The 140,985-nt window shown below is 50.0% G+C and overlaps 5 protein-coding genes, 1 long non-coding RNA gene and 1 other non-coding gene across 10 annotated transcripts in view; 2 read left to right on the top strand and 5 right to left on the bottom strand.

The window, feature by feature from the left end:
* Window positions 1–13,379, bottom strand: part of LOC132346950 (uncharacterized) — a 14,026-nt gene extending 647 nt beyond the window's left edge. The window contains exons 1-5 of the mRNA XM_059893018.1: window positions 11,461–13,379; window positions 6,947–7,010; window positions 6,529–6,589; window positions 4,992–5,083; window positions 2,204–2,265 (exon numbers count right to left, since the gene is read on the bottom strand). Coding sequence (XP_059749001.1) covers window positions 2,204–2,265; window positions 4,992–5,083; window positions 6,529–6,589; window positions 6,947–7,010; window positions 11,461–11,879 — 698 coding nt within the window. The 5' untranslated portion in view covers window positions 11,880–13,379. The remainder of the gene's footprint in view (window positions 1–2,203; window positions 2,266–4,991; window positions 5,084–6,528; window positions 6,590–6,946; window positions 7,011–11,460) is intronic.
* A 26,618-nt stretch (window positions 13,380–39,997) lies between these two features.
* Window positions 39,998–63,008, bottom strand: BPIFB4 (BPI fold containing family B member 4). The gene is made up of 15 exons (XM_025001375.2): window positions 62,812–63,008; window positions 61,774–61,836; window positions 60,849–61,368; window positions 59,786–59,890; window positions 58,895–59,038; window positions 57,627–57,690; window positions 57,102–57,162; window positions 55,998–56,089; window positions 54,003–54,206; window positions 52,658–52,711; window positions 49,894–50,064; window positions 47,535–47,602; window positions 45,473–45,515; window positions 42,727–42,790; window positions 39,998–40,306 (listed from the first exon to the last, which is right to left on the bottom strand). Exons 1-15 carry the CDS (start codon window positions 62,915–62,917, stop codon window positions 40,215–40,217), a joined length of 1,851 nt encoding a protein of 616 aa, XP_024857143.2. The 5' UTR covers window positions 62,918–63,008; the 3' UTR covers window positions 39,998–40,214.
* Window positions 63,009–66,020: 3,012 nt separating this feature from the next.
* Window positions 66,021–66,093, top strand: TRNAG-CCC (transfer RNA glycine (anticodon CCC)). The gene has a single exon. It is a non-coding gene; the product is annotated as a tRNA-Gly (tRNA).
* A 6,215-nt stretch (window positions 66,094–72,308) lies between these two features.
* On the bottom strand, window positions 72,309–88,569 carry BPIFB3 (BPI fold containing family B member 3). Its single transcript, NM_001244265.1, is given in 15 exon segments — window positions 72,309–72,338; window positions 74,436–74,512; window positions 75,117–75,180; window positions 75,967–76,009; window positions 77,652–77,719; window positions 78,570–78,740; window positions 80,333–80,386; window positions 81,715–81,894; window positions 82,030–82,121; window positions 82,876–82,936; window positions 84,955–85,018; window positions 86,437–86,577; window positions 87,025–87,129; window positions 87,569–87,725; window positions 88,458–88,569. Coding segments are annotated over 15 exon segments (1,419 nt in total).
* Window positions 88,570–97,360: 8,791 nt separating this feature from the next.
* BPIFB6 (BPI fold containing family B member 6) lies at window positions 97,361–113,762 on the bottom strand. 3 transcript variants are annotated; one of them, NM_001257213.1, is made up of 16 exons: window positions 113,754–113,762; window positions 112,945–113,052; window positions 110,536–110,635; window positions 109,396–109,500; window positions 108,799–108,948; window positions 108,588–108,651; window positions 108,125–108,185; window positions 107,236–107,327; window positions 106,141–106,314; window positions 104,964–105,017; window positions 104,434–104,607; window positions 103,628–103,695; window positions 99,953–99,998; window positions 99,298–99,361; window positions 98,827–98,903; window positions 97,522–97,554 (listed from the first exon to the last, which is right to left on the bottom strand). In NM_001257213.1, exons 2-16 carry the CDS (start codon window positions 113,042–113,044, stop codon window positions 97,522–97,524), a joined length of 1,362 nt encoding a protein of 453 aa, NP_001244142.1. In that variant the 5' UTR covers window positions 113,045–113,052; window positions 113,754–113,762. The 3 variants fall into 3 exon arrangements, with proteins under 3 accessions (XP_024856360.1, XP_059748589.1, NP_001244142.1); XM_025000592.2 differs by lacking the exon at window positions 113,754–113,762 and having other exon boundaries at window positions 97,361–97,554; window positions 112,945–113,511; XM_059892606.1 differs by lacking the exons at window positions 106,141–106,314; window positions 113,754–113,762 and having other exon boundaries at window positions 97,361–97,554; window positions 112,945–113,511.
* Window positions 113,763–114,795: 1,033 nt separating this feature from the next.
* Window positions 114,796–118,607, top strand: LOC132346949 (uncharacterized). Its single transcript, XR_009496976.1, has 3 exons — window positions 114,796–114,880; window positions 115,725–115,856; window positions 117,589–118,607. It is a non-coding gene; the product is annotated as an uncharacterized lncRNA (long non-coding RNA).
* Window positions 118,608–121,203: 2,596 nt separating this feature from the next.
* On the bottom strand, window positions 121,204–140,729 carry BPIFB2 (BPI fold containing family B member 2). Of its 2 annotated transcripts, XM_010811546.3 has the most exons (16): window positions 140,623–140,729; window positions 139,706–139,852; window positions 136,364–136,457; window positions 134,081–134,185; window positions 132,641–132,787; window positions 131,168–131,228; window positions 129,413–129,473; window positions 126,481–126,572; window positions 126,026–126,211; window positions 125,717–125,770; window positions 124,995–125,165; window positions 124,442–124,509; window positions 124,234–124,279; window positions 123,879–123,942; window positions 123,438–123,514; window positions 121,204–121,503 (listed from the first exon to the last, which is right to left on the bottom strand). In XM_010811546.3, the coding sequence occupies exons 2-16, from the start codon at window positions 139,815–139,817 to the stop codon at window positions 121,462–121,464; spliced, it is 1,380 nt and encodes a 459-aa protein (XP_010809848.1). In that variant the 5' UTR covers window positions 139,818–139,852; window positions 140,623–140,729; the 3' UTR covers window positions 121,204–121,461. The 2 variants fall into 2 exon arrangements, with proteins under 2 accessions (XP_010809848.1, NP_001180123.1); NM_001193194.2 differs by lacking the exon at window positions 140,623–140,729 and having other exon boundaries at window positions 121,462–121,503; window positions 124,442–124,505; window positions 124,991–125,165; window positions 139,706–139,817.
* Between the last annotated feature and the right edge of the window lie 256 nt (window positions 140,730–140,985).

Below are 140,985 nucleotides of genomic sequence, written 5' to 3'. Positions count from 1 at the left end.
CCCAGCTTCATGAATCCCAATTCCCTGTAGCACCAGTGGGGAAAAGGCCAGAGTAACATGGGGGACTCAGCATGGACGTGGCAGGAAGGAGAATCCAGGGCACCTCTCCTCCCTGAGGCCCTAACACTCCTGTCCTCCAGCTCCTCTTGCTCTCACCGGAAGACCTGGGTTCGAACTCACTCTGCCTCCTTCTAGTTGTGTGGGAGTGGGCCAGGCAGTCTCTCTGAGACTCAGTTTCCTCATCTGCAAAACAGGGATACTAACAGCCACTTCCTAGGATGGTTGTGAGGAATACACAGAATGGTCCAGGTAAGGAGCACAGCACAGGACTGGGCATAAAATAAACAGCCAAGGTCTATCAGTAAAGAACCCACCTGCCAATGCAGGAAACAAGAGATACAGGTTCAATGCCTGGGTCAGGAAGATCACCTGGAGAGGGGATGGCAATCCACTCCAGTATGCTTGCCTGGAGAATCCTACGGACAGAGGAGCCTTGTGGGCTATGGTCCATAGGGTCGCAAAGGGTGGGACACATCTGAGAGACTTAGCATGCACACAAGGTCAATTAACTATCATAATGTTGCTATTCTTATCCTTGTCTTTCAAAGGGGGAGACTGAGGTTGTGTCCCCAAGGCTGAAGAAGTGGGATCTGAGCCCAAGATTTCTGACTCCCAGCCACACGTTTAGTTACACCACTTCTCTGAGACTCAGTTTCCCATCTTTAAGATGGAGCTAAGGATATTGAACTTGAAGTCAAGCTTTGAAAATTAAACAAGGTCAAGAAGACCAAGTGCCCAGAACAGTGCTGTGCTGTGTTTAGTCTCTCAGTGCTGTCCAACTCTTAGCGAGCCCATGAACCACTATGAACCCCATGAACCCCATGAGCTGGCCAGGCTCCTCTGCCCAGAATAGAGCCCGGCATAAAAGAATATGCTGCTTTATACAAATTATCGTCCGTGTAAGAAACATGAATTTGCAGCATCATGGCTCCACCTTGTGGTGTGATCTGGGAACTGCGCATTCATCACCCATCCTAGGCTTGCAGGGGCAGGTGGTGGAGGCAGGAGGTAGGGGTGTGGGGGGAATGGAGAGAAGGGTGACTGAAGCTCACCGGCTCTCTTGCCTCTGTGATTGTGGGGGCTCATTTATGGGGTGCAAGGGTGAAGTGGAGTGGGGGCTGAAGTGGGGTAGGGGGTGACAGTGTGTTCTCACTACCCCTCCACATCTTTGCACAAGCTGTTTCCTCTGCCTCCCAGTTTTTGGACCACCCACTGGTGGAGGCAGTTTGTGGCATTGTCTAAGGCACTGCATCAAGGCTTTCTTGTTGCATTTTCTCAGGATTACCCTATAAAATAGGCACTATTCTCACTCCCATTTTGCAGAAGAGGAAACTGAGGTTCAGAGTCAGTGGGGAGGATAGCGTTTGAACCCGACTCCAAAGTTGTGCCCTTCACAGTCACGCCAAAGTGCCACATGAGGGCCACCCACTCGCTGAGACACAACCGTCATAAAAGTCTCATGTGAAGAAAGGGTTCAGGGCTTCATTTTGTGGGACCAGCAGGCCTGACATTCTCACCCACTGGGAAGGCCCTAGCATTCCCAGGGCCTCTGAGGCCAGGATTCTGACCTTTTAAATGTGTGTTAGCTTATTCTTCAATTTTATCTTTTCCAGGAAGATCCTGAAGTGTACCTTATACACTGAAAAAGCAGCTTTGGGAAAAATGTCTTATACAGGAGAGGAAAGCAGAGCACAGAGGAGCAGGGACTGGGGATCAGGATTAGAAGATACAGGCAGCTTCATCAGGAGCAGCTGTTGACTCTGAGTCCTGAACAGCCTGGAGCCAATCTTTCAGCCTGGCTCATGCATCTCACTGGAATGTCATTACATGCTAGCCTCAGGGGTCCTCAGAAATACTCAGACCCTAGGCCAGCTGCCCGAAGAGGGGGATGTTCACTCCAGTTCTTCCCTCATTAGAGCATCATTCCTTTGATTCAGTTCTTAGAGGCTTTTCTACCTCAATCAATAGCCACCCTGGAGAGATGTTTCATCTGGTCATTTTCAAACAAATCCAAACCTACACTCTAAGAAAGGGACTACTTTCTGTCTGGTTGCGAGATCGCTGATGGGTACATCAAGATGACAGTTGCTCGAGATGAGGTCAGAGAGTTCCACGGTGACTCTCCCAGGATTCACACCCTTACCATGTTCCTGGCAGGGGTCCCAAGCTGATCCTAGTAACAGGAGGTTGTCTGGATCCCTGCAACTGACAGCAAAGAGAGACATTAGAAGGTGCTACCATGAGAAGGATCAGTAGTGGCCACAGTTTTGCCAGGGACCTCTCTGGCCTCTGGTCTTGTCCCCCTCCCATTTCCCCAATACTCATCAATGACAAAAAGACCTGTAGAGACTGCTCATGTTTTCTAGCTGGGAGAAGAGAGGCCCAGAGAGGGGATGGGACTGGTATAAAGTCACCAGAAAGCTGGTAGCTGAACTGGGATTTGAACCCGGGTGTCAGGATGCCCAGGCCAGGACTATCTTTCTGGTCATCTTCTCTGGCTTTTGCCATCATCATGGAGAATTCCACGGAAGCAGCAAGGGGGCTCATGGATGAGTCAGGCCCTCCTTGGCTCCCCAGGGGGACAACAGCCTGCCCCTCCTGCTTGATGGGGGTCCCATCTCCTTCCTGCCTCCTGCCTGAGACCCAGTCTTGGTGAGAAACCCAGAAGGAGGCAGAGGTGGCCCCAAAAGAGGCTATGATGACAGTCTGAAAACTCGACCAGGACAGTGCTTCTTCTCTGTCCAGCCCAGGCTCCCCACAGAAGACTTGAGGGTTTGGGGATGAAATGGAAGCACAGTGACTAGACAAATTCTTCTTAAAAAATATTTTGGCTCCCCTGGGTCTTTGTTGTGGCGCACAGGCTTTCTCTAGTCGTAGAGCACGGGCTCTATAGCCCGTGAACTCGTAGTTGTGGTGCCAGGGCCCTCTAGTTTGGACACATGAGCTTAGTTGTCCTGGGACATGTGAGCTCTTAGTTCTCCCACCAGGGATCGAACCCATGTCCCCCGCTTTGGAAGGCGGATTCTTAACCTCTGGACCACCAGAGAAGTCCAACAAATTCCTTTAAAACTCAGAAATCAGTTGGCTCTACTGGAAAGCTTCTCACAATACATGAGTGAAATGTCCTAAGAGTCTCAGCTCAGTGCCCTTTACCATAAAGTGGGATAGGGTGGGGACTGCACCACAATGCAAAGAACAGCCTCCAAGGAGAGGGTCTGGCCTAGAAACCTAGTGGAATGAGATATTTCAATGAACTGACCACCGGAGAGAAATATTTTAGGAATCCATCATAGTAGTCTTCCCTATTTGGTGACATAGCCTAGGAATCCCATAATACTGATCATCATGGAGTTAAAAAAAAATCAGCAATTTCACTAAAAGATTTATCATTATGGAGTAGGTAACTCCAGGAATCTCATGACAAATCTCTTCACCATGGAGTTAAGGAGCCCCAGCTTGACACTGGTGACTCTGATGTGGGCTGCCCCCAGAACCCACTCACACTCACCACTATAGCATGGGCTGCTCCACACATCTGTCTCTAGCAAGAGTCACTATGGCATACGGCAGCCTGGACTCCCACCACCATCATCGCCCTATGCAGTGGACGATCTCGGGATCCCTACTGTGACACTGGTCCCTGGGGATTTGCCATCCAGGAGCCAGCTTTAGTGCTCACTGTTGATCAAAGCACAGAATCAATGCCCAGTGGGCTGTCCGTGGTCCCAAGATTTTACACTTGCTTTCAGGATTCTTGAGAAAGAACAGTTCAACATGAAGATGGAGGAGGGGTGGGGGGATTGGGAGATAGTAGTAGGGCTAGATATGAGAAGAAAAAGAGTTAGGTTCAATCAGCAAGCTAATGTAAGAGGCCGGGAAGTGTTTGCCCTGGGAAAAACCAGAAAGCCCACGTTAACTGAGCACCTACTATGCCAAAGATCTGCATCTCTCATTTAATTCTTGTAATAAAACAACCTTGTAATATAAGGACCACAGATAGAGAAGAGAAGACTCAGTGGTGTGAATGGATTTGCCCAGGTTAGACAGGGTGGCAAAACTGTTCCTAAAATCTGGACTTTTGACTCTTCTCCTGAACAGCTGAGCGCTGGCAGGCACAGGGGCTATTGATCCCAAGACCCCTGAAATTTCTACTTGTGAAACAAAGCACATTTCCCATAATTCAGGACTTCCCATTAGTGGGGGGCGGGGAGTTGGCAATATCATGTTAATGCTTAAAAGAAGCTCGGAGGGGAGGAATGCATTTGAGGCCCCCATGGACCACGTCTCCATTCTCGGGTCCCCATGTATTGTCATGCCAAGTAACTAACCTGATTGTTTTAAATCGTTAACTCAAGGGCAAAGAGGAGTAAACCACTAGTGTTTTAGCTCCTCCTGCACTGGACAAGTCACAGATATCCTCTCACCTAGTCACTGTACTATATTTCGTGCACACCAGAATATCACTGATGATTATTCAATGTGCCAGCAAGAAAATTTTTTAATTGACTGTGGCATACCATTGAATATGGGACACACGCCAATTTTAGAAATGTTACAATGTGGGGAAAATGTGTGTCTTGGAAGTGATATTTATGATAACTTTATGTTGTACATGCTAAGTCACATCAGTCGTGTCTAACTCTTGGCGAACCTATGGACTGCAGCCCATCAGGTTCCCTGTCCATGGGATTGTCCAGGCAAGAATACTGAGTGGGTTGCCATGCCCTCCTCCAGGGGATCTTCCCGACCCAGGGACTGAACCCCGGTCTCCTACATCTCCTGCATTGGCAGGTGGTTCTTTACCACTAGCGCCCCCTGGGAAGACCCTAGGATAACTTTATATGGGTATGATAATCACCCTGATCTGACAGATGAGAGAACAAATGTGGAGAGGTAAGGGGACATGTGGGGCCACCATTCGATGCTCATACCTGAAAGTCCAGGCAGTAATACGGCTCAGATGATGTGGGCACCCTGCAGAAAGGAGGGTGGAGGTTCCTAAACAACTCAAAGGAGTGGACATCTGATAAAGAGAGAGGGAGAGTGGTGGCAATGAGAAGGGAGGACAAGAGATTGAGTTGACTGAAACACAGACTTATAAAACTCACTCATTTGTCCCTGTCATACATAGACTTATCTGGAAGAAGATTATTCAAAAAACTGCTGGAAAATACATTGTAACCCCAATGTCCTACCATCTTCTAGCACAAGAGAGTACAGCATTCTCACCTTGACAGGTAGTCATCCATCCATACATCCATTCATTCATATGTCCTTCTTATCTCCCTTACCATTATCTTTCCCTTCATCTTTCCATCTACCCACCTATCCATCCACTTAATGTTCCCCTCTCCCTTCCTTTTATCCATTCATCCTCCATCCATATTTATAGTTTTCTTTTTCTTTCCTTCTCCCATTCTGTTATCTATATATTACCTATACACACCTCTCCACCATTCATCTTCCCACACAATAGTAAAGGCCCTTCTTTCCTTCCATTCATCCACTCACCCTCCTGTCCACACATGAACCCTCTCACTCATTCATCCTTTTATCCAACCATCCTGTCTTCCTTCTTTCATTATTTTATCCATTTTTCTTTCCATCCATTCATTCATCTATCCCTCCATCCCTCCATTATCTTTCATCTTTCCGGTTTCTCTTATATCCATCAATTATTTTATCTCTTTCCTTCTATTTCCTTTCCATCTATTCATCTATCCACTTATATTCCCCTCTTTCCATTTTCCTTCCATCATATTCCGTCCACATTTCCTTACATTTATCTGTCCACCGATCCATCCATCTCTCCACTTATTCTTCCATACATGTTTCCACTTATTTATACTTTTGTCCTTTGTTCCATTCATCAATGTTCTTCCCTTTCATTTCCAGTTCATATTCCAACAAAGTGTCAGTAAATACAGAGTGCCTCCTCTGTGCCTAACCAGGAACTATGAAACAACACCAGAAAGAATATAATGCAGAGGTCCCTGATCTCAAGGATCTACTGTTCTAGTGGAAGCAAAGAAGCAGACGATCACTAAACACTCTGGCACAAGTGATGGATAGGTGAGCCTGGGAGCCCTGAGGAGGGAGTCGTTCTACCTGGAGAACAAAACATCGGAGTCACACCTTGAAGGGGCGCAGGAATTTTCCAGGTGTAGAAGAAGGTGTGGGAAGTCATTGGGAGCAAAGCTATAACATCTCAAAAGGGCATGGAGTGTATGGGATGGCTGAGATCTATAGGCTGAGGCAGCCTGAGGGGCACAGAGGAGAATAAGGAAAGACCTTGACTACCAGCCTTAGGGGTTTGAACTTGATCCTCCTACAGAAGACTCTGAGCAGAGAGGTGTGATTCAGAAAAATCTCTCTGGAAGCCACAAAAGGGAGAAAACAGGAGTGGGTAGGTGGCTACTGCAATAGTCTAAGCCAGATAGCAGGTCTCAGGCCCATAACACAACTTACGTTTTAGGAAGCTCAACTGTTGATTGATGAGGTACATCCAGAATCGGACCACTGGGCACAGCTGGAATACAGATGAGCAGAGGCCTGTATGACAGGACTCTTGGGCCTCCTTCCAGCCCAGCACAGCACAGCCTCTGACTGGTTGTATAGAACTGAGTGGTTCTATCAGAGTTTTTATAAACACAAAACAAATCTTCCTCTTCTGCAGGTGTAAACTGCTCAGCACAAGTCAATCCTAGAGTAAATGTCCCTTCCCCAGCCACAGGGGCCTGGACAAAGGGCAGGACAACAAAGCTTGGAGAGGCTGGAGAGTCTGAAGATAAAACTGCCTGCCCTGGCTACCTCTCTGTGCCTCCAGCTGCAAAGCCTCTCCAGGGAATCTCTAGGGTCTGCCCAGGGCCCACTTGGTCAAACTCACCATGTTGGGTAGACAGCTCTGCAGGATCTGTCTGAGCATGACTTCTATGACTGCAGAAAGCTGGCTGGGGAGGGGAACAGGGCATTTGAAATAACAGCAGTTATAGCTTACTGGTTATAAATGTTTCCTCCACTCCAGGGACTTGGAGCACTTGTAATATGAGTACTTAATATATAAGTACTATAAGTACTTGGCATATATTAACTCAAATTTGTTGTTGTTCAGTCACTCAGTTGTGTCCAACTCTTTTGACCCCATGGACTGCAGCACACCAGGTTCCACTGTCCTCCACTATCTCTCAGAGTTTGCTTAAACTCATGTCCAGTTGAGTCAGTGATGCCATCTAACAATCTCAACCTTTGCCATCCCCCTTCTCCTTTTGCCTTCAATCTTTCCCAGCATGAGGATCTTTTCTAACAAATCAGCTGTTCACATCAGGTAGCCAAAGTGTTGGAGCTTCAGCTTCAGCATCAGTCCTTCCAATGAATATTAAGGGCTGATTCCTTTTAGGATTGACTGGTTTGATCTTGCAGTCTAAGGGGCTCTCCAGAGGCTTCTCCAACACCACAGTTCAAAAGCATCAGTTCTTTGGCTCTCAGCTTTCCCTGTGGTCCAATTCTCACATCCATACATGAGTACTGGAAAAACCACAGCTTTGACTCTATGGACCTTTGTCAGCAACATGATATCTCTGCTTTTTAAAACACTGTCTAGGTTTGTCATAGCTTTCCTTCCAAGGAGCAAGTGTCTTTTAATTTCATGGCTGCAGTCACCATCCACAGTGATTCTAACTCAAATCACGATAATATTAAAAACACAAGATCATTTGACTCCCTGTACCACTATTTCCTGGCTGTGTGACCTTGTCTAACTTACATAACATCTCTGTGCCTCTCGTGTATAATATATAAAATAGAGTCGCTATGCAGTAAGTGAAAGAAAGGTGGGCCAGAGGACATTCAACCACCTCACCAGCAGGGCTCCTGCCACCTCATAAACAGGTGGTGTCTTTTGCATTGTTCATTTTTTTTTTTTATGTTTGCTCATTTTTTTAATTGGAGGTTAATTGCTTTACAATATTGTGGTGGTCTCTGCCATACATCAACATGAATCAGTGACAATTATATACATCCATCCATCCACTCATCATCCATCCATCCATCCATTCATCTGTGTATCCATCCTTCCAGCTACCCATCCTCCCACCCCTCCTCCCATTCATCTATCCATCCAACCATCTATGCCTCTTTTTCAGTCCTGTTCTCCAATGTATCTCCAGGTACAACTCTGTAGTGGCGGGCTCAATGTTTGTTGAATAAACAAAAGAACAAATGAATGATAATTACAAAGCAGCTTGTGTTCCCACACAGCTCATACACTCTCAATTACAGCGTAGTATGAGAAGTGATATACCAGAGATTCCACCCAGGATCTCTCATGTGAGCACAGACAAGGGACCATGTAATGTTCTCTACAGGCAGGACCACTTTTAGGGAAGACATGTGCTTCTAGCAAGAAGCTACTCTCTTCTGTTTAGAAGCCTAAATTCTGTGGGGGAGACATCTGAGCAGAAGCTGAGATGAGAGCAGATGCTCTAGTGGCTTGCTGGGATCCAGACCATGGCCCCCAAAGAAAGCTTGGTAACCACCACTGAGCCTGGTACAATCCCCAGCTGCACCCTGCACAGTGCCCAGCCCTCCTGGCACAGCACTTACTCTGCTCGCATGAGCATCCTGGTGAAATGAGCTTGCAGTTCTGTGGAGTGAACAGGACTTGGTTCAACCTGATCTGGGGCATCTCTAAGGGAACCTCAATGGTCACATCCACCTTGGAGCTGCTGAGGAAGCTGAATATCCTGGACAACACACACACAGTCAATGGGAGGGAGAGGGCTGTGTGAGCTGAGATCCCAGGGAACCTCCAGAGGGAAGACCAAGCAAGAGGCATAAGAAGTCATGGCCAGAGCACACCCTGGGTCCCAGGCCAGTTCAGTTCAGTTCAGTTGCTCAGTCGTGTCCGACTTTTTGTGACCCCATGGACCGCAGGACGCCAGGCCTCCCTGTCCATCACCAACTCCCGGAGTTACCCAAACTCATGTCCATTCAGTCGGTGATGCCATCCAACCATCTTATCCTCTGCCATTCCCTTCTGCCTTTGATCTTTCCCAGCATCAGGATCTTTTCAAATGAGTTAGCTCTTTGCATCAGGTCTGGGGGCAAATCATGGCTCCCCTTCTCTACCTCTGCAGCTCAGGCAACCCTCCCCTCCCAGAACGAATGTTTAGGGCTGCTCTAAAGGTTTCCCTGAGGCTTGGAAACAAGCTCTGGCATCTGTGGGTGAGAGACGTGGTCCAAATGCATATTTTTTAGTGATGCCTGCTGTTCCATATGTGGGCTTCCTGAGTGGCAGAGTGATAATCCACCTGCCAATGCAGGAGATGCAAGAGATGCAGGTTTGATCCCTGGGTTGGGAAGATCCTCTGGAGTAGGAAATGGCAACCCACTCCAGTATTCTTGCCTGGAAAATTCCATGGACAGGGGAGCCTGGAGCGCTACAGTCCATGGGGTCACACAGAGCCAGACATGACTGAGCAACTGAGCACAGCACACGGCACAGCTTTTCCGTGTGTATTTTTACTTAATTTTGTTTTTGAATATATATTTAAAAGTAAGTTAAATGCTTTCACTTTACTTTTGCATAGGTAATACATTTTTATGGCTCAAGAGTCAAAATAGAAAGTGTACAGTGCCTCCCACCGTATACATCTACATTCCCACACATGCAATTTAATTTAATCTCTCTGAGCTTTTGTTTCCTGTTCTGTAAAATGCTCATGATAGCAATACACCCCTTCTGAGATTATGGTGAAGAATTTATGAGATAATTCACGGATGCCCTTAGCATTGGAATATATTGCCCTGGAATATATCAATATTGAAAGTGAAAGTCGCTCAGTCATATCCAACTCTTTGCAACCCCATGGACTATACAGTCCAAGGAATTCTACAGGCCAAAATACCGGAGGGGGTAGCCTTTCTCTTCTCCAGGGGAATCTTCCCAACCCAGGATTCGAACCAGGGTCTCCTGCATTGCAGGTGGATTCTTTACCAACTGAGCTATCAAGGAAGCCCAATATCAATATTAGGTACTCAGTAACAGTTATGCTGTCATCATCTCATCATCTCTTTGGCAGGCAATCTATTTGCCGAAATCTATACATTATACTTCTGAGAATTTCTAAGTAAATAATTGAGGCTATGAACAAAGATTTGTTAGTCAAGATATTAATCACAGAGTTCTTTATAAGAGTGAAATCAGAAACAGCTCAAGCATCTGACAATAGAAAGATGGTTAAAATGTGTCATTGTACAATGATGTGATGGAATAGTTACTGACATCCAAAATGATACTGAAAGAATTCTGGGAAGAACAGCCATTGCCTCTGTGTTGTAAATTTGGGTTTATGCTTTAACTTTCCCTTTCCCCAAGTTTGTTATAATAAACAATGCAAAAATGGCAGAAAAATAATAGATCTGGCTGCGAGCCCCGCGATTTCCCGCTCGCCCCCGCGTTCTCGAGCGGCTGACTGACCCGCGTCGCGGTGCGCTTAAAAAAAAAAAAAAAAAAAAATAGATCTACTCTCACAGCTGTCTTACTGTTAACAGTCATCCCTATGGAGCTGGTGTGTTTAGGCAGATAATGTGAAGATTTCCTGGCCAAGGCTAAATGTAGCCAAGGAACATTGTGCTGATACTGAAAAACTGTCTACTACCTCCAGGAATTTGCTTCCATGCCCCACTTCTCTAGCTATGAACATTACTCATCTTGGGAAACTGATTGTCAGTCTGGTCTGAAATTGCAGTTGGAAGTGGTTTAAAGGATAGACCTTCCATGATACCTGGATGATATCAAAGTTGATGATGGGAAGGGTGAGAGAAAGTGAAAAAGATGTTCCCAGGCCTCTCAGCTCAACACTCAAACTGCAGTGTGGCCTTTCTTCCATCCTGAGCCCTCCCATCCTTAAGATTTCCATTCTAAGTCCCATTCCTACTAGCTCTAGATAAGGAAAGCATAAGCCAGTAACAGATTGTTTCAGTTAACTGGGGTACTAAAGGAGACTTAGGACATCAAATCCAAAGCATCAGTTGGTAACTAAGGTATTAGCTTATAATAAAGATGCTGTTTTGATCACTGGGTATTAAATAAGAACTAAGATTTCAGTAGGAAGGGCTTCTGTTGTACCCCTGCTTTCCAGGGCTATTTGTAATTCAGTAGGGGCTCAGACAAGACTATATAAATCCAAAGTATGACATCATAACGGGGGGATACTGGGTGCTAGGTTGACAGTTTGGAGAAGAAAGAGACATCTAATGTTGCCTTCTCAATGTCAACTTTCTACACAGGTAAGTGAGATCTGAAACTCACAGCAGAGAGTGATATCTTTCAAATACCTGGAACCTCTACTAACCAATGCTTTGGGGGAACTACTTTATAGCTTAAGGACTCAAACTCACCAGCTGTTGAGTTTCCCAAAAGGAACCACGCTCTTTAGAACATCATTGATGTCATCAAGACTCCTATAGCTACAGACGCCCCCTAGAGAACCCTTGCAGAGCAAGCCTTCCAGAGCCAAGGACCCAGCTGCCCCCAGGAGGTGATCTTTGCCAGCAGGTAAGGTCTTGCTGCCCAGGAGGATCTTAAGTAGCCTTTCACGCTCCCTGATCAGATGCTTGTTGTTGAGAAGGTTGGCTCCCAGCAGCCCTTCCTGAGCCAAGATGTCTTTGTTGAGAGCATTTGTTTGGCTGGGAGGGTTTCCAGATCCCATTCCAGTGCCTCCTCCTAGATTGTGATGAGCCAGTGGAAGCAATGCATTGCTGTTGACTGGTCTCCCATGTTGGGGAGTCTTGCCATCCACTGGGGTTCCCATTCCCATGGCCAATGTTTCCTCATTTTACTTCTCCAGTGGAGCCAGAGTGGTCAGAGTTGCCATGTCCTGACTGTCCATGACCTAAGAATGTCCCAGCCTCAGACCTGCCATGATGATTATGTGACCCGCTTCCAAAGCAACTGTGGCCAACAGTTATTCCTGCCCCTAAATGACCAGAATCTATGGATGATGTGGTCCCTGAATGAATATGATTAGATACCTTTCCTCCAAGCTGTTTCCTCCTACTGATTCAGCCCCAGATTGAACAGAGCCATCAGATGGTCCAGCCTCAAGGTGACCACTCATCGAACCAGCCCTAGACTGACCTGATGCACCAGATGACCCAGCTCTAGGCTGATGCCGTCCACTCACTGGTCTAGTTTCAGACTGACTAAGATGACGAGATGACCCATAATCAGACTGGCCATTGCTTCCAGATGATCTTGCCTCAAACTGATTGTCACCAGCAGATTTTTCAGGCCCAGGCCGACCATTTGTTGCCCTTGCCCCAGACTGGCCATTCCCTCCAGATGACCCTGTCCCAATTTGACTATACCCAGTAGATGACCTATTCCTAGTCATTAACCCTGTCCCCAACGGATCCAAACCACCAGATTTCCATGACTCAGGATGATCATCCACTGGCTCTGTTACAGGTTGACTGTAGCCACTAGATAACCAAGCCCCAGACTGTCCATTTATTGACCCTGTCCCAGGCAGACCCTAACCCCTAGCAGACCCATCCCCAGCTGGATCATTCATTAACCCTGCTACAGATTGACCCAAACCACCAGATGATTTAGCCCCAGACTGACCATAATCATTAGATGACCTACCACTAGACCGACCCCTCACTAAACCTGTCCCCAACTGACCCCAAACCCTCAATAATTCAGACTCAGACTTCCCACTCACTGACTCTGTCCTGGACTGACCATACTCTCCAGATGACCCTCTCCCCGCTTGATCACGGACACTGTGTGACCCAGTCCAAGTTTGAACACTTATTAACCCTGACCCCGACTGACCAAAACTACCACTTTTCCTTGACCCAAGTTCACCATTTATTGACCCTTCTTCAGGTTGACTAAAACCAAAACCACTAGATGACCCAGCCATAGACTGACCATAACTTCCAGGCATGGCTGCCCCAGATGTGAGACCGCTTCCTCGAGGAACACCTGCATGATGGTCTCTGCCTGAGACGCCCGTACCACCCGTGTTCTTAGTGCCAGGGTGGGTGAGCAACGTGTGGTCAGAGTAGCCATGGCTCATCCTACCCTCTCGATCAGACTGTCTGGAGGGCTTCCCTCCTTCGTGGCCTGAGGATCCTTGGCTGATCACAGGACTTTTGTCAGCAGAGTCTCGGCCACTCATTTCACTTTGACCAGGGTTATGTGTGGTGGCCTGATTTGTCACGTGCATTCTCATGGGTGAAACTGGAGTAGGTGCAGCCATTCTCACTGGGGGTGTGGTCAGCAGGTTGGGGTTCTGGGGCCAGTCTGGTTGCATACTGACTTTCTTAGACTGGGCACAACGTCTTCAGTGTCAGTGTCCTTCAGATACACGAACTTCTGGTCACACTCAGGGAAGCTTTGGTCTTGGAAGTGGATGGCTCCTCTGCTACTTCAAGGACTCCTGATGGCTCCAGCCTGCTGGTTGCTCCCACTGAGAAAGCCAGGGCTAACCACACCATCACTGCCAAGCACCTGGCCAGGCTTGAGAAGGAGACCCCCACTTCTACTGCCTGCTGGGACAGACACATGGGTGAGTCCAAGACCTCCCCTTCCCCCATAGAGACGTAGGACTATGGTGCTCAGCTCAGAACCCATTCTGTGGCCACAACTAGGAACCAGGATAAGGATCACCCTCGCAAGTTCGGAACAGAGATTCAACTTCTTGCTAGTTTCTTTTTTTTGTTTTTTTCCTGCACGACGCTGCTTGGGGGATCATCAGCGATGGAATCCATGCCCTTGGCAGTGAGAGCACGGAATCCTACCAACTGGACCACCAGGGAATTCCCTCACGAGGTATTTTTGAGCACTTGACCCAGGAGGCAATGACAACTGAGATACAAGGTGGCCACATTTGGGCCACCTATGGTGGAAGCGAGAAAGTGATGAGACTGAGGATAAGTGCTGCGGCCTCATAGGGTGTAGCTATTTAGTGGTTGACAGCTGCCTAGATCTTAGTGTTAGGATCCCGGGAGATCCAAGGGACTTCTAAACTCTGAAATCAGCGGATGCCATCTCTCCCCTTTTTATAAATCAATTTTCTTTTTGCTAACTACTGTGTAGGGGAGGTTGCTGTTTCTTGCAGCCTAACAGTGTGCTGTGCTGTACTCGGTCGCTTCAGTCATGTCCAACTCTTTGCAACCCTATGGACTGTAGCCTGCCAGGCTCCTCTGCCCATGGGATTCTCAGGCAAGAATACTGGAGTGGGTTGCCATGCCCTCCTTCAGGGGACCTTCCTGACCCAGGGATTGAACCCATGTCTCCTGCTCTCTTGCATTGCAGTGGGTTCTTTACCCACCAAGCCACCCAGGAAGCCCACAACCAAACAATCCCTAAAGACAAAACTTGGCACAAGAAGTGAGGTTCCGGATAAGAAGACTTCAGAGACAACATGGACCAGGCTGTGGTCTTGAGGCATACGAGGGATTTCCAAAGAGCCCTTCGCTAAAGATTGGGAACTACAAGCCCATGAGGTGTGGTTTCAAAGCAACTGTTAAACTTTCACTTGCTATCTCATGGGACTTAGATCATCAGAGATTAAAGCTAGAAAGATTTACTTGGGAACTAAGTATAAGAATAGGAGATTATGGTGGGAAGGGTGAATTAGGAGTTTGGGATTAAAAGATACACTCTAAATAAAATAAACAACAAGGACCTACCGTATAGCACAGGGAACTGTAATCAATACCTTATGATAACATACAATGGAAAAGAACCTGAAAATATACATATACATAACTGAACCACTTTGCAGTACTCCTGAAACATTGTCACTCAACTATAATTTTAAAAACAAAAGAAGACTATGTGAGACAGCAGACAGGTGACATGTGGTTTGTATTAAATATATATTCTAGACCCCCAAAGGTGATCTGAAAGGGATTAGGCACCTCTGGGGAAGGCAGTGGGCTTCCAAGTGCCTCCTGTATCACTTTGCAAATCTAAGAACCTCTAAGGAACTGACTTGGTGGCAGGTGCTAGCTTGTCCAACAGAGGTGAGTTTGTTTCTTCTGGAATCTCCTTGGAAGGAGCTCCGAGGAAGGATGGGATGACTTACCTGTTTGGGAACTGGAGCCTCCAAACTGAGCAAGATTGGTACTAAGCAGGTAGCAAGGGAGGAGGAGAGCCCGCAGAAACATTCCCATGATCGCTCTAGGCTCCTATGGAAGCAATGCTTGGTCAATAGGACAACACTGATCTGGGATCCAGGAGCCTGGCCATCTCATCCAATCTTCACCATCACTTTCATTTGGGGCTTAATCAAGCCACTCAATTTCTCTGAGCCTCCACTTCTTTATTTGTAAAGCTGAACTTTTACTTGCCCTACCTCTTGAGAGGGAAACATGACCTTAGAGAAGCACTTTTGAATGTGCAGTAAATTCTTCGGCACATGTGAATCTAATAACAGTTGGCATTTACCAAGCTTGTTATGTGCAAAATATTGTGCTAAGGACTTTGTCTGCATCACCGTATTCATCTTCACGAGAACCTTATAAGTTCTATTATTATGCCTTTTTTTATGGTTGATAGTTCTATTTTATTTACCTGATTAATAGCTAGTTCTTCCACTGAGCAGACATGCACACATAATGTCTCATATTTGCCTGTTTAATGCAGGGTGGGGTAAATGAGGTGCAGAGAAGTAAAATGACTTGCTCTGGACCACACAGCTGGTAGATGGCAGTCAGAGTTCAGAGTCTGGCGGGCTGGCCCGGAGCCCACACTATGGCGTGATGCTTCAGCTGGTCGACGTGGTTGAGGCAGTCACCGTTTACATTTACATGTGCCAGGCCCCATGCTGGGTGATTTCCATTCACCATTTCGCATAATCGGATCCTCAGAACAATACTGAGAGGCACACAGTATTAACTCCAATTTGCAGATGAAGAAATGGAAAGGAAAGGATTTGCTCAAAATCACTTGGTGGGTAATGATAGCGAGAATTGTGAGAGATGGTTATTGCTTGAATCCACTCTCTAATACTTGGGCTAGGGGATGAGGAAGACAGCATTTTCCAAAGATAGCCACAACTATATATTTATCTTGTCTTACATGTTATTACAATACTCTGGCCAACTGATGTGAAGAGCTGACTCACTGGAAAAAACCCTGATGCCGGGAAAGATTGAAGGTAGAAGGAGAAGGGGATGGCAGAGGATGAGATAGTTGGATGGTATCACTGACTCAATGGACATGAGTTTGAGCAAACTGCAGGAGATAGTGACAGACCAGGAAGCCTGGGGTGCTGCAGTCCCTGGGGTCACAAAGAGCTGGACGCAACTTAGCAACTGAACAGCAACCTATTATTACACCTGAGCTTCCAGGTGGCACCAGTGGTAAAGAATCTACCTGACAATGCAGGAGATGTAAGAGATAAGGGTCCAATCTCTGGGTGGGGAAGATCCCCTGGAGAAAAATGACAACCCATTCCAGTATTCTTGCCTGGAGAAGCCCATGGACAGAGGAGCCTGGTGGGCTACAGTCCATGGGGTCGAAAAGATTCGGACATCACTGAGTGACAGTATACACATGCTATTACAATATTACTGATACTCTCTCCACTGAGAGGTGGAGTTATCTTTCCTCTCCTTGGATGGAGGGTGGGGGCTGCGATAGGGAGAGGCTGGTGACTGCTAAAATGAATGCAGCACTACTGAAGTGATGCCCTGTGACTTCTGAGTGAGTGAAAGTCGATAAGTCATGTCTGAATCTTTGGGACTACATGGATTGTACAGTCCATGGAATTCTCCAGGCCCAAATACTAGAGTGGGTAGCCCTTCCCTTCTCCAGCGGATCTTCCCAACCGAGGGATCAAACTCAGGTCTCCCGCATTGCAGGCAGATTCTTTGCCAGCTGAGCCACAAGGGAAGCCCCTGTGACTTCTGAAGCTAAGTCATTAAAGAGACAGAACTACTCACTCTCTGCAGGCACTTGCCCTCGAACCTAAGTCCCTGTATTGTGAGGAAGCCCAGGCCAAACACAGAGCCCATGTATAGGAGCTCCAGCTGATGGCAGCAACTCCCTCACTGGAGTTGCCTGCCTGGCTCCCGAAGGCATTTAGATATTTTTCAAAATAGACTTTGTGGAACACACACACTGTGGATCCATCCTCAGGACTGCCGGTTGAGAAGTCAAGGCCAGACCTGTGACTAAACTGAGCTGGATGGAGGGGAAAGGGACACAGGGTCAGTATCAGAGGGCAGTGGGCGAGGGCGGACCTCGTTTACCCTGGGGGAGAGGGGAAACAGATATGGGATGGTGGGCCTGAGCTCTCCCGTGATGGTTGCTCATGACGTCTGGAACATCAGTGAGGGATTCCAGAAAGAATGGGCTGCTGCGCTTCTCCAGGCCTTGGGCTGATCCTGGTGGAGGCACAAGTAGGTCCCCCTGGAGCCATGCCACAGGGCGGCATGCACAGCCATTGCCCAGGAAAGGGGACTTGTTTGGGGGCTGAGTGCACTCCGGGGGGAGGGGAGGCAGATGAGAGGAGAAGCTTGGGTTCCTGGGGGATTTAATTTGATTTAGAGAAATAGAGAAAGCTGATAAATATAACATGGGTGGATCTCACAAACACTACTTTCAGTAAAAGAAGGCAGTCTGATTCTGCTTACATGAAGTTCAAAAGCAGATGAGACTTACCTAAGGTGACAGAGGTCAGAAGACTGGTCACCTCTGGAGGGCAGTACTGAGCAGGGTAGGGCATAAGGGAAACTTTTGGGTGGAAATATCTTGTCTCTGAGCTGGGTGTGGTTACAGGTAGATACACATACGTAAAGAATCATCAAGCTGCATTCTTTACTGCATGTAACTTAAACCTCAATTAAAAACATGAAATTAGAACTTTCCTGGCAGTTTAGTGGTTGGGACTCTGCACTTCTAATGCAGGGTTCAATCCCACATACCATGTGGTGGGGCCAAAAAATAATAAAGTAAATTAAAAAAAATTTTTTTAATATGTGAAGTAAAGAAAGATGGTGGGTAGGCAGGAGGGGTGATCTTTGCTCCCTGAGGGCTTTGCTGTGATGCTTCCTGGGCTCTGGGGCATTAGTTTGTCCCTCTGACTCTCTCTGAAGTCAGGGCACATCTGACATTGTGTTTTCTTTCTTGGTAGCACCTAGGAGGGGGTTGTCTCATACAGCCAATGCACCTTCACTAGCAGGCCGCAGGTGAAGGAGGCAGGAATTATTCCTCATAAGTAGAACAAATGGAATAAGACAGCTAGGACTATTGTTGCTGTTTGCAGACACTCAGTGTAACAATCCTCACCCAGCCCCTCCCCTCGGCATCCAGCTGGCAGGAGCTGCATCCTCCTTCTCACCTGGGACAGGTATGAAGCAGCCCAAGCAGCCCTGGGAGGTGGAGCACCTGTTCTCTTTGGGGCAAACAGTGGGGTCCATGGAACAGCTGGGCCACGTACTGGGCACCTCCTGAGAGCCAGGCCCTGCTCAGCACCCACCTCAAGTCATTTCCAGTGTCCCCTCCTCCCAGGTGGAGGATGTTCTGTGTCCTTAATATTTACCACACATGAGCAAAACAAACACAGAATGTCCATGAGCTGACAGATCTTTGGTCTCTGGACAAGTGGGCTTTGAGTTCCCTCAGGCATGACGTTGGCTGTTTCACAGGCAAGATATATTAAAGGTTGAAGGAAAACATCTAAGGAAAAATGTCTATTCAGGTCTTCTCAGTTTTTAATTGGATTACTTCTTTTTTGGTAACAAATTGTGTGAGCTGTTGTATATTTTGGATATTAACCCCTTATCAGTCATATGATTTGCAAATATTTTCTCCCATTCGGTAGATCGTCTTTTTGTTTTGTTAATGGTTTCCTTTGCTGTATAAAAGCTTTTAGTTTGGTTTGGCCTCATTTGCTTATTTTTGCTTTAATCTTTTTTGTCTAAGGGGATAGATCCAAAAAGTTACTGCTATGATTTATGTCAAAGAGAGGTCTCCCTATGTAAGTTATGAAGGCAACCTAAGTGTCCATAAATAAGTGAATAGATAGAGGATGTCACACACCCACACACACACACACACACACACACATATATATGAATATTACTCAGCCTTAAAAAGAATGGAATAATGCCATTCTTAGTGAAATAGACTGGAGAAGGCAATGGCACCCCACTCCAGTACTCTTGCCTGGAAAATCCCATGGATGGAGAAGCCTGGTGGGCTACAGTCCATGGGGTCGCCAAGAGTCGGACACAACTGAGCGACTTCACTTTCACTTTTCACTTTCCTGCACTGGAGAAGGAAATGGCAACCCACTCCAGTATTCTTACCTGGAGAATCCCAGGGATGGGGGAGCCTGGTGGGCTGCCGTCTATGGGGTCGCACAGAGTCAGACACGACTGAAGCGACTTAGCAGCAGCAGCAGTGAAATAGACAGAGAAAGACAGATGCTCTGTTATCCCTTGTATGTGGAATCTAAAAAAATAAAACAAAGGCATGTATATAACAAAAGGGAAACAGATTCACAGACACAAAGAACACACTAGTGGTCACCAGTGGGAAGCAGCAAGAGAGGGGTAAGGTAAGGATATGAGATTAAGGATTAAGAGATACAAACCACTATGCATAAAATAGATAAGCAACAAAGATATATTGTACAGAGAAGAGAAATAGCCATTATTCCGTAATAACTTTACATGGAATACAACCTATGAAGTTCTGAATCACTACGTTGTACACCTGAAACTAATATTATAAATCAACTATACTTCAATTTAAAAAGAAAAAAAGGTTGAGGGTTCCCATTTTGCAGACCTAGAAACTGAGGCAGAGAAGGCAATGGCACCCCACTCCAGTACTCTTGCCTGGAAAATCCCATGGATGGAGGAGCCTGGTAGGCTGCAGTCCATGGGGTCGCTAAGAGTCGGACACGACTGAGCGACTTCACTTTCACTTTTCACTTTCATGCATTGGAGAAGGAAATGGCAACCCACTCCAGTGTTCTTGCCTGGAGAATCCCAGGGACAGGGGAACCTGTTGGGCTGCCGTCTATGGGGTCACACAGAGTCAGACACAACTGAAGCGACTTAGCAGCAGCAGCAGCAGCAGCAGAAACTGAGGCCTTAGGGTCGCCTGGCAGGTCAGTGATGGAACCAAGACCTGAAGCTGGGTTCCAGCTCCTTCCTTACCTCCACCTGGCTGCTCTCCGGGCTTCTGAGTGTGGGGACTGCAGCACCCTTACCTGGGAAGTGGCTCCGGTCACCCAGGACCTGTGGGCCTCCTCTGCTTGATCACAAAGTGAGAGCCAGGAGTGGAGATGAGCTTAAGTAGTACGAGGGCCAAGGGGTGGGCCAGGGATGGAGGGGGTGGGCAGATGGCCTGAGGAACCTGGGCAGGGCTCTGGGGAGGACTGGCCACTTCTGGTTAATACCAGAATAGGGAGGGAGATGGTGCAGAGCCATGGCTGTACCCTGGAAGCCTGAGGAGGATAAGGCCAGGAGACTGTCCACACCAGCAACCTGGGTGGGAGTTGTGACTTCCTGAAAACACCACAAACCCATACGTGTATGTGCCTACACACCTGTGTGTGTGCTCTGGGTGTGTGTACACTGTGTGTGTATGTGTCTACAGACTTGTCTGTGTGTGCACTGTGTCTGAGTATGTGAACACGTGTGTGCACCTCTGTGTGTGTGTATGTGTGGTGGGGCTCTCTGGTGTGCTCATGTCTCCAAGGGCACATCCACTAAGTTCTGGGAAGAAACCACAGCTTTCACCTGATTCCCCAAGGCAACCTTCGCCCCCTGGGAATTTGCTCCTTACTCCAAGGCCACTCTCATGAAGTCTCAGTTTTCTTGGAGAGAAAAAATCGCTGACTTGGGGAATACTATTAGCCCTTCTGTGAGTGTCCCATGGTTCCTCAGAGAAATCTCAGAATTCCTAATGGGAACTGAGGGGACACTCCAAATTCTTGAGGGATGCTAACCTCTCCATGTGAAATCTCCCTATTTCTATAAAATAGAGGTCTTTTATTTCCTTCTAAACAGAATTCTCAGTATTTCCTGACAACTGGGTGTTTCCTCAGAAATACTATTGTTCCATAAGCATGTCAGAAATAACAAATGCTAGAGAGGGTGTGGAGGAAAGGAAATCCTCCTACACTGTTTGTGGGAGTGTAAATTGGTGCAGCTACTATGGAGAACAGTATGGAGGTTCCTCAGAAAACTAAAAATAAAGTTGCCATATGATCCAGCAACCCCACTCCTGGGCATATATGTGGACAAAAGATACACATACTCCAATGTTCACAGTAGCACTATTTACAATAGCCAAGGTATGGAAGCATCCCCAGTGTCCACTGACAGACGAGTTGATAAAGAAGACGTGCGCCACTTCTTTGCAACACCACTGACTGTAGCCCGCCAGGCTCCTCTGTCCATGGGATTCTCCAGGCAAGTATATTGGGGCGGGTTGCCATGCCCTCCTCCAGGGGAGTATTCCTGAACCAGGAACTGAAACCTGCATCTCTTACATCTCCTGTATTAGCAGGTAGGTTCTTTACCGCTAGCGCTACCTGGGCAGCCCCCACAATGGAATATTACTCAACCATAAAGAAGAATGATGGACCTAGAGATTATCATACTAAGTGAAGTCAGTCAGAAATAGATGAATACCATGTGGTATCACTTTTATATGGGATGTAAAATATGATGCAAATGAACTTGTGTACAAAACAGAAACAGACTCACGGATGTAGAAAGCAAGTTTATGGTCACCAGTGGGGGAGGGGTAAACTAGGAGCTGGGGACTAACAGATACACAGGACTGTATATGAAATAAACAACACGGACCTACTGGATAACACAGCACAGGGAGCTATATCAATATCCTGGAATAAGCCTTAATGGAAAAGAAGATGAAAATGAATATATATTTTATATATAAAACTGAATTACTTTGCTGTTCACCAGAAAGTTAACACAACATTGTAAATCGACTATACTTCAGTTTAGGAAAAGATGCATGGGCAAAAAGAAAGAAAAAGAATGTCAGTGTCTCTGAAGAAGCCATACAAATCCTGTGGGAATTCCAGGGAACTTGTCAATGTTCTAAGGAATCTAGATGTACCTGGGAAATTCTGGTTCTAGCTGAGGGAAGAACTACAATTTCTCTGGACATAGTAGTCATGCCAGCTCCCAAGGGGGCACTGAGGGAATCTGGGAGCCCACAGGCTGCCCCTGGCGTCTACACCAGGATCTGAGGGTCCCCTGGGCTAGGAGCAGGACCTTGAGTGTATCCCTTTCTCATTGCTGGGTCTCAGGTTCCCACTAGGTACTGGCTTTAGTGGTGCCTCCCTGATGGACAGGGTGGGTAACTTGCGAACTGCAAAGGGTGGTACCCACTGAAGGGGCTGTTGTGACCACGAGGATGGATGTCTCTGTTACTGTTCGCTCCTCTTCACTGGGGGTCTCCCGGGGCCCATGCCCAGTGGAGAGGAATCAGAGGCAAGGCAAGTCAGAGGCCCCTGACCCCCATGGGCCTCTCCTCAGCCCATTTTCTTATCCCTTCCAGGCATCCAGGCTGTCCCCAGCGCTCTCAGGTGCCACTGCTGTGGGAGCCTGGAGTCGGTCACAAGGACACGTGGGCTAGGCGGGCTGCCAGGAGAGGACTGGCTGATCTGCGAGCTGCCTGCAGGCTCTTGGCCCATTTCACACCTCATGCAGCAGAAGGAAGACAAACAGCCCCACCAGGGTGGAATGATGCCAGGCCTGAGGGGTGAGACAGCGTGACCAGGATGAGTCAGGGGTGAGTGCACACAGAGGAGCTAGGCAGCCCCCTGGCTGAGCCCCTTCCACCTTGGACGCTGCAGTTTGCACCGTCTGTAAGAGACGCATCAGGGGCTGGAGACGGCCATCTGGGAGGGTTATCCGCTGACAGTGGAGCAAAGCAGCCTGGCCAGCTGCCACCCCCACCTGCAGTCTGTTCATGCCCAGAGTCCAGATGCACCACCTGGGGAGGGGAGGGGGGCTCCCTTTCCCTTTCTGGGGGACTTATGTGGGGCATCACTCTACAGCCTTGGAAGATACACTGTGCTTTTTAATCAGACCAAGAGTAAACTCCACAATTCTTTTTGTTTGTACTGAGTCATAGAATTTTTAAAAACCGTGTACTTCTCACACCCTTGAAGCAGAGCATACAGATAAGTGCACACAGAGAAGCAGAGAGCTGCGGGACTTGGTGTAAAGTGAACCTTCCCACGTGCTGTGGACTGAATTGTGACCACACCACCCCTCAACTGATATGGTGATGTCTTTGCTCCTGTGCTCAGAACATGACTGTATTTGCAAGCAGGGTCTTTAAAGAGATGATTAAGTTCAATGACGTCATGAGGATTGGCCCTAACCCAGTAAGAGGGGCATCCTTGTGGAGCCAGGGTGCTCCATTCAGTACTCTGCGATGACCTGTATGGGAAAAGAATCTAAAACCAAAGTGGATATGTATACATCCAACTGGTTCACTCTGCTGTACAGCAGAACGTAATACAGCATTGTAAATCAATGCCCCAATAAAAATTAAGGAGAAAAAAAGACTGGTGGTGTCCTTGTAAGAAGAAGAGGTTGGTGCTAAGAGAAAGTCAAGGCAGGGAACATGAAGGGTTGACAGGAAGGGAGAGAAATTTTAGACACAGAAGTCAGAGAAGGCCTCACTGAGAAACTGACTTAGACAAGATAGCACAGGGTAAGAGAAGCAGCTATAGTTATATCTAGAAGGATGAACAATCTGGGCAGAGGGACAGCAGTTGCAAAGGTCCTGGGGTGGGAAAGGTGCTGGTGTGTTCGAGGGATAGTTGGGAGGCCAGCAAAGCTGTCTTGATGCTGACAAGTGGGAAAAGAACAGAGGATGAGGTCGAATAGTCAAGGAGAGAGACGTACTTCTTTGCATCCACAATATGATCCACAATGAGAAAAAATTTTTCAAATCTCCCTTGAATTTAAGGCACTAAATATTTAAAATAATCTTTTAGGGACTTCCCTGAAGGTCCAATGCAGGGGTGCTGGTTCAATCCCTGGTCAGGGAGCCAAGACTCCACATGCCTGGCAGCCAAAAAATCAAAATATATAACAGAAGCAATATAGCAATATTGTAACAAATTAAATAAAGACTTTAAAATGGTCCACATCAAAAAGTAAAATAATCTTTTAGATTATTATTGTAGAAGAGGAAAACATTTTTCTCTACACTTCTAGATTCTTTTGATTGGTCTATTAATTAAACTGAAATAAGGTAGATTAACAGAAGAAAAATGAATTTAATTATGTCTGTATGGGAGTTCCATAAAAATATGAGAAAGAAAAGGTGAAAGTCGCTCAGTCATGTCTGACTCTTTGCAACCCCATGGAATACAGTGGAATTCTCCAGGCCAGGATTCTGGAGTGGGTAGCTGTTCCCTTCTCCAGGGAATCTTCCCAATCCAGGTCTCCCTCATTACCGGTGGATTCTTGACCAGCTGAGCCACCAGGAAAGTCCAATACTGGAGTGGGTAATCTATCCCTTCTCCAGCGGATCTTCCCGACCCAGAAATCAAACCGGGGTCTCCTGCATTGCAGGCAGATTCTTTACCAGCTGAGCTACCAGGGAAGCCCAAAAATATGAGAATCAAGGCCAAATGCAGCAGCTGACACCTCTGTGCCATCCTGAACTAAGGAACTGGATACTGGCCTGGGGCCCAAAGTGGAGGAGAGTAATTCACAGGACAATAAGGAGAGGAGATGTTTGCTAGTTAGATGTATACCCTGCCATAGAGTTAGGTCATTCGGATAGAAGTTATCTCTGTGGGACTTCCCTGGTTGATCTAGTGGCTAGGACTTCGTGCTCCCAATGCAGTGGGCCCGGGTTCGATCCCTAATCAGGGAACTGAATGCCACATGCCACAACTAAAAGTTTGCATGCTGCAACTAAGAAAAAATAGATCCTGTTTGCTGCAATGAAAATCAAAGATCCTGTGTGCAGCAACTAAGACTTGGCATAGCCAAACAAATAAATAATTAGTTAAAAAAATAATAGTAGATACAATTTTTTTTTAATTTATCTCTGATAATAGCTCTCTCCTTGAGCCAGGCCCCCTATTTAAAATAATTAAGGGAGAGGTGAAAGTTTTTCTTGAGTGTCTGGTGGGCTTGATTGTCTTCAGCTCAAAATAATCTACATGCCAAAATGGGCTATTTGAGGGTCACATATTCTGCTCCCCTTTGAGCTTCGCTGGTGGCTCAGTGGTAAAGAATCTGCCTGCAGTGCAGGAGACCTGGGTTCAATCCCTAGGTTGGGAAGATCCTCTATAAGAGGAAATGGCAACCCACTCCAGTATTCTTGCCTGGAGAATCCCATGGACAGAAGAGCCTGGCAGGTTACAGTCCATAAGGTTGCAGAATTGGACATGACTGAGTGATTAAAATACTATAATCTGTTAAATTTTTAAATGACAATTTAACACAAAGTAATATTGATTGAGAAATGGATGTTTTAATGAAGTGGATGGCTTTTTCGCAATTAGCTGTTTTACTTGTGAATTAATTTACTCATTGCTAGAAAGCAAGGTTCAGCACCCATCAAAGACTTAATTTGCATCTTCAGAGAGCTAAGTGCCATGAACAATTCTGTATACTTTTTCAGCAAATAAACAGAGAGGCATGAAAGGAGTTTTATTAAAATTGTGTTGCTCAATTCTTTGAACAGCTTTCAATGTATATGACAAAAATCATGAGGGGATGTATTATCAAAAAATGTTTCTCAATAACTCCAAGTAGGTTAAGACTAGGAGCAATAATAACACTCCTCTTTTGTTGAAAGCAAATTGAAAACCACTTGGCTTGTTACCTGGACATTCCAGGATCACTCACAGCCCATTTATTCCAAGCCCTGGAGGTGATGTTCCAAGGCAAAGCTCTTGAGTAGGAACTGGGGCAAAGAGAAAAATGTTTTATAATGAAGTTCCAAAGAAACATTAGAAGAAGGAAAGGTGGTAAGGTTTGTGGAGGAAGCCACTCTTGAAAAGAGGGTTCTGGGAATGAAAACATAGAAAAGTTGGAATCAGTAAATGGATTCCCATAAAAATCCTATAAATGAACCTATGGAGAGTTTTCTTATAACTCTGCTGCAACCCACAGGACTCACAACATGGTGATGCATGGAACATGCATCTGTGGATTCTAGGTTTAAATCCTGAGTCTTCCTTTTATTATCAGTGTGTTTTCAGACTGCTTAACTAACCTACACCTGTTTCCTCATCTGTAGAATGGGAGCAAGAATAAAGACATTAAAGAATAAGAAAATAAAGGGTTTGGCCATGTGGCACCCACCACAAGGCAAGTGCTCAGAGGATCTTGGTTGCTATTGTGATAAGACTTTACATCTCTCTTTGGTGGTGTTTTATCACCATTTTACCATTTTTATTCTCATTAATTAGACTATCTTGGGAGTGAGGGAGCCCAAGAAGCAGGACTTCTGAATCCCACCCTCCTCAACCCAAGCAGCACCACTCTCATCTGGTTTTCTATTTGGGCTGTCCAGAAACCCTCACTCATTTTTTCATCTTGATTATACTATACTTGATTATCCCTGGTGGCTCAGACAGTAAAGAATCCACCTGCAATGCAGGAGACCTGGGTTCAATCCCTGGGTTGGGAAGATCCCCTGGAGGAGGGCATAGCAACACACTCTAGCATTCTTGCCTGGAGAATCCCCAGGGACAGAGGAGCCTGGTGGGCTACAGTCACATTGCAAAGAGTTGGACACAACTAGGCTTAAGCCTTTCTATCGTACTTATTCCCTGGTGGCTCCACAGTAAAGAATCACCTGCAATGCAGGAGACCCAGGTTCCCTCCCTGGGTCAGGAAGATCCTTGGAGAAAGAAATGGCTATTCACTGCAGCATTCTTGCCTGGAAAATCCTATGGACAAAGGAGCCTGACAGGCTGCGGTCCATGGGGTTGCAAAGAGTTGGACACGACTGAGCAACTAAGCACAATGATAACTTACAGTGAATGATGTTGGATTCATGATCTCCAAAGAAGGAGATTTAACCTCAGGACAAGGGACCAGGCTTGATCACTCAAGAGCTTTTGTGTAGCAGAGTTTTATTAAAGTATGAAAAGGGACAGAGAACGCTCCTGACATAGACATCTGAAGGGGGAATGGAGAGTGCCCCACTCGCTAGTGTGACACGACTGAGTGTGCATACACCTCAACTCACAATCCTTAGTACAGAGTTTAAGCTGAGTTGTTTTGTTGTATAATCATCAACTCTGGGCTTAAAGGGAAAAAGAAAAGTCTGTCCTTTTCTCCTTCTTGAGAACTCCTGACCCCTCTCTCCTCCTTGGGGATCCCGGACTTCTTATCAACCTACCTAGGAACTGACTTTCTCAACAACACAGCACATACTTGATTATACTATATTAGACTACAGTGTGATGTGATCTCATTGAGGTTGATTACCTCAATCCTAGTAGGTATTCTCATCGGTAAACTAACCGATGAGACAGTTCAGCATGAAAACCCTTTGGTGCAAAGGGTTACCCCCACCTCCTCTGGTCACTTTGCATGGCCCTATGTTGGGGTGGGCTTAAATGTCACCCCATCATTTCCTTGGGTTAGGTTGGAAGCATGCACACCAAAGTCAGGACAACCTGCATTTGAATCTCCGCTCTGCTCTTCCGGCACTGGGTGACCTCGAGTCCTCTCTCTGAGTCTCAGTCTCTGCATCTGTAAAGTGGAGTCAGTGGCTGCATCTTCTGTGAAGCGCTGTTGTGATGCCTGAATGAATTGCATGCCAAGACTTTATCCCCGTGCCAAGCACCATCACGATGCTAGGCACAAAGTAAACTGGATCCACTGTTGTTAAGATTTGCACAAAGAGCCCCACAGGCATGATCAGGGGGCCTCAGCTGCCATTGAGCACTGCCTTTTCCTCACCAGGTAGTCCTGGCAAGTCATACCCATTCCGTGCCTCAGTGCTCCCCTTGTGAAATGGGAATCCCAATCCCTACTTCTCCTCACAGTTCCCAGATAAAGGTCAAATGAGATCACAGCTACCACACATAACCCTCCAGTGGGAGAGGCTGCCCAAGTCTGGGAAGGGGACCTGGGGCCCTCATTTCCCACTCTGAGAAATGACAGGGCCCAGAGGCCACGGGCTGTGTCTTGGCCAGGACTCAGCCTGGGCAAGGGTTTCCAGGCTCCAACTTGGCTCCCCAAGCAGTAGAGCTGCCTAAATTCAAGGGATGGTGGGGAGGGGAGGCTGTATGCACCCTGGAATATAGCAACTGCTTGGAAAATGATTGTTATATAAAGGATCAGATGTGTGGCTCCATATAGGGTTCAGCTCAGTTCAGTTCAGTCGTTCAGTCGTGTCCAACTCTTTGCAACCCCATGAATCGTAGCACGCCAGGCCTCCCTGTCCATCACCATCTCCCAGAGTTCACTCAAACTCACATCCATCGAGTCAGTGAGGGTAGGGAAACCATTTACCACAGATTGGGACTTGAATCCACGTGCTGGCATTTGAACTCAGTCAAAACCCTGCTTGGGACTTGAACCCACATGGATGGGACTCAAACCCAGCCAAAACCCACAGTACCCGGTTTCAGAACCTAATGAAGCTCAGGTTTTTAATGTCTCATCACAGAAAGAATTCAGTGAGTGGCAAAGTGGTACATAAGAAGTGGATTGAGCCATTACAGAAGGCGAGTGCAGCAGCTGCGAAATGTGGCATGGTTAGTTTTTTTTATAGACTGGATAATTTCATATGCTAATGAGTGGGAGGACTATTCCAACTATTTTGGAGAAGGGGCGGAGATTTCCAGGATTTGGGCCACAGCCCACTCCTTGGTCTTAACAGTGCCTTGTAACTGTCATGGGACTTGAACCCACGTGCTGGCACTCGAGCCCAGCCAAAACCTCCGAGTGTGTCATTTCACATGCTGATTCAGGATCAAGGTCTAATCTTGGCTGCCATCTTCGTCCCATTTGCTTCTAATCAGTTTATGTTGTGCCCTCAGGCTATGTCTTTCAAAGTTGTGCCCTGCCCCTTTCTCTCCTGTTATGGTAGTGTCAGGAGCTGGGAGACTTTTCTTGGTCCAGAAACCAGGGAACAAAGACTGAACTTGCATAGGGACAACAGAACAGTTTGAATCATCCCAGCAACTTGGAGGGGGTGGGTGGAGCAAGACTGAGATGGAGGAAGAAGGCAAGTAAAGGAAGAAGAGAGAGCTCTGACAATGGTGCAGTCTGAGCAACTAGGAGAAAGATGCAGAATTCCCCAGAGGAAGATAAATGGTCAGCTAACAGCAGAGATGGCAGCATTCAGGTTGGAGGTAGGGTGGGGCGTGAGGTCAGCTCAGGGCTCAGAGCAAAGGCTCTTTATCACTGACCCCACAGATACCTAAGGCAACTGCCTGGTTTGTTCTTATCGAGCCCAGGCCATGCCAGCTTCTGTATTTGCTCTTTGCAGAGTCACCTCTTGCCTGGAAAGTGACTGGGGCTGGGAGTTGAAGGCTGGCCAACTCTATCATATTTGGTTCATTCCTTGATGCAGGAGAGAGGGACAGACTTAATGCCTTGGGGGGGGATCTCTTGGAACACCCTACAAAGAGGTCAAGCCCAACCGAGTCCAAGCCTAACCCTGGCACCTGCTTGCTCTTTCCCACCTCAGTGTCCCTGACTGCCCAATGGGGATGGTAAACGAAAGCAATATTCCTCAAAGTCTTTCTGGCAGCCTGTCTGAAGCGTGTTATATTCAGACTCCAGTCTCCCATCCCGAAGCTACTGAGTCAGAAGCTCTGGGGAGTGGGAGGCCCGGGAGCCTGCATCTGTACACACTGCGGGGTATTCTGTGCTCACCAGGATTTGAGCTGCAGTGATGATAGAGAAATAGCTTTGACATGGACTCAGAAGACGTGGTCCCAACCCTGCCACGCTACTCCCAGCGTGTGGCCCTGGGCTAGTCCCTTTGCCTCTCTGGGCCTCAGTTTCCCCAGATCCAAAGTAGCATCTCTTAAAATCTGCCAGAGGGGTGGGGTTGCATTTCTTGAGCACCTGCACCCACACCTGGGTTTTTAAGTTGACTGTGACATTGAATCACAGACACTGACTCTACTCCAGAAATCATCTTCAAAATGGGAAGTTTAATCATTTGAGAGGGAGACTGGACAACACTGGTGGAGCGCCTACATCCAGTCAGGGAGCCTCAGGGCCTGGCAGGAAGGAGGTGGTGACTGAGAGCACCGGTTGGCGTTCTGTGCCTAAGCTTAGACCTCGGGGCTCAGTATTGGGAAACCTCAGGAGATCAGATTGGGTGGACATCCTCTTCACAGAGGGAAGTCCTGGGAAAAAGAAATGCCAATATCCAGGTGACCAGGCCTCTCCGAGTGGCCTCCTCTCTTTCTCCAAGCCCCTGATTGAGGCTCCAGCCTTTCCTACTGTGGCCTGCCTTGTCCGCTTCGGCATGTCCAACACCAGCACCAGGTTCCTCCCCTTCCTCAAGAACCTTCTACAGCTCCCCACCTGCCAAACTCTTTGGCCAGCCTTCCACGCCCCCATCTCCTGCTGCTTACCTGCTTCTATCAGACCTTTTTCTCTTCTCCAAACCCTCTGGGCTTCCTTACTTCTGTGCCTCTGCTCACTGCGGTGCAATGGAAGAGAGCCAGTGAATTTCAGAGGTGGTAGGGCCACTTTCAAGGCTCTGTGACACTGTGACATTTTGATGAAACTGGAAGGGCTCTTGTGAGTGATTTGACTAAATGAGTCGAACAGAAATGCCACCATGTGACTTCCAAAACTGGATAATAAAAACATTACTCAGTTTCCATTCTGTGCCTTTGAATCCGGAACGGGGACAGGCTGTCCACATGCAGGTGTTCTGGCCAACAGCCACTGTCAACTGCCAGACAGGTGAATGAAGAACACTTCAGGTGAGTCCATCCCCCAGATATCAAGTCACCCAGCCATTATTCCCAGTTGAGGGCTCACACCTTGGAACAGAGATGAGCTGCCCTGATCCACAGAATTTATGTGGTAACTAAAACTCTAATATCACTTTGCTGACTTGTAGTCAAAGCTATGGTTTTTCCAGTAGTCATATATGGATGTGAGAGCTGGACCATAAAGAAGGCTGAGTGCTGAAGAATTGAAGCTTTCGAACCATGGTGCTGGAGAAGACTCTTGAGAGTCCCTTGGACAGCAAGGAGATCAAACCAGTCCATCCTAAAGGCAATCAACCCTGAATATTCATTGGAAGGACTGATGTTAAAGCTGAAGCTCCAATACTTTGGCCACCTGATTCGAAGAGCCAACTCACTGGAAAAGACCCTGGTGCTGGGAAAGATTGAGGGCAAGAAGAGAAGGGGGTAACAGAATGAGATGGTTGGATGGCATCACTAGCTAAATGGTCATGAGTTCGAACAAGCAACAGAGAGATAGTGAAGGACAGGGAAGCCTGGTGCTGCAGTTCATGGGGTCACAAAGAGCTGGACACAACTTAGCAACTGTACAACAACAACAACTAAAATTGTGCTTTATGACACAAAGTTTTGATGTAGTTTGTTACTCAAGATTAGTAGCAGAAACATCTATGAAGCAAGCTCTTTGAGCGGGACACCTCATGGAGTTACCTGAGAAGTCTCATTGCATGTCCTGCCATGAAATCTTCTGGCTGCTCCCCAGTGCTTCAGGAAGCCCTCTCACTCCCATGCATAAAGCTGGAATCCCCGTAATTTTGAGGAGCATCCTCGGTTTATCAGGGAACCCTCAGAATCATCCCAAACTGGTGAAGATGCTTAATAAAGCCTCTTAAATTTTAAATTTAAAATAAATTTAAATTTTAATTTTAAATTTAAAATAACAGTTTATTTGGCTTTTGCCATTGTCAACTCAGGATGCATTGATGGTTTGGTCCATCTACTGTGAGCAGAAGGAAGGGGCAATGTGATCTGAGGCCTGAACAGTCAGGCCAGGTGTTGAAGATCATCTCTTGAGTCAGCAGGGCTAAGCCCACCAAGCCTCACTCCTCTGTTATATACCTGTCACTGACCCAGAAGTCCCAGTGTTCTAGACCACCCATTATCATTTGGACCATCCACCCCAAGCTTCTCTGCCCAAATTCTCATCTGATCCAACCTTATCTCCTTTTCCTTCCCTAGTCTTCCAAACCTTTCCATCTTCTCACTTTGAAAGAATGTCTGAGCATATCCTTTGACTTCTGAGAAATCATAGCCAATAGGAAATGAAATGAGTTGCTTATGACCCCCAGATGTACCCGCCTAAAAACAGTTCAATTCTTTCAAAAATTAAACAGCAGAAAAACAAACTTGTTGAAGGATGTGGGTATTCTAATGTCTGAGAAAGATGTGAGGGACATATGGACGGCTTCACTGCCCCTTCACCTGCACAGGACCAGCTGTGGGGCTGGAGAAGGGGGTTGGGGGCAGACCCTGCAGGGCCTTGTGAGCAGTGGTGAGGGGTCTGTATTTCACTCTGGGTACCACAAAAAGTCCATAGATGAGCTTGAAGCAGAGAAGGTAGGTGATTGGTCGTGCAATTTAAAAGACCCAACCCTCTGGCGGCTGAGTGGAGAATGGTGCAAGATTGGAAGGAGGGAGACCAGTGAGGAGGCCGGAGCAGGGGTTCATAGGAAAGATGATGGGAGGGGAACCAAGGTGGAGGTAGAACTAGAAACAACGGATGAATTCATAAGGATTTATAGGAGGTGGTTCTAACACTGGAAGTAGGAACAGAGCAGCCTTAGCCACTGGCCTGGGAACCAACTTCTGGTCACCCTCTTGAGGCACCGCCCTTTAAGGTGGGACTTCCTCCCCTCTAACCCTTCCCAAGGCAGGCTGGACAGGAAGTTCCACCCTACTTCTTTCTGAGCCCACCTCCCAGGAGCTAAGGTTTGGGTGTTTCCAAGAGACCAGGAGAGAAAGAGACCCTGGATCCTGGGGAAGGTAATAGATTGTGAAGGTCCCTAGAGGGGTCTCTGATGATGCTTCCTCCTCAGACAGGCCTTCTCTGACCACCCAAAGGTGCCTCACCCTCTCTCTTCCCTCCTTGATATGTATCCATGTTTATCTTTTTAACCCTCAAGACCATCTCAAAATAGCCTTTTTGTTTGTTAATTTACTTATTCTTGTTTTCTTAGAATTTATTGTTAAAGATCTGTCTTGTGGAGTAAGACTGAAGCTCCAGGAAGGCAGAATTGGTAGCCACTTAGTGAATGAATGAATGATGCAGTCAGGAATAAACCTAATACATTGGGTTACAATAGACTAAATAATAAATATAAACTAAGTAATTTAACTCTCTGACATTTAAGTGAAAGAGAAAATAAGACATGGAGGGAAAGTTCTTTTTAAAAATCACTGGGAGGAAGATACAAAAGGACTTAAAAAGGACTTCAATACTTTTTTGCCCCTCAAGGCAATAAGCTGGCATCAAATAACTGCTAAAACTGCTCTAAATGTCCTCTGTGGCTCTAATGGAGCTGTTTGGAGGAAAAACTCCTGCCTTCCTCTAGGAAGGATCCCTTAGGCATCTCTTGCTAGCAATGCCAAGTACCCTTCCTTGTTCTCAGTTTAGCTGATCAGAGGTGCACAAATTAAACAGAAACTTCAGTAGAGTTGGGAGGCCAGAATGGGGAATTCTCACATCCCATGACAATAGGAAGAAGAAAGACTCCTCTTCTCTCCTGGCAAGGACTCAGCCAATGAAAAACCATGGACCCTTTGTTTACTACAGCCCTCGAAACTTCCTTTCCCCCTCTATAAAAGTGTTCTCCTTCTCTTGCCATGGGGGGACATGCACACAGGTCACCATGGTTGCAGACCCCAAGTTACACTTTTCTGCTTGTCCTGAATAAGTTCATCTTTGCTGAAGAAATAACTGGCAGTCTTTTAGTTCTAGGTCAACAGAGGCAAGAGGGTCCCAAAGGCTCACACTCTAGAAATTCTAACCACAGCAAGCAGAAATTAAACACTTACTGTGTGCCAGCCTTGGTGCTAATAAGCACCTCAGAAAACAAAAAATGATCTCATTTAAATAGCCTCACACTCATTTTAAGGTATTATTATTATTATCCATTTTACATATAACAAAGTGCTAGTCACTCAGTCACAGCTGACTCTTTGCAACCCCATGGACAGTAGCCTGCCAGGCTCCTCCATCCATGGAATTCTTGAGGCAAGAATACTGGAGTGGGTTGCCATTCCCTTCTCCAGGGGATCTTCCCAACCCAGGGATCGAACCCGGGTCTCCCTCATTACAGGCAGATTATTTATCATCTGAGCCACCAGCGAAGCCCACTGATAAGAAAACTCAAGATTAGAAGGCTAAAGGGCCTCACTAAGTCAACCAGTGACAGTGATGGAATGTGAACCCCATTCTCCTGACTCCAAAAGTCTTGCTCTTTAATGACCTCCTGATGCCAGAATTGAGGCTGGTGATGTATAAAGCTGTCCTGTGGCAGGGAAACCTCTCTGTAGAATGCTGTCTGATTGTTTTCAACATGAAGAGATTGGCCGTTTTCCTCACTGTCTGGCAGAGAAGGAGCTTTGGGATGGGGCTTGGGGAGCAGTTGCTCTGAGCAGACCGTACATGGCCAGAGTCTAAGTTTCAACGGACATACAGTCATTAGGCTTTATTTCTAGAAAAAGAGCTTGTTTGTAAAGAACCCATCTGGGAGCTTCCTTGCTCATTTTGTGGGCTGCTGCTGCATCCGTGCCTCCTCAGCTTGGACCTGAAGACATGAGATGCCTAGTATTTCTGCAGAATCTCTATGGCAACAGGAGCCTCACTGCCCCTCAGCTCTAACCACAGATAAGACCTGTGGTTAGACATAGAAGACCTTACCATGCTCACGCATATACCTGGTTTCCCCTTCCTCCTGATCATACTTCCCTACCCCTTGAAGTCAAGCTAGATCATGTGACCTGCTTTGGCCAATGAAGTGTGAGTGAAACCGATGCTTCCTGGTGGAAGCCTGGAAGTGCTGGTGCTTGACTCCCTCCTTATGCTTTCTTTGCTCTGGGGACTGTGCAGATGTGGGGACAAATTCAGCCCAGGGCTTCCCACCTGCAGCTTATGAACAGAGACAGTGTGGTAAGTGGAGAGGGCTTGAGCCTTGCAGTTAAATCATCAGGTTTAAACCCCAGCTCTGTCATTTTGCAGCTGTGCAACCTTGGGCAAGTCATTGCAATTCTTGATGCCTCAGTTTCCCCACCTGCAAAATAGGAACTATCCTGATATCTACCTCATGGTGCTCTCATGAGGTTAAATGAGATCAAATCCCAAAGTCTCAGTGCCAGGCTCAGCAGGTAGCAAGCACGCCATAAACATCTCTCAGGAGGATGAGGCAGGAGGATATCTTATTTTTGCCTCTTTCATCTCTCCCCTGGGACCTGAGATACACCCATCCACCACCCTTCCGGCTGGTGGTGGATGGGTGTAAATCACATGCTGGGAACACAGAGAAGATGGGGAGGGGAGAGGGCAGGTGAAAGCTGAGAAAGGAGTGGAGACCTTTGTCATCTTGGCGAATGGGAGTTAGGCCAGAGGGCAGCCCTCCAGCAGTGTGCAGTCAGTCTAATGACTTTGAACTTGCTACTTCTGAGTGCTGACCCTCCCCGTGCGCTGTGGAGTTGGGGTGGGAGAATTGAGGAATGAGAGATCAGCCAAGCTGAGAGCTGAAGAAGGCAGTGAGAACTGAATTAAGGTCCCCCCCTGCCCATCCACAGGGTCCTCAGAGGTGTCAGGCATTTTTCAGTAATGGACTGAACCATCTTTCATGAGGCTGTAGCTACATCTGCCAGATGCCCCCCGTGAAGTCTCGAACAAGGAAAGAAACACCCAGACCCTGAGGGAGGGTCCTTTGGGGAGACTCGCCCCAACTGCAGGGAAAGAGGAATCTTTTATTGAAAGCATAGAGTTCTCAGCTTGGGGTCTGGCGTGGAGTCTGAGAGGCCTCTGTCTTCTAGGAGAACTCTATGCCCCTGCCGGGGGCTGACCATGGATGGGATTGTTCGTCAATGCGGGCAGTGGCTGGACCCTTTCTCACGGCAGTGGCATGTGAGAAGATGGTTGGAGGGATGGAGAGGGACCTGTTGAGGAGCTGAAGAGACTTGGAGCTGGGGACCGTGTCAGGCCAAGGCTTTCCAGGACTGGTTCCAGCTTCTCCCCAGGCTGTAGCAGCATCTCTGCCTCTGTCATTCAGGTGCTCAGCACCAGAAGGTCCTTAGAGGGCAGAACACAGAGCTGGTTAGTGAATGGGGTGGCTTCTGGCTACAGCTCAGCAGACAGCCGCCTGCCTTAGGGTCAGGCCAGTCGCATTTCTCGGCAGCAGTAACTCTGAACAGTGGAGACAGCTGGGGTCAAAGGGGCCTGAGAATCACCCTGGCTGTGTCCATTAGCTTGCTGTGAGCAGGGGATCTTGGGCAAGACACTTCCCACCCTACCCCTCATTTCCTTCTTTTCCAAATAAAGAGAAGCAGGCCTGAGCCCCTCTCCAAACTCTTCCAAACTCCAGTTTTCATAATTAAAAAGATCTACAACAATAATAAAAGCAACAGACTTAATTCATAGCACAAATGAATACCCATGTGTCCATACTGGTATAAGTAATTGAGTTAATAAATAAATGAGGGAGAAGGGGTAACTTTTCTTTACAGCAGAACCCCAACTAGTAAGTGTGAAAGGAATTGAAGAGATAAAAAAAATCACCATTCAGGCAAACAGCACAGTAATACTGTTGAAGGCAAAAATCATTAATGAACGACAAAAGTAGTGGAAAAAGTGTGGTGAGAAACAGAATATTTGCATAGTGTTGAAGTTTAGGCCCCATGCAATATTGATTAGTTATAAAGGGAGAACGTAGCAACTTGGTGGAGAAACCTGGCAGGATCCACCTTAACCACAAGAGCAAAGCTGAACACTTCCGGGAAGGAGATGCTGACGTCACGGGCCCTGACTTGGTACCCTGACAAGGGCACAGCATTGTTTGGCAGCATTCTTGCCAAAAATGCATAACCTCATCTAATTATGAGAAACTATCAGTCAAATCCAAATTGAGAGACATCCCACAAATCCAGCCCAGCTCATCAGAAATGTCAAGGTCACAAAACACAAGGAAAATTGAGGAACCGTCCCAGATTGAAGGGCACTAAGGAGGTGTGACCACCAACTGTGAAGTGGAAGCCCGGATCCTGAACCAGACGAAGGACATTCGTGGGAAAGCTGGCAGGTGAGGCCTGTGGATCTGTACTAATGTTAACTTCCTGACTGTGATCGTTGTACTTGGACTACAGCAGATGCTGACACTGGAGGAAGATAGGTGAAGAGTGTTCTGGAACTCTCTCTGTACTATTTTTGCAACTTTTCTATAAGTCTAAAATTATTTTAAAATAAAAAGTTAAAATAAATGGCTAGACCCATTTAGTAGTAGTAATAAGAAGAAGGACTTCCCTGGTGGCTCAGACAGTAAAGCGTCTATCTACAATGCGGGAGACCCAGGTTCGAACCCTGGGTTGGGAAGATCCTCTGGAGAAGGAAATGGCAATCCACTCCAGTACTATTGCCTGGAAAATCCCATGGACAGAGGAGCCTGGTAGGCTACAGTCTATGGGGTCGCAAAGAGTCGGACACAACTGAGGGATTTCACTTTTACTTTCCTTTCCTAATAAGAAGAAGGAAGAATAGCTACCATTTACAGAGGGCCTATAAGACTCTTGAGAGTCCCTTGGACTGCAAGGAGATCAAACCAGTCCATCCTAAAGGAAATCAATCCTGAATATTCATCGGAAGGACTGATGTTCAAGCTGAAGCTCCAATATTTTGGACACCTGATACAAAGAGCTGACTCTTGAGAAAAGACCCTGATGATGGGAAAGATTGAGGGCAGGAGGAGAAGGGAATGACAGAGGATGAGATGGTTGGATGGCATTACCAGCTCAATGGACATGAGTTTAAGCAAGCTCTGGGAGATGGTGAAGGACAGGGAAGCCTGGTGTGCTGCAGTCCATGGGGTCAAAAAGAGTCGGACACAATTGAGCCACTGAACAACAGAGAGCCTACAAGAGCCTCTGAGTCTTTCTCTTTTTTTCTGAATCTTTCTTTAAACCAGTGATTTTTCACCTTTCAGACCCAACACCCATTTTTCATTTGATTATAGGACTTCATTACTTCCTTTACTCTGAAATGAATCTCATAGATTACATAATTTACTGATACATATATTTTAAAAGCCAGTATAATTCTTTTACTGGAATATACAGAAGAAATAAAAGATAAGTAATTTATAACAAAATAATATGTATCGAGTCAGCCAAAACATTAGTTTGGGTTATTCCATAAGATGTTACGGAAAAACCCAAGTGAACTTTTTGGCCAACCCAATTATTTTGATATAAAATGCTCAAGCATGATTATTTAGGAAAGAAAATTCATCCCTACACATTTTAAAATTCCCTTCAGGTTGGGGAGGTGGGCTGCAATACAATCTCGGGTGAAAACCCCTGGTCTGAGCTATCTCTGTTACTTCAGTGCAAATCCTGCCTCTCACTAGCTGAGTGACCTTGGGCAAGTGGCCTACCCTCTCTGATACGCAGGTCCTTCACCTACGATGTGAGGCCAACATTGACCGGAGCCCTGGAAAGGCCCAAATGCATATAAGACAGTGCAGGGCGCACCACATGTGCTCAGTAAATGGTAGAAATGATGACTGTGGTGACGATGGGGACAATAAATTTCTGCCAATCCTGTTCACATTTCCTAACCCATTTTCAACAAGTGAATGATGACTGTTAACGCTGAAATGCTGTATCTCATTTAATCTCTCACTGTCAACTCCGTGAAGTGGGTGGTGGTGTTCCCCATTTTCAGATGAGGAAACTGAGGCTCAGAGTAGTGCTGAGGTCCTGCAGGCGCTCAAGAGAAGGGACCACGACTGGTGCCCCCAAGGATGGCCCAGAGCCGGCGTCTGACCCACATTGCCCATTCAAGGTCACTGCCACCTCTCTTGACTCTTCCCCAAAGGTGGGGGGGGTGGGGTGGGCTGTCCCCTGGGCTGAGGAGGCCCAAGCCTGGCATGAGTGTGAGGAGCTGGGCTCTCAGCACACAGCTGGTGGCTATGCAAATAGGTGCTACCTTTTGAAAAGGACTTCGTCAATCTGGGATCATGTTCGGGGATCATGTTCTAAAGAACTGAATCCTGGAGTCAGAACCAGTTTGTGCACCAGGATGTACACTGCACCTTCTTTATTACAGTGATGCTGATAATGACAGACACATCTAGAATGCTGACTCTGCACCAGGGGCTGTACAAGGCCCCTTATGTGCAGAACCTCTTTTATCCTAAATGCAGCCCGGTAGATACACACTATGATTAGCCCCTTTGTATAGAGGAGATAACTGAGGCCCAGGGCCACCCAGCTGGAAACTGACAAAGTCAGGATTTAAACCCAGGCCAGTGGATGCCAGGACCCTTATTCTTCAACTCCAGTGCTCTACTGACCGACCCCCTGGTCAAGCCATGTTTAAAAATAAAATTCCAGAGAGATTGGAATGAAAAATAACAAAATGTTCTAAGAGATAATTTCTGGGTTGCAAATATATCTAGGAAGATAAACATGTGTTTGTTTCATCTTTTTTGTATTTTTTAAATTTCAGATATTGAACTTATGTGTATTTTGGAAGTGGTAACAAGATCCCCTCCATAGCACCTGCCATGATTCCAATTAACAATTATTCAGGAATATTTTCCCAAAGGCCCATCTACCCACTGGTTGAAGCTTTGCAAGGGCCAGGGGTTTTGTTCACTACTGTTTCCTCAGCCCCTTGGGCATTGTCTGGCACATATTAGGTGCTCAATAAAAAAATTTCTGATGAACTATGTCACACTTTCACTTTGGGCAAGCCCTTTACTGCTCTGAGCCTCAGTATTCCCATCTGTGAGATGGGGGCAGTGATGAGAGCTTCATTTAAGGCTCCTAGCAGCTTTGTTTCTTATTCCCTCAGCCCCATCCTTTGAAGGTAGAGGCTGCTATTGTCCTGCCCTTCCCTTCCCTTCTCTTCTTCCTCCCAATTCCTGGGTTTGCAGAGGAAGGCAGAACAGAGCTCTAATCTCCCCTTACCTCCAAGATGTCAATGTCTGCATTGCTGAAGTCGATGTTGAGGATTTTGGGAAGAGGGACACCGGAGCCCAGCACAGCTGTGGGGGAAAAAAATGATCAGGTACAATCAGCGTGGCCAAGAGGCAGCAACCTTCCCGAAGCCTCCAGTATTACGTCTTTCATGCCTCCAGGACTTTGTCCTTGCCCGTCCTTGTGCTGGGAGCACGCAGCCTCAGCGTTGCCTGCCTGCTGAGTTCTGAGCATTCCCCGAAATTCTGTTTTGATGCCACCTCTGTGAGGTCTCCTACCCACCAGCCTGAGCAACCCTGTGCTCCTGCCACTCTTCCCGAACAACTGCATTTCGGAAACCACAGCATACTAATGCCCTGTCTTCGCATCTGTCACCACCACCAGATTGTGAGTTTCTTCCGGCAAGGACTGTGTCCCCAGCATCACCCAGACCTGGGTGGAGCACAGAGGAGGAGACAGAGGTTTGCTGAATGAAGGCACGGAAGGAAATACATGGGACCCAACAAGTGACCTCCGTGGAGGTCTAGATCATCAGAGCCTAAGCAGACCTGCTGATTAACATTCTAGAAAGAAAGAAGGAAGGGAGCCAGGAAAGGGGGTGAAGCAGGTGGGAAACACAGGACTTAGTCCTCTGACTCCAGCAGGATTTTTCAGAGGACTAAGGACATTGTGAATCTACCCCCGAGGAACCTATGCAGTATTTCCCAAACTTGCTTGGTCACGGAACCCTTTTCTCAGAGTATCTTGTGGGACTGATTTTCTACAGAACCCTTTTTGGGAATCATAGATCTAACCCAACCTCTCACTTTTGAGAATGGTAAATCGCAGTATAGTGGGATTGAGGGAATTGCTGTCAAGTTCACAGCACCTCCTAGTGGTGAAGCCCAGGAGAGCCTCTCCATCTATTGGCTCCCAGGTCAGCCCAGCCCCATCCATCTCCTGACATCATCCTCTCCTACCAGGGAATGAGCATGGGCCTGGTGACCAGCGCTTTTCTGTGGTTCTGATTCAGTCTCCTCTGGTGACAGTCCCCTGAAAAAATGTCTGATTGACATCAAGAGTTCTCCAAATGAACTGAGCTGGTACAGTTGATGCCACCCCTCTTCATTCCATCTTCCAGGATGCAGAAGTGGGGAGAGAGAGGTTGGGGTCCAGCAGCAATGAGACAAGCTGGGACCTGGGGCCCTTTGCTGCAATTCTTGCACCTGGACACACCTCTCCTCAAGCAAGAAAATACAAAGAAACTGTATGGGACTAAAAATAAGAGTTGGGGCAAATTCTGGACAAAAGATACAAATAAACCGAAAACCTAACTGCCTCTTTTGAAGAGCCTGGACCGAAGAAGAGGAGGTTGGAAACACAAGCATGGTACTGCACATGCCCTGTACACACGATACCACCTAAGGGGTGGACAAACCACTTAGGTCACCCCTCCAGCTTGACCACTGGACCACCCTTACCCTCACCACATATAAGAAACAAGCTTGCTCCACTCAGGGAGACAGTAAGCAAGGGAACCTGTTGTTTGTTCTTGCTCCCCCCTTGCTGCAGCAGGGACCCCAGTAAAGCCTTGCTTGCATTTCTTGTCTGGCCCCTGATCAATTTCTATTGATTAAGGGGGCCAAGAACCCTGGTTGATAACAGCTTGAGGGCTGTGGTTCTTGATGGAGCAGCTGACGCAACCTCCAGAGGCCCCAGGGCTCAACAAGGAACCACAGAGATGAGGCACCAGGCTGTTTGATCTATTTATAAATTTGGGCAAGAAAATCCTCTCACTGACTATGTAAACTGTCTAGGGGGTTAGGAGGCTGGGAATATTGGTAACAGCAACTTTAGTTCTGTCTGTACTGATCGAACTTTTTACATTAATAAAATACACATGTGGTCGCTGTGCAAGTAAAAATAAATACACAATTAAAGATAAGTCAGAAAAAATAAGTCAGGAACACAGCCATGTGAATTAAGTTAAAAATGGTTAGGAAGGCAAATTTATGTTATATATATATATATATATATATATATATATATATATATATATATATATGTATATATATATATCTTACCACAACTGAAAAGAAACCAAATGAAAATAAATATAAAAATTTTAAAAACCAAAAAAAGAGGAGTTTAGAAGGAAGTATACCCAGATATTGGGATTAATCGCCTCTGGGAGGTGAGATTTTGTTTTCTAACCTCTCTGGACTTTCTAAAATGTACACACACATAATTTTCACATATAATCAGAAGTTCACATAAATAATCAGAGAAATCAGTCAAATAAGGCGGGGCAGGGAAAGAATACAACAAAAGCAGCAAATAAGTTGATGGAATCTTGGGGCAATATTTGCATTTAGAGGCTGAGATAAATAAGCTTAGAGTGAAGGTCTCGGGAATGCTATTGAGGTGGAACAGCTGTGCATCAAATATGCCCAACAAACCAGTAACCCCCTGATCCGCAGACCACGCACCCTGGGGCACCCTCTCTCACCATTCATTGCAGGCATGAATGCCAGGTCAAAAATCTTCCCGACCAGCACCTCCAAGAGGCCAACCTGCAGAGGAAGAATGAAAAGGCAGAGATTCGCTCAGGTCTGAAGGGATCTTTGAGCCCCCACCCCGAACCCCAGCCCTGTGGCTGGAGAGGAAGTCGAAGAGCATCTCTAGAAGAATCCGGGAGCTGCAGCCAGAGCCCCTGTGATTCCAGCACCACCAACCCCAAGGCACATCTGTCCACCTGCTCCTTGTACAGATGCGCAGGCTGAGGTCCAATTCCCAGCAAGTGCTGGCCCAAGGCTCATGGTGAGGCAGAGACTGAGGGAGATCAGGTCCTCCCAAAGGGCAAAGAGCACGGGGCCTTTGGTGGCTTGGAAGGCCCTTGCACTTTGTGACCAGCACTTCAGGTCCCCACCCCAGCTCAGCTTCCATGGACTTCCAGGCAGCTTCCCTCACCTCTCTGACCCCCAGTTTCCTCAGCTGTAAAATGGGCCAGCAAGTCCGGCTTGCAAGGAAGCAGTGAGGATTAGGAGCAGACCATGTAAAACGCTTGGCCTTGAGCCTTTTCATATAGCGTGTGTGCATGCTATAGTTGTGCCCAGCTCTTTGCAAGCCCATGGACTGCAGCTCGCCAGGCTCCTCCATCCATTCTCCAGGCATGAATACTGGAGTGAGTTGCCATGCCCTGCTCCAGGGAATCTTCCTGACCCAGGGATTGAACCCATGGTTCCTGCTCTGCAGGCACATACTTCACCTCTGAGTCACCAGGGAAGCCCTTTTTCACATAGAACTGCTCTTCACTTCTCTAAACCTTGCTTTCTACATCTGAAAATGTGAGTGGGCAATCTTTACCTCAGGGAGTACTTGTCCAAACCAAACATAAGCTCTTCCGTGTAGAATACCTGCCACGGCATGGTGCCACGTGATACCATGGTGACAGAGCATGGGACTCAAGTCCCAGCACTGCCTCTTACCTGGTGGCTCTGTTGAGTCTGCCTGTAGTTCAGGAGACCCGGGTTCAATCCCTGGGTCAGGAAGATCCCCTGGAGAAGGGAATGGCTACCCACTCCAGTATTCTTGCCTGGAGAATCCCCATGGACAGATGAGCCTGGAGGGCTACAGTCCATGGGGTCATAAAGAGTTGGACACGACTGAATGACTAACACACTGCCTCTTACCAGCTCTGTGACCTTGGGAGGGTCGCTTAACTTCTCTGTGTTTGACTCTCTTATTTGGAAAGTGGGCCAATAATTGCACCCACATCATAAGTTTGATTTGAGAATCAATGGAGAAAGGCTTGATTTCAAAATAAATAAGTAAATAAAAGGTTAAGGTAGTGCCTGATGTCAATTTCTATTGCTCCAGAAATATTTATTAAATATCCAATTAAGTATTGGTGTCTTTTTCCATTTGGCATCCAGAGATTTCCATTCTAGTCTGAGCTCTGCCCCAACCAGCTGTAAAGCACGTCACTGCCCCTATCTGGGTACCAATCTCTCCATCTATAAAATGAAGCTGATGATACCAATCCTATGAGTTGTTTGGACAAGAAAAGCTCCATGACTGTCTCTGCATAAGTGGAAATCTCACCCAAACTTGCCCCAGAAAGCAAGCATCAATTTCATTGTCAATTTATAAAATCAGTCGGTTCAGTTCAGTCACTCAGTCGTGTCCAACTCTTTGCGACGCCAAATGGGCATTTTCAAAGTCTTAGGTGGAGTGGGGGACACAAGAATGAAAAAACTGATGAAACAGGACCAAATTCTCAGCCATTAAAAAGAATACATTTGAATCAGTTCTAATGAGGTGGATGAAACTGGAGCCTATTATACAGAGTGAAGTAAGCCAGAAAGAAAAACACCAATACAGTATACTAACACATATATATGGAATTTAGAAAGATGGTAACAATAACTCTGTATACGAGACAGCAAAAGAGACACTGATGTATAGAACAGTCTTTTGGACTCTGTGGAAGAGGGAGAGGGTGGGATGATTTGGGAGAATGGCATTGAAACATGTATAATATCATGTATGAAACAAGTCGCCAGTCCAGGTTCAATGCATGATACTGGATGCTTGGAGCTGGTGCACTGGGACGACCCAGAGGGATGGTACGGGGAGGGAGGAGGGTTCAGGATGGGGAACACGTGTATACCTGTGGCGGATTCATGTTGATATATGGCAAAACCAATACAATATTGTAAAGTTGAAAAATAAAATAAAATAAATTTAATTTAAAAAAAAAAACAAGAAAAAAAAAACAAATTCTAGAATATAAGTGTCTCAGATTCATGGATCTTTAGAAAGGCAGAATTCTAGAATGTGGAGGTTTCAAAAGAAGTTCAAACCTGTTTGCCTTACAGACAAGGAAATAGGCTGAGTGGGTAGGTATAGCTAAGGTCACACAAGAGTTAGTGGCAAAGCTGAATCCCCCAATCCATGAAGGAAGAGGTCCCAAAGGTCATGGCTGCCCCAACTGCCACCCACCCTGGGGTGGAGGATTTGGGCCAAGTGATCCCCATGGGGGCAGTTAGAATGGGACACCACAGGCATGGTAGAAGGAGCTGTGAATCAGGACCATGCCCCTCACTTGCTTTGTGGGCCTCAAGTTTTCCCATCTGTAAAACAAGGCCTGACAGCCTATCAATGCTTTGGAATTCACCGACATCCCAGTCCCCAGCCAGCCTCACAGGGTGCCATTCCCAGACTTGACTCTGGGGCCTGAGCTTGGTACTTACATCAAAATTGCCCACGTTTGAGGTTCTGAGGTTGAGGCTGGTCCTGCAGATGAAGAAAACAGCTCGTTAGAAGGAGCTATTGGGACTTCCCTGGTGACTCAGAGACTCTGAGCTCCTGATGCAGGGGGCCCGGTTTCAGTCCCTGGTCAGGGAACTAGATCCCACATGCCTCAGCTAGGAGTCTGTATGCTGCAACCAAGAGTTCGCGGTGGACGGCAACAAAGACCCAGTGCAGCCAAATAAAGAAAGAAAGAAGTAGCAATTGCCGAGAATCATAAGAGGCTCACATTTTAGTGTAAGGAGACCGTCCACCAACATCCTCAGGGAGCCCCTCTGGATCTGGGGGAGTTAATATGAGTAGGGCTGGTCTCCATTACAGAGTATTAACTATGTGCCAGACACGATGACATGTGCATAAGGCTCGTATCACAGCTATGTGTCCTTGGCAAAGTATTTAAGTTCCCCATGCTTCAGTTTCCTCCTCTGCAGAGTGGGTGTCTATAAGCACTAAATAGGGTAATTCAAGTAAATCCCATAGAATCACCCCTGGTACCCGGTGGGTGCTATGCCCGCATGAGCATCATCACTACCTGGCAAGATCCTTTAGGAATTCCACGAAGGAGGAACCAAAGGCTCCCACGAAACCGGCCAAGGCCACAGAGCTGGGAGAGGGAGCCCCGGACTCATGCCCTGAGCAGCACTCATGGTTGCTGTGCTGTTCTGAGCAGGGAGGCCCGAGCCTGGGTTCAAGGTCTTTCTCTGCATTGTGAGGGCTTCAGTCTCACTGCACCTGAATCTCACATGCAAAGCAGCAGTCCCACCTGAGAGAGGCTGGACCAGATCTGCTCATGGGCAAAGAGACATTGGAGCCACTAGCCTCTAGGTGGGAGAGAAACCAATGTGGAACAATAGAGGCTTCTCAGGAGAGAAGACTCTGCTTCAGAACGTAGGACTCCTTCTCAACTTCTCCTCCTATCCCTCCTTCCTCCACGACTGCTCCATCCAGGACACCCAAGCTCTTTCCTGCCCCTGGAAGTTTGCCGGCTCTGCTCTCGCTGACTGGAACCCCCAGCTCTCCCCACGGCTGCCCCCTGCTCCCCTTCCAGGCCTCAGTCTCAGACCTCGTTAGATACTCCTGAATGGCTCCAATTAGCATCACAGTAGGAGTAGCTCTCACTGTTGAGGTTGATAAATATTTGTTGTAAAACACAAAAACCTTACAATGAACTAGGCACACGCTGCAAGTGTTACATACACTCTCATCTGTCTTGAAGTGGGACCCTTGAAGACAATAATAACAATGATAATAACCCTTGCAGCCATAGGCTGATGTCAAGAATTAAATGAATGAAGACACCTTGAAGGCTTAGCTCAATGCCTGGCACATAGAAAGCATCCAATAAATAACAGCTATTATCATGAGTCCTATAAGGTGGAGACAACGATGCCCATTTTAAGATGAGAAAACTGAGTTTCAGAGAGGCAAGGTCACTTGGCTTACATCACACAGCCAGTCGGGGGTCATGGAAGGATCTGAACCCATACTGCTGGCTCCACAGCTGGTGCTTGTAACCATTCGACACAGCTCCAAATCAGACAGACGTGGGTTGGCTCACAGCCGCCCCCCGCAAACGCTCTGTTCTCATATTGTGCCTTCCTTGAGTAAATAAATCCACCTCTCTGAGTCTTAGTTTTCTCCTCTTTAAAATGGGAAGATAATAGCCCTGCTTCTGCAAGGCTGAATGGCATTAGACACAGAAGCAGCCAGCACAGAGCCCGGCTAACCACCAGCAGCTGGTGCAGTGGCAGCTGCAGTATCGTTACTGCCCATGCTGTTGTTGGCAGCAGGTCCTTCCGCGAGGCTCTCGGCTCCACCCTCCTTGCCCTGCTCACGCCAGTGGTTTTGGCAGTTACGGCCCATTTTCCCCTGTGCCGTCCCTTGGATTTACCCAGCAGCCAAGTCCAGAGACCTCTAAGCCCTCCCTGTGAGTTGGCACCAGACATAAGAATGCCAAAGAAGTCTTTATGAGAAGCGAGAACCCTCAGCAGCAAACCCTCTTACTTGTCCAGCTTGGCATCAATCATAAGCTTATCATTCTCCACGGAAAACATGGCCAAGAGTTCTGTGTCCTGGAGGAAAGGGAAGGTGAATAGAATGTCACTGCCATCATACAGCGGTCATTGCTCGCTGGGGGCTCCCTGTGAGACCCCCAATAACACCCAATGTAATGGATTTTCCCCACCTCTGGAGGGAAGGAGTTGGGAATCATAAATTGCCTGCATTAACTGTTGTTCACAAGTAAGTCACAGCAAAGGCTGGAGGAACATTCTTCAAAAAGACAACAGTCATAGGAAGCCAATGATTGGCACAGGAGTCGGGGATGTTTACTGAGTTTCTCTGAGCTGTCTCAGAGGAGGCGGGCATGGCCTGCAGCCTAAGAGACCTGCTTCAGAACAGTTGTTGTAAATGCAATTGGATATCATCACTGTCAGTCATAACTGCCCCCCCCCCCGCCCCCGCCAATAGAGAGCATAAAAGGTCCAGACTCATCCCCTTCTCTAAGCAGAAGCCTTGTTGTCAGAAGATCCCTCTTTGCTTCTTGGCCCTCCCCTCCCCCCAAAATAAAATAAAACAATTTTGTCTTGTGAGGAAAGGGAAGCTCCCAGCAATTTCAGGTGATGCTATTAGTAAAAACAATAATTAGGATGATGGAGAAGAAGCAGGAGCACTGGATTATATGGCAGAGACCTATCCAGGTATGGGAAATCCTCCTGGGGAAATGGCACTTGAGCTGAGGCCTGAAGGGTACGTACGAATTGGCCAGATGGAAAAGAGGGTGTGAGAATGATCCAGGCAGTGAGAAGGGCGTGTGCATTAGAGCTAGGGCAGGAAAGGGGTTGGCAGAGGGACAGAGAGAAAACCAGAGTGTGAGGAGGGAGGGGACTCCTGGAGGCTGGAGTTGGGGTGGGGCCAGACCAGGCAGGGCAACATAGGCTGGAGAGGAATCAGGGCTGATCCAGCGGGCAGTGGGGTCATGGCAGGGTTCTGAGCTGGATCAAATGTGTGGGCTATTGATGAAAAAAAATTCCCACAAGGTAGGGACAAATCAACAGGGGACTGGATGAGGGGCAGCCATCTCCACTCCTGGGTGAGAATCAGCCCTTTCAATTTCTCATCTGACAATGCCCAGTGTGGATTCCATGTGTGCTCCAGCTGAGAACACCCACCTCCCAGACTAGAGGTGGCTCACCACGTCTCCAGCCCTGGGAGGAGAGACTGGGAAGATACAGCAGACAGGACAGAACCCTAAGTGCCTGAGCCTGAAACTTTCACCAAGGAGGGGGAAATAGCACTCAACACAACTGAGCACATTCCTTCCACAAATATCTACCAAACACCTGCTGTGTACCAGATTCTGCGCCTGGCCCTGGGGATCCGACAGTGAATAAAATGGTCTGTGTCTCTGCCCAGTAATAAACTAACCAATGAATTCATTTAATAATATCACATTAAGGCTATGAGCAACATAAAGCAAGGGAGACAGAGAGAGAGATGGGAGTGGTGGGAGCATTTGAGACAGGTGGTCTGGGAAGACCTCTCGGAGGAGGTGACGTTAGATCAGATGGAAGCCAGGCTGTGAACCACACAGATGTCTGGGAGAAGAGCATTCAAGACAGAGGCAACAGCATGTGCAAAGGCTCCAGGTGGGACTGTGCCTGGCATGTTGGAGGAACACCGAGGAGCTAAAAGGTGACCAGAGGATGCTCAGGAAGGACTTTATGAACGATAGAGGATGGGCTGTGTTTAAATTTCGATCAAAGGAGTAACATCATTTTAAGAGGATTCTCCTCTATGAAATAATTTTGGAAGCTGTTGTATTTGTATCTTTTCCCTCGTGGGTACCAGGGGCAAGAAAGCCAGAACCATCCGTCGTGTTCCCCTTTCTTCAGCCTCTAGTAGAAAACATAACACATAGTAAGTGAAGTCGCTCAGTCGTGTCCGACTCTTTGCGACCCCATGGACTGTAGCCTACCAGGCTCCTCTGTCCATGGGATTTTCCAGGCAATAGTACTGGAGTGGATTGACATTTCCTTCTCCATAGGTGCTCAATAAATATTGCTGAATGACTGACTGAGGACTGCTTTGCCATAGGGTGTGGTACACAACCTGTGGGAATAATACCAGCCAGCACTTGTGGCTTCCTTCTGGTGTTTCTGGTACTTCTCTGAGCATCTCATTAACGCCCTGCTGCTACTGCCATGGGGGAAAAAAATCAAGCCAAAGGTCACACAGCTATAAGTGCCCTTAAAGCTTGGATTTGAATCAGGTCATCTGGCCCCCAAATCCAACTCATAGTCACTGTGGTGGGAACCATGGGAAGGTGTCTGCAGACTCCCGGAGACCGCCCACCCCCACTTACCACATCGATGAGGCAGATGGTGGTCTCGACATCATTGGGCTGGGAGACCATGACCTCAGAGGTGGCAAACACCTTCACCAGCGCCTGGTCCTTCTGCAGCGTCACCAAAGGTGGGTTTGGCACCTGGATCCTGATGGTGAGGGGGCGGGACTCGGGGTACTGCTGGAACACCTGTGGACAGACACCAGGTGGGGTGAGCAGGGCCATCCACGGTGGAGGGGGGACTCAGGGGGTCATCAGCCAACCTCTAAGCACACAGCAGAGGGTCCCACACTGGATCCCTTCAGAATCTGCAATATTGCTTGAGTCCTACAAACCACATGCAAAGCCTCCATCCACTGTGGGGTTTGGCCAGGGGCTGTCTTCTCCAAGCCTCTCACAAAGAGATATCGTGAGAATTCAATGTAATGCCAGCAAAGCTTCAAACCCAATACCTGACACAGATACTGTGGAAATGCTCTAAACCTGGTCCTTAGGGAGGTAGGGTCCTGGGGGGCTGGGGAGGTGGGATTGGGAGAGGGACACTGAGCTTGGTGCTGGACATTCATGATTTCATTGACTCATCACAACTCCATACGTTGCTTTTCTTCTCCGTTTTACAGATGAGAAAACTGAGGCTCAGAGGGGGAACATCAAGTAAATTGTCCAAAGCCAACAGGAGAGCTGAGATTCTAGGCCAGGTCTGTGTGACTCGGGAGCCCAGGGCCTCTCTCGCTTCCTACTGACTCCGGATGCCCCACCTAGAATGAGAAAGTCTACAATTCCAGGTGCCTCGCAGTGAAATTCCCAGAGCAAGGCACAGCCTGCCCCACCCACCTGGATTTGCTGGGGCCTCTGGAGACACACGGTGGGAGGGATCAGAGCCTGTTCGCTGCTCACTGATTCCTCCAAATTGGCTAAAGGGACCAGTCATCAAAAGACCAGCCCTCATATTTACTAAATAACTGCTTTACCAAAAAAGTTTAAGGAACATTTTTCTTAAATATGTTAAGTGAACATAAATATATGGAAAAAGTCCCAAAGTTACTTTAAAAATAAACCAATCTAAACATCAGCTTTTCTATATCCAGTGCAGCAGGATATGTCCTGATCCTAAGAAGGCGTTCATTTTCCTGACCACATTCAAGGTGAAACTCTACTGGAAAACTCTTGATCTAACAGCTAATCTAATAAATATAACCAATTGACCACTCAGTGGATTCATCTTTGGGCAAATTGCCTCTCAACAAATTGATAATTAGGCGCATTGGCTTTTCACAAAAGGGTTTTCAGGATATTTCCACAGAGGGGCCTGGTGTCCCAACCACCTCCACCCCAACATGCAGAATCTCCAAGAATTCACAACTCTCCATTCACAGGAACCCTGAGAGGTTACCCTGAATTCTCTCCGCAGCAGCAGAAAGCTCAGGATACCTATCCTGGCTCTGGTCAAGCGTCTCCTGGTAACTCCAGGAGACATTCCTCCGTGTCTAGCCTCATTCCCTCCCTGCTACAGGCCCAGCGCCATAGGATGGCCTGAGTCTTTGCTTCACTGAGCTCAGCTGGGCTGCCGCCACATGGTGTGGCCTCTCTGAGCTGGTTTCCCCACCTGTAAACTGGGTTTCTCGTCCCTTCTGGTCCCATGGATGGGGGGAGGATTAAAACCACATGAAACTGTGGATTCTTAACAACTTTCACGAACCATAAAGTGCAGTGCACGTAAGAAGTGGTCCAATAAATGAAGGTCCAGTTGATTGAGGGGCCCGCCTGCCTCCTGGCAATGCCACGGTTTGTGCCATTAATGGTGCCCTGCCATTCAGCTTTCAACCACACGAGGGCGATAGTGACCATTTGTTGAGCGCAGTTTCCTTTCCTTTGAATTCCACCCAGAACAGGATGGGACAGGTAGACAGGAGATGAAAAATGTCTAAAATGGCTGTCAATTACAGAAATCCCTGGCAACTGTATAACACCATGTAAGAAGCTCTTTGCTGCCAGGTGCAGGGTAGCAGGCCTGGAACCAGAGCTAGGAAGAGAACTGGGATCAGAAAAGCCTTTGTTCCAACTGGGTATGGCAGCTGATCCAAGACTGCATTTGCATCTGCTCTTTTTAAAAAATAATAATAATAAGTTAACAAGAACGATCATAGTTAACATTTATCAAATGCCTACTCCGGGCCTAGATTCAAATCCCAGAGCTGCGGTCACCTTGTCGGGTCGGCATTTTTGCCCGTTTTTCCAGGTGAAAAAACCGAGGCTCAGAGAGAAGTCATTTGCCTAAGGAAGTATGGCTGGGATGTGCTGAGCTGGAATAAAATTCATGTCTGTCTGCTCCAAAGATGTGGCTCTTTCCCTCTAGGCCTCCATGCTCTCCAACCCCCACCCCCAAGCTCGGTATCAGTATCTTTATGTGCATCATCTCCTTTACCCTCCTGGATGAACCTGTGTAATAGCTATTAGCATCCTCCTTTGACTGAAGAGGAAACTAAGGCTCAGAGATATTAAGACTCTTGCCCAAAGACACACAGCAAGGAAGTGACCAGGCTGGGATTAGATCTGGGCAGGCCTGTCCACGGCTAGAGCTCAGATGCTTTCCACTTCAGCCTCTGCGCCCACACACCCCCGGGGGTCTGGTCTCCAAGCCTTTCTCACTGTACTTTCAAGGCGCAGGGAGAAGGTTGGAACACCCACCCTAGTGCTGAGTGTCTTCCCTTCCTGCCCAGCTCCTGGGACAGTGAAAGGGAACGTGGGGCTGAAGGCGAGGGGAGGCACCACCCATACGTACCTTGGGAATCAGGGCTCCCAGTGTGGACGTGGTGAGTGGAGGAAGCTCTTCAAACTGCAGGGAAAGAAGAAGGGTTGTGTGGGTCCCCGAGGCTATGGAGACAGACAGGAGTTGCCACCACAGTGATTAAACCTCTGCCCCTCTCAGACAACCAGTGGGGGCATGTCCTCTCCCTTCAAGGCCTCTGGGGAGGCCCCACAGGTCCAATAAGGGCTACCATGCAGAGTGAGGTAGCCATTTGGGGGTTAAGTGGATGGGGCAGCCGCTGAAGCTTCCACAGACAGGACTTCTCAGGGCAGGAGGCAAGATCTGAACCTTTCTCCTCTAAAAATGTGAGTCTTTATGAAAACAAGATGGACATCAGCGGGTCCAGGTGTGAAACCCAGTGTCCATCAAGTGCATGATGCCGCCATATCCCCGAACTACCTGTGCTATTATTTAGCTAATATCTTCCTTAAATGACTAACTTTTAAAAAGTATCAAATACTAAGAAATGGAAAGCCAGTACCACTTGACAGAAGGTGATGGCATCTGTAAAACTAAATGCAATAAAAACAAAACAATGACCTCACTGTGCGTGGATACCATTGTCTGTAGAGGGGGGAGTTCTGTTCTCCCTGAGTTAAAAGAGGACACCCAAAAGTTTAAGAGAGGGTCACATCATACTGGCACCAAACGGAGACTTTCCTCTTGGTAGAGTCAAGGTTGACATAAGGCACATGACGGGGTTATTTTGAGAAACTCTTGTTCTTAAGAGATACACACTGAATTTTATGGAACAAAATGTGATAACTCCAAACACTCAAGCTGTTCAACAGCAGATACAGGATACGTAGATAGACAGATAGATAGATTGACAGACAGATAAAGATAGGTGGATGGATGGATATGAAGCAAATGTGGCAAAATATTAACTGGTGAATCTAGGTGAAGGATATTATGACATTAATTGTATTATTTTGCAGCTTTGATGAAGGCTTGAAATGTTTTAAAAGAAAAGATTTGGAGAGAAAATGACTCTGGAACATACCTAAAGGTGATATTTAATTCTTATGTCTCTTAGTTATGCACTATCAATGTTTACCAAGCAAAAGGATTCAAAACACTTGTACTGAGATACAGACATATGGATTTATATTATGCTTTTTTTTAAGGTTTGGAATAAAATTATGTAGAGTTGGATAGGGAGCAACGTTTCAATGTTGTTTAGTGTCATGAGTTAAGGGGTGAACTGTCCATAGTCTTTGCTTTCAAGCCATTTCCCAGGACACTGGGCACTAGAGAGAATCAACAGTGGGCTGTGCACTGCCCAGCCGCCCCTTCCTGGGGGCCATGACTCACTCACCATGCCATCGGTGATGTCAATATCTAGGGCCCCTTGCTTCTGCAGGAGAGTCAGAACCGAGCCCAGAAAGTTGGCAGAAATGGCCAGTTGGGAGTTGGTGTTGTCACCCATGGGGGGCAATTCTGGCATTTTCTGCCTGGGAGACAAAGCTGGCCGCCCCAGTGGGTAGTCGATGAGGTCTCCTCCAGCTTCTCCAACCAAAGTCTGGGGAAGTAGAGAAGAAAGAGGTCACAGGGGGAGGGGTGCAGAGAGAAGAGTGGAGGAGAGGGGCTGAAGGCTGAAATGAATCCCTGCATTTGCCTACAGGCAGCCTTCCTTGGTTAAACCCACTGGGTCTGAGTGACTTTCATGTATGGTCCCATAAATTCAATTTGTGATGGAATAGCATCTCTTGATGAGATGGTTAGTGAGCATCACCAACTGGACGGACATGAATCTGAGCAAACTTCAGGAGATAGTGGAAGACAGAGCAACCTCATGTGCTGCGGTCCATGGGGTCACAGAGTCAGACACGACTTAGTGACTGAACAACAAGCATCTCTTGCAGTTCCTGCTCTATGACCAGTTATAATTAAGCCATGGTTCAGTGCCATATATTTGAAACAGAAGAATGAGAGCCCTCCACTAGCAATGCAGCAAGTTGATGCACCTGTACCATATACACCAGAGTATCTACTCTTTAAAGGCCAGACTACTCTCCATAGCATAAAAGCTGTTGTGCGGTCTGCCTCATCTGGAGTCACTCTGCCTCTCTCACCCCCTTCCTCGATGCAGCCACCAGGGTCTTGTCTATCTGTACCTCCACCTCAGCCCCCCTACCATCTGTAGGTGCTTCCTGCCTGCCGTTTCCTCCCACACTCTCTTCTTTTGTTCTGTCCCACTCCTTTGGCTGGTCTCAGCTCAAGTATCACCTCCTCCAGGGAGTCCTCTGTGACCTCCCTGGGTAAATCATATCCCCTGCTTTAGGCTCTGATAGACCAGGAATCCCTTTTGCAGAGCTCAAGGTCTCTAATCGTTTGAGTGATTCTTAGATGGCCCATCCACTCCAGTAGATGGTCACCTCCCTCAAGTCAGGGATCTTGTTATGTTTACCACCAGTCCCAGTCCAGAGTCTGGCACACAGCAGCTAACTGATAAACATCTCCTGAATCCTCTGTGCCTGTGGATATACTCCGTGTGCACATATATGTGTGCACAGGTGTGCTGTGTCTTTGAGGGCATGGGTGTGCATGCTCTGTGTCTGATGCAGGAAGTGGAAGGCACTTGTGTGTGTGCAGCCCAGGGTAAGTGTGTGTGTGTGTGTGTGCATGCGCGTGCACAGTTACGGGCCTGATTGAGTGGTGTGCTTGAGCTAGTTCGCATCAGCTCATAAGAGCCAATTCCAGGCATGTCTTTCCAACCCTGTGTTTAGTGAGTCATGTTAGTAGCCTGAAATTGGTCAGGGTAGGGGTACTTACACCATGGAAATCAGCAAACATTACAAATTAGGACTTTTTTAAACAACCATGAAGAATCAGGTGTTAATGTTTACCAGCACACAAATAGCCAGATTCCCTCCTCCAACAAACCCAAGCGCATAGCAGCAGCTCCCACAGCTAGAAGCCAGACTGCCTGCTTCAAAGCCCGGGTTCACATTTATTAGCTGTGTGACCTTTGGCAGGTGGCTTAACCTCTCTGTGTCTTCCTTTCCTCAGTAAGAGTGCCTGCTTCGGGGTTAATCTACATAAAGTTCCAGGAATGTGCCTGGCACACAGCAAGCACTAGGTGAGTGTTGGCTGTGACTGAATTTCCCAACACAGCTTCTTGAAGGTCCTCATCCAAGCAGGAAAAGGTCTTGCTCAAATGCTGCCTCCCAGGCATTCAGCAGCAGCCCTGATGGTGGGGGGTGGGGTGGGGGGGCTCCGGGGGGTGAGGGATCAGGGGAGGTGGGGTCCTCGCTCACACCTCGGCCTGTATGGAGAAGGCCACCTCCCCCACCCGAGCCCAGGCACTTACGTTGAGGTCCAGCTCCAGGAATTCCCCAGTCACGAGCGGGAGGCTGGAGAAGGTGTACTGGACACTTCCCAGTATCCCCAGAGGAATCAGAGCTGCAGGCAAAGGTGGGGTCACAGGAAGCTCCCCCCACCCACCCAGACACCTTCTTTGTGACCTGAGGGGAGTGGGCAGCAAGGTTCTGGCTCCAGACACCATGGAAAGAGCAAGCATTCTGGGTTCAAACCCCAGCTCTGCCTCTTCCTTGCTGTGTGATCTTGGTCAAGACACTGCACCTCTCTGAATCTCCATTTCCTCCCCTGTAAAATAAGCTTAATAGAACTCCTCAGACAATATTGGTGGTTGGGGGTGGGCAATGAGATTCTACATACTGATAAGCTTTGTAAGCTGTGAAGTGCTGTACTGGGAAGAAATTATGGGGCTCCACAACGTGGCGCTTAATTGAGTTTGGCATTTCTCTGACTGCTTGTGATAAACGGCCCTAACTTCTGGGCTCTTCCAACCCTGTACGGTGGTAGAGACTGTGCACTGCCCAACAGGTGCTACCATTATGCTGTGATCTATCTGGATGGAGGACCCTGGAATCATGGAGTGCACGACCTGGACAACCGCATGGGGCAGACTTGCCTTCAGGAATGTTTACTCTGAAATCCTGGCTCAAGGGTGAGTGTCACAGCCTGAATCTGAAGACCTGGACGGTCTCCACGGCATCTGTCACTCCCTAACCTAGTCATAGTCACTCCAGTCTCTCTAGGGCTTGAGACCAACTCCCTGATTTTAGAGATGAGGGAACTGGGAAGAGCCTCTCCAAGTCCACACGCTGCCTGGGGGCTGGAAACCCAGTGTCCCAACACCATCCAGAGCCGCAGCGCCTGGGGGTCCAAGCAGGAAGCTCCTCCCTCTGGGGCTTGCAGGGGGGTGGGGTATCCAGGGACAAGAGGAAGGGCCAGGCAGCCCCTCTCCCCTGGCGTCAGACGCACAGCACAGCATGCACCACACAGGGCCCTCCTCCCAGACGTTGCTGTGTCCCCAGTCCCTTCCGAGGGCTGGGCCCAGATCAGGTGCTAGAAGATGCTGGTTGAATGAAGCAACAAAGGAAGAACTTACAGTCCACGAGACCCAGTTGGTCGTTGACAAGGCCCAGCACCACGTCCACGATGGGGCAGAGCTGCAGAGGAGAAAGGGCATGGAATCCTGGTGACCGCGCAGGGCGTGGGGGGTGGTGCACAAGCGAGAACAATGATAATAGCAACTGTACTGACTGCCTTTCTCTGCGTGGCCCTGTCCTCTCTGCAGCCCTGTGGGGAAGGCTTTCTCATGATCCCCATTTTACAGATGGGAAAACTGAGGCTCAGAGAGGTGATGTGACTGCCACCCAGCTTGGAAGTGCTGGAGCTGGGTTTCCAACCAAGGACTGTATATATCTCAAGCCTCACCTCTTTATCCTCTCACCAATCTGTCCCTCCGCATTCCTTAGGGCCCTTTTCAGACCCCCAGGGACGCGTCCCAGCCCCCTGGGTCCCTCTCGCCTTCTGGGTCACCTGTGTGCCTCCAGGAATGGAGGCTGGACGGGGCCCCTCACTCTGGGGAAAGTTTGTACTTCCTGCTCCTGGTCCCGGGATGGGTTCTTACCAAGTCAGGGAGGACATTGGCCAGGACTCGGTTTACTAAGTTGTCCACAAGGTTGGGGAGTAGCCTGAAGAGAGAGCAAATCAATGACAGTTCAACCAAATGGTGGAATATTACACAACCATGTAAAGGTAAGCAAAAGGAAACTCTTCGTGTTTGGCACAGAAAATTCTCCCAAGAGACCAATGATGAGAGAAAAGTACAAAGCAGTGTTTCCAGTATGTGCTCACTTGTGTTAAAATGACAGAGGGGAATGAAATTTACATTCATGCTTGCTTCATTTGTTTAAAAAAATTGGATGGAGAATCAAGAAACAAATAACCAAGGAGAGCTCTCTGGGAAGGGGGAAGATGGGAGATGGAGAGGCAGGGGGCCATGCCTTTTTATCATTTTATATTTTGAACAATGTACCACCAGATATTTTTCCTTGTGAAAATGTGAATTAAAAATCTGTGAAGTTTCTGGGTATCCTTCCCCCTCCTCATCTCACCAGAACACCAGGGGCTGATTTTTTTCTGCCTCCACCCACCCTGGAGCAGAAAGGCTCAGAGAAGCCCACATGAATAGGAAACTTGGGGCTCAAATGCAAATTTGCCTGTCCCTTCATCAGTGAATTTCTCTGATCCCACAGTCTAGATAACATGAGGGCTGGATAAGAAAGAAACTGATGAGACAGGAGAGGAAGGATTAGGGGGCTTCAGAGAGACCAAGAACAAGGATCTCTCAAGATGAGGGCCAGGGAATGAAAAGAAAGGAACTCAGTTCTGAGTAGCCCTGATGTGCCCTCATCAGAGACCATCATCAGGGGGCAGTGTACCAGCCAATATCCAGACACTTGAAAACCCCTCTGGACACAAGGTGTGCACTCTGCCAGTTTGTGAGTAGAGTGTAATAGAAAAAACTCAACATCTTGATTAAGATCACAGGAACAGCATCAACTGGGAAATTTCACTGTGAGTTGGAGCACCATTGAACACAATACCCATGTTATTCAAGTAACATAAACTCTTAAAATGTGCCAGATTTTCACTAGGTGTTTTACACTCACCATCTTAATTCCAAAGGGGAAAAAATGACCCCCATTTCACAGATAAAAAAAGTGGAGCTCAGAGAGAGCAACAGAGCTATCCAAGGTCACACAGCAAGCAATAGTGAAGCTGAAGAGGTTTGAACCCCAGGCTGCTTCCAGAGCCTCTGCTCTAAACTATGATTGGCCAAAGACAGATCACTCTACCATCTGCCAAGGCACTCCACAGCCCACTGGTACTCACCCTCGCAGCAGCCTGACTTTGATACCTCCCAGGAGGGTATCACATCGCTCAACGACCAGCCTTGGGTAACCCGTGCGGTCCATGGTCAGCCGGACTTTGGCCGTGATGTTCACCTCCACTGCGATGTCCAGGAACCCAATAAGACTAGAGGAGAGGAGACCATGGTACCAGGGAGACAGTGAGTCAACGTCCAACCACCACATTGCGCCTTGGCCTTTGCCCTGGCGGTTCCTGCCATCTACTATGCTGCTGGTTCACGTCTGGGGTCCCAAACCAGAAGGCTTCCCTGGACCCTCAAGTCATCTGTGAACAAATCTATCCCCACTTATGAGAGCTTCAAAGGCTGGGAACAGAGGCCAATAAATGAACCTATGTCCAAATTTTGGTTTCCAAGGCGACCACCCCATCATACTGCTTTGTAGGTATGACTTCCTCCCATGGGGATAAATCAGTGCAAAGGTCCACCACCTGAGGTCCTCTAATGAGCACCAACTACTTGGCAGACACTATTCAGGGAGACCATCTGTCACAGTGGCTGCAGCCACCTGGGAAAGGATAAGTCTTATTGTGCCCATTGCAGGCGAAGACATTATGGCTCAGTGATATTAGGAGAACTGGCCTGACTTCACACGGGTTAAAAGAGAGTCAGGATTTGAACCCAAGGGGCCCCCAGACTCCAACCTCCTAGGATCTTAACCTCTGCATAGGCTGCCTTCACTGCCTTCTGCTCAGGAGATGACCTGAGCCCAAAGGTATAAGCCACGTGCGTGCTGATGACACCTCAGGTCTTTTAGTCCCCACATTATGGACAAAAAGGAGAAATAACCTGCCCCAGATCTCCCAGCCAGGATGTAGGGTGGCAGGGACCCCTCTGGAACCAAGGGCACACACCTCTTCCCGTTGATGGCCACACGGGTGTACAAGCTCAGGTAGACGCCCACGCCAGGCAGGAGCCGCACAGACACCCGAGGGAGAGTCAACTCCACAATGCGTAACCTGCGGGGGACCAAGAGCAGTGAGAGGGCTGCCATCTCCAGTGCCCGGCACCCCACTCCCAGGGACCGTCCTCCCTGTACCCCCCTCCTCTGCGCCCCATTCATTCTTCTCAGCTCTAGAAAGACCTACGATTCGTGGATAGAGTTTGGAAAACACAGAAAAATTAAAGGCAAAAAATATGCCATGACCCAGTCTCCCACTGCCTGGAGGTCTATTGTTTATATTTCCATGTATTTGCTTGGATCTTTTTTTTTTTTTCATGTAAAAATGCTACTCCTTCTGCCTGTCCCTGCCCGGCTTTGCCTGGTTTCTTCCCACACATTCTTTAGATTTCAGCTCTAGGTTTTCTTCCTCCGGGAAGCCTCCCCTGATCTCTCCACTATACACCTCCTCACTTCTTCATGAACTTCTTAGCACTGTAAGTGTATAATTGTTTCCAGGCTTCTTCATTGATGCCATATAACCCACCAGCCTGCAAGCTCCATCAGGACAAGAGATGTGTCTTGTCTTGGCTCACCATGAGGTCGTGCCCCTGGGGACAATAGAGCGCCCTGCATGTAGTTGGCACTCTAAATATTGGTCAAATTAAATAGTGAATATGAGGAGGAGGCTGAGCATAGTTGAAATTATAATATGTATGCGCAATCTTGGGTGTTTTCCACCTCGACTGTATTACTATGACCATTCTACAGAGGAGGAAAATGAGACTCAGAGAGAGGAAAAGAATGGCCCAAAGTCACAGGCTAATCTAAAAGGCTGAGCTGGGACTCAAACTCAGGACTTTTAACAGCAAGATCCCAAATCATACAAGACTCAAGACGTCCAGTCCTGAGGCCAGGTCCTAAAGTGTATGAGACACCAAAGACCATCCTTATTCCAACTCCAGGCCCCTGGGGGTGATTATTCTTGTTCAGAGTTCATTAGGGAGCTTGACAGGGAGACCCCAGCCTCTCCTTACCCGGTGATGCCCTGCACGGTGCTGATGATGCCGCCCTCGCCAAGTACGCCCAGGACGCCCCCTCCTCCAAGAAGTCCTCCGTCTCCAAGGAGACCACCTCCGCCGAGCAGGCCACCTTGGCCTGCTAGGATGCCGTCAGCTGCCAGCATGCCCCCCGTGCCCAGCAAACCGCCTGGGCCCAGTGCCCCAGTGGCTACACCAGGCGGGATCTCTCCAGGCCTCAACTCTCGCCGGTGAAGTCTGCCCACGGGCGCCGCGCCTTCAGCAGACCTGTACCGCCCGTGGTCCCTGTGGCTGCCGTGTGCATTCTCAGCTTTGCGGTAGTTGCTGGTTCGGAGGTCCCTGACGCTTCCATCGGACTCAAGGATCTCACCATATCGGTATTTGCCCCCCAACTGAGCGGTGTTGTCACTGGCCTCGACGTGACCATACTTGTAATTACCGCCCAGCTGGTGGCCATTGGTATACTTTGGGGGTGGTTCTCGGACGTGAAAGTCATTGTAGGGAACACCACCGACACCTCGGGGGAATTCAGCACGTCTGTAGTCATTGTAATGATGTCGGCCACCACCCAAAAGACCACCACTGCCACCCAAGAGCCCACCACTGCCACCCAAGAGCCCTCCACCACCGTGGCCTCCACCACCCAGCAGCCCCCCACCACCGTGGCCTCCACCACCCAGCAGCCCACCATCACCACTGCTACTCCCACCACCAAAAAGCCCCCCATCACTGCCACCCAGGAGCCCTCTACCACTGCTGCTACCGCCACCCAATAAGCCTCCTCCAACTCCGCCCAACAGGTCACCACCCCCTCCACCCCCGCCACCAAGCAGGCCCCCCAGAAGACCACCTCCCCCACCACCTCCACTTCCACCAAGCAGACCCCCCAGGAGAGGCCCGCCACCATCACCACCAGCTTTACCCATGGGCACCTCTCTCAGGGCTGAGCGAAAAGCATCACTTTGCTGCAAGGTGCCCGAGATGGCTGCGGAGAAGCAAAGGTCTCATTCAGAGGCTCGTTCCCCCTCCGGTCCCCAGCACTGCTCGTTCCCTAGTCCCCTTTCCCCACTGGTAAACTCCTGAGGTCAAATGGTAAGGCTCCTCCTGACCAGCCCTGACATCCCCGTGAGCTCATTAGCTGCTGGCTTTGACCTCTCACACATTAACCGGATTTCAACATTGTTCAGCCAAACCTGGGTAGATTTTCTTCATGATCCTTCCTTCCAAGCACTCCACACTTTACAGTGTAAAAAACAACAACAACAACAAAAAAAACCCTACTTCTTCGTGCATTATTCAAATTTATTCCTGGAAAACAGTCAAGGCCAGAATTATTGTCCCCATTTGATGGATAAAGAAACTGAGGCCCGTGACACTGAGGAAATGACCGCATTTTTTTCATTCTATGACAGCTTTAGACAGGAATGAGGGCAGGGGACATGTCCTCATTTTCCAGATGACAAAAGAGAGACCCCCAAGAACTGAAGGCAGGATCAACGACAGCTCCCACTTTTGAGTGTTTTCTATGAACCAGGAACTGTGCTAAGTTTTCAAAAGGTCATTCATCTCATTAGATTCTTGTATCAGTCCTCCAGGATGGGGACCATAATGACACCCTCTTCACAGATGAGAAAACTGAGGCTCAGAGAACTCAAGTCATGGACTTAAGGTCATATAGCCAATATCTGAACTCTAGGAAGGCTAACTCCAAGACGCAAGCTCTTAATCGCTGCTTTCTACTGCCTCAAGCATACACTCCCCAGCATGGTGCCTGGCCCCTAGCAAGTGCTCAGGAAGTGGGAGCTCACTGAAAAGATGAAACTAAGGCCCAGAGAGAAGCCACCCATCCTTCTGATGTAGAACCTGCCAGTGAACAAGAGAGTGCTTGGGAATTTCAGAGTTGGCTGGACTTCCCTACCCGCCGCCTGCCACCATTCACTCTCTGCAGGACTGGACTCACCGTTGCTCAGCACGTGTTTGGTAACCCTGAGGACGGTGTTTGTATCTTGGCGGACGCCACACACAGCCGCCACTGACAGAGCAGCCACACACCATGCCGTCCACATGCTGGCACTGCTTCTCTGCTAAGGAGACAGCGGGTCATAGGGCCATGGCTGGGTGTTACCACCCTGCCCAGCAGCTGGAGTTACCACCACCCCTTCACAACCCACCAAGAGTCACATCAAGACCCTGAGGCCCAGAAACAGGGGAAATCACCCAAGGGCATAGAATAAGGCAGGCCCAGAGTTCCTGATGCCACCTTCTGAGCTTTTCAAATTGCAGTCAATCTGGACATATCATTAACTGAACTGTTCCATAACATAGATGTTTCATTAATATCTCCCCAGATGAAAATTTACAAATGGAGCTTCAGGAATAGAGAAAAAATACTCTATTGGGGATTCCAATCAAAATAGCAAATTAGTAGAAGGCAGACTCTGGGGAAATTTCTCCAGAGATTTCTAGAGAAATCTACTCATCTGTTTACCCAACCACCCATCCATCCATCCTTCTATTCCCCCATCCACCCATCCATTCACCCACTCATCAACCATCCATTCCCCCTCTTATTCATCCATCCATCCATCTATCCATCCTTCTTCCCATCTATCCATCATCTATACATGACCCAACCAACCAGCAAGCTGATCTTATATCCATCCACCTATCCTTTCTTCCTTCCTTCCTTTCATACATCCATCACCCATACATCCTTCCATCAGTCCATCCACCTGTCAACACATTCACCTAGCCACACTTGCATGCATCCAGCCAGCTAGCAAATACCCCTTCCTATCTCTTTGGAGGAGACTGTTCCATCATCATGTCATTAAGATGAAGGGCTCTAGATCAGACCTCTCTGGATTCTAATCCTTAGAAAAAAGATTTGACCTTTTGAATTACAGCTTCCTAGTCACCATCATGGCTTCCCAGGTGGTGCCAGGGGTAAAGAACCCACCTGCCAATGCAGTATATATAAGAGGTGTGGGTTCGACCCATGGGTTGGAAAGATCCCCTGGAGGAGGGCATGGCAACCCACTCCAGTATTCTTGCCTGGAGAATCCCATGGACAGAGGAGCCTGATGGGCTGCAGTCCATAGGGTCGCAAAGAGACAACTGAAGTGACTTAGCACGCACATACATGCAGTCACCAGCACATCATATCTGGTACATAGCAGACACTCAATAAACAGTAGCTATTTTGGGGGGACTATTATTTCACACCCCTAAGAAGTGGATGTGAAGTATTATGAGATTGGAGGGGTGAAGCATGCATTTGGGGATGAGCAGGTCAACCCCTAGGAAATTTTATTTTGCTGCCTTCATGTCTAATAAACTTCTATTACTCCACCAAACCAGTCTACCCATTCACCAGCCTCAGAGAATCAGAGCAGGACATGGTTCCTTCCAGGCCAAACTATGAAGTTGTTGGCCTCAACCCCCTACACATATGCACCTTCTTCCCTTTCTCCTGTCTCCTACATCCCCTGAAGTTCACACAGCCCCTCCATTCTTTCCCTGCTCCCCTAGGAAGAATTTCATGGGAACTCATTCATAGTAGAATATTATGGTATCATATATTTAAGAATTTTTTCCCCCTGGCTTCCTCACCTCATTCTAATCCCCTGCCCAGAGAATTCTCTGTTCAAAGAGGGATCACCACCTTCAGTTAAAAAGATGGGCATCAAAGGAGGGATTTCTGGCATCAGCAAACAGCTAACGAGTATCAGGGAGGTAGCAAAGGTCCCGGGTACCCAACCCCAACATTCCTGGGGAAGATGAGTGCAGCTCTGCTCACCCATGTCATTCAAGGGACTCAGGCCCTTCTGTTGATCCCTGAGAGGTCTCCTGACTATGCTCATGCTGCAGACAAGATCACTGAGGTTCAGAAAAGGGTCACCCAGGCAGGTATCCAGTCTGGGACACACTTCATTGCCTCCCCAGACCTCGGGCTCCCCCTGCCCAGACTCTGAAGAGGGAAGGGGGCACCTCCTTACCCCCCGGGAGGTCCCTGCAGCTCGGTCTTGAGAGGTCCCGTTCACTGGGCCCTCTGCTTCAGCTGAATCTGGTCGCAGGCTGGCCTTATATAGCAGCCAGAGTCTGCTCCCTGACCCAGGGAGGGAAACACCATGTAATTATGAGAGACCGGAATCTAGATTTGCTCCTCACATTGGGCACTGAGACTCAAAACCACAAGGGTTTGCGGTTTGTGGCTAATTCTGAGAACTTGTTCAACTCCACATGGTGTCACAGGAGCTGGGGTTTATCAGCCCCTGGTCGTTTGTAGCTAATTCTGAGAACTTGCAACTCCGGATGGTGTCACATGAGCTGGGGTTTATCGGCCCCTGCTCTGGGCACATTCCTAGAGACCCTAGCAAGGACCCCAGATGGGGGAAGTGGAAGCACCCCCAGAGGCATCTAGTTTTCAGCTCGAAAGCAGGCACTGCCCACTCCAGCTGGCCAGGGCAGAGAACCATACCCAGACTCAGCATCAAGCTGACCCTGGTTCAGCTTCACTCGACCCAGAACTCGCTGTGTGACCTTAGGTCAGCCACTCCTCTGTTCTCTGCCTCTCATCACATATTTCCATCTGTTAAGTAGGTAGAATACCTGCCTCACAGGACTGATTTGAGGATTCAAGGAGATAAACTTGGACCTGACTCTTCAAACTTGGGGCAAGTGTGAAGAGAACAAGCAGACTGGCTTCTGTTGATCTGCAGAAGTTTTTCTCCCAACATTTCATTATGAAATGTCCACACATCCAGTGAAGTTGAAAAGATTGTGCAGTGAGCACCCATATACTTGTCAGATTCTACCCACCGGCTACATCGACCATTAGTATTTTCTTGTACTCTTGCCTGGAAAGTCCCATGGACAGAGGAGCCTGGTAGGCTGCAGTCCATGGAGTCTCTAAGAGTCGGACACGACTGAGCGACTTCACTTTCACTTTTCACTTTCATGCACTGGAGAAGGAAATGGCAACCCACTCCAGTGTTCTTGCCTGGAGAATCCCAGGGACGGGGGAGCCTGGTGGGCTGCTGTCTATGGGGTCGCACAGAGTCAGACATGACTGAAGCGACTTAGCATAGCATACTTACTTTACTATGTATCTATTCATCCATTAATCCATCTTAAAAAAAAAAAAAAAAAAAACGTATTTCAAGGATTTCTCTGGTGGTCCAGTGGCCAAGACTCTGCACTCCCAATGCAGGGGCCCTGGGTTCGATCCCTGGTCAGGGAACTGGATCCCACATGCCACAGCTAAGAGTTCGCATGCCACGTCTAAAGATCCCGCATGCCACGACTAAGACCCGGTGCAGCCAAATAAGTAAAAATAAATAAATATTTTTTAAATGTATTTCAAAGAAAGTTGCAGTTAACAATATATTTTCCTCTAAACACTTTAACATGCATGCCATAACGATCCTCTTCTTTAGATGTAGAATTTACATACAGTGAAATTCATAAATATTAAGTGTTTATTTAAATAGTGACAATGTTATACAGTATGTCGCTTGCACCCCTATCTTAACATATTTTCATCACCCCAGAATTTTCCCTCCTGTTCCTTCTCAGTCAGCGCCTGCTCCCACCCCTCAGAGGCAGCCACTGCCCGCTCCAAGACCTGCTAGGACACAGACCAGACCTCTCCCTTGGCACTGAAGGTGGATCTGCCTTCCACACCGAGTGGCACCCATTCCTCTCACCACCACCGCCCCCAGCCTCCCTGTCTCCCGGCCTCTGCACGTGCCCTCTCTGCCAAAGAACACCCTTCCCCAGATTCTGCTAGTCACACAGTGCAGAAATGCCAGCTGCTCTAGAATGCTGTGACAACCCCCAACTCGGATGCTCCCTCTGGACGCCCAAGGCCCTCTGCCACCCCATTGAGATGGCCTTGCTCTGGGCAAACCAGGCCTGTGCCCCACTGCCAGCCCAGCACAGGCACAGATGCCAGTGTAGCAAATGAATGAATGAATGAACGAATGCTTTCAATCACTGCACACAACCTGGGGAGCAATCTGAGTCCTCCTTGCTTCCCGCCCCCAGCCCAGGCCTAGGTCCTACCTTCGTGTTTCTTTTTCTACGTACTAGCCACACCCCATGGCACATGGGGTCTTAGTTGTCTGACCAGGGGCGAACCCATGCCCCTGCATTCAAAGTGCGGAGTCTTAACCACTGGACCACCAGGGAAGACCCCCTACCTCAGTGCTTAATTGATGACATCTCCTCCTTCCCCATGAAGCCCACCTGAGGAGCTCTCCTGGGTGAGGGGGCATTTCTCTCCCCCACCGAAGTCTGCTCTCAAGCCAGGCTGAGCATAAACAGGCGTTCCCCTGAACTCTGCAGGGAGATGCTCCCTCCCTGCTGTCTGAGGGCTGTGGGGCCTCTGAAGGCAGGTGTCCTGCCAACCTCGCCAGTGGCACCACTGGACCCTGAGCCAGCGCCTCTCTGGGACTCACTTTCCCATCTGCAGCGGGTGCTTTAGTGGAAAACAGACTTCGGAGCCAGAGGCTCGGTTTGAATTCTGCTGTCTGTTTTCTCCAAGCCTGTTTCTTTGGTGTCAAGATGGTGACCAGAGTGACTTGGCCTCAAAAGAATGTTGTAAAGGTTGAGTTTAATCTTGCAAAGTGGTGAGAACAAGGCCCAGCACCCAGTAGGTGCTCAGTAGGTGGTATTTTTACTCTCATCATCCTGGGTCCCTGTTGGCGCCACAAGGCAGAAAGTTGGTAAAACCCACAGGGGTGTGAGCGGGTGCCTGAACCCAGGCCCTGGACCAACTGATCACCTGTAAGGGCTAGGAGGGTTCCGGGCAGGGACCCCAAGAACCACACACGCCTGTGTTCCCAGATCCCACTTGGCCTCTCAGCTCCGGACAATCCCTTCTTCTCTGGGCCCTCAGTTTGGGCATCTGAGAAATGGGCAGAATACCACACTTCTTCAGCAGGGTTTCCAGGATTGCGGAGGAAATGTCTGGAACATGCCTGGAGCTTTGTGGGGCAAAGAGGGCAACCGCGCCTTTCTCCACCTGCCCGTCCCTCCCGCCAGAGAGCAAGGATCAACGCCTACTGTGAACTGTAGAGGGCAGTGCACACATGGAGGTCAATGCTGTCTTCAGCCCGGAGACCAGCCAGGTCCTGGTGGTCATGAGGCCAGCCTTCCCCCCAGGCCCCGAGAGGATTAGTGTAGCTCTGGCGCCGAGGAGATCACCTGGGCTTAGCAGCCAAAGGGCACCTTTGTCTGGAGCTGGTGGGACCAGGCCCTGGGAGGCGATTCATCCTGAAGGTGACTCAGCCTGCAGGGGGCCTTGTGGGGGCTTCATGAAGTGGGGAGTTGGGACCAGGAAACAGACCCAACCTCACTACCAATCCCTCCAACTCAACCCTTGTCCCCCTTATGAACTGTCGGTTCGCTGCTGACCGAGGGACTTCCTGCACATCTGGCTGGTTTCATTGCCCAGCCTAAATGTGGCAGTTCAGAACCTGGGCTCTGGAGTCAGGGGCCTGGGCTCAAGTGCTGACCCTCATCACTTCCTGGCTGTGTGGCCTTGGGCAAGTCTCTTAACTTCTCTGGGCCTCAGTTTCCTCAACTCTAGATCAGATCAGATCAGATCAGTCGCTCAGTCGTGTCCGACTCTTTGCGACCCCATGAATCGCAGCACGCCAGGCCTCCCCGTCCATCACCAACTCCCGGAGTTCACTCAGACTCACGTCCATCGAGTCAGTGATGCCATCCAGCCATCTCATCCTCTGTCGTCCCCTTCTCCTCCTGCCCCCAATCCCTCCCAGCATCAGAGTGTTTTCCAATGAGTCAACTCTTCGCATGAGGTGGCCAAAGTACTGGAGTTTCAGCTTTAGCATGGTTCCTTCCAAAGAAATCCCAGGGCTGATTTCCTTCAGAATGGACTGGTTGGATCTCCTTGCAGTCCAAGGGACTCTCAACAGTCTTCTCCAACACCACAGTTCAAAAGCATCAATTCTTCAGAGCTCAGCCTTCTTCACAGTCCAACTCTCACATCCATACATGACCACAGGAAAAACCATAGCCTTGACTAGACGAACCTTTGTTGGCAAAGTAATGTCTCTGCTTTTGAATATGCTATCTAGGTTGGTCATAACTTTCCTTCCAAGGAGTAAGCGTCTTTTAATTTCATGGCTGCAGTCACCGTCTGCAGTGATTTTGGAGCCCAGAAAAATAAAGTCTGACACTGTCTCCACTGTTTCCCCATCTATTTCCCATGAAGTGATGGGACCGGATGCCATGATCTTTGTTTTCTGAATGTTGAGCTTTAAGCCAACTTTTTCACTCTCCTCTTTCACTTTCATCAAGAGGCTTTTTAGTTCCTCTTCACTTTCTGCCATAAGGGTGGTGTCATCTGCATAACTGAGGTTATTGATATTTCTCCCCACAATCTTGATTCCAGTTTGTGTTTCTTCCAGTCCAGCGTTTCTTATGATGTACTCTGCATATAAGTTAAATAAACAGGGTGACAGCTCTAGAGTGAACGTAAAAACAGTTCTGAGAAAGAAGGGTTGATTCAAGGAGATCATGACAAAAGTATCAAAAGTCCTTAAGACAGTGTCTGCAGTTAGGAAGCATACAATAAACACAGCAAGTATTATTTTTATAGCACAGTCATGAAAAGCCCAGGCTTTGGATTAAGGGGAAGAAGGATCTGGTTCAAACCCTGTCTCTGCCACTTAGGAGCTGTCCATTTCCATTTCTCTGAGCCTGTTTGCTCATTTTTAAAATAGGGCGATAACACCCATTGATTAGGGTCACTATGAAACCTAACTGAGCAAAGGGTCCTCAGCATCTAACACAGAGGCTGGTATACAGTAAGCGCTCGGTAGAGGTTAGCTGTTTTCATTGCTACTCTGTGCAACCACAGGACTCACCAGGGTGAACAAAGACCTTCCCTCACCTTGACCTTGGGGAGCTCTTGGTCAAGTGGGAGAACAAGGTGAGGCAGGGACAATCCAGGACGGTGGATACAATAACAGAGCCTGCCTAGGGTCTGTGAGGCTGGAGGCACTCTTCTCTGTATACTGGGAGGACTATCTCATTTCATCCTCAAACGACCCATGAGTGAGTCCTACAGACATGATTCCCATTTCACAGACGAGGAGCCCGAGGCACAGAACTGGCTCTGCTTCCTCTTCATGCTCCAGGAGGATAGGCTGAGGCCACAGGCAGCCTTGACGCCAAACCTCGGAGCCTGGATGGTTTTCTGCTGGCCCAGAGAATCCAGCCATGGAAAGTCTGTCAGCGGAGGTGAGAGATGGTCAGACGAGGTAAAGGAAGGGCTGAAGGAGGACAGGATGGAAGAGAGGAGAGTGTGAAGAACAGGACAGGAGGCGCAGTCCCCGTGAGAGAGGAGGAAGGTGTGCTGGGGTCTGGGTGGAGAGGCAGGAGCAGATGAAGGCAGGATGAGAAGGTAGAATAATGTGGCAGTAACATGAGCTAACAGGAACTGATGGGTGAGTCAACATCCTGAGTGCTGGTTAACCCTCAAAACCAAATTAACCGTCATCCCCAAGTTACTGATGAAGAAGTTGAGAGTCAGAGAGAGTCAATGACTTGCCTGAGGCCACATGGCAGCTGGGATGGGATGTGAACCTGTGTGCGTGTGTGCTAAGTCACCTCAGTCGTGTCCGACTCTTTGTGACTCTGTGGACTATAGACCACCAGGCGCCTCATTCCATGGGATTCTCCAGGCAAGAATACTGGAGTGGGTTGACATGCCCTCTTCCAGGGTATCTGCTTGACCCAGAGATGGAACCCATGTCTCTTATGTCTCTGCATTGGCAGATGGGTTCTTTACCACTAGCACCACCTAGGAAGCCCTGGGATTTGAACACAGGCAGCAAAAATTCAAGCTACTCATATAATCACTGTATTGTCCTGGATGGGAGTCAGGAGACACTGGAGGTGAGAAAGGAGACAAGCATAAATCCCACATGCCACTCAGCACTGGGTCCGGCAGGTAGTCCAAACCAGTAACTGCAGGTGGGTGGAGGGGAGGTAAAGAGAAAAGAAGGGAACCGGGAGGAAGAAAGGGTAGAACAGTGGAAGGATGGACGGACTGGAGGATGAATAGATGTGTGAATAGATGGGTGGGTAGATGGGTGGGTGGATGGATGGGTGAGTGGTGGATAAATATAGATGGAAGGGTGAATGGGTCGGTGGATGAATGGATGGATGGATGGGTAGATGGATGAGAGGATGGTCATTCCCATTGGTGCATAAACCTCTAGACGGGTTCCAACTCTCCTTGGTTCCCCACTGCACCCCCTAGATCCACTAATCCAGTTCCCAAAACTTAACTGGCACCTTTTCACTCAGGTCCACCCATTTGTACCGACTTGGGGCCATTCTCCAGAACCAAGGAGGCCCATCTTGAGCAGCGGAGAGGAGTCCCGGCAAGAGAATCAGGATCCCCAGTTTCCCATCCCAGCTCTGCTCCTGTGCAGCCTCGGCCAGCCAGGCTCCTCTCTGGAGTCAGTTTCTCCACCCACACTATGAGTATTCAGCGTACTTTGTCCTGAAGTCTGTCCTGAGGTGTGTCAATGGCAGGTGTGCAGCTGTTAAGTGACCCCTCCAGGGCAACACCTTCCAGGAGTCTCACCCATCTCTGCCTCCTGGAGTACTCCCTGGAAAACTCTTACTCAGCCTTCAAAATTCAACTCGGACATCATTTCTGAGAACTGTCCCAAAATCAGAGAGACTGAAACAGACAGACACAAACTCAGACAGGCTCAGAGAGACAGGGTGAAAGATGGAGGCGTTTAGAAAAATACAGAGAGGATGGGACTTCCTGGTGGTCCAATGGATAAGACTCCATGCTCCCAATACAGGGAGGGGGCACGAGTTCGATCCCTGATCAGGGAACTAAGATTCCACATGCCACGCGTGGCATGGCCAATAAAAAAATAAGAAGAAAAGAAAAGAAATAGAGGGGAAGGAAGTGGGGAGGGCGACACAGAGAGCGCCACACAGAGGCGGAGGAAGGCAGGACAAGACACGGAGGTTGCCAAGGTCAACCAGTTATGTTTGGGACATGAAGCTACAATGACTAGGTCCCAGGTCCCTTCACCTCCCAGGAGCCCTGCTTGAAGCTGGGGAGAGCACCAGAGGCAGAGGCCAAGGCAGCCCCGGTGTGACTGGAGAACAAACCAGCCAGGAGGTGCTGAGACGAGTCATTTATTGAAAGCTCAGGACATGCCAAGGAGGCCCTAGATCTTTCTCCAAAGCAGAGTCTTGTGGCTAGCCCTGCAGTCCCCACTCCAGACTGGGGACAGGGCTGCAGGGCCGGAGCACCTGGGGGGCCCTGGGTGGATAAGGGACACTTATACTGTCACAGACACAGGCTAGAGCCTGGGAGGGAAACTGAGGCAGATGGGCAGGTGGGCAGGATTCTGGCAGTCAACACAGAGGGATGGCAGCCCTCTGTCAGCCTCAGGATGGCACGGTCAGCACCACGGCATTCTGCAAAGAGCAATGGCTCTAGGTTAGGTCCTCTGAGCCCTTGTGCCCAACATCCCGCTACACCTCCCACCCCTGCAGCCACTCTGCGTCCCCCACCCCCAACACCAGCCCCGTGCCCTGGGGTGAGCGCTGTATTGGGAACACAACTTGCACTTACTAAGTGAACGAGTGAACAAATGAATGAACGATGAATAAATGACCTTCAGTGTGGGAGAGGTCACTGATTTTAGAGACTTTAGTTCAAATGTCATTTTTCCTGTGAATTTATTGTGTGACCTTGGACCAGAAACTGGGCCTCCTACAGCCTTGGTCCTTATCTGAGAAGTAGGTCCAGGATTCCCTGATCTGCCCACCTCCCAGAGCTGTTCCAAGACTCAAAGGCGTACTGGACTGAAGAGGATCGTGAGACCATGCCCATACTCAGCAGGAAAAAACGCCCTGATCTATCAGAGAAGGCTGCCACAGGCACAGCGCAGGAGACCATGCCCATACTCAGCAGGAAAAAACGCCCCGATCTATCAGAGAAGGCTGCCAGCACAGGCAGGAGACCATGTCCATACTCAGCAGGAAAAAACGCCCTGATCTATCAGAGAAGGCTGCCACAGGCACAGCGCAGGAGACCATGTCCATACTCAGCAGGAAGAAACGCCCTGATCTATCAGAGAAGGCTGCCACAGGCACAGCGCAGGAGACCATGTCCATACTCAGCAGGAAAAAACGCCCTGATCTATCAGAGAAGGCTGCCACAGGCACAGCGCAGGAGACCATGTCCATACTCAGCAGGAAAAAACGCCCTGATCTATCAGAGAAGGCTGCCACAGGCACAGCGCAGGAGACCATGTCCATACTCAGCAGGAAGAAATGCCCTGATCTATCAGAGAAGGCTGCCACAGGCACAGCGCAGGAGACCATGTCCATACTCAGCAGGAAGAAACGCCCTGATCTATCAGAGAAGGCTGCCACAGGCACAGCGCAGGAGACCATGTCCATACTCAGCAGGAAGAAACGCCCTGATCTATCAGAGAAGGCTGCCACAGGCACAGCGCAGGAGACCATGTCCATACTCAGCAGGAAGAAACGCCCTGATCTATCAGAGAAGGCTGCCACAGGCACAGCGCAGGAGACCATGTCCATACTCAGCAGGAAAAAAAGCCCTGATCTATCAGAGAAGGCTGCCACAGGCACAGCGCAGGAGACCATGTCCATACTCAGCAGGAAAAAACGCCCTGATCTATCAGAGAAGGCTGCCACAGGCACAGCGCAGGAGACCATGTCCATACTCAGCAGGAAGAAACGCCCCGATCTATCAGAGAAGGCTGCCACAGGCACAGCGCAGGAGACCATGTCCATACTCAGCAGGAAAAAACGCCCCGATCTATCAGAGAAGGCTGCCACAGGCACAGCGCAGGAGACCATGTCCATACTCAGCAGGAAGAAACGCCCCGATCTATCAGAGAAGGCTGCCACAGGCACAGCGCAGGAGACCATGTCCATACTCAGCAGGAAAAAACGCCCCGATCTATCAGAGAAGGCTGCCACAGGCACAGCGCAGGAGACCATGTCCATACTCAGCAGGAAAAAACGCCCCGATCTATCAGAGAAGGCTGCCACAGGCACAGCGCAGGAGACCATGTCCATACTCAGCAGGAAGAAACGCCCTGATCTATCAGAGAAGGCTGCCACAGGCACAGCGCAGGAGACCATGTCCATACTCAGCAGGAAGAAACGCCCTGATCTATCAGAGAAGGCTGCCACAGGCACAGCGCAGGGGAGAAACAGAAGGTGTGTACTTGCTACCCCTGGGCCAGGGGAACTGTGATTCTGTGAGGAAACCTGAGATCCCATCCCACAGGCCAGTCCTGTGTCTGAATTCAACAAGAGCTCTGTGACTGCTTGCCAACATCCGCCTTGGGCAAGTAAGGAAGGAGCGCTAGAATGTATGTCATGTATTTGCCATTCCCAAGTTAGGTAGTTTATAATCCCTGAGCAACCTAGAAAATGGGCAGCGACAGACCTTGTCAAAGGCAGAGCAGTCCCCTCTCCAGAGACAAGCTTTAGGTCCATCAAGGCTTACCCTCCCCACCATGGGAAACTCACCTCTATGATTGCCAGGGCCGCATTGGCAAAATTGACATTGAGAACCTTAGGCAGGGGGATCCCAACATCTAGGTTCACTGTGAAAAGGATGTGGTTGAAAGCAAAGATACGTGAGGGGCCAAGGTGGGACCTGCTGACCCTATTCCACCACTTTGAGCTAGCCAATTCTCTTCTTTGAGACTCAGGTTCCCGTGAAACTCCTACTCATCCTACTAAACCCAAACAAAAATGCCCCTTTTCTCTATTGTCTTAAGGGGTTCCCTCAGCAGAGCCTCCTTGAGGTTCTCTCAGTCTCTTGCACAATCTGGGTCATTTATATTCTATTCATTTGTTTATACAACTATTTCCATCTGGATTGTGAGCCTGAAGACACGAGCCACATCAGATAGCTCTTGACACTCAGAGTTGGGCATGATGCAGGAGCAATCCATATTGCTTGATTGGAAACAATCCTAGTTTCTGTATCTTAGAAAGGGGGATCAAGCCCTCTCCAATCTCAGTGTCTATTAAGAACAGTAGAGAATGATCAAATCACTTTGCTGTACACTTGAAACTAACACAACATTATAAATTAACTATACTTCAATTTTTTAACAAAAGAGCAATGGAGAGAGGCAATGGATTTGGCAATCCTGAGTTCAGACACTCCGTGTCCAAGAAGACACTTAAGGCTTCGCTTACCATTGAGCTTTGGCACGTAAGCTAGCCGGACCACACTGCTGAGCCATTCTTCTAAACGGGACGCCTGCAACAGAGCATGTAGAGAGGCTGGAAGGGGTGACTTTGCAGGGAGCAGTACCACCCTTCCCGGGAAGAAAACTCCAGAGGTCCAGCTGCCCCAGCCTCCCCACAAGCCTGACGACATAGCTCCTACTGGGCACAGGAACTGCTGGGGTGGGCAGTTCAAGAGTGACTCCAAGGGGACTCTGATTTAGGCAGGCTTCACTCTGGGCCCCGTGAGCTTGAAAGGGCTGCTCTCCTGGAGGAAGGATCTGGGGGGCCTGGTGGGGGCCTGTGTCTGAGAAAGAGGGAGGAAATGAGCCCAGCTCCAGTAATTCTGTGTGGTCTGACCTTAGATTCCTAGGAGTTGAGAAACACTTAGAATGATCTAGAATCTGAAACCATCATGAAATTCTAGAACCTCGGGACTTTGTAAGAAGCAGGAAACTAAGGGCTCTGTGAGTCTCTGAAATGTTAGAACCTTCTGAGCTCAAGGACCTTATTACTTGTGTGAAGTTCCAGAATTGTGAGCCCTTGTGAGGTTCTACACATTTACAACTTTATAAGGTTCCAAGACTGAAAGATCATGAGATTCACTTTCCTAAGACAATGACTGTTTGACAAGTGAGTGCACATGTGTGCATGAACACACAGAGACACACACGGGCCGGGATGTTTGTCCACTCCGTCTTTTGGGGGCAGAGCCCAGACTGGGGCCAGCTCAGTCATATAGCCTGACTCATCCTGCTTCCTTTCCACCCCACCTGTAGACCCTCACCACCGCCAAACTGCCCAGCCTCCCAGAACTTACATCGAAGGTGTGAGCAGAGGAGGACACCAGCTGGACGCTGAGCCTGGCAGAGAGAAGAGAGATGTTGAGGGGCCCCAGCACTCACCAAACCTCAGCCTGCCCCATCCCTAGCTCTCCAGGATCAGGAAACAGGGTTACAGGCCCCACTCTGCCTCCATTCAGCCTTGACTTGGGGTCTCAGTTTACCCACCTGTAAAATGGGCTTGGAGGGAGCTAACCTCCTTCTGAAATGTCATGACTGCTACCTCCAACTCCACGGCCCTGGAACCTTGATCTGACTCCCACTTATCTGACTGACGCTCTCTGAGAAGTAGCCCTCCCATAGACTGAGCCCTGGATACAGGGTGCTCTGCACCCCACAGCTGCTCACTAACGGCAATAAACCACCAGTGGATCACAGCTGGCCCACATAAAGGTCCAGGGCCAGAGCCCGGACACACATCTCTTCTCCTGCAGAGCTGAGGCTTCAACAGCCACCAGGAAGGGGAGGTGAACCCTGGCAGTGGGTGAGGTCTTTGTCAAGTATAGAAATGGAGTGGCGGTGGAGCCTTGTGGGGAGGGGGAGTGGGAGGGGGGCAGATGCAGCCTGAGGGGCCGGCAGGGATCAGGTGAGCACCAGCTGCCTATGGCCCAGGGCAGGCAGATCTCAGAGTCCCCTGGGAATACTCCTGCATCCTGCATCCAGGGGTGGGACAGAGAGGCCCCAGGCCCCAGGCCAAGGTGAGAGTGCTGGGCCTGGAGAACGGAGGCCTAGACAGAGGACTGGCTTCCAGGGACAATGCACTTTTGGAGGCTGGGCTTTGCAAACTGTCAAGTGCTGTGCATGCGTAAGGGAGGATTGTCATCAACCTCACTATCTCGGTTAGTATGATTATCATGAGGCCTAGTTACCAGAGGCGGGTAGAAACTAGAGAAATAGCTGCTGCTGTTGCTGCTGCTGCTGCTAAGTCGCTTCAGTCGTGTCTGACTCTGTGTGACCCCATAGACGGCAGCCTACCAGGCTCCCCTGTCCCTGGGATTGTCCAGGCAAGAACACTGGAGTGGGTTGCCAATTCCTTCTCCAATGCATGAAAGTGAAAAGTGAAAGTGAAGTCGCTCAGTCGTGTCCGACTCTTAGCGACCCCATGGACTGCAGCCCAGCAGGCTCCTTCATCCATATAGCTAGTCCACGTGAATAACAAAGCATCTGACCACATTCAAGGACAGGTATCTCCATGGCCTGCCTCTAGGGCTGATAACTCAGAAGTCTGGACTCCTCTGCAGCAGGTTTATCTCCAGGGCCAGGTTTTGAGCAGGTGCAGTGGAAGATGCCCTCTCTGGAGGCGATTCTCTGAGCCCTAGTTGCCTCATCTATAAAATGGGCCAAGACCACCCTTTCCCAGTAGGTTCCAGAGGCAAGGAAGACTCTGGCAAAACAAACACCTGCAATTCAGTTGCCTCTCAATAAATAATGGGGTTTCTGCTAGTCCCTAATTCTTTTTTTAAGTCTTTATTGAATTTGTTACAACACTGCTTCTGTTTTACGTTCTGGCTTTTGGGCCGTGAGGCATGTGGGATCTTAGTGACTCAAACAGGGTATCAAACCCACATCCCCTGCATTGAAAGGTGAAGTCTTAACCACTGGACCACTAGTGAAGTCCCCCTAATTCTTGTTCATAGAGACAACACCCAGGACCCCACGTTACCGTTCCAGGGATAGCGAGATGTGCAGCTTGGTAGCCGAGGGAGCCAGCTGGGCATTTAAAGTCATCACCTACGTGAGAAGAGCAGGCAGAAATTATACCAATTCGGCAAAAGGAGCCTGAAGACAGGTAGGTCTGCCTTGGCCAACAGGTGACTCTCCACCATTCATTTCCTCCACTACCCCTTGCTGATGTGTTAGTGTCCATGCTGGGCTACAAGGAAGTCACGTGAAGGTTCTGGTGCTCAGAAACCAGGGTACTAAGGGCTGTCAGTGTTGGATGTGAGGGAGTCCTGGGGTGGCAGGAGCTTGGACAGACCCTCAATCCTGCCTGCAGTGGGTGAGGGAAGGCATCGCCCACGAGGTGACCCCTGTGCCGAATCCTGGAAGACAAGGAGTTAGCCAAAGGAAGGGGAGAAACGTGGTGGTCTCTGCACAAACAAGGGCAAGGTGGGGGAACCTGGCAGCCCTGAGTAACTGGCTTAGGGCACAAGGCTGGGAAAGCAGGAGAGTGAGGCCAGGGGTGGGGGACGCGGCAAGGAATGGTATGTGGCCGTGTGGGGCCAGGGCAGAGTGAGCAGGGTAGGGACTGCCTCTGCCCAGATGTATGGTTGGGGAAACTAGCAGAGGTGGGGTGGAGGGGAGCAGAATGGAGGTGGGGGGCCGGGGAGAGCTGGAGGGTCATCCAAGAGGTATCTGAGCACAGGGTGGCTAGGGGGCAGGGCCAATTCCTGAGATCCTGCGGAAGCACCCAGGACACGTGTGATGAGGGAGCAGGCAGGAGTCCGAACAGTCAGGTTGACAGTGGGTGAGGGCTTCCTGCACGGTGCCCTATGGGATCCCCCACCCTGAAATCCACAGCCCGGAGCGGGTCAGCCCTACTCAGAACCCCAGTGCCTGCTCCCACCCCTCAGCCGCTCACCCCATTCAGCTGGAACAAGGCTTCATGGGCCCCCTGAGGGAAGTAGGACAGCACATGGATGGTAGCTGAGATGGAGACTGTGGCCTTGTGGTTCTGAAGCGTGACTGTGGGCGCTTCCTTCACCCGCAAGGAGAGCAGGAGCTGCTGGCCTGGAGGCAGCTTCCGCAGGGCCTGGACAGAAGCAAGGGCAGAGCAGGGGGCATGGGGGCATCTTAGATGCCCCACTAACAGAATCAGCCGGTCAGTCAGTCAACAAACACTCACTGGGCACCTAGTGGGTACCGGTACTGAGCTGGGAGCTGTGCTAACAGCCTGAACCAGATAGGTCTGGTCTCGGCCCCCTGGAGGCTGACATTATGGAACAGCCCAATCAGAGTCAAAATCGCCCCTAGGACACACTTCATTAGACAACGTAAAAAAGAAAAGAAAACAAAAAACCTTCCTATGCCCACAGTCCCACATGATCCATCTTCTGCCCTCGTGTCTAGCCTCCCACCACTGGCCCCTATTCTCTTCTCTCTTAGACTCACTGACCACTCTGCTGTTCCTCCAAGCTGCCAGGCACACTCCTACCTCAGGGCCTTTGCACTCGTTGTTCCCTCTGCCAGAAATGTCTTCTCCAGACACCTTCACCGTTCCCTCCCTCCCCTCTGTCAGCCTTCAGCTCACATATCACCTCCCCAGTGAGGCCTTTGCGAGGTACCCTCCTCCACCTTCTGACATTGTATATATTCTGCTTATTCATTTGTTCAATGTCTGTCCCTCCCATCACAATGGCAGCTCCTGGAACACAGAGACTTTTATCTACTTTTCACTGTCTGCCCCTTGCACATGCCCAGCACCTGGCACAGGGCTGCTAAATAATTCAGATTCCCACAGCTGGAAAGAAGCCGTTCAGCCCCAGTTGGAGGAATGGTAAAGCTGAGGGCCAGGCCCTGTAGCCACGTACTGACTGATGCCCACTAGTCAAATCTCCCTGAATCTTCTCCTTTCTCTTACTTTTCCAAGGTCACTGCCCTGAGTCTTCTCTCTGGGGACAAGAACACTGAGACTAAGATGAAGTAAGGCAGTTGGCCGAAGAATTGATGCTTTTGAACTGCGGTGTTGGAGAAGACTGTTGAGATTCCCTTGGACTACAAGGAGATCCAACCAGTCCATCCTAAAGGAGATCAGTCCTGGGTGTTCATTGGAGGAACTGATGCTGAAGCTGAAACTCCAATACTTTGGCCACCTGATAAAGAGAACTGACTCATTTGAAAAGACCCTGATGCTGGGAAAGATTGAAGGCGGGAGAAGGGGACGACAGAGGATGAGATGGTTGGATGGCATCACTGACACAACGGCCATAGGTTTGGGCAGACTCCAGGAGTTGGTGATGGACAGGGAGGCTTGGCGTGCTGCGGCTCATGAGGTCGCAAAGAGCTGGACACAACTGAGCAACTGAACTGAACTGAAGGCAGTTGGAGGGAGAGGGCTAAAGTCATTTGGAAAGAAACTCCTGTCCTCTGCTTGACAGAGAAGCAACAGACCGAGGACAAATGCCCCGTTGACTTCTGGTGCAGTTAAACCCTGGTCCTTTCCTCTCTAAGCAAAATCTACTATCAGGAAAGGATATGGTGTTAGTCAATCACACTTCAGTGTGAATTTGAACTCAACATTCAATTGTGACTATCTGTAGAGCTGTATTGAGAAAGATTCTGGAGTCCATTCAGGGTCATCAGGAAAGACCTACCATGAATAAAGTCCATGAGAGGGTCACTCACCTCAGGGACCAAAGCTGCCAGATCTGTAGTTGTCAGTGGGACATTGCTGGGAACCTGGACCGGAGACCAAATGGGAAGGGGGATAAACACAGAGCCGAGATAGGGATCCCTCAGCACAAACAGTAGCTTCCTCCCACCCAGCTACATACATGCGTCTCCACAGACACTCATGTTCCTTCTAGTAACCAATGATGAGTGCTTACTACATGCCAGACTCATGCTAAGGGCTTTCTGAGCCTTCACTCATTCCACCTTTATAACTGCTCCAGGAAGTAGGTGCTATGATTACTCCCATTTTACAGATGAAAAACCTGAGGTTCCTGTCCAGGCTTATAAGCTGGTAAATGGTGGCACCAGGCTTTGACCTTTTAAACTTCCCTCCCAATTTGAAAGCCCAGGAATCTGACCCCACATATTTTTGCTTTTTACCCCAAAATATTCTCAAATACTATAAATTTGTTTCTATCATTTACAAATTAGGACATTTCATATAAATTTGCAATTTCTAACTTTAAAAAATTGGAAAATCTGGTCACATCTGGCTCCCAGCTCAAGGCCCTATTCCAACCACCCACAGGCCTTCAGCGTGCTCTTTGGACCCCACATATAGGAAGTGAATGATCAACCCCTGCTCCCTTAGGCTGAGCCGCAGATGAGGGGCCCAGGTGGCTCAGAGTTTACTTTGGACAGGGCTGAGACCAAGAATGCCACTGGGTAAGGCTTCTGGGCTGGGGCTTCCAGACATCTGTGAGGGTGTGAGAGGGGCCAGAAGGGAAACAGACATCTCTGAAACTTCAGAATAAATGTCCAGTGTCCAAATGTCGTGAAGAGCATAGTCGGTGACATCATTGACTTCCCTAAGCCCCAAAACTCCATCAGGGTGCCGCCCAAGGAGGACCACACATCCCAGGTGACCACACCTCTGTACCTCTTTAACGGTGTTTGGGCTCTGTATACCTTTGGTATAGTCCAAACTGAGTTTTCTTCTCTTCAACTCAAATATGCTCTTGAGAAAGTAGTAGGAATGTTAGCCATTCACACTTTAGTAAAAATTGAGCATTGACTACAAGAGCTCATCTGGTGCAGGGATAGAAAACTGGCTACATTTCACACACCAATTTTGACCAATTCAAAGTAACTTCCTGAGTGTCATGTTGAGAAAGACTCAGAAGTCCCACTCAGGTTTAGCCAAGTAGAGGCCATTATCAATTAGTAAGTAATGTCATACTTGTCTACAAGGACAAGCATGGACATGTACCTGCTATAAAACTGTCCAAGTCTCTCTGATTATAAGAAGGCTCATCAGGGCTGAACAGTGATGAGGTTCAGCTAGGTTACAACTAGCATCGCTAAGACCCAGCAGGGCAGGTTGCCACACTTACCAGCTCGGAGGTGATGTCCAGGTCAAGGGCACCGCTGGTCTGAAGGAGCCCAAACACGGTGTTAAAGAGGAACAGAGGCACGGTCACCTGGGATGTGTGGTCCTCCTTGGGCGGCACCTTGACGGGGTTGCGGGGCTTGGGGAAGTCAATGACGTCACCAGCTACGCTCTTCACGATGGGCTGCAGAGGTGAGAGACAGTGCGGCAGGATCTCAGGGCAGCTCACTCACCTGGCTCTGAGTCAGCATCCCCTTCCTGGCCTCCACTGGGACCTCACCCACCCCCAGTGGTGGGCAGGGCCTTGGTGGGCACTTACATTGACATCCAGCTCTATGTACTGGTTGGAGATGAGAGGCAGTGTGGCCAGAGTGAATTCCACGGACCCAAGAGCCCCGAGAGGCACCAGGCCTGGATGAGGAGGGGAGGAAGAAGAAAGGCCCCCATGAGCCCAGGCCCTACTTCTATTTACTGAGCGCCTGCTGAATGCCTAGCACTCTACTGAGTATTCACCTGGGTGCTACTGTCATCCCCATTTTACAGATATGGAAACTGAGGCTTTAACAGAGGAAGTCACTAGCCCCAAGCCACACAAGCCACAGAATAGCAAAGCCAAGGTTCCTGTTTTCCAGCACTGGTGCCACTAACCACGTCGTTGCCCTGCCTCTCTCGTATAACACCACATACAGAGATACATCTGCCCCCAGGTTTTCTATCCTAATCCTAGTTAAGCATTTTTATACTTTTTTCAAGGCCCATTTGTGAATACAAAAGGCATCCATGTCTCCATAAGGCTCAGAGAGGCCGGGGGCCACTGTGGCTGAGGGGCCCTGGGTTCCTTATGTAAGCTCTGGACCTCAGTCATCTTGTCTGTCCAGATAATAATAATATCTGCCTCACACTTCTGACAGTGCCAGACACCCCACTGGTGATCAGCGAGTGGCCTGAAGCCCCGATAGATGGAGACCTGGATGGCTCCACGTGTCCTCACCCCGTTGAACCGGCCTCAGCCCAGAACTCCACCATTAGGCCTCCTCATCATGGCGGCCTCGTCAGTCTGAGGAAGACGTGAAAGGGCCCAGAATTCTCCCCCGTCCTCTTCACTGGTATGGGGTGGAGTGGTAAGAGCAGGTGCAGAGGAGGAGCAGGGCAGACCCCAACTTACCCAGCACGGCCCCCAGGAGCTCATTCACCACACCCAGCACACTGTCCACCACGGGGCACAGCTGTGTCCAGAGGAGATGGGGGTTAACAGGAGCATAAGAGTGGGCCCAAGCCTGGTGCAGGGAATGACTGCATTTTCTTTAAATTATTTGCTTTGGGGTCCCAAGGGCCCCAAACAGGGCAGACGATGGAGATGGATAGGGGGGCACACAGGTGGGAGGCATGGATGGGCTGGAGCTTGAAGTGTCAGAGGGCAGAGTGGGTGGTGCAGAGGGCCAGCTACATGGGCCCCCTCAGAACACCTTGGAGGATGCTGGGGGGACATGGGGACACATTCCAGAGGCTCGCTGGGGCGTGGGGACAAGGCCTTCCCCAGAGGAAACAAATGGCTATTTTCTCCAAGGTCTCAGGCTCCTCCTGCCATCCAGGTGGATGCCTGGAGACCTACAATCTGGATCCCACAGAATGGCACCTCCTACCCTCCACGCAGAGTCAGGCCTGGCCCGAGGCATCTACTATAACACCATCCTGAGTTTCCCGGAAAACCCCTGGGCTGTGACAACAGGGAGCAAGCAGTTTGGATTCCAGAATCTTATCACGGAATCCGAGTCCACCAAAGCAAGAACCCCAAAGGTGGCCCAGCCCAGCCCCTTCTCTCACTCAGCCCCTTCATTCTACAGCTGGGGCCAGAGGAGACAGGCGACCTATCCAAGATCACAGCTGTTCTCAGAAAGACAAGAGAAGGCTGTCTTTTCATTTAAACATGGAATCCCTAACTCCAGGGCTTCTGGGGTCAGGCACATCACAGAAAGGAGAGGAGACCAGAGGGGCTGTGATGGGAGAGGGTGAGCAGCCCCTTGGAGACCAGCTGTGTGCCGACTGCAGGAAGGAGGTACGGGCAGCCAGGATGGCTGACGGCACAAGAGAAGCCAGAAATCAGATTGCTGAGAGAAGCCTCCAGTCTCTAAGTGTCAGTAATTAACTCTTATTTTTAAAACCTCTTTGAGTCACATAAATCCTGTCTTGCAGCCAATTGTCCAGAGACCCCCAGTTACTGGCTGTGACTTAAATGTAGCTACTTCCCTTGTTGAAATCGACTTGAGATGGGCCTGGGCTGCTGGGAGCGTCTCTTCTCCCCCTGAGCTGCTTTTCTGATTGGATTCTTGAAGCCCAGGGCAGTTTTGTCAACGTCAGTCTCCGATACCCTTGCCACCTCCACAGCTGTTCTTAACAAGGACTCATAAGAGAGGTCCAGCCAGGATTGGCGACCAGAAAGCCTGACTACTCTTTGCTGGCTGTCAGCAAGCCGCTCCCCTCTCCATCCTTAACAAAATGGAGCTTTGGCCAGACCAGCTTAAGTGTGGTTCAAGGGATGGCAGGGGCAGGCAGGAGCATCCTGGAGCAGTTTCATCATATTGTGTTTAATGTCACATGATGTCAATATATGGGCTTTCCTGGTGGCTCAGCAGTAAAGAATCTGCCTGCAATGCAGGAGATGTGGGTTCAATCCCTGGGGTGGGAAGATCCCCTGGAGGAGGAAATGGCAACCCACTCCAGCATTCTTGCCTGGAAAATTCCATGGACATAGGAGCCTGGCAGGCTATAGTCCATGGAATCACAAAGAGTCGGACCTGACTGAATGACTGAACACACACACACACATGTCTTAATATACATATATGTGATCTTCTTAGACGTGTTTGCTAAGCACAGGGCTTTTTTTAAAATCATTGAGTGACCCAATTTTAATTCAAATATAGTTTACAGGAAAATATAAAGTCAATAACAATACAGGTGGCAAAGACAAAGCAGGGGGTAAGAAAGAGACTTGGATTGGAGAGCAGGTCACCGGAAGCTGTAAATTTAGGGTTCAGAGGTCTGGGGACAGACTGTGCCAGCCCACCTACAGACTGGCAGGCGGCACCTGGGACACCCATGGGCAGGCCAGGATGGGATTACCTGATGGGCGTGGAAGGGAAGACCAGCCTAATCCTGCCTGGCGCCCAGATTAACTCAAAGCCGGGGAGGAGGGGCACAGCCCAGGGGAAGGGGTGTGCCTCGTCTGTGGCCCCACACTCACCAATTCTGGCAGCACCTTGAAGAGTGTCTGTTCCACAACCCCAAAGAGTGGTGCAGGTAGCAACCTGGGCAGAATGAGATGCGTGAAGGTGTGGCCACCACACAGGGACAGCGCCAACTCGGATGACGGGGCAGCGTGGGCACTTGGGACTCAGAACATCACCCATCTCCTCTCCTGGTGGGCTTGATTGGGACTTAGGGATCTGGGTTTAAATCTTGGCTCTGCCTCACCACGGGCCCAGAGAAGGATTTCAGTTTCCCCATCCATACAGTGCCTGCTTTAGAGAGAGCTGCTGCCACTGAGATCAAATGGGAGCGCACACGTGTCTAGTGCTCAATAAAAGTCTGTTCCCTTCATTTCCCCCAATAAGTATAGACAAGTGACATTTGGGTCAACAACAGCACCTGGCTTAGGCTGAGGGTTCAGTAAGTATTTGTTGAATGAATGTCTGAGGGGGTGGCCTGAGGATGTGCATGCAGACAGACTTAGGTCTGTTTGGAGACTATGGGGGTACAGAGGGAGGGTGACAACCACAGAACCGCAAGCACAGGACACCAGCACCCTCCTGAGCTCCAGCCCCTCCATGCCACCTCTAGCCCAGAGGAGCAGGATGGAGCCACTGGGATTTAAGGAGCCCAAGAGCCTGCCTGGAAGCCCCTTTTTAAGGCTCTTCTGCAGACAGAACCAACCCTGGTTCACCCTATTCTTGGAAACTAACACAGAGCTGTCTCATCACCCATCACTGGGCAGGGGCCACCCAGCAAAGGTGGGGTGTGGCTGTGAGATTTGGTCTGGAATGGAGAGACTAACAGAGGCTGACTCAAAGTTGGAAAGGGTGGGGGCAGACAGCAGACGACAGTAGGGGCAGGTGCAGAGTGCTGCAAGAAAGCCTCGGACCTGAGTCCAGAGACCAGTTTATCTCTACACTTGCTGCAATGTGGGTGTGTGACCTTGGGCAAATCCCAAGCTCTCTTTGGGCTTCAGTTGCCCCGTGGGTGGAAGGGTCACTGTGTCCTAAACACCTGGAGTAAGAGATGGTTATAACGGTGCCAGAGACTTTGGGATCAATAAATTTAGGTGCTCATTATACAGATAGGGACACGGAAGCCCAGACAAGGGACGGGGATCCCCTGGGGTCACACAGCAAGTCAGAGGCTGAGCTGGGTCTCTGACATGCTACAAGCAGACACTCAGTTCCCCGCAGATGGAGGGACCCCCATCGGCCCTTGTTCTATCTGGAAGAAGGGAGGCAGGCTCTCAGGGGCTGGAGAAGTGGGACGCTCAGGAGCGGGAGTTGCAAGCTGGGGGCTGGACCAGAGTCCTTGTCCGTGGTAGGCCTCAGTCTACAAGTCCGTGCAATGGGCTGATGCGGTGAGAGGGGCAGAGGCAGGGTGAACTCAAGCCCCGCCCAGCTGGTCAAGGAGACCCCGAGGAGTCCCATCAGGGGAGCCGCCCAACTAGGGCTCCAGCCCGCGGACTCACCCCGTGAGCAGGCTGATGTGTCCCAGGAGCGTGCTGCAGCGCTTGAGGATAAGGATGGGCGTACCCCGCGCGCTCACGCCCAGCGCCACCCGCGACGACACGTTCACCTCAGCAGCCAGCTGCAGGACGCTCCCGAGGGGGCTGCGAGACCAGAAACTGGGGGCGTGACCAGGCAGCCGAGGCCCCACCCGCCAGGGCCGCCTCGGCCGCGCCCATCCCGGGGCAGCAGACCAGGGCTCTGATGGGCAGCGGATGGGGTAGCCTTGCGAGGGGTCTAGTCCCCACCCCTCCTCTCTCCCCAGCCTCCCTGTCCTTCCTCACGCCCATGCGCCCCCTCCCTCACCCCCACCAGTGACCTCTCTCAGGGAGAGAGACGGAAGTCCCTGGACGTCCATGGGATGGAGATCCCTGGAGACGGGTAGTGAGGTAGGATCCAGGGAGGGAATAGGAAAGCAGAAGTCCCTGGGAAGGAAGTAGGGTGGGAGGAAATAGGGGTTGAGGGGGTGAGCCTGCAGAGACAATAGGGTAGGGGGTGCCCAGTGGGGTGGGGTGTGGAGCCGCAGGGTAGAGGCCCAGGGGCACACTCACCCAGAGCCGTGCAGGCCCACCTTGGTGTGCAGGTTCAGCTGCACCCCAAACCCTGGCAGCAGCTTCACAGACACCTTTGGCAGTGTGACTTCCTCCACCTTCAGCCTGCGGGGAGGACAGGGCCACTGACATCCCCCCGCACCAGTCCCTTAGTGCCTGGACCCACCCAGACCACGCTGGTCAGGACAGAGGTCTTTGGAGCAGACACTTAAAGAGGAGGAAGGAGGGAGCCCTGAAGATACTTGGATTAGCCTAGAGAGACTGAGAAACTTGCCCCAGATCACACACTCACACAGTTATTGAAACTGATCCCACAGCTGGAACCCTCAACCACAGGGACGTGCTGCCTGACATTCAGTAGACCCCTTATTTTCTGACTCAGTTTCTAGGACTCCCTCTCTAAGGCTCCCCATGATATTCCCACTGCCTTCCAACAAATTAAAAAAGTCAACCTCTTCTCTATTCCCTGAAGCAAAGAAAAGACCAGGCTACCTGAACAGCACGCAGGAGGTAGACAGTCACGTGGCCACATTGTGAGACTCACCCAGAAAGCTCCTCAACAACGCCAAAAACCCCTCCATAGCTCAGCAAGCCACCTCCTCCGAGCAGGCCCCCGGAGCCCAGGAGGCCCTGGTTCACAGACGTGACTGTTCCCAGCACGTTCTGTAGAATGGGCCCACCGACCAGTGAGTTCTGGATGGCTGCAAAGAGGGCAGGGGGGGTTGGGAGGGGGGAACCAAGGGGAGGGAAGGGGGAAGGAAGTTTCATATTACAGATGAGAAAACTAGGGCCCAGAGAGGGGCAAAGTCACACAGCAAATCGGATTTGGGGCCAACAGTATGACTAGGACTCCTGGACACTGGACCACCCGGCAGATTGAAAGGGGGGAACAAAAGTAAAGGAGGGAGCACCCAGCCACCAGAGCTTGAGCAAAAGGGAGGAGGCAACCCCTCCTGGGCACGACTGGCCTGACTCTATGTGGATTGTGAGAAGGGCAAGATGGAAAGCACCGCCTCGTGGAGGTTGGGACAATGAGGGGAGCTTCCAGGAAGCATTTCCTCTTCACAGCCATGGTCACTCTGGGCCGTTGAGCCCCTGAGGCCCCAAATGCTTAGTAGAATTCCGCTACCCCAGAAATGGGGGGGCAGAGATGCTGGTTCAGCCAGCACCCACCCCCGGACCTCCTCAACCCTGCCCACCCCCATCCCTGAGGGAGACTCAAACCCTACTTGCTCATCCAGTCCAGTTCCCCTCTCAGAAGAGAGTGAACTACTCATTGGAGCCTGCACACCAAACATTAAGCCCCTGAACTCTACACAGTTGGGAATCAAACCCTGTTCTCATCTACCCCCTGAAGCATAAGCATGTAAGTCTATCTATGAGACAGTTTATACTGCGGCTGGATCCTCACACCCTGCCCACCTTGGGCTCACCTTTGCCGAGTTCGTCCTTGTCGATCCTAGCGAGGGTGCCCACCTTCTCAAGCAGCCCCTGGCACGGAGTCACCAGACCCCAGAGGAGAAGCGGGGACCACATGCCCAACATTGTCAGTGTCACACCTACCAAGAATGGAAGCAGAAACCTGGGGCCATCCTTGTGCCCAGGGCTTCTCTTCCCTGTGCCCCTTCACCAGCCTGGGGCCCTCCCACCCGCCTGGCAACGCTCAAGTCCAGTTTCACTCCCAGGAAAGCCCTCTCCCTCCAATTTGAGCAGCAGCTAACACATCTGAATTTAAAGTCTTAGGCGTCTGTGGTCCCAGGGAGCCTGGACCGGGCTCTCAGAGAAAGCCGTAGAGGGCCTTCCTTTCCAGAACAGCAGGACAGGATCTCCGTTTCCTGGACCACTTTCCCATTGGCTCAGGGGGCCGTTTCAGAAGGTGTGGCTGATTGGAGACGTTCAGCAGATAGATTTGACAAGTCCCGTTTCTCTCCTGCCTCCCTTACCTCTTGGACTGCAAGGAAATCAAACCAATCAATCCTAAAGGAAATCAACCCTGAATATTCATTGGAAGGACTGTTACTGAAGCTCCAATATTTTGGCCACCTGATGCGAAAAGCTGACTCACTGGAAAAGACTCTGATGAAGGGAAAGAATGAGGGCAGGAGGAGAAGGGGGAGATAAATGGTTGATGGCATCACTGACTCAATGAACATGAGTTTGAGTAAACTCCAGGAGATAGTGAAGGACAGAGGAGCCTGACACGCTGCAGTCCTTGGGGTTACAGAGTCGGACACGATTTAGCGACTGAATGGTAACAGTAAACCCTGCGTCTATCCTGGACTGATGTTGAAAGGAACAAGATAGGAAGTGACAGCATAGCTAACGTTAGTTTCATAGGTTGGGATTTTTCTGTATGAAGTTCAACACCTGCCAGCCCAGTTACATACCCATCATCACCCCTGTTTAAACTCTTCAGTGGTTCCCCACTGCCCTGGGTATAAAACCCAGGCTCCTTACTGTTACTCACAAGGACTCTACCTGCCTCTTTACCTTCTCTGTCTTAACCTTGACAAGCTCCTTCCACCTCAGGGCCTTTGCACATGCTATTCTTTCTGTTAGGGATGTTCTTCCTCTGGACTAACTCCTCACTTTTCAGGTTCTGAATAAATGTCACCTACTTGGAGAGGCCGCCCTCCTTCACTTTGTCTAAAGAAGCCTGTCTGTCACCAAACACCACCCAGAATGTATACTTGAAGGCAGTTTGCGACCATGCATCGTGTTTATGTTCTCATGTGCCATTTCTGTGAGTTCCCTGGGGGCAGGGACTGTTTCTAGAGTCTCAGTGCATAATTGTGTGTTGGAGCAGGTGCTGGCTGAGGGGCCAAGAGTAGATGGAAATCCAGCCCCACTGTATTCGCCAACTCTTTGCTCTGGCGTAGGCTCTGTCTCCCCAAGAGGACACCTTTTCCTCTCGCACAGAGGTGCATAAGGGCTCTGTAGGGACCAGCTGGTATCAGCAGGACTGGTCCCAGAGTGGCTCCCTGTAACCTTGACTCTCTCATAGAAGGAAATATTCCCACAACGGGAAATCAGTCAGAATTAGTGGTTCAGAGAAAAATGGGCATCTCTTGAGCCTAGGAAAATTTTGCCCTCAGCCCATGAATCCCTGCCTTTGCCCCCTCATGGAGTCCCTGTTTTCCCATCTGCAAAATGGACTTTTTCTCCCATCATCTTCTAGGTACCCACAGTGTTCTCCTAGGGAGAATTCTTTCTGGGCCCATTATTCAGATGGGACAGCAGGATGGTTACAGGGCCAACAACTGGGGATCTGGATAAAGTTGGGGCTCCGCAGGCTGTCTTACCCTCTCCTGCAGCTCCACAAGGAATAGACGGGGGCTCCTGGCCTCCTGTTAGCTCCTCCACCCACTCAGGCCCGGGGGCTGCCTTTATATGCCCACAGTGCCTCTGGGGACACAAAGGGGGCGCAGCCGCCAGAAACCCGTCAATGTGTCATGTCAGAAGCAAATTGTGGTTTTCCCTGCGGGCCTGGGCTAAGCCTTCCTTCTGGGGGTAGAGTGAAAGGGGAGGACTGGGGTCAGTGCCCAGGGGCGGGAATGAAAGCCTGGGGGCTGCAAAGGCAGCCACCTCCTCCTAGACCTGGGGGTGGAGTAGGGCATTCAGCCCACCTATGGGATCTCCCTTCAGGGTTCCCTAATGGCCACATGTGCCCTGATGGCACAGAATCCACCCTGCCTCCCCACCTACCCCACCTGAGACCCAGGGAGAGAAGGAAGGAGATTAAAGCTGCAGGGTCTTCTGTCCCTCTGCCCACCCCGACCCCAGGTCTGGCATGGAGACAGCCATGGGTCCTGGAGAGAGGAACTCTGTGTAGTCCTGGGGAGGGCCACTAACTCCACCCCTATCTGCCAAGACCCAGTGTCTGCTGGGGTTCCACAGCAGTATTCCCCTCCTAAGTCTGGTGCAGGTGACGATAGAGAGAAATTCATCCATCCATTCATTATTTCTTGTGCAGGCACTTGTGCAGCACCTGCTGTCTGCTAGGTGCTGGGGATAAGACCTGTAAACAAAAGAAACAAACCACCTCCCCTGATGACCAATAGAAATACAGTGCAATGAACATTTTTTCCAGTAGCCACATTTTTTATTTTTTATTGAAGGATAATTGCTTTATAGAATTCTGTTGTTTTCTGTCAAACCTCAACATAAATCAGCCATAGGTATACATATATCCCCTCCTTTTTGAACCTCCCTCCCATCTCCCTCCCCATCCCACCCCTCTAGATTGATACAGAGCCCCTGTTTGAGTTTCCTGAGCCATACAACAAATTCCCATTGGCTATCTATTTTACGTATGGTAATGTAAGTTTCCATGTTATTCTTTCTATATATCTCACCCTCTCCTCCCCTCTCCCCATGTCCCTACGTCTATTCTCTATGTCTGTTTCTCCTTTTGCTGCCCTGTAAATAAATTCTTCAGTACCATTTTTCTAGAATCAATATGTATGCATTAGAATACGAAATTTTTCTTTCTCTTTCTGACTTGCTTCACTCTGTATAATAGGTTCTAGGTTCACCCACCTCCTTAGAACTAACTCAAATGCATTCCTTTTTATGGCTGAGTAATATTCCATTGTGTATATGTACCACAACTTCTTTATCCATTCATCTGTCAATGGACATCCAGGTTGCTTCCATGTTCTAGCTTCCAATAGCCACATTTTTTTAAGTGAATTTTAATAGTATAGTTTAAATTGTCCATGAAGCATATATGGCTATTTACTATTGCTATACTTTCAGCTCCTCTGTGAGTGAATGAGTGAAGTCACTCAGTCATGTCCAACTCTTTGTGACCCCATGGACTGTAGCCTACCAGGCTCCTCCATCCATGGGATTCTCCAGGCAAGAATACTGGAGTGGGTCGCCATTTCCTTCTCCAGGAGATCTTTCTGACCCAGGGATTGAACCCGGGTCTCCCTCCTTGTAGGCAGACAATTTACCATCTAAGCCAACAGGGAAGTCCCTCCTCTGTAGATTTGAGAACTTTCAAAACCCAAAATGGAAAAAATAACTTAAAAATTTGTATAGCTTATTTAACCCAGTATGTCCAAAATATTATCATTTAACATTCAATCAATATAAATTCTCAATAGACACCCTACACTTGTTTTCTCATACTAAGTCTGCACACCAAATTTGGATTCGCCACCTTTCAAGTGTTCAATCAATCTCCTTGTATGGCTGTTGGCTGTTGGCCATTGTACTGATCAGCATACCTCTGGGGAGAACAGATAAGCACATGATGAAGTAAGTCAGAGGCTGATGATAAAAATAAATAAGGGAAGGGGGTCCAGTTCCAGTATGGTGGTCGGGGAGGCCTCATGTGTGACTCAGCTGGTAAAAAATCCACCTACAGTGCAGGAGACCTGGGTTTGATCCCTGGATTGGGAAGATCCCCAAGAGCTTCCCTTGTGGCTCAGATGGTAGAGTCTGCCTGCAATGCAGGAGACCCAGGTTTGATCCCTGGGTTGGGAAGACCCCCTGGAGAAGGAAATAGCAACCCACTCCTATAATCTTGCCTGGAAAATCCCATGGATGGAGGTGCCTGGCAGGTACTGTCCACAGGGTCGCAGAGTCGGACATGACTGAGTGACTTCACTTTCACTTTTCATATTTGAACAAGTGTGACTTTTGACCTGCAGGAGGAGAAGGAGTGAGCCAGATGGTTACCTGCGGAAGAGCCCACCAGACGGAGGGAAGTTCAGTTCAGTCATTCAATTGTGTCCAACTCTTTGTGACCCCCATGGACTGCAGAACGCCAGGTTTCCCTGTACATCACCCAACTCCTGGAGCTTGCTCAAACTCATGTCCATAGAGTCGGTGATGCCATCCAACCAACTCATCCCTTCTCCTCCTGCCTTCAATCTTTCCCAGCATCAGGGTCTTTTCCAATGAGTCAGTTCTTCACATCAGGTGGTCAAAGTATTGGAGTTTCAGCTTCAGCCTCAGTTCTTCCAATGAATATTCAGGACTGATTTCCTTTAGGATTGACTGGTTGGATCTCCTTGCAGTCCAAGGGACTGTCAAGAGTCTTCTCCAACACCACAGTTGAAAAGCATCAATTCTTCAGCACTCAGCTTTCTTTATAGTCCAACTCTCACATCCATACATGACTGCTGGAAAAACCATAGCTTTGACCAGATGGACCTTTGTTGGCAAAGTAATGTCTCTGCTTTTTAACATGCTTTCTAGGTTGGTCATAGCTTTTCTTCCAAGGAGCAAGTGTCTTTTAATTTCATGGCTGCAGTCACCATCTATAATGATTTTGGAATCCCAAAAAATAAAGTCTCACACTGTTTCCATTGTTTCCCCATCTGTTTGCCATGAGGTGATGGGACTGGACGCCATGATCTTAGTTTTCTGAATGTTGAGTTTTAAGCCAGTTTTTCAACTCTCCTCTTAGACAGAGGGAAGAACCCCATGGATGGAGGGAAGGGCAAGTTCAAAGGCCTGAGGTGGTATGTTCTAGGAACACAAAGAGGGCTGTGCAGTTGGAGGGGTGTGGGGGCCACGGGGTCAATCAGGTGACGCGGCCCTGCAGGTTACTGTACAGACTTACAGACTTTGGCTTTTGTTTGCAGTTCTTCAGCAGGTCCGGGCTCAGGCATTCCCTCCTGTAGCAAGCCCTCCTGACTCCCAAGCTGGCTGTGACCCCACAGCCTCCTGGAATCTCCTCTGTCAGAATCCATGACATGCAGGGTTGTAACCATGTTTCTGGGTACTCGTGGGTCTGTCTCTTGCATGGGGCCCTGAGACTCAATCTGGCCTGATTCACCTCATAACCCCTGAACCCCTAGCCATACAATATTCATCCTATGACTTTAGACACTGAGCCAGGTTACCCAACCACACCACTTTTAAATAAATAAATAAATCTTTTCTTGAAATATAAAGTCCAAACCCTAAGTGTACAGCTTGATGAACTTTTACAAAATTCTTTTATTTCAGAAGCCCTGTTTTGTCCCTCAGTGCTGACCTCTAACACAATGATGAGCTCAGTCTGCTCTTGAGGGTACTATAAATGGGATTGCGCAAGTGCACTCTTTTGTGTATAGCTCCTTCACACCTGTGTCTATGCAGTCCAGTCATGTTGTGAGAGGCAATGATTTTTTCCTCTTTGCCTTATGCTATTTCATTATGTGACCACACCCAGATTGCTTATCCATACTCCTGTCTAGAGGCACCCAGGCCTTCGGGTCAAAAGCTGCTCTGAGCATTCTTGTTAAGTCTTTTTGTGGACGTGCATTTATTGTTCATTTCTCTTGTGTGGCCAACTAGGAGAGGGATTGCTGGGTCCTAGTAGTGCCTGTGGGGCTTCCCTGGTGGCTCGGTGGTAAAGAATCCATCTACCAATGCAGGAGATGCAGATTTGATCCCTGGATTGGGAAGATTCCCTGGGGAAGGAAGTGGCAACCCACTTCGGTATTCTTGACTGGGAAATCCCATGGACAGTGGAGCCTGTGGGGCTACAGTCCACTGGGGTCGCGAAAGAGTCGTACCTGACTCAGTGATTAAACAGCAACAAAATGAAGTAGCACATGTCCACAGTGAATTTTCTTAAGTTTTTTTACAGGGCTCTCCCAGTGCTACTGCTCATATTCTTGCACACTGGGTACTGCCAGTATTCTTAAGACTCCATTAGAGGGAGGAGGAGGGAAAGCTAGCACCTAGCTTTCATTGAGCAGTTATTGTCTGCAAGGCACTGATGTGTACAAATCGGTCCAGTCATCATGATGACCAGGAAGGTCAGCATATCATAGCTCCTGTCTTACCCTCAAGGAGCCAGGGCTCTCTCTCCAAGGAGAAGCCACCGGCCCAAGGTCACACAAGAGTCCAGCCGACCTGTCTGACTCTGATACTCACCATCCCCCTCCCCCTTTAATTTTAACACAGTAGATTTACAATGTTTTGTTAGGGACACTCATCCTCTTAACCACGGCCCAGGCCAGCCCTTCTCAAGGGAAGAAAAGGCTACCTACTTTCTGATCTGCCTTATCTTCCCCAATTCCTTCCAGATCCCACCCCAGTGGATACCCCTACAACCTCCGCCCACCCCCACCCAGCTCCCTAGGCACCTGCAAGCCACCTCAAGCACCAAGACCCAGTCAGGGATTGCGCCTGTCGGTGGTAAAGATTAATGAAAATGCATATCTCCAGGCCTAACACTGCAGCCCTGACTCAATAGGTCTGGGGTGGAGGGCTCAGGAACTGGCATGTTTAACTTCAATCTGACGTGTAGCCCTTTGGAGAACCCTCGGTGATGTGGAGCCGTGGAAGGCACTAGAGCAGGGGAGGGGCTGAATGGCAAAGAGTACCCCTGGGCATTAGGACCTAGAGGGAAGCCCCTGTAGCCAGAATTCCTGGATCCAATTCCTGACTCTGATCATTACCATCTCAGAGCCATAGTTTCCCCAACCTGCAAAAGGTCTGATGTTAATTAAAATTGTCCACTCTCACCTGACTGGTCTGGCTGTGGGTACAGGTGTCCAGGAAATAGGCCTTAGAGCATTAAGGAAAGACTGCCAAAGGTGCCTGAGAAATTCAGATGATGGCAAGATCCCTGGGAGGCCTTCTTGAAGTTACTGCAGCTGAGAGTGGGCTTGGAAGGGAGAAGGCAGGCTGGGTGGTGACTGGTGTGGACACAAATCTGGGGCATTGGTGGGTGGTCTTCAGTTCCCCCAGGGGGCTGCGTGGCAGGCTTTGGGGGTCGATAATCATGAGTCCAGGATCAAAGAGCTGGCTGTCCTCCCTCCTTGCTCTGTGACCTTGAGCTGACCACATACCCTCTCTGGGCCCCAGTTCTTTAAATAATGGTGATGCATCTTGTTGCTGAACGTGGTGTGAAGAAGCAATGAGACTTGGACTCAGGCAGACAGGGTTCAAGCCCGTCCCCACATGCAAGTGTGCCCTTGGGCGCTGGCTTCATCTCTCTGAGCCTCCACTTCCTCATCCAGGGTTGGGAGTCTTGGAAGTTGAGCAGTGCCCATGGGCAGAAAACCCCCATTATTGCCTCTCTAGAAGCTGGGGTCACAGCACAGGGCTCCCCTTGCCAGCCCAGCCCTCATTTTCTGCTCAGAGTAAATCCAGGGTAACTGATCATTCAAAGAAGGTCGCAATGAGATTAGAGGTCAAAGTACTCAACCCCTTTCCTATTTCCCAGATGGGAAAACTGAGGTCCGGGGAGGAGCTATGGTTTGTCCAAGGCCACGTAGTGTGCCCCTGGTTGTGCCAAGGCAAGAACCTGGTCCTCCTGACTCAGCCTTTCTGCCTTGGTTTCTCCATCTGTGCAGTGGGCTGGGGAGGGGAGCAGTGAGTGTACTGTGTGAACATCTAAGGACAGGATTAGGGGAGTGGAGGAGCCCAGGCACGCCTAGGATCAGGCATCAGCCACCCACAGATTACCCAGGCGTCTGTATGTGCCAGCCAGTCTCAAGGCCACCATTGTCCCAGAGCCAGGAGATGATGGGTGTTGAGATTAAGGTCGACTCTGAGGGAAAAGGGGACAGCCCAGGCACCCAGGCCAAGGCAAGGGAGGGGCCCTCTTTCCTCTGTGACATGGCTCTGGGCCAGGCTGGTACACAGACCCACCCATGGAGACAGAGACCTTCTGACAGATGCAAACAGCAACGCATGGACCATGGACACGTATGTGGGACCACCATCTCAATAATTCCCAGGGCTGGAGCAACAGCCAATCAGAGGGCTCTGAAGTACCTTTTTTTTTTTCAAAGTTACAGGTTTTGGGGTTTTGTTTTTTTTTTTCAACATTCTAGTAAATGATACTGATTTTGAGAATCCACTTAGAATGCACTTATTTTAGATTGTGTTTTTAACTTTGTTATATATAAAAATACATTCACTTTAAAGAAGGGTCAGTTTGAAGAACAGCGTCAGTAGGTGGCCCAGATGGTAAAGAATTTGCCTGCAATGCAGGAGACCCAGATTCAATCCCTGGTCGGAAGATCCCCTGGAGAAGGGAATGGCAGCCCACTCCAGTATTTTTGTCTGGGAAATCCCATGAACAGAGGAGCTTGGTGGGCTATAGTCCATGGGATCACAAAGAGCCAGACATGACTGAGTGATTGAGCACACACACACACACACACAGTGGGGATGATCACCCTCCCCTTATAGGGTTACTGCATAGATTAAATGAGATGGTACAAGTAAAGCTCTGAGCATGGCATTCAGCAGGTACTCAATATATGCTCAAGCCTGCCCCTCAGACCCAAGCTGCTCTTAGATCCCAAAACCCATTGAAGAGGAAGAAAAAACACACATCAATTTTCTACAAATAAAGAGGTCAAAACATCAAATGTTCGTTAGGGCCTTTCTCCTGTTTATTGCCAAGTCCCCAGCCCCGTCCTGCCCTGCTCACTCCTCATCAGCCCCAGTGGAAGGGGGCCAGGCCCACCCAGTTCCAATCAGGCTCCTCTGCTGGACGGTGTGCAGGCAGCTGGCAGGCAAATCCTGTCCCAGTCAGTCCAGCTTCAAGTTCAGCACCAGGGCATTCTGGCAGGAGAAAAAGGGCCAGGAGCAGGTGTGGGGAACAATGAGGGGCCACCCAGACACAGACGGGGATGGACCGGGGCGTGGTCAGGAATAAAATCAGCTCGGTGTTTAAGAACGAAGGATGGACTCTGTGTGGGGGGGGCGGTGATTTGGGAGAATGTCATTGAAACATGTATAATATCATATAAGAAATGAATCGCCAGTCCAGGTTTGATACAGGATACAGGATACTTGGATCTGGTGCACTGGAATGACCCAGAGGGACGGTATGGGGAGGGAGGTGGGAGCGGGGTTCAAGATTGGGAACACGTGTGCACCCGTGGTGGATTCATGTTGATGTATGGCAAAACCAATACAATATTGTAAAGTAATTAGCCTCTAATTAAAAAAAAAAAGGATGAAGGATGGGGCACCCCTGGTGGCTCAGTGCTTAAAAAAAAAAAATCTGCCTGTCAATACAGGAGACACAGGTTCGATCTCTGGTCCAGGTAGATCCCACATGCCACAGGGAAGCTAAGCCCATGTGCCACAACTACTGAGCCTTTGCTCTAGAGCCCAGGAGACATAACTACTGAAGCTTGTGTACTCTAGAGCCTGTGCTCTGCAACCAGAGAAGACACTTCAGTGAGAAGCCTGTGCACTGCAATTAGAGAGTAGCCTCTGCTCGCCGCAATTAGAGAAAATCCTGTGCAGCAATGAAGACCCAGCACAGCCAAAAATAAATAAAGAAATGCTTAAAAAAGGAAGACTGGCCTTAAGACCCTTCACCTCTCTGAACCTTGAGTTTCTCAACAATCAAGTGAGGAGAAGCACCCCTACCTCCCAGAGTAGAGAGATCAAATGAGAAAAAGGTCCATTTAATGCTCCAAGTGCAGTGCTTGGTGTGCAAGGCAAAGCTAATATTTATGGAGCACTTACTGTATGCCTTTAAGTGAATTATCTCCATAAATCATCACAACAGCTCTCCAGAGTGGATACTATATTATTCTCTCTATTTGAGATGACAGAAAAATAGAAGCACCGAGAAAGAGGAAGCAATTCGTCCAAGGTGGCAGAGGAGGACAGTAGCAGAATTCATGTTTCCTTCAGGGGATCCCTGGCTAAGGGCAGCCTCCAGATTCTGAGGGGCAGGGTCTTGCTCAGGGGATTGGCAAGACTGTACTGATGGCCGCTGCCTCCTTAGTCCAATGCCCTCCAAGTTGAGAATGGCAGGCTCTTGCTCATTGGCCAGAAACTTTGGCTGAACTGGCCTTCCCCACCTCCTTTCCTCACCTCAGTTATGTCCAGCTCTGCCAGGTTGTAGTTCATGTCCAGAAGGTCAGGAAGTGGGAACCCGACTTGGAGTACATCTGAGAAATACAGGAAGAGTTATTTCAGCCTACCTGCTCTGCAAGTAAGTGGCTGCCTGGAGCAGCATAGTGGGAAATAGTGCAGTGATTGATTCATGATGTCTGCCAGCTGCACAGGCCTAGACACCATCAGCGGGATCACCACCGACTTGCATCCCAGGGCAGAGTCAAGATCTGACTTCAGGTATCGGGTCAAAGGTCAGAGTCCAAGTTGTTGAAGGGGCCCTTGTCCCCAGGCAAGTGATATTAACATGACTTTAGCCTCAAAGATTCAGTATTGACTATCTACTCCCTTTTAGGTTTCCTCATTTGGGACCAGTGGAGGGCCTTTGAGACCACCCTTGTGACATCCTTTCCTGCTCAGAGTGCTTCTTGGCACCAGCAAAACCCTCACCATTGATGACTGGGATGTAGGCTTCTTGGAGAAAATCAGTGATGAAGCCAGTCAATTTCTTCTCCTGGCGAGAGAGAGAGAAAGAGAAGATACCCTCATCCCATCGTTCCATTAATTCAACAGATTTTTTTTTCAGCTCTTAGTCCAGCTGAGTCCAAGGACCACAGGAACGAATTTTAGAGACATCAAATCACATCAAAACTGCGTCTGACTGTTACACTGTAGACTGATGCCCTTCATTTCTGCTTAGCTCCTGTTCAGTCCATGGGGTCGCAAAGAATCAGATAACGACTGAGCGACTGAGCACACACTACTCCTAACTACATCAGGTTCTGTGTTGGGCCCTGAGACTACAGAAACTAATAAAAATAGCACCTGGGCTGGGCAAACAAGCTCAGGTTGCTGCTATGCACAACAATGCTTTTAAAATCAATCTAGGGAGATGTCCAGATTCTATCCAGAAAAGAGAACAAAGACTCAGAGAAGCAAAGCAATTTTCCCAAGGTCACACGGTCAGTCAGGAGCCCCAAACCCCACAATGACCTACTCTATTCACTCTGCCTCCATTTCAGAGCTCTACCCTGAAATCCCAAGGTGAATAGGCCCAGTTTTTTGCTTTTAAGCCAGACCAGGCAGAAGTACTTGGGATACTTACCTTGAAGGGGCCAATTGATGAGGACTTCCGGGACATGCTCAGTAATCTGCAGAAGAGAGGGAACCAGGGAGGAGGAAGGGCATTCAGAGCACTGGAGAAAAGACATCTCAAACACCCCCGGCTCCTCTCTGATGGGGAAGTCCCCTTATAGCCTTCACACTAGGCACTCCTAAGTCTGTTTACATGCTACCTGTGATGGGGCACTCACCACTTTTTCTTACAGCCCATGTTGTTTCCCACAGCTCAAACCACTGACTTCTCTCATTGGTCCTGACTCCTCTCTTTGGGACCCAAGCTCTGTCTATTGCACCTGCCCAAGGCCAGATATGCAGAGGTTTGCAGCTCAGTTAACCCGTTGCAGACTTCTGCAGCACACAGAGCTGGGGTCCTTCACAGGGTCCCTCCTCTGCACAGCTTCTGGTGGCACTAATGCATCTTGGCACCAGAACAGGCCATATGACCATCATCTGCTGGTTCTATCTTCCCAACATCTATTCTTTACTCCAGTAACAGAGTTTCCATTTCCTGAGCCTCTCTATCCAAGGCATTACAGTGGGGTGAGCACATCACCCAGACCTGGCCAATCAGAGCATTCGCTCTCTAGAGTCATAAGTTCAGTTCAGTTCAGTTGCTCAGTCATGTCTGACTCTTTGCGACCCCATGGACTGCAGCACACAAGGCTTCCCTGTCCTTCACCAACTCCCGGAGCTTGCTCAAACTCATGTCCATTGAGTCAGTGATGCCATCCAACCATCTCATCCTCTGCCATCCCCTTCTCCTCCTGCCTTCAATCTTTCCCAGCATCAGGGTCTTTTCCAATGAGTTAGTTCTTCGCATCAGGTGGCCAAAGTATTGGAGCTTCAGCATCAGTCCTTCCAATGAATATTCAGGACTAATTTCCTTTAGGATTGATTGGTTGGATCTCCTTGCAGTCCACAGGACTCTCAAGAGTCTTCTCCAACACCACAGTTCAAAGGCAGCAATTCTTCGGTGCTCAGCTTTCTTTATAGTCCAACCCTCACATCCATACATGACTACTGGAAAAACCATAGCTTTGACCAGATGGACCTCTATTGGCAAAGTAATGTCTCTGCTTTTTAATATGCTGTGTAGGTTTGTCGTAGCTTTTCTTCTAAGGAGCAAGCGTCTTTTAATTTCATGGCTACAGTCACCATTTGCAGTGATTTTGGAGCCCAAGAAAATTAATTCTCACACTGTTTCCATTGTTTCCCCATCTATTTGCCATGAAGGGATGGGACCAGGTGCCATGATCTTAGTTTTTTGAATGCTGAGTTTTAAGCCAACTTTTCACTCTCCTCTCTTTCACTTTCATGAAGAGGCTCTTTAGTTCTTCACTTTCTGCCATAAGGGTGGTGTCATCTGCCAGGAGGTTATTGAAATTTCTCCTGGAAATCTTGATTCCAGCTTGTGCTTCATCCAGCCCAGCATTTCACATGATGTACTCTGCATATAAGTTAAATAAGTAGGGTGACAATATACAGCCTTGATGTACTCCGCTCCCAATCTGGAAGCAGTCTGTTGTTCCATGTCCAGTTCTAATTGTTGCTTCTTGACCTGCATGCAGATTTCTCAAGAAGCAGGTCAGGTGGTCTGGTATTCCTGTCTCTTTAAGAATTTTCCATAGTTTGTTGTGATCACACAGTCAAAGGCTTAGTCAATAAAGCAGAAGTAGATGTTTTTCTGGAACTCTCTTGCCTTTTGAATGATCCAGTGGATGTTGGCAATTTGATCTCTGGTTCCTCTGCCTTTTCTAAATCCAGCTTTAACATCTGGAAGTTCACAGTTCATGTACTGTTGAAGCCTGGCTTGGAGAATTTTGAGCATTATTTTGCTAGCACGTGAGATGAGTGCAATTGTGCGGTAGTTTGAACATTCTTTGGCATTGCCTTTCTTTGGGATTGGAATGAAAACTGACCTTTTCCAGTACTGTGGCCACTGCTGAGTTTTCCAAATTTGCTGGCATATTGAGTGCAGCACTTTCACAGCATCCTCTTTTAGGATTTGAAATAGCTCAACTGGAATTCCATCACCTCCACTAGCTTTGTTCATAGTGATGCTTCCTGAGGCCCACTTGACTTCACATTTCAGGATGTCTTGCTCTAGGTGAGTGATCACACCATCATGGTTATCTGGGTCATGAAGATCTTTTTTGTACAGTTCTTCTGTGTATTCTTGCCACCTCTTCTTAATATCTTCTGCTTCTGTTAGGTCCATACCATTTCTGTTCCTTTACTGAGCCCATCTTTGCATGAAATGTTCCCTTGGTATCTCTTATTTTCTTGACAAGATCTCTAGTCTTTCCCATTCTATTGTTTTCCTCTATTTCTTTTCATTGATCACTGAGGAAGGCTTTCTTATCTCTCCTTGCTATTCTTTGGAACTCTGCATTCAGGTGGGTATATCTTTCCTTTTCTCCTTTGCCTTTCACTTCTCTTCTTTTCTCAGTTGTTTGTAAGGCCTCCTCAGACAACCATTTTGCCTTTTTGCGTTTCCTTTTCTTGGGGATGGTCTTGATCACTGTCTGCTGTACAATGTCATGAACCTCCATCCATAGTTTTTCAGGCACTTTGTCTATCAGATCTAGTCCCCTAAATCTATTTCTCACATCCACTGTATAATCATAATAGGTTTGATTTGCTGCTGCTAAGTCGCTTCAGTCGTGTCTGACTCTGTGCGACCCCATAAACGGCAGCCCACCAGGCTTCCACGTCCCTGGGATTCTCCAGGCAAGAACACTGGAGTGGTAGGTCATACCTAAATGGTCTAGTTGTTTTCCCTACTTTCTTCAATTTCAGTCTGAATTTTGCAATAAAGAGTCATAGTGATTAGCTTAGAGTTGGTCATGTGATCCACACTAGACCAATGAAAACAGCCTTTGAGATTTTGTTAGAACTGTTAAATAAGAGGTCTCTCTTCTTATTGGGGTCACTTTGCCACCAATTTTGGGGAGCGGCTGCCTGAGAATGTCCAACAAAGTAGACAGCAAAAACCAAGGGAAGAGAGGGATAAACTTTGAGAATTTTTGTGCACCTAGATCCAGCCATGCCTGAAAGGTGAGAACTACTGCTAGAGATTTTAATTATATGACTCAAAAGTCCCTTTTGGGCTTAAGTGAGTTAAAGTCAGAATTGTCTCTTACAACCAGTAGAATCTTGGCACCCAACACATCAGACAAGAAATTATGACAAATACAAAAATTATTCAGCAATTGAATACAAAACTAGACCTCACACATAGATAGAGCTCTATAATTGTTGACTGTTATCAGTATAAAGAAGGTGTTCCTAGAGAAGGTCATATTTGAGGTGGGCACTGACTAGCAGGTGGCATTTGGATGACATGGGTAAAAGCCTGTTCATGAAAAAGGGAACATGATCACATGATCAGACTCACTGTGCAAGAGCCTAGTGGAATAGTGGGAGCGGTGGTGGGAGAATTTGAGAAGGGCCTTGAAGGCCAGGCTAAGATTTGACAAAAGATCATGCACACAATGGGGAGCCATTGAGAGTTCTAGCAGGCATAGAGACCAGAGAAGCCTGGCAGTGTGGGCTGTGCTGGCTGGGTCAGAGGAAGGCCCTGGAGCAGGAAACCAAGTGGTCTTGGTGGTGCCTAGGCAGGGGTACAGGGATGCCAACCTGGGCAGCAGACTCCTACCTGTCCAGAGAGGTGGTCATCTGCAGCCGGTCCTCATGAACTGAGTACTGGATTTTCAGGTTGAAGTGCTGACACAGAGTGGGGGGAAAGCAGGAAGAAGGCAGTGGGTCCCCCATCAGGGCTGGTAAAACCAAGGGCTCTACGACCTTCCCAGAACCACCACCACTGCCAAGACAGAGCAAGTGTCTTCCTCTCTGCCCACCCCACCCTCAGGACCTGAAGCCAGCAGTCTCCCCATTCCCCTAGCCCAGGATCCTCATCCTCCCTGTACCCAGCCCACGACAGCACTATCAGAAATCCCGGCATGATTGTGGGTCCCTGAACATACCATGTTATTGCTCCAGGCCACATCCTGTTACTCTATCTGGAGTACCCTCCATCACCAACCTCAACCCTTTCCCTGGCCAGATCCTGTTCAACTTTCAAAACATAGCTCAGGCATCACCTTCTCTAGGAAGTCCTCTGTGATTTCCTCAAAATAGATTTGCAATCTCTTTAGGTTCCTATAATTCCCTGAGTGAGACTTCACTGCCCTTATAGATGCTAATGAATGTTGGAGGGTGGGAAGTTGAACAGGAAAGAGAGGGAGGAAAGGAGGGAAGAGAAAGAAATATCTTTCTAGTCATTTGGAGGTTCAATTGCAGAGCCCAAAATCAGACAGTAGGTGACAGTGCCCAGAAGGTTATGACCAAATAATCAAGATTAACTAAGAGCCCTTCAATCCATTACTTGACTATGAGCTAAAAGCCCACCCTCCAGCTTCAAATATCCATGAGTTGGGCTTAGCTGGGAAAAAGTCCACTCACAGTTTCCAGGACAAAGAGGGATACAGGCGGCTTGCCCCGCCACCGTGCAGCAAACATCTCCAGGGTGCCGTGGAGGTGCAGCAGGCTCTTGCCTGTCTTCATGGTGACCTTGGGGGGCTTGTTTATCCTGATCTGGGTCACCAGGGGTTTCGGCTTGGGATAGGCTTCAGCCACCTACAGAAACCAGGAAACTCCCCTCAGGGCCAATCCTCAGACTGGTGGTTTCCATTGAAACTAGGAGTCTGACATGAAATAGGTGATTTCTGCCTTGGAAGTACTATATGCAAAGGCTGGAATATGTCTATCAGGAAATAAAGGAAACAAAACAGAAAATCTGACTATTTCTATATTGGACATAGAAAGTACAATGCACAAAACCTGGGTGTTCCTGTGGGGGCCCAAAGACTACTTTACGGAGAAGTTGGGATGATTCCACACTGGACAAGGGAGACATGGTATTGAAAATCCATTTGCCTGGATGGAGAACAGGGCAGGTGATTGTGGTGATTATGGATAGCTGGGGCACTTACTTTAGGGATGAAGCCAGCCAGTGTCACAGTGGTTTGGGGTGGCAGCTCACCGATCTACAAAATAATAGTCAAGGTTAGGATTACTGAAGGCTTCCCTGAGTCATCCTAACAAACCTCTCCTCTGACTTAAAAAGGCATGCCCTCTGAGGTCCTTCATCAAAATAGTTATCACTCTTTGATTAAGTAGATAATGAGCGCCTGGAGAGCCCAGACTGTGGCTCACACATTCCAATGCCCATAGCTCTGAGTACAAGATCATGCACTGAGAAAATTTTGTTTGATGAAAAAGTAGACAGAGAGATGGGAGAATGGGTAGATGCAATGGATCAGAGGATGTGGGTGAAGGGATTCATAGATGGATAGGTGGATGGAGAAAAAGTATAAACATATAAGTGCGTGAATGGATGGGTGGATTGATGGATAGGTGTTTGTGTAGGAGAATGAATAATAGATAGCAGGTGGATGGCTGCATGGAGGCATGAAAGGAATAATGGAGAAGGGAGGATGGGTGGATGGGAAAATGGTGGAATCATCTGATAAATGGATGGGAGAATGGATGATGAATGGATTGATGGGTGGAGGGATGAATAGAAAGGTCCACAAATAGATGGGGGGTGCATGGATGCAAGGATGAATAAAGGGATCAGTGGGGATGAATGAATGAATGGATGGATTGATGGCTGGCTGGCTGGATCAGTAAATGAGTAGGAGAATGGATAATGGAGAACTGGATGAGTAGATGGGTGGGTATCTGGGTGTTTAGGCGGTAAACGGCAGATACATAGATTCATTCATTCAGTAGTATCAGCCCCTGTTCTAGGTATGGATGGTATGGAGGGTTGGGTGGATTCTAGCTAAAAGGATAGAGTCTAGGACATGACTACATAGTAACAAGACAGACCGGAAAAAAAGCAGGTAGATGGATGGACAATGCAGAAGAGTTGTAGGTTGGTGGATAAATACCTGGTGTGTGGACAGTTGAATGGATAGATGAATACACAGTGGCTACATGGACAGAGAGATGGCGGATGGTGGGGTGAAATGATGACAGAAATCCATCCTGGCCCCTCCCAGTCCTAGCATTACTCACAACCCCAGGATAATTCTCAGTCTGGCAGGGACTGTCATTACAGGAGGCAGATGCAGATATCGGGGGTGTGGCCACTGGGCAGCTCACCATCGTATCCTTGACTTTTACATTAAAGGACTTCTGCAGAAGAGCAAGCTCTGCTGTGAGGAAGGTGGCCGAGAGCAGCAGCTGTGAGGAGCCTTCAGCATAGTCCTCAGGGAACTCAGCCCCTCCGGCATCCGCAAGCTGGATGGTGTTGCCCTTTTGCTGCTGCACCACAGGCTATGGGACAGCCAGGGGAGAGACCCTCAGCCTTGACCATGGGCAAGTCTCAGTCCTCCAAACAAATGGTGCTCAAACCAGCCTAGTGTTAATTACTTAGTCATTTGACTCTTTGTGACCCCATGGACTGTAGCCCACCAAGCTCCTCTATCCATGGGATTTTCCAGGCAAGGATGCTGGAGTGGGTTTCCTTCTCCAGGGGATCTTCCTGACCCGGGGATCGAACCCAGGTCTCCTGCACTGCAGGCAGACTCTTTACCATCTGAGCCAACAGGGAAGTCTGTGGTGCCCAAGTCAGCAAGTCATGAGATGGTTGAGCCAGAGCAGCGTGCAGTGGCTCAACTCTCCCAGCATACAGATGGGTAGACTGAGACCCACAAGGATAATGGAGTCAATCACTGAACCACTGGCAGCTCCTCATAGGATTGTGTAAGTAACATCAGTTAATCTGACTCTAACTGATTAGAGCCCTCGTTTACTATTTTAACCTCAAGAGAATGAGGTAAACGGAAGACAACATGCAGCCTGTAAGAGTCCCACTGGAGGAAGACTTCACAGGGAGATGACCACTTGGGATTCTTCTTTCCATTCCTGGGAGATGCAGTCACCTGGTCACTAGGGTTCTGGAGTCCTGGGTGAGGCCCTAGCCAAATCCTGCCTGCCTGCTAAGCTGGGTGCTCTCTTCTATACAACGACAGTGGGCAAGCCACTCATTGGGAGAAGCAGGGAGCCTCAGGGGTGTGGGTGTGGAGTTGGCCATCCAGAAATTAGCTCAGGATTTGGGGTTCGTACTGAGAGCAGAAAGAGAAAGAGGCCCTTTCCACCCTCCGCAACCCCAGCCCATCCACCGGCCTTGGCAGAAGCAGCCCCCACCACTCAAGCCAGTGAGACCTCTGCCGGCTGATGCCCTTTGGTGCTTACACTGAAGTCCACTTGAATGTAGCTGGGTGTTGTGGTCGGTACGGACGTCAGGACATATTGGACAGTGCCCATCTGGCCCACAGGCATGGGGGCTGTTCAAAGATGAAGATTCACTCAGAGAGACACCAGCCCAAGGACAGCCTGGAGAAGCCAGCACCAGCCAGCTGCCACCTGAACCTGGCCTGGATGCCAGGACCCCGGCCCTCTCTGTGACACAGGCAAACTGCTTAGCATCTCTGGGCCTCAGTAGTTTCATCTGCAGAATGGAGGCAATGGTGCCTGAGCTAGAAAATCATGCAACCTCATATCACCCTGCAGATACAGAGCTTGAGCATTTACCAAGGGTTGTCCAGCTCAGTTCTCACAACAGATTGGTGGGGTCAGGATTATTGGTTCTATTTTACAGATGCACAGATTGAGAATTGGAGGAGTGAAATAATGTCCCAGGCCACTCTGCTGGGCACATGAACCAGTTTTCCTCAGTCTCAGCCATTGGGGTTTCTCCTCCTGGTCTTGGGGAGCCCTGTGGACCCCACAGTGATAAAGGTTCCCTTAGCAAAGGGAAGGGTGGGGTTACTACTGGAATTGCTCTTCGTGGTACAAGGTTTGTGGATGAGCTATTGTGAACAAAGGCTGCTGTCCTTGGAGTCTGGGAGGGTAATAGATGGAACACTGGGTGGAGGGCTGAGAGGTAAGGACACCAGAGCCCCTCAGGGCCTAAGGCTCCCCATCTGGGCATTGCGGGGAGGAGTGGACTCCATGACCTCAGACCTCCTGTAGTCCCAAGGCCGGGCCAGGAGCAGGTACTTGAATGGGGAGTGGGACATCCAAAAATTCTAGCCATCCTGCTGACCCCATGTGGGAGCAAGGCATGGCTAGGGCTACATACCATTCAGGCTGGCCCACTTCTTGTTCACATACACCAGGACTGCATCAATGGCAGGGCACATCTGGAAGAAGAGAAAGCGCTGGGCTGAAGGGGGCCCTGAGTGGAGGGCCCCATTCTCACAGCTGAATGTTACTCCATGGGGAGTCTCAAGGGCCCTGGTGGGATAGAGACTGGAGGGGAACCAAAGCCACAAGTCATACAGAAAGTCAATGGCAGAGCCCCAGGGACTGGTACACTCAGCAGGGTTGGCAAGCTGTGTGATACCAGCTGCTGTTTTCTCCTCCTCTGCTTATGGAAGACATCACTAGCTGATCACGGTACTTCCTCTCACTGAGCCAGCCACAGCCTCAGGAGCCTCCTCAGCCGCCAACAGTCGATCGAACAGCCGAGATGAAACGTGCTTGCCAGCCCTGGTCTAAGCAGTGCCGGGGATGAGGGGCGGAGGCTCACTCTGGGCACTCACCAGACCAGGAAGAACTTTGTGTAGGGTGCTGTCCAGGAACTTGTTGACCATTTTGGGCAGCATGCTGGACACAGAGGATGGGGCAGAGGCATAGATGGCAGGAAGTTAGACACAGGACATGGCTAAGGAGTTCAGTGGCTCAGGAAGTGGGATGCTGGGTCGGGCTGGCAAGGTGGACCGAGCCTTCCTCCCCAACCACAGAGAACCTCACTTGCTAGGCAGGTTTGTCTTCACGCTGACCAGGATGATCTCACAGCCCTCGCTCTTGAACATGGGGAGGCCCGTCTCCTCGTCCTGCAGAAGCCGGTTGGTGGCTGTGATGTTCAGGACCACGATGATCTCCATGTTCCCACCCATGAAGCTGGAGGGGGGGCAGGCAGGCATCAGGGCACCGCTGCCACTGTGGCCAGAATCTCAGCCTCTCTGAGAGGGTGAAAGGGTGGGAGACCATGCCATGGGACAGAAAGAGGGATGGGACCTGCCCAAGTTCACACAACCAGCCTTTCCTCTCCTCTCTTGCTTTGGTGAACTCCTACACATCCTTCAAAACTCTGCTCTGCTGTCATCATCTCCCCAAAGCCTTTTCTAATCCCCAGCCCCTACACCCTGTCAATATTTCTTCTGTCCCAGGCCAATCTATCAACCTGTGATCATCTGTGCTCAGGTCTGGTTCCCATCAAAGGTAGGAACCAAATTTGCATTATCTCAGACCACAGCATGGTACACAGTAGGTACTCAATCAATGGGCATATAAGAGTGAGACAAAGAGGCCATTGTCCTTTCCCTCTCACATCCGTGCCATACTCACCTCTTGCCGGTGATGGTCATGCCCGTGGACACACACTGGAAGATGCCCACCCTGGGCATAAAGTTCATTGTGATGACAGGCACCAGCACATCCTTCACTTTCAGACTGGGAGGGGCACACATTTGAGCAGTGAGAACTGGACAGGTGAGATCCCTCAACGCACTCCTCCACCACTTTGCTGGGAGGCCCTGGGTAAATCCCCCATCCCATGTCATAGGGATAAACCTATCTCTGAACCAGTCTGTACACAGAAAGCTCTCATTGTGGGTGAGATGACATGTGGCTTAATTTGTGACCCTGGGCTGCTGCCTTCCCTGATGTAGGCCTCTGTTTCCCCACTGACAAAAAGAGGAGGTTTGCTTAGATCTGAGTTTCTCATCACTGATGCTACGGACATTTGGGGCAAGACCATCCTGTGCTGTGGGCTGTCCTGTGCATTGTAGGATGTTTCATAGAAATCTTGGCTTCTGCTCACCACAGGGACTAGATGCACCCCCCTCCCCCACTCTACAAGGTGGGACAATCAAAAATGTCTCCAGACATAGCCAGATGCCCCCTGGAGGCAAAATCACTCCTGGCTGAGAACCACCAGTCAAGATCCGGGATAACAAAGTTGTGGCACATTTACTTCCCCTGCCCACCCAGAGCTCTTGGCAGACATTGCTAATCAATCACACTGCTATTTCCTGCTAAGTCCAGAAAGTGTCTCAGAACCCTCCCCAGTACATCATTCCAGACAGCCCCTACTAATCAATCCCGTATGATGCAAGCAACGAAACTAGTTTGCACCTATCCTTAGATGATCGTTTCCATTCAGCCACTGGAGGATTTTTCATTCAATTTCACCTACATTCAGCAAGCTACTGCTGGAGTTTGACTTTTCAACTTCACTTCCTCCTCCCAATGGCCCTGCTCACAACAGGACTAGAATTGTCCCTAGTGGGTGACTGAGGGGACTGAGGTCCAGGCAAGAGCAGTGACCTGCCCAAGGTCACACAGCAAGCCAGCAGCAAAGCCAGAAAGAGGCCCCATGTCCTGTATCAACTCTTTCACTCAGGTCCTGGGCATAGCATTACCCACCACCCTCTGCCCTAACCACCACCCCCTTCCCCCGGCCCATGAAGCTCCTCCCCTGCTCACTCAGTGATGCCCTTGATAGGCTTCATCCCTGGGCGATTTTGGCCTGCCTCAGCTGCCATCTTCTCCAGGATATGACTCTCATCCATGGCATTCTGGACCTCTGGAAAGGAGAAGAGTCAGATAGACCCTCGCCTGGGCTCTTTACTGCTTCCTTCCCTCACCATTCTCTCAGGCATCCCAGAAACAAGTCGTGTGCAGACCCTGCCCTCTTCCAGCCTCCTGGGGGAGACAGAGTCACCAACAATAACAGTAAAGAGTGATGAGAGGAAGGAGAGGGTGGGACGAATTGGGAGTGCAGCATTGACATACAGATGCTACTATGGTAAAACAGAGAGCTAGTGGGAACTCTCCCCCGGAGAATGCCATGGACAGAGGAGCCTGGCAGGCCACAGTCCATGGGGTCGCAAAGAGCTGGACATGTCTGTGCAACTAACTTTCACTTTGTTCAGTGGGAAGCTGCTATATAACACTGGGAGCTCAGCTCCATGCTCTGAGATGACTTAGACAGGTGGGATGGGGAGAGGGCGTGGGAGAGAGGTCCAAGGGTGGGGGGGTGCATATAGGTATACTCATAGCTGATTCATGTTGTTGTACAGTAGAAACTAGCATAACATTGTATACTCCAATTAAAAATACAATAAACAATACAGTGAATTCTACTGGAAAATATTTTGGCAGAATCTATGAAAGCTGAAGATATACATATTCTATAACTGTGAAATTCCTCTACTAATTACATACCCAACAGAAACATGCTTGTGTTCAACAAAATGTGTATTTTGGAATTAGACATTGTAAAATAGCTGTGTTTTTGAGTACCACATAAAAATTCATCATTAAAAGAAGAAAAGGTGATGAGAGCCAGTACTGCCAGTACTGTGGTTACGACTCCACGTTCCATCGCAGGGAGCACAGATTCAATCCTTGGTCAGGGAACTGAAGTCCCACATGCCGTGGAGTGCAGTCAAAATTTTTTTTAAAAAAGCAAGAAAGAAATATATTGTAAATAAAAGTGATGAGAGCCATAAAAAGTACACACAGCTAGAAGAACCACATGACAGGTTTGGGCCGGTAAAGAAAGAGCTGGGGAAGGCTTTCCAGGAGGAGGTAAGCTGTCAATTGGTCCTTAAAGGAAGAATAGGATTTTCACCAGGAAACAAAGGGGTAAAGGAGGTGGCTCAGGGCAGAGGATGCACCAAGGGCAGAGGCGGAGAGAGGGGAAGGAGGTGGCGTGGCGAGGGAGGAGAGAGGAACACGCGGTGGCTGGAGTGGGGAGGGCAGGACTAGACTCTGGAGCAGTTTCCAGGGCACATCATGGAGGCCTTGAACCTCGAGTGAGAGGGCCGACTTTATGCTGTAGCCCAGACACTCTCAAACTGGGGTGGTTAGGGAATTCAACTTGGAGCTTGTTAAAGTCGAGATACTGTGCCTGAAGCCAAGACATTCTGATTCCCCAAGCCTGGGGGCCCCCACCCCAAATGATACTGTGCCAGAAACACCCTATAATAGTCACAGGCTAGTTCCCAGAGGGGGACAAATCCTGAGCTGACGAAATCGTTAGCTCTTTGGGCCTGGATGTGACTTCCCTGAGGGTCACAGAGCTGGGGGTGGAAAATACCTTTGAGTAAAGAACCCTCAGAGCCTTTTCATCTCAATTTCATCTGAAGTGTGTTAGTTTCTGAGTCGTGTCCGACTCTCTGCGACCCCATGGACTGTAGGCAGATTCTTTACCATCTGAGCCACGGGGAGTTTGTATCACAATTTCATTTGATCCTGCCCCAAAAGGACAGTTTACCATTTTACATTTTTTTAAGTATAGTTTTTATTTATTTGGCTGCACTGACTCTCAGCTGCAGTGTGCAGGATATCTAGTTACAGCAGGCAAACTCTGAGCTGTAGCCCGTGGGATCTAGGTCCCTGACCAGGGATGGAACCCAGGCTGCCGGCATGGGGAGCTCGGAGGGGCCTCTGGACCACCAGGGAAGTCCCGCTAATTTGCATTTCTTTTCATTTTACATTCTCTGAGGAGCACACTGGCAGCACAGAGAGGGTGACTGACTTGCTTGAGGCCACAGAGTAAACTGTTGGCAGAGCTGGGATTTGGCTCATGTCTGTCACCCCGATGACCCGCTTGTGGACACCAACCCCTGCCATCAGGGCCAAGGAGAGGCTACAGGAGGCAGAATTTAAAGCTCTGCCTTCAACTTATTGGGGGACCTTGGGAAGGTCACCCTATTTTCTCTGGGTCTCAGTTTCCTCTCCTCTCTGTAAAATGGGAGAATAACACATTGCCTATAAGTTTACTTTGAGGATCACAGAGCACTCAAGTCTATGTAAACACGAGCAGTCGCTACCTAACCCCAGTCACACACCTCCCACACCCTCTGCCAACATCCAGCGCCAGCTCACCGCGATTCAGGACGTCCATGCCCAGCCGCAGCAGTGCCCCAGGGTCTGCTCGCGTGGGAGTCAGCAGGCTGCAGAGCGCCAGACACAGGATCCACAGCATGGCCCCGCCTGTGCCGTAGGGCCTGAATTGGGTGCAGCTCAACAAGCCCTGGTTCTCCCGGGAGCCTCTCATGCTCCAGAGCAGACGGAGCCCCCTGGGTGATCTCGGAAGTCTAGGAGCCTTTGGACTCCAGCCAGTTCAGAGAACCTCATGCCTGCCTCCTCCCAAAGGGCCCAAGGGTGTCCGGATGAAACACCAGGCCTTCTGGAGTCACCCCGAGCAGGTCACTTCCCTCTCTAAGCCTCAGCTTCCTCATCTGTGGGCCTGATGCATTCTGATCAGCCTGCCTGATGGGGTTGGTGGAGGTTTAGCTGCAATTTTTCACGTTTTCAGGTGTGGCTCAGAGAGCAGTGCTGGGGCCGCAGAAGGAATTCCCTCCTGGTCCTGATCCAGGAACTCCCCATGCAGTGCAGCGTGGGAATGGGGGAACCCTCTGCTTCCCTAGCCCTCCGACAGCCCGGGGCATCCCCCACCTCCCCCAGCTCAGCCTCCCTTCCAGGAATCTCAGTTCACAGCCCCTTAAGGCCCCTGGAGACAATGCCTCACCAATAGGGAAATCAAGGCATAGTTTGAACCAGCGCCAAGATCTCACAGTCAGTGAGTAGAGAATCAAATGATGACCTCTGACCTCAGATCCTTCAAAACTCCCAGGAAACCCCCTTCCCATCTCTGGGCTCCCAGACAACCTTTCTTCCTGTAGACTACTTACCAAGACCTGAAATTCTTCCAACCAGAGGCAGAGTGTTTATTTCAGGTTTGAGCTGTGGCTGAAAAGAATCAAGGTGGGGCAGCTACTGAGGCTGGTCTGTGTCACCAAAGAGGAAGAGTTCCCAATGGACTCCAGCCTTTATGAGCCTTTATGGGACAGCCAGCTCAGTCACTGACCCATAAACAGTCGTTCATTCAACTCACATTTACTGAGTCCCCACTACGTGTCAAGCAGGCCGGGCTACAGGGTACACACAGCAGAGACAGTCCTGCTTGTCCTGAATCTTAGAGAGAATCAATCGAATGGGATACAATGTGTATGAGGGATTAGGGAGTGGGGGTGGGCATCAGGGAAGGACTCTCTAAGGAGGAGATGTTTAGGCTGAGGCCTAAAGGATGCCAGTACATAAAAAAAAACAAGGAGACCATCGAGCCTACAATCAACATTTGCTAAGTGAAACCGTGTTCTATTTGTCTCTTGTCCCATTCAATTTTTAGATATCTATCTGAGCTTGAAAATAATCAATCATGGTGTTTCTTCTACCCCTGTGAACAAGCCTAGTGCCAGATCACTGAAGTTCATCCTGTGGGTGACTATGGAGTTCAGCACCTGGCAGCAGAGCTTGAAGGGGCTGGGTAAAGGTCTTCTCTAGCCCTGCCCTACCCCCAAGGTGGGGAGACTGAGCCTCAAGACTGAGTGCCACCCCAGTCCCCCCATTCCCAGACCAGAACTGATGTCAGGTGTCAAGGCCACTCAGAGCAGGGATTTTTGCCCTCTTAGAATAATAAGTGGCTTGAGGAACACCCTCTCCAGTATTCTTGCCTGGAGAATTCCACGACAGAGGAGCCTGGTGGGCTACAGTCCATGGGGTCACACAGAGTTGGACACGACTGAGCGACTATCACTCACTGAGGAACACAGTGTGTTTCTGGGGCAAAGGGTCAATGCCAGGGTTTTGTTTCTGGCTGTGTTGTGCTTTTGCCTAAGCCGTCCCTCCCTCAAACAACACCTGCCTCCTCCTTGCTTATCCCTCAAGTCCTAATTTCAGCCCCTGCCTCCTCCACCAGGAAGCCTCCCCCAACCTCCAGCTCCCTCCAGTCTTGAAGACGTAGTTGGAACCTGAGCATGTATGTATCTGATCTATCCCCCCAAGATGAGTGTTTCCTGCTGCCCAGCCCCATCTTCTACTCACACTATTTCCTCCATCTGGAGTCCTTCCTCGCTTTCTACTTGCCAAATGCTCCCAGGTGCCCCCTACCATAACTGTCCCCCCACCCCCTGCTGCCTCAGCTCAGCTCTGAGCTCCTGCAAAGCAGAGCCTCCCTTGTCTCCCACTGGCCTCAGATGGAACCCAAAGAGGCACCCCAGATCTGCTGTCTCCTTGATCTTGCCCAGGTCCTACAGCATCTGAGGTTTATGAATGTCTGGTGGCTTCCTGTCAGGTTCAGAGCACTGGGTGGGAGTCAGGACACAGATCCAAGCCCTGGTCCTGCTACCCGGTTACTGTGTGACCTCAGGCAAGTCTCTTGCCCTCCCTGAGCCTCAGTGTTTTCATCTGTAAAATGACAGGGCTGAAAAAAACACTGTCTGGGGAGAGGCCCACAGGTAGAGCCTATCCTTACCTTGCCTGGGGATGTCCTGCTGATGACTGGCCCCTGGCTCCCCACCCTGGGATGAGGAAGCCCTTATATTTGGGAGCCTGATTAGCTGCTTGGATAATTAAGGGTTTAATAAGGCCCAGATAATTATCTAGAGGCCCAGAGAACAGGAGCCCCAGTGCTCACGTGACGATTCAGCCTGTTCCAACATAAATAGCACAGAGGACATGGATGGCTGCCCCAGGGCGGGCGCTGGGGAGGGGATGCGGTCGCCAGAGAGGCTGTCGGGGCTCACACTGCCCCTCCCCGATACTCAGTGCCTCCCACAAGGCTGGACACACTGTTGGCACTCATTCCGTTCATGTTTACCTAGGACCCACTGTGTGCCAGGCCTGTGCGGGGGCGAGAGATGCCACACCAAGCAAAGGAGCTGCGTTTCCTATCCTAAGGGGGCTCCTGGAGCCCAGGGGGACAGGCCATCTGCAAGTGGACAGCACAGAGCCAGGTCAGTCCTGGGGAGCTGAGGGTGGTGGAAGCCAGTGAACTGGAGGGTGGGACAGGGAGAAAAGAGGGGGTTATTCCACAACAGAAGAGCCCTGAAGCAGAGGGTGTTGGAGCTGATACCTGAGGGGCAAGCAGAGCCAGTGCTGCAAGGCAGGGGAAGGTGTTTCAGGCAAGGAATCAGTGGGTGCAAAGACCTGGGACATGCGGGCTAGACCATCATGACTGGGCCCCCTGACACTCACAGGGGGCAAAGAGCTATGGCCCAGTGGTGTGTCTTCAAGGGAGACCCTCTTGGAGGAGATGCCAGGAGGTGGTAAATGCTGGCATGAAGGCTTTCCCCAAATCTGGAAGGCAATGAAGGCAAGTTGACCCCAGGGCCACAAGACTAGCTGGCCACAGAGCTGGCGTTAGACCTGGGGCCTCAGGGTGCCCAGCCTCTGCTCTGCTCCTGGCAAGACCCTTGAGGGGCATGGCTGGGGGCACCTTGAAGGTGATAAAGAGTCCCAGGGGGCTGCTGGAGAAATGGGGTTTTCGTCCTCCAACCTAAAGGGAGCTCACAGGTGTGGAAGATCGAGGAAGCTTCTGTGCCCATTGTGCACAGAGGGCTGCTGAGGCCAGAGAGGGGTGAAGGCCTGCCTGAAGTCCGCGGGCCAAACCAGATTGGAGTGAGGGAGAGAAGGACCCAGGTCAGCATAGCCAGTCTCCATCCTGATGTGGGCCCTGCGCTGGAGGAGCCAAACTACAGATAGCATCACTTTATCCCTGCAGATCCACCCTCTACAGACAGAGGCACCAGCAGGCTCCGCCTCCTCCTTGCATGTAAATCCACTCGGGTGTGCCTCTGATCACCCAGCCCTCCCTGCCTCCCCCAGGGTGGTCCTGGGTATTAGGGAGAAGGTGGAGGCAGGAAAGACATGGGATGGTTGGGGTGGGGGAGGCTGAAGAAACCCCTTTGCATGGGTTTGGGGATCGGGGCCTCAGTCCCAACCTCTGCGCTCACAAGTTGTGTGTCCTTGGGTAGCACCCTCAGCCTCCCTAGGCCACAGTTTTATCCTCTTTATAATGTGGGGGCACAAATAACGAAAGCATTGCTCAGAGGGAAAAGGACAGTCATGCCATCCCCTCTTTCTCTAAGTTCAAAGTGGCCAGAGAGGAGGCAATATCCCTAAAAATAAATTCCTTCAGGGACACACTGAATCTTTCCTGGGGCCCTGGGTCATCACATGGCTTCAGTGTCCCCGGGGAAGCCTGGTTCAGCCAACCTGTAGCTAGAGCCTCTGGAAGCACCTCCGACTCAGCTCTCATGATGGTGATAGTAATAGTAACAAGAGGGCCCCTTTATTGTGCACCTGACCTGTGCCAGACAGAGTGCTGAGTGTTTGATATGCACTAGTCCACTTAAGGCAATGGCACCCTACTCCAGTACTCTTGCCTGGAAAATCCCATGGGTGGAGGAGCCCGGTAGGCTGCAGTCCATGGGGTCTCGAAGAGTCGGACATGACTGAGCAACTTCACTTTCACTTTCCACTTTCATGCATTGGAGAAGGAAATGGCAACCCACTCCAGCGTTCTTGCCTGGAGAATCCCAGGGATCAGGGAGCCTGGTGGGCTGCTGTCTATGGGGTCACACAGAGTCGGACATGACTGAAGCAACTTAGCAGCAGCAGCAGTCCACTTAATCCTGAGGACTACCCTATGAGGTGGGCACTCTGACAATTTTTTCCATTTTACAGACAGAAACAGAGGCTCAGAGAGATCAAGCCACCTGCCCAAGTTACAGCAAGTGATGGCAGAGCCAGGAGCTCCAGAGCCCAGGCCAGACATGCTAAGGCATACCCAAGGGAGCACTGCCTACCTGCTGACCTCCTTTCCCTGCCCCATGCCCCTGCATCGCCCTGCCTGGTCCCTACCAAAGCTCCAAATCCTGCCATCCTTCCAGGACCAGCTGCGGCTTCTTCCTCCAGGGAAGAAGCCCCTTCCTCTCCCACCTCCCCCCACCACCCACACCCCTCAGATACTGGAGACCAGGCCAATCCTGAAGATCAGCAAGGGTGACTCCCAGTTCAGACACCCAGCCTACAGGGACTGGACTCCACGCGGCTTCCCAAGCTCAGGGCTGGGTAAGCCTGGGCCAGAGCTCCGGCATAAACACAGTACAAGCATCTCACTCACCACATGCTTATTACGCACTTGCTGTATGCAGGGCTCTGGAAAGGTCAGAGAGGGGTGGTGGGGAGAGAAGCCGCAGACACTAGCCACGGTCGTCAGAAACTGAAGGGCATCAGAGTCACCAGGGCAGAGGGGTTTGCTCATGGCCAGGGAGACCGCCTGTGAGCTGATGGGCAGGGTAAACCAGGGCAGGTTAAGGTGGCCCAGGCAGAGCATAGAGCCCGAGGCCTAGAGGGAAAGTGTGCAAGGTGCAGGGTCGAGGTGAAAGGTGGGCCTCGAGAAGGTTCGTGAAGGAGCCAGACCTGAGAACGCACGCTTCAGTACAGGTCTGTATACAGGACTCAATTCTGAATTCTTTTCAGCACGTCTCCTTTAGCATGAAGCTAACCGGAGGGCACATGTCGGGGAGGCATGAGAGAGGAAGGGGCTTCCTGTGATTTCCGGTGGGGTTGAGGTGAGCCGTGTGGGGAGGAGACCATCCAGCAAAGCTCGTCTCAGCCACCCGCCCAGACTCGACCCCTCTGACTCAGCCTGGGGGCAGCTTTTCTGCAGCCCTTTCCAAATAAGCTAAGGCCCTCCCCAAACCCGCACCCTCCCGCTGTCCACTCACTCTGAGGGCCACTGGCCTATGACAGTGCCCACAGCCCTCAGGCAGCTGCTCTGTGTGTGGCTGCCACGTCTGCAACTCACAACCACTACCTCTCCTCGCACACCCTCCCCTCCCCCGTGCGGCTTGCCCCAGGGGGCTCTGGAGGTCTTTGTGACCACGCCACAGCTTGTGGGATCTTAGTTCCCCGACGAGGGATTGAACCCAGGTCCTTGGTAGTGAGAGCATGGAGTCCTAACCACAGAACCGCCAGGGAATTCCTCGAGGTCTTCGTTGCCATTGTTTGCCCAGCAACCCCAGGCCAGCTCCGACCTGGTAGCGAACCCCCCTGCTACCCAGTACACTGAACAGCACCCTCCCCATCGAGGTCTGAGCCCTTCCAAGTCTTTCCTTCCGGGCACTCTCCCTCAGCCCCAGCGGACTGCATAGTTTCCTTCAGCTTGCAGTTACTCTTCTACCATAGTTAATAGCCCTTCAGAGTGAGAGTCCCCTGTTTTAGATATTATGCGCTTTCTACCTTCTGATTGGACCCAGGTTGCCGTGCTCGTCTGTGTCCCCCAGTAGCCAGGGCCCAGCGGGCTCCTTACTGAAAGGCTGAATGGGGTCCCTCAGGGACTAGGCCGGTTCTCTTCAGACAGACCACGGCTTCCTTCTGGGCAGAGAGCTTGACTCAGCTGTTTCATCCCCCTCGTCTTAAAAGAATGTATATTATTGAACCAGGAGCATCATGGGTACAAATAAGATCTAGACCACATCACTGGATAAATGGGTAGATGTGTGGATGACAGGATGGATGGATGGATGGACAGATGGGTGGGTGGAAGGAAGGAAGAACAGGAGGAAGAAAGGAGTAATAGCTGGACCTCTGGACTGATGGCTTAATGAATAGATCTCACATATTGATCTTTTTCTAGGTGTTAAATTTATGGGCTGAGTCTGTGTCTCAAAATTTTTGTCTCTCCCATATTCCATACCACCTAGCCTTGGGCTGAGCCTGTGTAAAGACCTGCTAAAGTAGGATTCATGAATTAATTCACCAGACAACCAGATGAAATAAAAGCCATGCTGTTGAGAGTCAGTTCCTAGGCAGGTTGATAAGGAGTCTAAGGGTCCCCAAGGAGAGAGGGGTCTGGAATTCTCAAGGAGGAAGAAAGGACAAACTTTTTTTTTCTCCACATTCCTTAGGGTTATATAACAATAATGTATCCTGCCTAAGGACAGTCTTTGGATTCAACCTTCTATTATCTTAAAATGTAAATTATGGGAGTAGGTCTGATGAGGTCTTTACAACCTCCAGACATTCTTTGGAGTATATAACTTCATTGTTAACACTAGCAAGCGGGTACTCTTTCTGCCCCCTTCTGATGCCTATGTCAGAAGCTTTCTCTATCTCCTTTATACTTTAATAAAACTTCATTACATAAAAGCTCTGAGCGATCAAGCCTCGTCTCTGGCCCCGGATTGAATTCTTCTCCTCCGGGGGCCAAGAATCCCGGTGTATTCGCATGATTCAACAACAACCTTTCACTGTCCTGGGCGAAATCATGAGGTGGAATTTTATAGCTTGGCCCTTTCCAGCTTTCAGGACCACCCCCACCTCCTCCCACTAACACTCCGGGCTTGTTCCAGGCCCCTAGGCCTGTCACTCAGGGCCTTTAGGGTTGAACTTACAACCATTACAGGGGGAAGGTTAGTGTACCGCTGTCCCAAGGGCTTTGCTTACTGATGCTGGAAATCTGGACACCCTTACTCCCCAGAGAAACATAAACATAACCTGAATCCAGTGTATCTGGGAAGGAAGGAATATGATCTCTGGCTAAAAGATTAGCTTATCAGAAAGAGAAAAATCACATGGCTTCATCCTGCCAGCGTTTGCACCCCTCAGCCTCCCCTAAGTCATCTTGTCACCTGTGACCCACTGGGGTTGAAGAGGTTTCACAGCAAAAAGGAATAAGACATGGTCAGTGTCTGACACAGGCCCAGGAAGCAGATCCTGCCTCCCTTGAACAAAAACTCGCCTGTGAGCCGCATAAACCGAGATGGAGAAGCTGTTGGAGAAGACAGTGAGTGTCTGTCACCTGAGGCTCATGACCTAAAGTCCAACCCCAGGTGGGAATGCTGGTGATGGAAGAGAGGACTGGGCATCTAGGTCTGAATCCTAGGAAGGTGGCAGTCCTGGGCATCTGCCATCCCCCAGCTCGGAGACTCGGGGCACACTCCCATCCTCACTGGGCCTAATCTCTGCCTCTGTGAGATGGGACTGCATGCTCTGCCCACAGAACTCTCAGGGCTCATGAGGTTCTAGGAGAAGGATGGGATGTGATTCTGAGAGAAGAAATGCCGCCAGGTGAGGGCACACGCCTGAAGTGCCATTGTGGCATTCGCAACTTCAGCTCGTCCATGTTGCTCCCCTGGGCTAGGAGGTGATGCTGTCAACAGATATGGTCAGCAGGGACATGGCCACATCCTCTCTCTTTCCCAGGCCAGCTTTGGGGGCTCCAGGGACAGACAGGACCAGGCCCTGCATGTAGGGAACTGGCCTGCAGTATGCAAAGAGTTTGCCGAGCCTGGCTGGTAGTTGCAGCTCAAGAGAAGGTGTTTAATGCAAGATCTATACAGCCTGGAGGAGCTATCTGCTCCCCATAAGGATGGGATGAAGGAAGGAAGGGGGTATGGAGGGAAGGGGGCAGCATGGGATGTAGCAGCCCGGCTGGGCCAACCAACTTGCTGGTGATGACTAAGTGTGGTGATGAAAGTGTGGCTTTGACTCAGTTTCCCAAGAGGCTTGAGGCCAAAGTGTCCCCAGAGCAGCTCTCCCAGTGGTCCCACATCAGCGCTGGTACAAGAGTCCACTGGACACCACGACATAGCCCTGAAAGACAGACACAGCCATGGGCCAGGTGAGAAGCCGCTCGGGGGTGGTAGGGCCCCAGTTGCCCAGCAGCCTGGCTCTAGCTCAGGCTCTGCCGCTCTTGCTGCGTGTCCCGAGCGCAGCCACTGCCTCTCCAGCCTCGGTTTCCTGCTGACTCTCGTGGACGGTAAAGCATCCACTTTGCAAGGCTGCTACTGATAGATGGATGCAGCCAGATCACACAGGCAGAGCACTCAGTGTGGAGCTGAGCTTGATTCAGGCTTCATACGTGGTCAGGACCACCTCTGTTTTACGACCTGGAGTTCAGACCACTGAGTATCTTCTCCAAGTCCAAGCCTCTCTAGCAAAATCAGGCATATCCCCCCCCCCCGACCAAATGTCCCCTACTGTCTACACTGCACTGCAGAAACTTCCTGGGGGCCTACTGATCTTTTCCTTCCTTCCTTCCTTTGCCCTCCCTCCCTTCTTTTTTCTTCCTTCCTCTTCCTCTTTCTCTTTCTTTCTTCAATCTTCATTGAGCCTCTACTACGACCCAAGCCCTGTGCCAGGTGTTGGGAACCCAGCAGAAAAATAACCAGAACCAGTCCTTGTCTTTGTGTAACTTGTACATGGTCCAATAGGGTAGCCATTAATACCTGACTAATTACAGTTACCCCCTCTTATCCACGGTTTCATTTACCCAAGTATAACTATGGTCCAAAAATATCAAATGGAAAATTCTAGAAATAAATACTTCATAGGCTTTAAATTCCATGCCATTCTGAGTCACATAATGAAATCCCATGCCATCCTACTCATCCCATCCTGGATGTGAGTCATCCCTTGGCCCAGTGGATCTACGCTGTGTGTGATTCCCACCCATTAGTACTATCTATCCGCAGTTTCAGGCATCCACTGGGCATCTTGGAATGTATCTCCCTCCAGATAGGTGAGACTACTGTACACTTACATTAAGTAAAATTAAGTAAGATTTAGAATTCACCTTCTCAGTTACACTGGTCATATGTTAAGGGCCCAAAAGTCACCTGTGCCCAGTGGCTGACAGTGGCCACTGCCTTGGATGGTGCAGACCTCTATCCTTGTAGGAAGTTCTATTGGGCAGTGCTGGTCTAGGGACCTTTGACTTCAGTCCCAAGTGGCTGGATTTGGGAATGCCAAGGTGAGTCAGCCACTGACCTTGCCTGATAAAGGAAGTCTTGGGGGAAATTCCCACTAAAAGCCCTGCTCCCCTGTGTGCTGATGGTTATTTCTTGGGGAGCAAGTTATTACCTGCCAATTGCCTTGGGACCATAGTTCTCAAGCAAGGAGGCCATCCTCCCTGAAAGCCCTTAGCCAGTCCCTCTTAGGGAGTGTAAATGACACAGATGTTGGGCTTGAAGGACCTTGGTTACATTTTCTGCCCCATGCACGTCTTATTTAATGAATTAGGAAGAATGTTGCCCTTTTGTAGCTCAGGTGAAGCAGAAAGAAATGGTAGGATGTCACCCTGGGCCCACAATGTCTGATCCCAACATTGGATCATTTTAGAAGGGTCAGGATCCCCTTGTACCATCTGGCCTGTGGAGGTTTGTGTACAACCCTGGAAAGACTCCCTCTCTCATCCTTCCCCAGACTCCAGAGGGGTTGTGCCTATCCCAGGGCACAGAGTCACGGCACAGTTGGTCTGAATCCACTGAGTGTGACCTGGTGTGATATTTAATGAGGGTGAGTGAAACCTTTGCTCCAATGTCTCCTTACATTTAGAATTTTCCACCTCATTGCAGCTGATTCATGGCATGGTCTGGGCCGGGGGGCATTCCTAGGCCTGGCTGACCCTGAACCCCACTGTGTGCTCTAGTAGGAAGAGAGGGAGAGGAGTGACCCCCAACCTCCCCAAGCCCAGCCTCCCTCCAAAGATGAAGGAGGCCCCTCTGGTCACACTGAAAGGCTCTCACCTCCTGGATAAAAATCTCAGGGTTGACGTACTGGAGATTGACCACGTGGGGGAGGGCAATCCCCATGCCCAAGAGAGCTGCAGGAGAGAAAAGAGGAATCAAGGTCAGCCGGTAACGAAGTGCCACCTGAAGACAGCCCTGCGCTGAGGTCTTCACATGCATCATGACACTGAGGTCCACAGATACTCAGGAGGTGGGAACTGCTATTACTATACCCACTTTATAGAAGGGAAAACTGAGGTTAGGGGAGGAAACAGAACTTAACTAAGATCACACAGCTGCTAAACAGCCAAGCTAAGATGTACACACAGGCAGCAGGACTCTCAAAGCCACCCTCTTAGCCTCTGAGCCTGGGATGTAGGAAGGGGCCGAGATAGAGCCTGGAGCAGCATGCGGGTGGAAGGGGCCAGAGGGGCACATGGGGCAGAGGGCAGAGCTCACCATTGAGGTGGTCCAGCAAGGGCTTCTCAAACACTTCGCCCATGAGTGTCTGGACATGGTTGGTCTGCAGCCATGAAGCCAGGGAGATGGGGACCACGGGCCCGTCCCGGCAAGGGGCCAGGAGAGACACGTGAACACAGAGACAGATCAACCAACAGAGGTTTAGCAGGAGGGATGAGGGCAAGTCACCCTAGTCCGGGCTTCAGGCAGAGCCCAGCTGCTCCCAGGATCGTGTCAGCGTCAGGCCCCCAGGAACTGCTGGCCTGAGAAACATGGGCACACACTCCCCTTCCCCAGGCTCAGGGCCTGCCCCACCCAGCGAGGGGGTCTCTGGAGACCCCAGCCCCATACTCACATCAATGAAGCCCAGATTGGAGGAGGCAACGGTGAGCTGGACATTCCTGAAAGGGAAGCCAGAGGGGAGGGGTGGGAATGGGGCCTCTCACCTGTTTAACACACCAGCTGCGTCCCAAGCTCCCCTGACTGACACTGTGACAGGCCATTGCAGGCCCATTGCTCAGAGGAGCATACTGAGGCTGCTGGGTCCAAGAGGCCTCACTTACCCCAGCACAGATGTGGTCCCCCGAAGCCTCACCTTGGACACAGAAAGCTGGAGGCTCAGGTTCACTGCCTGGGCACATGGGGAGAGCAGGGTCAAAGGGCACAGAACCATGTGGGAGCTCTCAGCTGGCCACCGGATATCCCAGTCTCCCACCCACACCCATCCATTCAGGTGTTTGTGGAACACAGGCCGCTGGGGAGGTGAACAACAACCAAAGAAATCAGATAAGATCCTTTCAGAGAGTGCTGGGTGTCACAAAGGCAGAGTGGCATGTGGAGGGATGGGGGATCTAGCAGCCTGCCTGGAGGAAGACTGCAGCATTCAAGCTGAGATCTGAACGGTGAGGAGAAGCTAGACTTGCCAAGAGTAAGGGGAAGTGTGTCCTAGGCACAGGGTACAGCATGTGCAAAGGTCCTGAGGCAGGAAAGTCTTGGCACATTGACGGAACAGCAAGGACACCAGTGTGGATAAAAAGCGAAGCGTGTGGGAGGAAGTGAGGCCTCCGTGAGAGTCGCCCATCTCCTGGCCAGCGCCATCCAGCCCACCTCACTCACCACATTGAGGGAGAAGAGGTACTGGAAAGCCGAGTTGGAGGTCGGGGCCAGGACTTCCACAAAGGGCTGCAGCTGCAGCGTGGCGTTGTTGGTGCGGAACGTGACTGTGGGCGTGGCACCCAGCCTCACCTTGAGCAGCAGGGGCATGGGCTCGGGGAATTGACGGGCCACCTGGGGAGCAGAGGGGCGAGAGGGAGGAGGGCACATGGGGGCAAAGACTGGGTGGGCTCTTCGCTCATCATTCCTTAGATCCTGATCAAGCTACCGCTGTGCTGTAAGTGCCCAGACCATAGAAGTGGGTCCACCCCTGACTCCCGCCCTCGGGGACACCCAGCTGATGGGTGGCCACATGAAGACAGTCACAACCTGTGATCTGTGCCAGGAGGGTAGCTCAAGGACATGGGAGCACAAGGAGGCTCCCGGACCAGACAATGGGTCTAGTCCTCCCATGGGAGGTAGCCCCGAGCTTGGACTTGGATGGATCGGGGGAAGGAAGCAGAGGAGACAGTGTAGGCACTTCTTGCCTGCTTCACAGAGAGGAGGAAATGGTGTGATGCCTGGGCCGAAGGGGGGCCACCCCAAGACAGAGGATGTGCAGATGGAAAGGCAGATGCTGAACCCCACTAGGAACAGATATGAGCCAGCCGAGACGCTAGAGCCCAGAGAACCTCCCACCGCGATCCCAGGTCTCAGCCCCTGGAATGACCAGAAACATCACCCACCTCGGGGATGAACTGGCCCAGCACAGAGGTGTTCAGCGGGTTGTTACTCGAATTCTGAAATCAACTCCCAACACACGACAGGTTTTAGAACAGTCACTCCCCAAGCCAGACCGCCTCTTGTCTCTCCATCCCAACTCCTCTGTCTAATCCCCACCCTACCCCTCTGTCTAACCCTTACAATAGCCACCCTGTGGCCCCAAAGCTTCAACTGCCCCACCCACTCAGGATTTGGCCTCAGCAGGGTCTCCCCAAGCTGGGCAACAGGGCACTCCTGCCCCACGTGCCCAGGGCGGAAGGACCAGCTCTCACCAGCTGCGCTGTGACGTCCAGGTTGAGCGCACCAGCCTTCTGCAGCAGCATGATGACAGAGTCAAACAGGTCCTGGGAGAGGCCCACGGTTGCCATGGCACCCTTGGTGCCCATGTGCTGTGGCAGCACGAAGGGGGTAGTATCCACAGGCAGAACGATGGGTCTGCCCAGCAGGAAGAGAACAGCCTGTCGAGTTGAGGGTGAGGAAGAGAACAGAAGCGGAGCCTCAGTAGGCAGGCGGCTCCATGGCAGATTCTGGGCTGTGAGGTGCACCCACCCCCAAGATGCCACGCATGCTGTCAGCCTCACCCTTTGCCTACATGCCACGCTCCCTCCTGGAATGCCATCCCAGCTCCTCTCCCCTCAACTCTCCTGCTGCTTTAGGAATCTTGCAGAACACCAAGGACTCCAGAGGTAACAAGGCCCCAGCTCTGAGTGGAGCAGGAGGCACTTACGTTGATATCCAAGGAAATGTAGTCGTTGGTGATGGTAGGGGTGTCAATCATGGAGTAGCGGACCTGGGATTCTGGACCCACAGGGCTGAGGCCTGAAGGAAACCAGGGTGCAGAATAAAAGATGGCATACTCAGCATTATCCACCAATGCCTCATTTAGCTGGGCTTCCCAGGTGGCACTATTGGTAAAGAACCCACCTGCAAACGCAGGAGATGTAAGAGATATAGGTTTGATCCCTAGGTTGGGAAGATGCCCTGGAGAAGGGAATGGCTACCCGCTTTAGTATTCTATTTTTTAATATTTATTTATGTTTAATTGAATGATGATTGCTTTACAATATTGGTTTGATTTCTATCATACATCAACATGAATTAACCATAGGTATACATATGCTCCCTCCCTCTTGAATCTCCCTCCCAAGTCCCACCCATTCCCACTCCTCTAGGTTAGAGCCCCAGTTTGGGTTCTCTGAGTCATACAGCAAATTCTCATTGGCTATCTGTTTACATATGTTAGTGTATATCCGTCAACAGATGAATGGATTAAGAAGTTGTGGTGCATATATACAATGGAATACTGCTGCTGCTAAGTCACTTCAGTCGTGTCCAACTCTGTGCGACCCCATAGACGGCAGCCCACCAGGCTCCCCCATCCCTGGGATTCTCCAGGCAAGAACACTGGAGTGGGTTGCCATTTCCTTCTCCAATGCATGAAAGTGAAAAGTGAAAGTGAAGTAGCTCAGTCGTGTCCGACTCTTGGCGACCCCATGGACTGTAGCCCACCAGGCTTCTCCATCCATGGGATTTTCCAGGCAAGAGTACTGGAGTGGGGTGCCATTGCCTTCTCCGACAATGGAACACTACTCAGCCATAAAAAGGAATGCATTTGAGTCGGTTCTAATGAGGTGGATGAACCTAGAGCCTATTATTCAGAATGAAGTAAGTCAGAAAGAAAAGTGAATATCGTATATTAACACATGTGTGTGGGATCTGGAAGGATGTTACTGATGAACCTGTTTGCAGAGCAGCAGTGGAGGCACAGACATAGAGAACAGACTTATGGACAAGGTAGAGGCGAAGAGGGAGAGGATGAGATGAATGGAGAGAGCAGCTCTCCAGTATTCCCGCCTGAAGAATCCCATGGACAGAGGAACCTAGCAGGCTCCTCTGCCATGGGGTCCATGGGGTCACGAAGAGTCAGACATGACTGAAGTGACTGAGCACACACATGCCCACACACCTCATTTAGCCAGACCCAGACCAAGAAAAGAGGCATGAAAAGGCCCATGAGTAAGCAAATTTAAGTTGCAAAATGCACACCCAAGAGTCAGCTGCTCACAACCTGCTGATTCTAAGACACCATTCTAACGGTTTGGGTTTCTACTTTCCCAATCGGCAGAAGACTAAAGACCCTAAATCAGAAAGGAGAAGGGTCATTCCAGGCACAAACATCCCCTGACCAAGGCAAGATGGAAGCAAAGACCAGGGCGAGAGCTGATCTTTGGTATGAACCCGGGTCCAAGGCATCTTGATGAAGACAGTCCCTCTGAAGGGAGAAGGAGAGACTAAGGCTTATTGAGTTTATTGCATACCAGGCACCTAACCTGTGCTGTCTTGTATGATAGCAACACATTGGAAAAGTAGAAATTTTGATTCTTATTTTTGGATGGAATGATTAAGCCCAGAGAGATGGAGTGACTTCCCTAAGGTCACACAGCAAGTGAGCCAGAATTCATACTCATATCCTTTGATTCCAAGTCCATTTTCCTTGGCCTCTCAGTACCTCCTGCTAAGGTAATATTGGGGTTGGGGTCATGAGGAGAGTGGAGGAGTTCAAGAAATGTTCCCCAGACTTCTAGCTGGGCTGTGAAGTGTGGACAGGACAATAGGTGGACGTGTGAGGAGGAGAAACTCCAGGTGAGCTGATTCACACAGGGTGCTGGTACCATGCTGAGACTTTAAACTCAGAGCTTCTGATTTTCCATCTACAAACTGGAGATAACGATGCAGCCTCGTAAAATTTGCCCAAGAAAACCAAAGAGCTACCCTGCTATAAAAACATTCACTGAAGAAGTCACTACAGATAAATGTGGACCCTGCCCAACATCCTTCCTGGCTTAACGCCAGTACGTCGCCCTGCACACCTGTCCCAGGCTCTGTAAGGAGTTAGATACAACCCCCAACTCAAAGGCAGAACCAACCAATGGCCTAGGGCAGCTGCCATTGACACACAGCTCTGGATTTCGCAAAGTCAGTGATGGCAACACAGGAGAAACTCCAGAGTCCCAGGCAAAGAAAGTCCTCAGGTACAAGAAGGTGCACTTCAAACAGAAGCAGCTTTAAAAACGGGTTTATGAAAAAAGAGAGGATGCCCTGGATTTACTCGGGGCTCACTGCGCACAGATTTCCTCCCGAGTCACAAGAGGGTGCATTCTATGATCAGTCTGGGAATGCGTGAGTAATTACCAATGGTTCTTCAATACTGATAAATACCACTAAAAAGATGAAGCTGACCTACTTCTGTCGCTTTTAGTTACATATTGTAAATTGAAGACCTGTCAGGGGCTTGTTTCTGGAGAATGAAATGGCAACTCACATCAGTATTCTTGCCTGGAAAATTCCATGGACAGAGGAGCCTGGTGGGCTACAGTCCATGGGTCGTAAAGAGTCGGACACCATGGAAGTGACTTAGGGCACGCGCATGTGTGCACGTGCACACACACACACACATATACACACACACACACACAAAATATTCAAAGACTTGGTTCTACAATTTGGAGACTTCCAAATTCCACCAATAATTGTCCAGACATCCTATGATTGATCTCCCAGAGGTCACCTCTGATGCAAAGGAGGGGTCTTTGAAGGGTCATGGGGATCTCAGGGGATTTCAGAGGCCCCAGCCCCCTCCCCAGGCTCCCAGGTCTTACCAATTAAAGTGCCCAGGTGGACATTGAGGCCTTGCACCAGGTTGGAGATTCTCAGGCACAGCTGCAGAAAGACAGAGGCGGCTCTCAAGGTTGGAGAGGGTGAGGCTGGGAGGGTCTAGAGGCCCTGGCTGGAAGACTCTCCCAACCTGGACACCAAGGCCTGGGAGCCCTTCCTTCCACCACCAGCCAGTGGGCCTCTTCCAGCACCTCCTCTGGGCCCTGGGGACTCAGAGGGGACGCTGGGCCTGTGGGCACTGAGGAAAGAGCAGGGCTGTGGGGTCCAGCGGGAGTGGCCACAACCAGGCCCAGGAAACGGAGGCAGGCAGCCTGCTGCATACCGGCCCAGAGGCCCGGCTGATGGGACGATGCTCCCTGCAGAGGACGCGGGCTGTGGTCAGCAAGCCGGGCCAGGGAGGCTGGAGTCCTCCCAGCCCAGTGGGCCACCAGAAGTGGATTAAGCTGGGGCCACTGTGACAGAAGGTGGGGCAGAGAAGAGACTGCAAGGCCGGGGGTGGTCATAGCTGATCCAGGGAGGACTTGGTGAGGCGAGGCCAAGAGGCAGTTCAGTTCAGTTCAGTCGCTCAGTTGTGTCCGACTCTTTGCAACCCTATGGACTGCAACACGCCAGCCTTCCCTGTCCATCACCAACTCCTGGAGCTTGCTCAAACTCATGTCCATCAAGTCAGTGATGCCATCCAACCATTTGGTTGGTTGGACAACCATCATCCTCTGTCATCCCCTTCTCCTCCTGCTTTCAATCTTTCCCAGCATCAGGGTCTTTTCCAATGAGTCAGTTCTTCACACCGGGTGGCCAAAGTATTGAAGCTCCAGCTTCAGCATCAGTCCTTCCAAAGAATATTCAGGACTGATTTCCTTCAGGATTGACTGGTTTGATCTCCTTGTAGTCCAAGGGACTCTCAAGAGTCTTCTCCAACACCACAGTTGAAAAGCATCAATTTTTCAGTGCTCAGCCTTTTATATGGCCCAGCCCTCACATCCACGCTTGACTACTGGAGCAGAGAGGAATATACTGGCTTCTGCCTTCCGGCCTCAGTGTTCTCATCTGTAGCGTGGGGGTCCTGAGGCCTGCCTCTTGAGGGTGTGAAATGGCACACAGTGGGTTGACTTGGTCTCCATTACTGCCACTACTGGAGGTAGGGTGGGTGGGAAGGGGCAGGGAGGGAGAGTAGGGCCCTGGCCCCTGGGACACAGTTGCTCACCAAGTCGGCCACCCGCAGACAATGACAGGAGCTAACATAGCAGCCTTCACAGCAATGCTCACTCTCCCCAAACTGCTGTAAACTGCACAGGTGGTAATGCACTCAGCCCCACAGCCTGCCCACCAGGGGCTGGATAGGGACAGTGGTTCTCTCTCCTTACAGATGTGGAAGGAGTGGCAGACGGGGGCCAGGCGACTTGTCCAAGGTCCCAGCTGGGAAGGAGGGGACCAGGATCACATCCACCCCTGGTGCCCAGGCCCTCATCCACTCCCATTGTGTTCTCTTTTCAGAAGCTACGTGGCCCTGAAAGCACTCCACTCCACATGGCACTGGGGTGGTCTGAGTGGAGGAGCCTCCCTCCCCTGCAGCCCCACAACTGCCAGGTCATTGCACTAGACCGTCAGCCCCGCCTCCTCCCCACCCTTCTGGGGAAAGTAGAGAAGCCACAGGAGGAGCACTAACAATCCCTGCCTGCGACCCCCCTCTTCACTCACTGCTGCCCCCCGCATCCTGCAGGCTCTGGCAGGTCCTTTACCTTGCTCTTCAGCACAGCTGTGATGTGACTCTGCAGCGGGGCCAGCATCGCGGGGGCTGTGCTGAGGAGGAGACCAGAAAGGGCCCCTGAGCCCAGGTCAGCACCATAGGGGCCTGTCTCTCCCCAAAGCCAAGGGTGCCAGAGAAAAGTCTGTGCCCACGCCACACCCTGCCACATGCCAGGCATGGAACCAGCATGACTGACCCCACAGTGGAAGACACCGAGCCACCAAGAAGGGGCCATTGGTCCCAAGATTTGGAAGTGGCCAAGAATGAGGCCAAGTGGAGTGGGGAGACGGAGGGTGTTGTGAAGGCTGGACTTGACTACATCCAGCTGGCTTCAGGGCCACTGAGCCCAGTGAGGCGGGGCTGTGGCTGGCGGGACCCAGGTCTGCTCCCTGCATGGGCCCCATTTCTCTGTGGCAAACCTACTACAATCCCTTCCTCACTGAGCCGGGGGGCTGAGTCAGTGTTTCAGAATGGGGATCCATGAGAAGTCACCGTTCCTTGGTTCCCTAACACGCTGACATGAGGCATGGCCCAGCCTTGCTGAATGGCCTCTTGGGGAGGCAGGAGAAAGGCACCAATGTTCTCAGCGGCATCAAACTCTGGGCTTCTGTTTTCCCATCAATAAACCATGAGCAGCCCCTGCCCACAAGGACTGTGAGGGACCGTGGGGGATCATGAGTTACACAGGCTAAGCAGGGGGCCCAAGTGGGAATAGATTTATACCCAAGCCTTGTCTGAGGAAAACGTCCAGTCTTTGGGTAAATGTTGCTCCCTTTTAAGATGCTAAAATATTCAACCACCTCGAAGTGAGCCCCCATGGCAGAGGAACTCGTAGCAGTGGGGTCAATCAGGCTGCCAAGTTTGAACCCATGTGCTAGCTGGGTGACCTCAGGCAAGTCACTTAACCACTCTGTGCCTCCACTTGCTCTCTTGCAAAATGAGGGAAATGCCTCCACCGACCTGGTAGGACTGTGAGATGACTCACAGAAAGGGCCCAGAACGTGTCCAGCACACACTGGTGCTCGGGAGGTGGAGTGGCCGTCAGCCTTAGATGCCAAAACAGGAGCAGCCACCTGACTCACGGGGAGAGCTTGGCGGGTCCCAGCCCCTCCCTGGGCCTCAGATTCCTCAGACCCTCTGGGGGTCCCAAATGTGGCTGCCAGCCCAGAGTCCCTCTCCAAATAGGACGTTAATGGCCAGTGTGCATAGTCACATGGTGCGGAGCAGAGGTGGAGCCACGGGCTCTGGCCACACACTCGCTGTGTGACCTTGGGCATGTCCCTTCCCTTATCTGAACTTAAGTGTCTTCAGCCATTAAATAGGTATGATGCTGGTGGCAACGGGGCAGGGCAGGGGCAGGGCCGGCCCTCGGATCCATCATCGGGATTGGATGAAGTAGGAAGTTCAAGAAACAGCACCACAGCCTCCGTGTCCGGGTTCCAGCAGCCCAGCCTCCAGCACCCACCTGTTGCGGCCATCAAACACGATGGCTTTGTCGAAGATGGAAAAGCAGCTGGAGATGCTGACCACGGGGGTCCCGATGGAGCCCTGCTCCACGGAGGTGTCAGCCAGCAGTGCTATGGGGAGCAGCAGGTGCAGGGGCTCCGGGTCACTGTGGGGACACCAGTCCTGAGTCCAGGTGGCACTGCCTAGCAAGCCTACAGTGACAGATGCAAGACCCCCTCCCCCACTCAGGGGTCTGCACCTGCCAGCCCAGAGTCCCTCTCCAAATAGGACGTTAATGGCCAGTGTGCGTTGTCACATGGTTCGGAGCAGTGGTGGAACCACGGGCTCTGGCCACACACTCACTGTGTGACCTTGGGCATGTCCTTTCCCTTCTCTGAACTTCAGTGCCTTCAGCCATAAAATAGGTATGATGCTGACCCCTTAACACAGGTGGGGACCCTACTCAGCATGAGATGGTCCCCCCCGGGGCAGGCTGGGCACACCGCCAAACTCCACTCAGGGTCACAGACATAGCATCAGATGGCCATGAGCTCTGGCTCCCTGTACCCTCTTATGTGAGACCCTGGGCCAGTCATTCCCATACTGAGCCTTAGATTCTTCTTCTGTAAAAATGGACATCAGATTGGTGGCTCCTATCTCACAAGGCTGCTATGCTGAATTTTCTAGAAAACAATCATGTGAAAACATCCTACTTGAAGGCTGGCCCACTAGCACTCATAAACCGGTAGTATCAGGAGAGAGGAGTTAAAATAAGAACACTCAGCCCCCAGTTTGAAAATTAAATGCATATATAGTGACTGATGCACAGAAACAAGTCTAGTATTTTATTGAGCACCAGGTGCCTTGCACATGAAAGGGATAATATAATTTTAATCATAGCAGTGAATCCATCCACTCAAACCTCCATTGCTTGCTAAGTCGCTTCTGTCGTGTCTGACTCTTTGCGACCCTATGGACTGTAACCCACCAGGCTCCTCTGTCCATGGGATTCTCCAGGCAGGGATACTGGAGTGGGTTGCCATTTCCTTCTCCAGGGGATCTTCCCAACCCAGGGATCGAACCTGTGTCTCTTATATCTCCTGCACTGGCAGGCAGGTTCTTTACTGCTAGTGCCACCTGGGAAGCCCTCAAACCTCCATAGACATGCTTGTTTTCTTATGCTTTGGTTTTTTATAAAGGACGAAACAGGGTCAGAGAAGTGAAATGACTCTCTCCATTTGCATAACTGTTGAGCAGGGTCTGGATTCTCAGAAATTCTCTCACTGTCTCACTCCCCGCCCCCATGGAGGATGGGAGAGAAGGCATTGGAGAGAGAGAGTGCTGAACAGAGTTAGAAGGTCTGCGTTGGGATCTTGGAATTTGCTAAATCCCCTTCCTCCGTTTTACCTTCAGAGAGTCCTTGAAAATCCTTCCACTCCCAACAAGGAGACTGACTCACCGGAAGATCTTGAAAGTAAAATTGGTGGCTGCCAACAAGCGTATTCCGAAATCGGCAACAAATGTCAGCTGGAGGTGGGACACATCGACATTCCGAATCTGAATCCTGCAGGGTAGGAGTCAAAGTGACAGGGCAGTCCCCGTTAAACCATGGCATCAGCTCTGGGTGTGCGCGGAGCCTATCCACACTGTTGGTATTTATAAAGGACCTCTGACAACTAAAACTATGGGATGAGGAAGAGGTAGTGAGTTCACCATCATAGGGGGCATGCAAGCAAGGTTAACCAACCTGCCAGTAGGGAAAAGATGCAAAGGGCACCCCAGCATTAGGCATGAATTAAGTGAGATGATGATTACTCAGGTCTTGGAGGGATTTTAGTTTCTGATGGAGATCTGGAAAACTGGGAAGGTAGGGAAAGAAAAAACTATGGGATCCACAGAAGGCAGAAATCCCCCTCTAGTCAGCAGCTTTGGCTTGTAGCACTTTAGCAATGGAAAACTCAACTCCTTTCAAAGCTGCTTGTTCCGATTGCTCAGCACTGTCCAGCTAACCTATGATTTCTTTTTTCCTGAATAAAAGTCTTCTTTTTTTCTCTCTCTCTCCAGCACAGTAGCTAGTTGTGGGAGGTGGGGCACTACAAAGTGGTAGAAGTGTTAAAGTGAATGTGTTAGTCACTCGGTTGTGTCCGACTCTTTGCGACCCATGGACTGTAGCCCACCAGCATCCTCTGTCCGTGGAATTCTCCAGGCAAATGTTAAAAGTCACATCAAAGCACTCTCTGTTAGCACTTGGGTGACATCTTTCCATGACTCTCCTTGGGACACAAGCTGACCTAGAGCCTGCTTCTTTTCACTTGATAACCATTCTGGATGTGTTCCCACATCTACAAACAAGGACTCCTGGCGCTGTTTTCCAACAATCGCGTGATTGAGCCTCTGTGTGGCCAGACTGCAAATCATTTAGGAATCCTCGACCTCGGGACACTGATGCTCCTGGGCCCGACATCATCAGCCCAGCCCTACCCCAGGGTCTCAAACTGGGGGCTTCCCCACCGGCTGCATTTTCACCCGCCCAGTGTTTGCAAGTTTTAAACATTTTTAAAAAGAGTTGCCGTCATTCAAAACTTGGTTGATTTTTATATACACAGGTATGGTTCTGGGCTCTCCTGTGACAATGCACAGAGCGATGGAGCCTGCCATGCTTAGCACTATTTAAAGATCGGAGCAGAAGGAAAGTCCACCGGGAGCAACTGAGAGAACCCTTCAGCAGCCCATGGCATGGCACGTTTAGCTTTCACTCCTTCCCAAATAAATCCTTTACTAAATATTTGAGTTTGTGTGTTGTTTCTAAATCTCTTCACTGGGGAGGATGGGGGGTGGAGAGGGAGGTTCAAGAGGGAGGGGATATATGTATACATACAGCTGATCCACTTTGTTGTTCAGCAGAAATTGACACAACACTGTGACGCCACTATACTCCAATTTTTAAAAATGAATTAAAAATAATAACAAATGTAAAAATAAAATCAGAAGAAAAAAAGCAAAACTAAATAAATCTCTTCATCAATTCTCTCAACACCCCAGATCAGGTTTAACTATCTCCAAGAAGTTGTTATTAAGCTCTTTTTAATGGCTCAACTTTGTATCAGCATACCACATTTATACACTTTGTACATAGACAGAGAGCGTAGCACCCATTTTCACAACGCAACATACACAGAAGGAAGAAAGTACCTGTTTGTTGTTGATGACGATGATGACGGTGATGAAGAAATAAACTGCTGCTAGCAACAGTCAAAAAATGTACATGGCTTTTTGTAAGAATATACGTATGTACATACATTATGAGTTCCTATACATGTATAGTATATATACATGATATACATGTGGATTTTCTTGGAAGTCCAGAGTCTTGGCTATAGTGAGTCTGTTTCCCACTGGGTGGGGACAGTTAGCCCAGTTCCTAAAAGCGTCTGAGTCTGAGGTGCTCCCACCTGCCTCTGCCTTTGAGTCTCTGCTTTATGGAGAGGGGTATATTAGACTCACATTTGTGTCTAGATTCAGTGTTAGACTTTTGGAAGAAGTATCCAAGGCCCTGTCAGCCCTGGGGACCTAGGAGCCAGAGTCTTAGGCTCTGTACATAGAAATCTACTAATTAAGAGGCATCAGACCCCCTTGGCTGGTCCCAGCTCCTGCAGCCTCTTGTGCCCACTCACCTGGCAGGTGGGAGTATCTAATTTGGTGAGGGAAACACTCATCTAGCTGGTGGGGGGGAAGCACTCACCTGGTGGGCTGGAAGACCCCTCCACTCTCGTCCAGGAAAAGCGGCACTGTGACCTGCAGGGCATTCTGGAGCGGGGCTTTCCCGGCTTCAGCCGCTGAGGGGCCAGAGCAGGGTGAGGTCAGGCCGTCCTCAGGAGCCGCCAAGAGAGACCGCACTGCCCACCATCTGCCCCACACCTTGGGCGAGGAGAACTCAGAGATTGGAAGGGGCGGGCTTGTCCACAGGCGCACAGGGGGCCACCTGGGGGGCACAACCCCACCAGGCCCTACCAGACATGTCTTTCCTCTTTGCCCTTCCAAATCCCACGTATCTACTCTCTCCTCAAAAACAGTAACACCCTTTGCCCTTTTGCAAGGCCTTGATCAGTTTCCACCTCCTTGGGAGCTTCTACAAGGCCCCAGGCAGAAGGAGCAGTTCCCAGCCCTGCGGGGAGAGGGTGGAAGCAGTCTCTCTTGCAGGCTGAGGGCTCAGGAGCCCCTCAAAATCTAGGTGCAAGTCCACCTCTGCTACTCACTACCTGTGCGGCTTCCCCGTGCCTCAGTTTCCCTGCAAATCAATCTACAATGCTTAGAACGGTAGCTGTCAGCTTTCTCAGGATCTGGCACCTCCCCGCCCCCTGCACTTTCTCCAGAGCTTGACTTGGGCAACTGTGATGTATGCTGGAGTCACCATGGATCTGTTGCCAGCCTAGGTCACCGCTCCCCATATCCTTTCTTTAGCCCTACCAGGTACCTACTGGGAGCCCATAACACTGAGTATCTAGGGAACCGGCTGCTGAGCTTTTATCTCAGGCACCAGTCAAGAGCTATATTGGCCCAAGACACACACGGAAGTGCACTAGACTCCTGAAGAGGACAGTTTCTTAACTCCATTGGCAGCCAGCAAGTTTTCCTTGGCACCTAGCAAGTTCCAGGGTTTGACATCACACTATGAATTGCTACTTCCAAGTCCCTGAAGGATTGCTGTTGTGGTTCAATCGCTTAGTCGTGTCCGACTCTTTGCGACCCCATGGTCTGCAGCACACCAGGCTACCCCGTCCTTCACTATCTCCCGGAGCTTGCTCAGATTCATGTCCATTGAGTTGGTGAGGTCATCCAACCATTTCATCTTCTGCTGCCGCCTTCTCTTTTTGCCTTCAATCTTTCCCAGCATCAGGGTCTTTTCTAGAGAGTGCATCCCCAGTGAAACACCCCTGTGACCCTTGCAACAACAGGGAGCCAATGCTCTGCCATCTCCATTAAGATCTCTGGATCTCTGCCCTCATGATGGGATGGTTCTTCTTGGACCTTCATCTCAGCCTTAGGGGTACTGGTATTCCCTTATATCTATTACTCTTGTGTTCTTTGTTCACTGACTCAAGGGACATGAGTGTGAGCAAGCTCTGGGAGATGGTGAAGGACAGGGAAGTCTGGCATGCTGCAGTCCATGGAGTTGCCAAGAGTCTGACACGACTGAGCGACTGAACAACAACAGCTTGTGTTCTTTAAATTCTTCTTAACTCTTACTAGCCAACTCCCTGTTACTCCAGTTCGCTCTCAATATAGATTAAACTTTCCTTGTTCAAATCACACACTCAAAAAAAAAAAAAAAAAAAACGATGCCTGTCACATGGGGTCCTTGGAAAGACCCACTCAGTTCACAATAAATATTAGCTCACGTGGCTATTTGTAATTATAATGGCTAGCACTCCTATCATGCTCCCTTTGTCCCAGGCATTGTTCTGAGTGCTTTCGCTTTCCTCAAAATTCTGTGATGTCAGTGCGATATTATACCCAGTTTACCAAGAGGTTGAGGACCCAGGCAAGAAGAAGCTGGATCTGGGTCAAGATACCCAGCCCTCAAGGCCCTGGACTTTCTCCCACACCTGGGCTGCTGGGCTGACAGAGGTGCTAATTCAACAGTCAAACCTGAGTAGAATTAAAAGGAGAGGTTGGGGTGCAGCAAGGATGCATCAGAGGAGGAGCCCAGTCTGAACTTCCCTCTGAATTGGCAGAGGACCTGGGGAGCCCCTGTGTCCCTCGAGGCCTCGGTTTCCACAGACCCTGGAGCATAAAGGTGCTCCCGAGGCCCCTCTCCAGCCTGACTGCGGCTGAACTGGACTCACACCCGGGCTTCTGGACTCCGTCCACAGTGCTGCCCTGATGTGGGCTTGAACCCTGGGGCTTGCAAGAGGGGATGGGGAGGATGTCGCAGTATTATGAAAAAGCCTCCAGCTTTGCCATGCAGGAGGTGTATAGCAGTGTGTTCTTGGCTATTTGTTTCCACCGAGAACGAACAGGCAGCTGCAGCTGGGAGGGCTGTCTGGGGACAAAGGAGGCTCACACAGCACGGGGAGGGGAGCGGGCCTGCGGTCATCCTCATAACACTCTGACACGGATCACTGACCACTTTCACTGTCTGCCCATCTGTCCGGATACAATGTTCTGGAAAGCTTCATGCGCCCCAGGGGATACCCTGCTGCTTCCCTGAGCTACCTGCCTCCACAACCATTTGTGTTCCAGAATCCTTGAAAGTCCCCTTCACTGTCTGACCTGAGTTCCTCATGTTGTTATCCGAGTGTGGTCTGGCCTTGGGGTAAAGAGCTTCTGATCTTTCACCTGTGACCTCTCACCAACCTTGGTGGGATCCCAAAAGCCTCCCCAGGGGCAGTTGCAGGGCAGTTTTTGTCTCACCCTGGCCTGGATGTCCTTATTTTGGCCCCCTCTCCAGGATCACATGGGACTTGGAAGGAGGGAACAGAGACATGGGGTAGACGCCTTGCCAAGAAGGGCCCAGAGAGCGGCTGCTGCTTCTCCCTGGGAGCCCAGCAGGGAGGGCCCAGCTCCTGGACGTTCCCGAGTGCAATGCTAGGTGTGCGTCTCCCCAGCACACGTGTGCACACAGCCCCCCACACACATCCCAGGATGCAGGCCCACAGAGCTACACACCCCGAGGCGTGTGCCGTGGCCTTGTGCATGTGCCAGTGGCTAGGCACCCTCCCGACCCTCAAGTATGCAGGTGGGCACATCATATCTCCATGGATTTTCAAACTCATACCAGACACATATAAGCAAAAGGAGCCATTCAAACTGACCCATCCTCACATCGCTTGGGCACGGCAGCCACGTGCACGCGGGCATGGCATGTACCTCCGCTCATGCAGCCACTGAATAAACATTTGTTGAGCAGCGCTTTCTGGGGCCCAGGGACACAATGGCAGAAGAGAAATCCAGGTCCCCATGGGGTTTGAGTTCATAGATACACAGGTACATTTAGGATTGTACACACACCTACAGGCATGGACGCCCAAGCTCACCCTCTCGCACACACACATGGCCAACAGCCTGACAGCACACCTCTTACCATAGCTCAGCACTTCCTTGTTGAGTCTGAACACGGTGCCCGGCCTGGAGGCACTGACCACGGGCAGCAGCATCAGTGCCAGCAGCAGGCCCAGCCCACACGCCCCAGGCATGGTGGCCCTGGCCCCTTCCCCCCAGGATCTGTGGGCTGGAGTGGGGACAAGCATCAGGGAACTGGTCCAGAATGGCCCCACCCGGGGTGGCTAACCCCATCCCAACCTGGAGGTCGCAAACCGTGAGCAGCGATCCCAGCCCTGCCCATGACCCCTCACCCCAGCACATTAGGTTTTGCATCTCTGCTCTGAGAAGAATCCCCATCCCAGCCTGCTTCTTCAGCAACCGTGGTGGCATCTGGTCTGGACATGGTCCCAAGCCCCAGAGAAGACATGGCCTTGCCTAGGACCACGCAGCAAATTGGGAGCAGGTGCAGGACCCAAGTTGTGCCAGAGGAGGATGGGGGGATGCCCAGATGGGGAGACTGAGGGCAGCGTCCCGTCCCCAGGAGGGAGCCTAGGCCCAGTGCCCCAAGGCCAGCGCTGTGTTGCCTAATGCCAGGGATCCAGCCTAGCCTTGTGTCCGAAGCCTCCAGGGAAAGATCCGGGGTGCTTCCCATCCTCCTCTTATCCTGTGCCAGGTGAAGAAATGTCCTAAGCGTAGGCCTCTCACACGGTCCCCAGCCCCTCCCCACTCAGCCCAGCTCAGCGGACTTAGGGAGGAGGAGTCAGGTGGGACCAGGGTGGGGGGCTGCTGCTCAGATAGACAACTAAGGCCCAATGAGGTGGCACTTGTCCAGGGTCCCATAGCAAGATAAGGGATGGACCCTTCTGCAAAAGGCTTTTGGAAGTAGCATCCCCATTGAACAGATGGAAAAATCGAGGCTCCTCCCTGGAAGAGCACCAGCCCCATCTCTGTTCCTACCTCAGGCGGTTCCCAGGGCAGATAGACTCTCAGCCCCAGCCAAGCCCTCTGCAGCCCCAAGCAGATGTGGAAACTGCTTTATGAGGCTCCCCAGTGCACAGGGTCCACCAGGGAACGACCCAGGGAGGGGCAGGTTTGCTTGTGGTTGCAAGTGTTTTCCCTGCAAACACGACCTTTGCCAAAGTATCTCACCCTACGTGTGCAGGGGGGTTGCCACGTAGCAAGCTTGCTGCCAGCCGCTGTTAGACCCTGGGGCTGGGCAGCTTTGGAACCTCAAAGACCAGCAGACTTATAGAAGGATGTCTGCCCCAGGAGGCAGGCCCAGGAGGAAGGAGGTGCCCAGAATCAAGGAGATAATCACTT

This window comes from Bos taurus, chromosome 13 (genome assembly GCF_002263795.3).
Source record: "Bos taurus isolate L1 Dominette 01449 registration number 42190680 breed Hereford chromosome 13, ARS-UCD2.0, whole genome shotgun sequence".
NCBI classification, from domain to species: domain Eukaryota; kingdom Metazoa; phylum Chordata; class Mammalia; order Artiodactyla; family Bovidae; genus Bos; species Bos taurus.
Note: the sequence above shows the minus strand (reverse complement) of the source record. Positions and strands in the feature narration are given on the sequence as shown.

Bases quoted from the DNA above. Each gene is read 5' to 3' on its own strand.
- BPIFB4 (XM_025001375.2), bottom strand. From the start codon at position 62,917: ATGTGGACGGCATGGTGTGTGGCTGCTCTGTCAGTGGCGGCTGTGTGT. The intron at 61,369-61,773 runs GTAAAGCTGGTG...AATTCCCCCGAG, and splicing joins CCTGAGAGAGGTGCCCATGG to GTGTCGGTGGTGTTCCCTAC. The intron at 42,791-45,472 runs GTAAGTACCAAG...CTTCCTCTGCAG, and splicing joins CAAACGTGGGCAATTTTGAT to GTTGGCCTCTTGGAGGTGCT.
- BPIFB6 (XM_025000592.2), bottom strand. From the start codon at position 113,116: ATGAGAGGCTCCCGGGAGAACCAGGGCTTGTTGAGCTGCACCCAATTC. The intron at 110,636-112,944 runs GTGAGCTGGCGC...TCTCCTTTCCAG, and splicing joins CATGGACGTCCTGAATCGCG to AGGTCCAGAATGCCATGGAT. The intron at 99,362-99,952 runs GTAAGTATCCCA...CTCTCTCGCCAG, and splicing joins CATCAATTGGCCCCTTCAAG to GAGAAGAAATTGACTGGCTT.
- BPIFB2 (XM_010811546.3), bottom strand. From the start codon at position 139,817: ATGCCTGGGGCGTGTGGGCTGGGCCTGCTGCTGGCACTGATGCTGCTG. The intron at 125,771-126,025 runs GTGAGAGCTGGT...AGTTGATTTCAG, and splicing joins TGGACGTCACAGCGCAGCTG to AATTCGAGTAACAACCCGCT. The intron at 124,280-124,441 runs GTAAGTGAGGCC...CTTCCCTTTCAG, and splicing joins GGGACCACATCTGTGCTGGG to GAATGTCCAGCTCACCGTTG.